This window comes from Hyperoodon ampullatus, assembly GCF_949752795.1.
Source record: "Hyperoodon ampullatus genome assembly, chromosome: 14".
Lineage (NCBI taxonomy): Eukaryota > Metazoa > Chordata > Mammalia > Artiodactyla > Ziphiidae > Hyperoodon > Hyperoodon ampullatus.
The window spans coordinates 60894822-61039000 of record NC_136927.1 but is presented as its reverse complement, the minus strand read 5'-3'; the positions used below and the strand labels follow the sequence as shown (position 1 = coordinate 61039000).

Below are 144179 nucleotides of genomic sequence, written 5' to 3'. Positions count from 1 at the left end.
ATCAGATGTTTTCCTCGGAGCCTGCCTTCACCAGCCTCAGTATCCTGTTTATACTGCTGACAAATTGAATTTTCAGAAGTTGGCCTCCTAGAAGCGTTGGAGGTTTTCTTTGCCTGCATGCTGTTTCTTGGTGAGATGCCTGCTCTCCAGAAGCCCAGAGGGAGCCCATAGAGATTTTGAACACTCAAATCAGCAGCCCAGGATAGAGGAGGAGCAGGAACCATGGGGCAGGTGAGAGGGGACATGGAAAGACCCCAGGGCAGGAAGAGAGAGGGAGTGTCCCAAGGCAGGGGGTGATAGGCCTTCACAGGCTCCATGCTGCTCAGGCCACACCTGGGAAAGTAGCTCCTAACTAGAGGCCCTTGATCTTTCAATGACATCAACCAAATGGGGCTTGTCCAGTGGAGGGATGGGGATAGGTGAGTGGGAAGCCCATGGACTGGGAGGTCTTTAGCCTGGAGCAGTGCCCTGAATTCTAAAGCTTAGCCTCCCAGGTGCTGCCTCCTTGAAGGCAGAGGAGAGACAGGTGGAGTTCTCCGGGGCAGACCTAACACCAAAGGGTAGAAACCATCTGGGTATTTTGGTTCCATCAAAAGCAATGGTTCCCAAAGTACAGTCTGGAATCTCTGGGGTCCTGAGACCATTCCAGGGGGTCCATAACGTCAAAATTATTTTTACAACACTGAGACATCATTTGCCCTTATCACTCTTAGTGGAATTTTCCAAAGTTGATGTGACACATGATAGCACTATCGCTTCAAAAACAACAAAAAAAATTAATGCAAAAAAGATTCATGAACAAAATATCAATTTTCAATAAAGATCAGTATTACTGATTTTTTCTTTTCCTTTTGCCTCAGGCTCCAATATGGATTTTTCAAAATATTGCATTAAAATATTTATCGTGTGGGCTTCCCTGGTGGCGCAGTGGTTGAGAGTCCGCCTGCCGATGCAGGGGACACGGGTTCGTGCCCCAGTCGGGGAAGATCCCACATGCCGCGGAGCAGCTGGGCCCGTGAGCCATGGCTGCTGAGCCTGCACGTCCGGAGCCTGTGCTCCGCAACGGGAGAGGCCACAACAGGGAGAGGCCCGCGTACCGCAAAAAAAAAAAAAAAAATTTATTGTGATTATTGAGATTTTTGGCACCCTTTAAATTTTATGCTTATTTAACTCCCCATGGTCCTGGCTCTAGATATAATCCAGATGAACAGAAGCTCTTTGGGGTCTTCAACTTCTAAGGGTATAAAGGGAGCTCAAGACGAAAATGTTTGAGAATCACTGATCAAAGGGACCATGTTCCTTCAGCTCAAACTACCCGACAATGAAAGGGATTATGTTCCAAGTTACTGAGTTTCCAGTACAAGGTGTGTGCAAACAAAGTGATTAAAGCATCAGGTGTGGGGAAAGGAGACAAGTGTCCAGCATCTCTTGTCCAGATGTCTAGGGCAGCTGCCCCTCTGGCTACCCCATTGCCCCTGGCAGCCAAAGGATCTTCTCATTTTCCCACTTGACACTTCCCAATAGTTTCCCATCACACTCAAAGTGAAAACCGAACTCTTGACTATGGCCTGCAAGGCCCTGTGTGCCCTGACCCCATCTCCCACTCTTCTAAGCACCAGTGTCCTCATGGTAGAATGGGCTCCCCAAAATGACTGCCACCAGTGTCTATGTCCCCAGGGGGAGTCTAAGATGCCTCCTGCCTCTCCAGGAGGCTCTCCAAGATCAGCTAGTGGGTCTGACCTAGGCTCCTTTCAAATTACTGCCTCCGCGCTGGGTCTCAGAGAAAGTGAGATTTTGCATGCACCCTCTAAGGATGGAGTCTCTGTTTCCTACAACCCTCTGGCTTTCCTGTACACAATCCCTGCTGGCCTTCAAATCAAGACATTATGGGGGGTTCACCTTCCCAGTATAGGACCCCCAGGCTGGGGAGCCCAATGAGGGGCTTGGACCCCTTGCTCCTCGGGAAAACCCCTACAATTTTGATTATTCTCCCAGTTTTGAGTTGCTTAACCAGAATTGTGGGTATTTACTATATATACCACATCTCTGCCTCTCTTACCTGTCTTGTTGTGGTTCCTTCTTTATGTCTTTAGTTGTGGAAAATCTTTTCTGCTAGTCTTCCAGTCATTCTCATCAATAGTTGCTTTGTAAACAGTTGTAATATTGGTGCACTTGTTGGAGGAGGTGAGCTCAGCATCTTCCTACTCCACCATCTTGGCCACCTGTTATTCTTTATCATCACACTTTATATCCTTCTCGGCCCCTAAGAGTCTGCAATTATTTGCTTTGTAAATTTACTGGTTCATTGTCTTTCCAACTAGACTATGAGCTCCTTGAGGGCAGGAACCATGTCTGTCTTGTTCAAGGCTAGAGCCTCAGTACCCAGAAGAGGGAATGAGACTTAGTGGATGCTCAAAAAATATTTGGGGAGGGAGGAAGGGAGGGGAAAAATGGAGGGCAGAGAGAGAGAGAGAGAGAGAGAAATGGGGGGGAAGGAAAAAGGAAGGTCTGGCAATTCTCAGAGCCCATGAACTACCCACTACAACTCCCTTGCTTCCACCCAAGAGATGGTTCAGATCAGAGATTAGATCTCAAGTCTCCACCTTGGTAGCTCAGAACTGCTTTTACTAGAGAAACAGAATATACAGGTAGCAGAAGCAAAATGTGTAAATGCCTGTAAGTTCTTTGAAAGCAGTGACCACAGTTTGTTTACTCTTCACTGGTGTGCTGGTGTGTGCACAGACCCTGACCTTGAGTGGGTGTTCAATACATGTTCCATGAATGATTTGAATGGCTTTTACCTGAAGGAACTCTAAGATAGTCTTGTCTTGGTTTCCCCATTAAATGAGGCAAGCAGTTCTGATATCCACTTCCACAGGACTGCTGCCAACCTTAGAAATTCATCCTGGAAGAAAGGACTGGCAGTCACTTCCAGTTGATGGGGATTCTCAGCTGCCCTGGCTACACCTGCAGCCTTGCCCTTCCTAGGTGACCCCAGTGGACTGGCCTCTCCCAGCAGCTGGAGCATATCGTTAGTTATGAGCACTCTGCAGGAAGATGTCTAACTGCCCTTGCTAGCACATAGTTAATCCCCCAGGGGGCTTCCTCTAATTAAAACCAAAACCACAATTATAGCCGTGCTAAAGCATATACACATGGTGCTGCTTAAAAGGGACAGATTTACAAGGTGTTAACAACTCCAGAGGCAGCCCTGTCCCAGCACTGAGTGCTACAAATCATCAAAATTGGAACCAAATGAGTCACTGGGCCTCAAGATACAATATGCTAAATATGCTCCTGCCACAGGGCCTTTGCACTTATGATTTATACTTAAATCATGGATTTAAGTATGGTTTATGATTTTCAATCCATTGCATTTTTATCTTAATTGACCCTCAAATTGTCTCATCTTTGCCCAGTAGGAACCTCTTGGCTCCTGAGTCTTTTTGACATATCTCCATTGGTTTTATATGTAGTAAAACATCTATGTAGTATGACAAAATATTCCAGGCTTTTGTTGTCCTCACTTCTTACCTCAGACCCAGAACAGCCATTTCTCCAAGGAGTCCTGGTTTCTTTCAATGGGAAATGGTAGTTCAAGACCACATCTGAATGCTGGGAATGCTCATTGCTACTGGGCTGGTCATTATTTCTAGACCTTGTCAGTGGACAGAACTATAATAGCTCATGAGTTCATACTGGTACTTTCAATTCTAACTTAGAACTCAGGTTGTTTATTCAACTTCTTTATATTTGTACCTTTTTTCTTATGGACTGAGAATTCTAGTTCTTAATGTCACAGAGGATGATAGCAATAGTCCGTAATTAGTCATTTTCTTTTTTTTTCTTTTTTTTTTTTTGCGGTACACGGGCTTCTCACTGTTGTGGCCTCTCCCGTTGCGGAGCACAGGCTCTGGATGCGCAGGCTGCAGACGCGCAGGCTCAGAGGCCATGGCTCACGGGCCCAGCCGCTCCGCGGCATGTGGGATCTTCCTGGACCAGGGCACGAACCCGTGTCCCCTGCATCAGCAGGTGGACTCTCAACCACTGCACCACCAGGGAAGCCCTAGTCATTTTCTTGATCCCATGCTATACACACAACATCTTAGATTAATAATACTAACGCTATTACCATTAACTATAATTACTGAGAAGAGATTTAAAATTTTTGCATAGGTGATCCCATTCCCTTCCCCATTTTTAACTTTATTAGATAATAAATGTTTTAATGCTACATTCTCTGCTTTTCAACCATCACCTATCTTGGTTCTACAAGTAAGTATATATTAATGTTCACCACCAGTCTTTATTTTGACATCTCTCCACAATGTTCATTTTTTTTCCATATTAAAGTTTCCTTTATTTAAAAAAAGAAAACCAGGATTGCAAAGACAAGGCCTTAGGGAAATTGGCTACCAATAAAAGTTGAAAAGAAATCTTAAATAATCATTTCAGAAATGGTTAACCATCTAAGTCTGGCAATGGTGTAGAAAGTGGGCAGTTTCATAACTTGTTAACGGGAATGAAAATTGTTACAGCATCTCTGAAGAAAAATGTGGCAATGCATTACTAGTGTATTTGAACTTGCATACCTCTTGACTCAGCAATTCTCCCTCTGGAATCAGTCAAAGGGGAAGGGGCCTTTAGGCATACAAAGATATACCATGTTCATTTTTGTTGTCTGAAGCTCATTTTCTAATAGATTCTTCAGGAAAGACTCATGGAAACAATATTCTCCAGGTTCCTGTGTGTGGATAATAGTTTGTGTCCTTTGCATTTGAAAGTCGGTTTTGATGGATACAGAATCCTTGGTTATCATTTTCTTTCCTCCAGTATCTTAAATATGTTGCTCTATTTCATTTGACCATAAAGTAGTGCTAAAGTATGATGACAACCTTATGTTTTTTCTTTATGTAAGGACTCTTTTTGCCTGATACCCAATTTTTCTTTATTTTTCTTAAAAGTCTAGGAATTTTACTGCAACATGTCTTGGTCAGTTGAGGTCAATATTGTCAAGTATATAATGTTCTCTTTCAATATATAATTTCAAAAAAAATTTTTTTTGCTTCAAGAAAGTTTTCTTGAGTTGTAGTTTTTAGTATTTATTCTCTTTATGTTTTTGGGTTTTTTTTCACTTGATTTTCTCTTTTAGATACTCCTATTATCCATATGATGTATCTTCTTTGCCTACCAATACATGTCATTTTCTCTTGAAATGTTTTATGCTTTTCTTCATATCATTTTGATTGTTTAGGAACTTTCTCCCTTCTCTCAAGGTATTATTTATTGTGTTGATTCACTCTATTCCTTCTGGTTAAGACTTTATTTTTTAATGGTGTTTCTTTTATTTCTAAATATAATTTCTGAGTTTTTCCTAATTCTTTTATGTCATTTGGAAATAGTACATTGCATTTCTAGTCTACTTTATAAATATGTTTCTCTGGAATGCTTTCATTATCTGTAGGGATGTTACTGTCCATATTCCTTTTTATTTTAAAAAGTTTATTATTTTTTTTCTAAACAATAATTTTCTATGGGATTTGACCTTGACCTTGATAGTTTTCTGAGGCTCATTTTTATGTTAAATTAGTTTACCTGAACATTTGGAAGGAGGCCATTTAGAATATACTCGCAGTTCAGGGGCACTTTTCTAAATCCTTAGAGCTCCCTTTTTGGTGTTTTTAATGTCCAGAAACATGGTTGCTTTCTGAGATATTCTGGCTCTATTGCCCTCTCCTGCTTTAGTCAGGGCCTTCTTTTTCCTTCATCTCAATCATCTCTGTCCTGCTCAATTTTGAATACCTGTTGGCTCCGGGGTTTATCCCCTTTTCAGGTCTGTCAGACACAGATTGCCTAACTTGGCTTCCTCTGGCACAGACTTGATATCCATAAATTTTGTGACTGTTGATGGTTTCCCCACAGTGTACTTAGAGTTAAGGGAAACATTTTGTTACTTAGTTTTGCTATAACTGTTGTCCATGGGTTTTGGCTTGCTATCTATCTGCTCTATTTTCATGTGGGAGTTTAGGAAGATCCAAAGATGAACTGTGCTTCTATCATTATTGCCATCTTCCCAGAATTTTCCAAGAAACTTTCAATTTAGATTGGATCGAATTCATTAGGCTGCAAGGTAAGCACAAAAAACAGGAGGCGGATGAGGTGGTGGTGGTGGTGTTTGCTATTGCTGCTGTTGTTGCTATTGTTTTTTTTTGTTGTTGTTGTTGTTGTTTTTGAGGTACACGGGCCTCTCACCGCTGAGGCCTCTCCTGCCGCGGAGCACAGGCTCCGGATGCACAGGCCCAGAGGCCATGGCCCACGGGCCCAGCCGCTCTGTGGCATGTGGGATCCCCCCGTACTGGGGCACGAACCTGCGTCCCCTGCATCGGCAGGTGGGCTCTCAACCACTGCGCCACCCAGGAAGCCCGCTATTGTTTTTAAATATAGAATTTTAAATGTTTTCAAGTTGTCAACATTTAACAATGGCAAGATTTCAACTACATGTTCAGATTTCTGACTTCTCTAGAAAAACCGAAGTTCTGGATACAGTGGGCCTACATTTCAACATGGCAACACTGGACTGGACGGCACAATGCTGACCCCATTCAGAGGGTATGTGTGCTCTCCAGCTTGCTGCAGCCCCATTCCAGCTTGCTTCACTTACTTATGTTATGTGTTTGGTCCCATAGGCTTTTGGGTTTACAACCTCTGTACTATGGGGACTCTGGGTGAATTCATTTCTTACAGCTGCTTGTAACAAAGTACTACAAACTGGGTGGCTTAGAACAACAGAAGTTTATTGTCTCACATTCTTGAGACCAGAGGTCTGAAAGCAAGGTGTCAGCAGAGTCATGCTCCCTTTGAAGGTGCTAGGGAAAAACCTGTTCTAGTCTTCTCTCCTAGATTCTGGCAGTTCCTTGGCTTGTGGCAGCAAACTCCAGTCTTCACATGGTGTTCTACCTGTGTGCATGTTCTACCTTTGTCCAAATTGCCATTTTTGTAAGAACACTTACATATTGGATAGGGGCCCACCTATTCTAGTATAATCTCACCCAAATAAGGTCATATTCTGAAGTACTTAGGGTTAAGACTTCAAAATATGAGTTTGGAGTGGTGGGGAGGGGGGGAACACAATTCAACCCACAATACTGGGTTTCTACAGTTTCTCTTTGGGAGAAAAATCCATGGGCCCCAAGGTCCCTAGAGGCCCCAGAAAAATTCAAACCCAAGCCCACATCTCTCCAAGTATTTGCAGGGGAACAGGTTCCCATTGAGGGTGGTTAGATACTATCTGTGTTTCTCCAAGGCTGTTTTGAGGGCCCCTAATCAGCCTGCTTCAAAACCAAATGGGGAGAAATCTCCATATGAAACTGGTAAGGGAGAGAGAGCAGGCTGATATGAGAAGCTTTCTTTTCCAGTGAAGTCTGAGCCCACACTGAAAGTAGTCTCTCATCACTTACTTTTCTTACAGGGAATAGCCCATTGAATCAAACCCAGAAAGGGCAAGGGATCCAGCCAGGGTCACAGAGATCAATGAGGGGAGATGGACCCCCCTGGATCCACACAGTCCAGAGTCATCACATAATACGAATCAGCCTCAAAGTATGAATTCTAGAAGAGATCTTTGGCAGGGCCATCCTAGACAGATCTGTGACCTTGATGATGCTTGTTTCAAAGAATCCCTACTTCCCCAAGGTCATCATCCAGCTGAACTGCCCAGATGTGCCCTCTGCCACAGTTGGACACAATTCTGAGGTACTGTATCACCATGGTATGGTTTTGGCCAGATCCACCAAAAACTGCATTTTCATTGACTCCATATTTTTTAGATTCCTTTTTTCTGTATGTAAATAAATATTTTAAAATACATTTAAGAAGAGATACTTAAATTTTGAAAAATCACATCACAACTATAAATGCAAAAGCAACATCTATCTTTTGTTTGTTGTTTTTTTTTTTTGCGGTACGCGGGCCTCTCACCGTCGTGGCCTCTCCCGTCGCGGAGCACAGGCTCCGGACGCGCAGGCTCAGCGGCCATGGCTCACGGGCCCAGCCGCTCCGCGGCATGTGGGATCCTCCCAGACCGGGGCACGAACCCGAGTCCCCTGCATCGGCAGGCGGACTCCCAACCACTGCGCCACCAGGGAAGCCCGCAACATCTATCTTTTGTTATGACTAGAAGGTATCTAACAAGTAAATAATGTTATTAAATTCTCGCTAGATACTCTTGCCTACCTGAAAACTTTGAACTTGAGGAATGTTCTCTATTTAGAAAATGATTAATGTCAGAGAGGTGCTGAAGACATACTACCTCCTGAGACTTTCTTTTTAAAGATATCAGAAGGACTAATGAAGACTTAGAAATGGAATAACACTCCCCCAGTGTAATTCAGTGCTTTTCAGAGTCCTGCCTAGGTCCCCTTGGGTACACCCATGGTGCTCCATCCACACTTGAATGGGAGCTGACACAGTGGGGAAAGAACTGGAGGAAGAATTCATTGATGCCATTAACTCTCTTCCCTATATCAATCAGCAGTTGGTGTATGACAACCACCCCAAAGCTCAGTTGCTTGAATCATTTATTACTGTAGCTCATGCATTTGTGGGTCAGCTGGAACTCTGTTCATTATGACTGGGCTTGATCATGTGACTGTGGATTGGTTGGGAGTTTGCTCAAGGCTGGACTTGGTCAGCTGCTTGGCTGGGGCAGCTCTGCTCAGTGTTTCTCACTTTTGTCCTGTGGGATCCCAGAAACATTCTTCTCATAGTGATGGCAAAAACACAAGGCAGCAGGTGAAAACATGAGAGGCTGTGTAAGACCTAGGCACACTCTCATTTCTGCTTCATCTTATTGGCCAAAACAATTTACATGGCTTAGTGTAGAGTCACCTCTTTTGTAGGAGGAACTGCAAATGGCATAGATACAGAGAGAGGTAAAGAACTGGGGCCAATGATAAAACTTCCCACAATGATGCAATTGTTTGCATTATTTTTTACCAATTTTGCCACTTGTAAGATAATGACATCATGCTATAGTTATCAGCTTTTCAGCCTTTTCACCCTGAGGGCGTTTTAAAATTGTTTCTCCACAGGTCCAAATTCTGAAAGATTTTTATGTCTTAAGTAAACTGCATTTATTAAGGTGCAATATCTTTTAGGTTTTTGAAATAGTACTGTCTTCTGGGACCTCAATTTTGAAACCACTAGATTAGATTCCCTTTATGTATCTAACATTCCATTTTTTTCCAAGATTCTACAAATCTATTAAGCAATTATTCTATGATTCTTTGCTTTTAACATATTCAAGAATCTAGTATTTTTTTGTTATATACTTCTAGGACTCAAAAACTAGACAATGAAACTACACTTCCGGAGAGTCTGTGTGTGTATTTCTAAGATTCTCTGATTTTCTTCTAAGATTCAAAGACTTTATGTGCTAGCACTTCTTAAAATATTAACTGAAGTGTTTTCCCTTGCATTTTAAAATGTCTTTTGTCCTGTTTCCTCATACAGGATAAAGTCTGTTTTAGTGAAAGTTCCATGTGCACTTGAAAAGAATTCTGCTGTTTTTAGGTAGTCTATAAATGCTAGTTAAATATAGTTGTTTAATGGTGTTGTTCATCCTATATTCTTGCTGATTTTATGTTTAGTAATTCTATTGATTACTGAGAGGACTGTACTGAAGTCTTCAACAATAATTGTGGATTTGTCCATTTCACCTTTTAGTTCTATTTGCTTCCTGTATTTTAAAGCTTTTCTGGTGATGCATGCATACACACTTTAGGATTGTTTTGTCTTCTTAGTGAATAGATCCACTTATCATATTTAATGTTTCTTTTTACCCCTAGTAATCTCTTGGCTCTGAAATTCACTTTGATATTAATGTAGTCACTCTGGCTTTCTTGTAACTAGTGCTAGCACAGTATATAATTTTCATCCTTTCAATTTTAACCTGCCTATATAATCATATTTAAACTGAATTTCTTATAGACAACATATAGTTGGGTCATTTTAAAAAATTCATTTAGGCTGTCTATAACTTTTGATTAGTATGTTTAGACCATTTACATTTAATGTACTTATTATTGATATGTTTGGATTTAAGTCTACCATTTTATTATTTGTTTTCTGTTTGTTCCCTCTATTTTTAATTCCACTGTTCTTCCTTTCCTGACTATTTTTTGGGGTTATTTGAACATGTTTTAGTATTCCACTTTAATTTATCTATTGTGTTTTTTTAATATATCTCTTTATATAGTTATGCTTAGAGGCTGCTCCATTGATTGCAATAGATGTACATACTTGTCACAGTCATTTAGAGTTAATATTTTATGACCTCAAGTGGAATGTAGACACCTTACCATCAGATATGTCTGTTCACCCTCCTCTCTTTATGTTACAGTTGTCTTATGTATTACATCTACATATATTAAAATTTCCATCAGATAATGTTCAGACAAATTTTCACTTATAGCTTTCAAATATATTTTAACGAGTGCAAGAGAAAAAGAATAGTCCATTATTTTTTACTCAGATATTTATCATTTTATGACCCATTATTACGATTTATGTTGCTCTTTCTTCATTTCTGATCTTCCAAGTTCCCTTCTGTTTCCTTCTATTTGGAGAACTTCCTTTAGCAATTCTCTTAGAACAGATTTGCTGGCTATGAGTCCTCTTAGTTTTCTTTCACTTGAGACTGACTTTATTTCACCTTCATTCCTGAAGTGTATTTTTGCTACATACAGAATTCTGAGTTGACAGTTCTTTTCTTTCAGCATTTTAAATATGTTACCCCACTTCCTTCTCATCTTCATGGCTTCTGCTGTCAAATCTTCAGCCAAAATGTAGGGGAAAAGTATTATAGGGGGTGTCAGTTAATAAAAATAGTGTTTTATTTTTCTGGATCTTGTATTGCTTATGGTATTTGTCAGCTTTTAAAAATTTGTGGTTTATTTTCATTTTCTTCTCTCATTCTAAATAAATGTTCACATTTATGCGTAAATGTATACTCATAATTTTCTTTTCTTTTTCTTAAAGAGGGTCATCCAAGATGGTATAAACTTTAGACTTCACAAAAACTAGATCCTGTCCTGCTTCCACCCTCCACCTTTGCCCTCAATCCCTTCAAGGAGATGTCAAGGTGAAAAAAAGGCACTGGCTGAGTCCCAGCTAGATACTTCCTTCTTGGCCCAGTTCGGGAACTGAAAAATTCTGCAGGAGGTGCCTAGGCAGACAGCTCTGAGTAGCCTACTGCAGATTTCTGCAGGTCAGAGAATCAAGGTGAGACAGACATCTGACGCTGGCACAGGTGAGGCATCAAAAGCCAACAGTCTCAGCTGAAAATCAAAATGAGGAGGGCATAGCAGGAGCAGCCAGTGTGGCTGCAGGACTAGATATGTGAGATGTACGACTAGATGCTCCCTCCATCTTGGGATTGTGTGATGCCCTCTAGATTTAAACATAACCAAGCAGGGAAGAAGAATATTAAACTGAGATTTCAACCTCAGTCTCTGCTCCTCCTCCCTTCTCCCATCTCTGCCCAGCCATCCAGGTCTCCCTATTGTTTCTCCCAGGACAGGCCAAGCACACTCCAGCCCAGCCTCAGGGCCTTTGGACTTCCAATTCCCTCACTCAGATGGACCCTTCTATCTGAGTCTTCATGGGCCTCACTCCTTCACATCTTCTAGGTCTCTGCATGAAGCTTACCTCATCAGGACACTTTCTCTGATCACTTTCTATAAAATAACACTCCTTCTCCATCACTACCTATCCCTTCCCTCTGCTGGATTTTTCATCAGAGCACTTATCACCACTTATGACATTCTATCATATATTTGGGTTTTTTTGTTTTTAATCCATCTCTTCCATTGGAGTGCAAACTAAACTTAATGGTGGCAGAAGTCTTTATCCGACATATCATGGTAATATTCCTACCCCCTAATAAAAAGGAAAATACCTAGTACATAGTGGCCTTTGATGAACACTTGTTGGATAAATTAGTTAATTATCTCCTACCTGTGTGAATGGAAGCTAATAAATTCAGTCTGTGCAAGGAAAAATAAAGTTATAGTTCCTGGAATTTGTACCTGGCTCGTCTATGCTTGGTGCTAAGATAGATTGACTTTTAAGAGTCTTGTTGGCTATAAGATTCTATAATCTGCCCTGTTTTTGTTTCTGAGTTTCTATAATACTGTGATTCTCTGTGTCTCTGTCAAGGATCTTGGAAGTCCTGGCCTCAGTGGCTCCCGACAGCTCACCCTGAAATATAGAGCCGTATCTTAATGACTCCAAGATGTACAGGATAAGCCAAGGGCACCCAGCTTGATTTCACATACCATTTCCAGCTTGGAGGGATAATTGGAAAGATTATCACCAGGAAATTGTTTACAGGACAAGCAAGCTCCAGACACAGCCATCACCACCTCCAGCCCCTGCCTGGTTTTAATTTCACATAAATGGTTTTCTGAGCAGACAAAAGGGTAGAACCCTGCATGATTTGGTGGGTTTATGGGACAAAAAGAGGGTGCCCACAGACATCAGGGATGTCCCAACCATCATGGGAAAGGAAAAGGTCCTGAGACAATGGGCACGCCCCAAGGCAATAGGACGGTTCAGTCCCAGGGCCAGCACACCCACACGCCCACTGAGACAAGGCAGGTGATCTAAACAAGCAAAGACAGCCAGATGGAGGCCAAGGTAGATAGGACATCTGTATCACTTCTCAAGAAGGCAACTCTGACTAATTTTTACCAATCAGGCATGCCAGTGTGGCCAGATTTTCTGATTTCTCTTTAAAAGCCAAAAACCCAATTTTGTACATGGAATCTCCCAATTTTAAATGCTGGTAACAGAATCAAAATTTTTGAGAGCACGATTTTCTAGTTAATATTTCCACCTAACAAGTAACTCCAAATTCAGTGACATAAAGCAACCATTTCATTACGTCCATGTATCCTTTGTGTCAAAAGTCTGGACAGGGTACTGTGGGGACAACTTGACTTTGCTCCACGGTGTCTAGGGTTTCAGCTAGGAAGATTCAAATGGTTGGGGCTAGAATCATCTGGAGGCTTCTCTGCTGGTGCCTGGGCTGGGATGACTCAAAGGCTGGGACTGTCTACTGGAGCAAGTGCCTACATGTGGCTTCTCCATGTGGCCTGGGTTTCTCACAGCATGTGGCTGGGTTCCAAGACAGAGTATCCAGAGAGTGAGCACTGCAAGAGAGCCAGGTGGAAGCTGCATGACCTTGTATGATTTAGCCTCTAGTCCCATAGTGTTATTTCCAAGATACTCTACTGGTCAAAGCAGCCACATACCCACCTGGATTCAAGAGAAGGGGTATACAGACCCTACCTCTTGAGGGAAGGAGTATCAAAGAATTTGCAGCCATTTATAAAAACACCATATACCTGTGGTCTTGCCAAATGGGTCTGCAGGCTGGGTTTGGGCAGCCAAAGGGGAGAAGTGAATAAAAGATCCAGCTCATACAGTGAGGTGAAGACCAGCAGTGACATCCCAGAGCACAGATATGAGCGTGGAGTCAAGAGCAGAGGGGTGCCTGCTTGGGTGGGCTTCCCCTGCAAAGCACAGCCACCTGAGACCTCTGGTCCAGACCCCAATCCATGCACCATCATAGTGTCTGCTTACGGCCACCCTTTCCCCTGTCCACAGACTTGGGCTGATCTCAAGCCACTGCCTGACCCCAGAATGCACCCTCGGCATGGCCAAGACATCCACTTCCTCATGGACCCAGAACCCCAAACCTTTCCCCTTCATCTGCCTCTCTAGGAGGATCTTTCTTTAAGCCCTTGGACATTAAAGACTGATCCTACCCTTTTCCTGAGCAATCTGACTTAAGTGCTTGCTGTGAGCCCAAGTTCTCCCAAGGGGAAATACCTTCATTACCATCCTCTCAAAGGCGATCCCCAGAGGAATGCATGGAAGTGGGTGTGCAAGGGAGGAGTGAGCATGGACTTTCTGCCAAGCACTGTGCTGGCCTCTTTACACCTGTTCTTTCCTGTAATACTCACAATGACCTTGTGAAGCAATTGTTCCCATTTAAGAGATGAGCAAACCAAGTTTCACAGAAAGTACATAACTTGTCCAGGGTCACCTAGGCAAGTGGGTGGGTTCATACCAGTTGGAACCATTGGATTGACTCTGAAGCACAGGAATGCAGGACAAGAGAAGACCAGCCTATTTAGAATGGATGAGGTGGGTTAGGGAGGAATGAGGTAGGCCAGGTGGGACCAGAATATGAAGAGCCTTGTAAGCCCCACAAAGAATCCTCAACTTGATGAATCAGGCAGCAGGGAACCATTCAAAGTTCTTGAGCTGAGGGGTGACTCTACTAATTAAGGCCAGTGATGATGCAAGCAATTCCTTACAAAGTGTTTTATTTTGCAGATCTTTTTTCTGTGCATTTCTTCATTTGATTCCCACCCATGTGGTTGGGCTCCCCATTTGCATATAAGCAAAGTAAGAGTCCTAGAAATTATAATATGCCAAAAGTGCTAGTGGCAAAGCCAAAACCAGAATGTAGGTCTCCTGTCTCCATACCCTAGTCAGTAAGGGGCAGTGGGGACTGCGTTGTACTGTGGAACATCTGCCATTCTGGCCACCTAGCATCACTTCCCCTTAGCCCCTCCTTCCCTTTTGGAATCTCTCCCTTCCACCTCTCACTCCAAGTGATTCTAGTGGGGCTGTCAATCGTGTGGTCCTATAGTGGGTGGGCACAAGGTCAGGCTGACCAATCAGAATCCTTCCCAAGGATTAGCATAGATGCTAAGGGAGGGATAGTCTCAGTGTTTTCTCTAGGGCTGGCAACAGTAAGGATCACAAAAGTCAGGAGTCTCTGGCAACTGTCTTTACTGTCATGTGGGGAATGCCTGCTTGAGAAGGAAGACAGCAGAGAGGACAGCTAGGCTGAGAGGTAGAGGGCTGGAGACGGCCCCAGTGACACCAGTGAGAGCCCCCAGGTTCAGCCATGCCTGGCCTCTCAATTGTCAGAGCCACTCTGACTGCTTTTCTTTCACTTGTACCTGAAGCAGCCCTGACACACAGATTTAGGAGTAAGACAGACTTGGGTTCTCTCTGAGCCTCATTTTCTCCATCTGTAAAATGGGAATAATCAAACTAACAGACTTCCTGGAGAAGTAAATATACTTCATAAACTATAAGGTTACAAAAAGAAAAGAAAAGAAAAGAAAACAGAAGGAGAGAAAGGCATAAGGGAAAAGTATAGTAGGAATGAATAAAAGTTACTGCCATTTGCAAGTAATATAATTATCCTCAAAGAAATTTTAACCTGCAGACATTATAATAGAACTCAATAATCCATATTCAGAAGCCAATAGTGTTTCTATATTCCAGCAATGACAAATTTTAAAACATAATTTTTTAAAACAACTCGTTCACTCTAGCCACAGAATCTATAAGATTCCCAGGAATAAATCTAACAGGAGATGTGCAAAACCTCTATGGAGAAACCTGTAAGTCTATATTGAAGGACATGAAAGAGGGCCTAAATAAATGGTGGAATATGCCAAATTCACAGATGGGAAGGCCCAATATTATAAATATGGCAGGTGTTTCCCCAATTTAATTTATAGATATAATACAAGTTTTGTCAAAGTCCCAATAGGGTTTTTCATTGAACTTGAAAATTTGAATCCTAAAATTTATGTTGGAGAATAAATGATCAGAAATACAAACCCTAAAAAAGGAGGACTTATCCTATAAGACATCAAAATCCACTCACTCTAAGGTTGTAGTGATGAAACCATGAAATACCAATTACAGATTTGTTATGTCCCACTGTTAAGGGATGCCTTTTTGGATTAGTTAACAATCCAAATTAGGAAGTATTTTAAAACAGTGCGGCTACTTTCAAAATGACAGAGTGGACAGTATTTTTTATTCACAGAGCTCTCTCTCCTGTAAGAGGATTATACTTTCTGTGCCATTGACATCAGGCCTGGCCACGTGACTTACTTTGGCCAAAGATCTGAGGTTGAATGATGTAATGCCACTTCTGAGCAGTTGCTTTAAGAACCATCACATTCTACCATGGTTTTTCCCCCCTTCCACCAGAGCAGCATATCCCAAATAGGGTCACTGGGTCCCAGAAGGAACCAGCTGGGTCCTAGAAGGAAGATTCTTTGGAGAGAGCTGCAGCCAATCCTGTTGTAGGGTGAGCAAGAAATAAACTTTTGTTGTTTTAAACCAGTGAGATCTGACATTTGTTACCTCTGCATAACTTAGAGAAGCTGACTGATACAGAAATATAACCAATGAATTGATAAAATTTTTGTTCTTTGTTAGAGTATAAATGGCAACCTTTTTTTTGTGTGTGGTACGCGGGCCTCTCACTGTTGTGGCCTCTCGCGTTGCAGAGCACAGGCTCCGGACGCGCAGGCTCAGCGGCCATGGCTCATGGGCCCAGCCGCTCCGCGGCACGTGGGATCTTCCCGGACCGGGGAACGAACCCGTGTTCCGTGCATTGGCAGGCGGACTCTCAACCACTGCGCCACCAGGGAAGCCCCATGGCAACCTTTTATAAGTAGTACATTGATGCTTTACATTGGTTTCTGGTCGTTCTAATAAACAGAAGCATTCCCCCCAAATATTTACAAGGATTTATATTTTTAAACAAGTTTGAGGAAATGCCACTGTCTTCCACAATGAAATCCATCCTTCATTTTAGGATATTAAAGACTGCAAAGTCCTGCAATGAGGAAAACTTCATTGACTCAGTGCTTCCCAAAATCACTTGGTGACAGAATCAGCCATTTAATGTATCATGAGAGTTTGGGACACAGGTTTTTCTCAAAATGATTTTTTTTCTTTGCTATTAGGTGGTAAGCACTAGGTGCTTTACATGTATTATACATTTAAATATTATAACAACCTCTTTTATTTTAGTTTTATTTATTTTTGGCTGTGTCGGGTCTTTTCGTTGTGGCACGCAGCCTTCTCTCTAGTTGTGGCATGCGGGTTTTCTCTTCTCTAGTTGTGGTGCGCAGGCTCCAGGGCATGTGGGCTCTGTAGTTTGTGGCATGCGAGCTCTCTCGTTGAGGCGCACAAGCTCAGTAGTTGCGGCATGCGGACTTAGTAGCTCCGAGGCATGTGGGATCTTAGTTTCCTGACCAGGGATCGAACCCGCGTCCCCTGCATTGTAAGGTGGATTCCTTACCACTGAACCACCAGGGAAGTCCCTATAACAACCTCTTTGAGAGAGGCAACATTATTCCTATTTTACAGTTGAGGAAATGAAGGCTTAGAGAGACAAATGGCTTGCTCAGAGAAACCACAGCAAAAAAAAAAAAAAAAAAAAAAAATGGCGGAGGCAGGGCTTCTTGAATCCAGGTCTGGAAACAAAGACTGAGCTCTTAACCCACCTAACTTCCTCTTGCCTCCAAAATCACCTCCTGGCTCTGGAGCTAATGGTTGATGCTGCAGTATCCACTGAATCCAGTCCTCTCCAATTTACTCCTGACCACACCTCCTCAGGCTCCTCATACCACCTTCGTGACCATCCCCTTCTCACTCAGGGCTTCCTTCTTGCTACCATCCTTACACTTCTTCTCCATCCTTAAGCCTTCTTTGAGGCTTAGTTCATGACTCCTCCTCCAAGAAGCCTTCTGTGACTACTTCTCTCCACAGTGAACTCTCTCTGACTTTATACAAATAGATAGTGGAGCAGAACATTTCCCTGAGATGTAAATTCTCAGACACCCCCTTAGACCTACTGAATCAAAAACTCCAGGGAGGGCTTCCCTGGTGGCTCAGTGGTTGAGAGTCCACCTGCCTATGCAGGGGACACAGGTTCGTGCCCTGGTCTGGGAAGATCCCAAATGCCGTGGAGCGGCTAGGCCCGTGAGCCATGGCCGCTGAGCCTGCGCGTCCAGAGCCTGTGCTCCGCAATGGGAGAGGCCACAACAGTGAGAGGCCCGTGTACCACAAAAAACAAACAAACAAACAAACAAAAAAACTCCAGGGATAGGGCCCAGCTGTCTGGGTTTTAACAAGTCCTCCTGGTAAGATACCAATGCACTTCAAGTTTGAGAACCGCCAGTCTAAGCCGACAACTTTGGTTCCTTTCCCCTGACCAGCAGTTAGTGTAGGAGACACTGGACAAAATTCTGGACATGTGAGATGAGTCTGTAGGGAGGGGGCTTATGGGAAATTTCCTCATTCTTAATAAGAGAAATAGAATGAAAGACTCTACTCATTAAGATCCTTTTGTTTCAAACCGTAGAAAATCCAGCTAACAGGAGCTTAAATGAATAGGGGTTTTATTCTTCTCACTTTCAAAAAATCTAGAGCTAAGCAGTGGCTAGTGTTGGCTTGATGGTTCAGCAATATCTGTGATTCTCTTGGCTTTTCCCTCTGAACACAGAATGGCTGCCACAGATCAAGTGCAACATCATATTCTAGGCAGAGGGAATAAGTGAGGAAGGCTGCTGCAAGCCACGTCTGTCCCTCTGATAGGGGAAAGTAGAGGCTTCCCAGAAGCCCCCAGGAGACTTCCATGTATGTCTCACTGGCCAGAATTGGCCATGGGGGCACCTCTGGCAGCAAGGGAGACTGGTTAAGTGGGTATTTGGGTTTTCCAACTTCTATAATGAAGGCAGGCAAAGAAGGGTTGGGAATGATGTGGGGTGAGCAAATCCACAGTGTCTTCCTCGCTGAGTTAAGGTCTAGCTACTCACAGCTGAAAAAGTTCCTGACAGGAAGTGGTACCAGTAGGTGGAGGGATAAGTAAAATGGTGCAGAAGTCAGGCCCAGGGTCGGTGTGCAAACTAATGGTGCTCCACCACAGTAGGTACAGATTTCTCCAACATGCCTTTCTGCTTCTCCTCTCTTACTGTCTGTTTACCACATAATAATTCCTCCTGGAATATCAGAGGAATGGGCCCTCAGAATTTACCAAAAGATGCGGATAGGGTAGAGCAGTTCGGGATCTGAGGTGGGAGAGACCCAGGGCTAACTTCTGGTTTGTCACTTCCATGCTGTGTGACTTTGGCCAAGTGGCTCCACCTCTCTGAGTGTCAGTTTCTTCATCTGTGAAATGGAGCTAATGAGACCCCCTGTCTCCCCTCAGGGAGATATGAGGATAAAATGAGATCAGCTACATAAAGCAACGAGCTCTGTGCCTAGTACTAAGGTAAATGCTCAGTGAACTGGTATCTAGTGTCAATATTATCAATTATTTTAGCACAATCCTGCTGTGGTGGAGTTGAAGATGTTGCTGTTTAGACATCAGGCCATGGAAAATTAATGGGCAGCATTCTTATTATACCTCCTTTGAGGACTGCCTTAATGAAATACAGAATGAAATTCTTATTAGCACATCAGTCATTTCTGTGTAAATGAGTGTCATCCTAAGCATGAAAGTGGTGCCCCTGAGTATAGGGGGAAGAAGATGCCAACCCCCTTAGCCCCTTTATCAGCAGCTCAAGCCTAGTGGGGGGAGGGGAGGTCAGTGACTGTCCCCCTCCCAGGATGGAGGTGGCCAGCATTCTGAGCTACCCTCCGCATTTCCTGACATTTGTGGTTTAATCAAGCCCCATTAATCCCTCCAAGTTTCAAAGCCCAACACAGGAACCATGAACTCCTATGGCCTCTGACGGGAATCGGTGGCTAAAGCCAACGGGAACTCTTTGAAAGGTAATTAGTGTCCTTTGAATCCAGGGCCCCTTGATTTTGCTTCCTGTCTTTAAATGGTTACAGGAGATTTTGCAGCAAGGGGGAAAACAAAAAGGCAGCAGCAAGAGCTCCTTCCACTGGGCCTTCTGCTGCCTGTCAAGTTGCGCTGTGGCCTGAGAGAGGACGCTTGCGAACGTGGTCAAGGGTGGATGAGTTGTTGAGGAGCTGTTTATTCATTCATTCATTCATTCATTCAGGCTCATGCTCTGTGCCAGGCACCATGCTAAGCAGTTTTCATTGATGTGCAGGTTTCATGGATCACTCATTCATTTTTTTTTTTTTTTTTTTTTTTTTTTTTTTTTTGTGGTATGCGGGCCTCTCACTGTTGTGGCCTCTCCCGTTGCGGAGCACAGGCTCCGGATGCGCAGGCTCAGCAGCCATGGCTCACGGGCCCAGCCGCTCCGCGGCATATGGGATCCTCCCAGACCGGGGCACGAACCCGTATCCCCTGCATCGGCAGGCGGACTCTCAACCACTGCGCCACCAGGGAGGCCCTCATTCATTTTTAATATCTCTGTGTTAGACACCAAGCTAGGCCCCACAGCCCCTAAGCTTATTGTTTAGTGGAGCAGGCACACAATAAACAGGTAAATAAATAAAAATAATTGCTTTGAGAATAAAGTACCAAGAACTAAATAATGTTCCTTCAGCAAAGAATGAAGGAGAGTCTTTACAATGGGGAGTGAGGGAAGGCCACTCTGAGGAGAGAACGGTACCAGGAGGCACCATGATACATATAAGCCAGTAGTTTAATACAGGGCTGTAGGGGATAAGGGATTGATAGAGGGTTGTGCCGGTTGCCATGGAAACCCATGGGTCATGATCAGCTCTGTTTGAGGAAAGCTTAAGGATGCTTTCTTAGGAAAGGAGTCAACACAGGCTAGGTAATGCTGTTGTAAAAAACCCTGGAATCTTAAACCACAAAGGTGGGTTTTTTGCTCAACACATCTAGCGTGGCATGGCTGTGGCCCTGCTCACACCATCATCCTCAGTCCAGGACCCAGTTGCTGTGGCAGAAGGAAGAGAGAATTCCAGAGAGTCTTGAACCTGCTCTTCAGTGCTCCAGCCTGGAAGAGATATGTGTTATTTGTAACCATGACTCATTGTCCAGATCTTGTCACAAGGTCCCAACCCAACCACGAGGGGACCAAGAAGCACTACCCCACAACACACCCAGGAGAACAAGATGTGCTTGGTGAACAGCGTTAAGGACAACCTTAGCGGGTGAATGTGAACTGAGCCTTGCAACAGAGAAGCAGGACATGTAAATTGCAGACAGAGGGAGAAGGATGTGCAAAGGCACGGAGGCCTAAAACAGTCTGGAACGTTCGGGTAGTTAGAGTGCTGGTAGGACAGGACATAGAGCTGGAAATGTCGTCACAAAACCCTGTGTGATGGGTACCATTATTATCTCCATTTTTGAGATGAGAAAATTGAGGGCACAACTGATGAGGGGTGGGGCTGATATATGAACCCATGTGGTCTGATCCCAATGTCTGAACTCTAAATCTCTATGCCACATTGTCTTTAAGATAGGGAAGGGCCAGGGCTTCCCTGGTGGCACAGGGGTTGAGAGTCCACCTGCCTATGCAGAAGACACAAGTTCGTGCCCCGGTCCTGGAGGATCCCACATGCCACGGAGCGGCTGGGCCCGTGAGCCATGGCCGCTGAGCCTGCGCGTCCGGAGCCTGTGCTCCGCAACGGGAGAGGCCACAGCAGTGAGAGGCCCGCGTACCGCAAATAAATAAATAAATAAATAAACAAACAAACAAATAAATAAATAAATAAGATAGGGAAGGGCCAGATTACAAAAGATCCTCACTGCCAAACTAAGGATATTGGCCTCCACAGGCCAGGCAGTAACATTTACAAGCTGTAGGGGTTGAAGTTGTTTAAAATACATATACTTTATGTGCATATTACATATACAGGGATATTCTCCTCTCCTAAAAGAAATGTGGTCCCTCTAATTCTTCTTCAACTGGGAGGCCTTCTTTATGTACCTTTCCTTTGCCATCTTTTAATATAGATGAGGTTGAAGAGAAGTATTTCTTTCAAGTAAGGACACAGCCCAAGAGTAATTATTAATGATCACTAAAATTCAGTTTCCCCGTCAGGGATCAATAAAGAATGGTGGCAAATGTGGCAAACTAGAAAGAATCACGTCCCATGCAAAAAGGGCAGCTGTTGGTCACTGCCATCCTATTGTTACATGTGGAAATGTGGGACTTTTTTAGATATTTTAGATATTTTGTGAAATTTCCAAATTTAAAAATAATGACTTAAAGCATGGTGAACGTCTAAGAAAATACATCTATAGATCAAAATACTCATGGGAGCATGAGTTTGCATCCTCCATATGATAGATAGCCTCTAAGATGGCCCCAATGATTCCACCTCCTGGTATTTATTCTCTTGTGGCATCCTTTCCTACACTGAGTCAGGGCCGGCCTGTGTGATCAATAGAATATGGCAGAAGTGACAGTGTGTGGCTTCTGAATCTAGCTCACAAAGGCATTGAGATTCTACTTTGTTCTCTTGAATCACTCACTCTGGGGACAGCAGCCATGCCATGAGGACAGTCAAGCCATCCTGTGTTGAGACCCATGTGAAGAGGAACTGAGGCCTCCACCAACTGAACAGCCATGTCAGTAAATCTTGGATAAGAATCCTTCAGCCCCAGTCAAGCCTTCAGGTAAGTGCAGTCCCTGCCAATACCTAACTGGAATCTCATGAATGACCCTAAGCCAGAACTGCCTGGCTGAACTGCTCCCAAATTCCTGACCCATAGAAACTATGAGGGATAATAGACAATTACTGTTGTGCCAATCCAAGGGTGACAAATGTTTTCTATAAAGGGCCCAGTAGTAAATAGTTCAGTCTCTGTGGACCATATAGTCTATGTTAAAAGTATTCAACTCTGAAATCAAAGTAGCCATAGATCATACACAAATGAATGGGTATGGCTGTGTACCAATAAAACTTCATTTACTGACAACAAGTGGTGGGCCAGATTTGGCCTGAGGACCAGTTTGCAAATCTCTACTTTAAGCCACTTTGTTTTGTGATTTGTTATGTAGCACTGTATAACTAACCCACTCCCTGAATTTGTGGAGTGACCTGAATACCTCACATTTCCGACAAAGCACACTGTTGGTGATTTGGAGGCCGTATCAGATGCTGCTGGCACTACAAGCATCGAGGGGCGATGATCCCAGGAAGAGACAATGAGCCCAGGCTTGGGCAAAGAGATGTATGGACCCAGGTGATGACATAGATGCCTTTTGTTCATCTTACCAATCAATATCACAGAATGATTTTACTGCCATAATGGAGACCATTTCCTCTAATTCTCCCTGTACAGTCTGGTGCTGACCGTGAACTGTCTCTAGAATGAGCAAAGGGGACAGATAAGGAGGAAGCCTTCTCCTGCCCCCAGTGCTGTGAAGAGTACTCAGAGCCAGCAAGGGGCAAGCTCCTAAGCTGGTAACAAGGCTGAGCCTTAAGCCTTGAGCCCAGAACAAAGAAACTCCCTGTAGAGGGTTCTAGGAACACTGCCTCTTGCCCAGTCTCTCGGCTCCTTCCATGTGCCCTCTGCAGCCTGTTCCTCACAGCCCCTCTGAGGACCCAGTTCCCACTCCTGCTGGGGTCAAGGTTACGGCTGGGCCAGAGCACAACCTGGGACAGACCTGAGCCTGAAACACAAATGTCCGCATATGTGGTGGGTGAGGCCGCAGCAGGAGCAAGGTGCTCAGGAGCTGGGGAGGTGGAGGAAGAGAGACAGGGGGCAGAGAAATCAAAAGGGGAGGAGAAAAAGGAGGAAAGGGCCAGGAAGAGAGAATCAAATCATCCAGAAGAGGCTGGATACAGGGTTCAAACAATGTCGCCAGAATCTTGCCTCTCTCTTGATCCATCTGTGTGAATCCCGTTCCCCAGCAACCTAGGTAGCTCCAGCTTTTGGATTCTAAAGCTGCACAAAGAAGTGACAGTAGCAATCCCAGCAGCAGTTTGGGGATACACTCTAATTGACTCTCAGGTCACATGCCCACATGCTATAACCAATCACTGTGTCCAGGGAATGCCTAAGTCAGATTGGCTTGGGTCCAGTGCTCCACCCCCATCCCTCCTGGACTGGAAGAAGAGAAAACCAGGGCGTTTACTAGAAGAAAGGGGAATGTTTAGGGTTAGGGCAGGATAGAGTCACAAACCATAAATGCCTCCTTTAGAGTTTACTGGTTGATTGAAAATTCCCTTTCCAATCCCTTCCTTGTACAAAAGGGGAGATCAAACTCCAAGAGGAGAAGGATGTGCCTGTGGTCACACAGCTTGTCAGTGGTACTCTGCATTGAAGGTTTGTGTCCCTCCAAAATTCATATGTTGAAGCCCTAATTCCCATGGTGATGGTATTTGGAGGCGGGGCCTTTGGGTGGTAGTTAGGTTTAGATGAGGTCATGATGGTGGAACCCCTATAATGGGAATAGTGCTCTTGTAAGAAGAGGAAGAGACCAGAGGCACCAACCTCCCTGCCATGTGAGGGTACAGCAAGTAGGTAGCCATCTGCAAACCAAGAAGAGGGCCCTCAGCAGACACTAAATCTGTCACTACCTTGATTTTGGATTTCCCAGCTTCCAGAACTGTGAGAAATAAAATGTTTGTTTGTAAGCCACCCAGTCTATGGTGTTTTGTTACAGGAGCCCAAGTGGACTGAGACAGTGACAAAACCCAGGCATGATTCCGGGTCTTGCTCTCTGGCAACTCTCTGCTCAGGGGCAAGGCCAAATGAGCCAGGAACCAAGGGAGCCAATGGGGTCTGAGGCCAGCGGGAAGATTTATTGTTGCAGGGGGTGCCAAGGTCTTTGAGCAAGGGCTTGAAGGGTGGGCAGAGTTTCTAGGCACGGAGGGCAGAGAGGAGGACCGGGCTTCCCCCAAAGGGAGTTCTCTCTCTCTGGCTCTCTCTTCCTCTGAGGACCTAACCATCTGGTGGGAGAATAAGACAGGGGGACCAGCTGTTGCTACAGAGTGTGACCAGGACCTTATAGGAGAAAGCATTATAGAGGGGGGTGGGGGCCCAGGCACAGGCCTTTGTCCAGCTGGAGGAGGTCAAGGAGGCTTCCTGGGAGCAGTGATGTTTGAGCTGAATTTTTAAAGATGAGCACAAGTTAGCTAGAAGGAGAGAAAAGGCCTTTCCAATGATGGGACATCATACACAAAAGCACAGAAGTACAATAGCTCACGATGTGGTTGTAGAACAGTAAATACTTCCGTATGCTGGATGTGCCAGAGAAAGGGAAGCACTGAGGCTGGGGGTGTCAGCAGGCCCTGATGGCACAGCCTTGTGTCTGAAGTTGACCAGAGCCCTGACTTTATTTCTCAAGCTTGGGGGGACTGAGTGAGGGCATGGGAGGATGTAAGATGGGCAGTGACCACTTGTAAATATGCAAGTGACTTTGATCTCGGGAGGGATAGAGGTGGCACAGGTTGTAGGGGGCAGAAGGCTGCCAACTCCAACCCCTTGACCAAAAGAGCAGTTCAGGAGGGATCCTGGGGTGACTTGTGTTATCAGTTCAAGTTTTGTGAAACATCTGTGGGGAGATAACCATGAAACTTGGTGTTTTCTTTCTGGAAGACAGCTGGGCAAAATGAGCTAAAGCCTAAAATGTGCATATTCTTCAACCTAGAAGTTCTACTTCTAGGAATTTATCCTAAGAAAATCAGTAAAGGTGAGAGCAAAGATTGAGCTTCAAGGATGTCCATTGCCACACTCTTTATATAGGAAATAACTGGAGATGAACTGACTATCCAAAAACAGGAGGCTGGTCTAATGACTAGAAATCTGATGATGGACTCTTCTTTAGTCCTTCGACCTGCTGCTGTGGTAAAGATCAACGATTACCAGACGTTTGTCCGTGGGCCAAGGCTGCTCTGTGAAAAAGTTGTTACTAGTCTATGGCAAAATCAGAAAAATAGAGTCAACAACAAGATGTTCATAAAACTTTTTTTGTGTGTGTAACATTATCTCCATTCTACTTCTTTGGCTTAATGATGAGAAGAGTCGTTAACTTTTTTCTTCTTTCTAGGCTGCACATCACAAAAAATCCAATTAACAGAGGCATAAACATGTAGGGGCATATTTTTTTCACATTAAGAGAAGTCTGGAAGTAGCAACCACTGGGGAAGTTTCAGTGCTTACCAATGCTGGGCAAGTAGGGGTCTCTGTGATTCTCTTACCCTTTCCCTCATGGTCCCAAGAAGGCTGCCACTGCTCTTGGCAAGGTATATTCAAGGTAGGAAGAGTGGGGATGAGATGGTGTCATGACGTTTTCCCTTTTACAGGAAAGCAAAAGCTTTCCTAGAAGTCTCCAGCAGACTTCCTCTTATGTTTCATTGGCTAAATTAGGTCACAGGGTTACCCTCAGCTGCAAGGGAGTCTAGGAAATCAAGAATCTGGCAAAAGAAAATGGAATTTCCATGTTGGGTTTACTACTGATGATTAATTGCCAGGACAGCGTACACAGCCCCCTTAAACAAAACCAAGAAAGAAAGGGGTAGGGTGGTAGGAAATGGCTGTCGAGAGGGCAGTTGGCCATGCCTGCCACACTTGACGGAAAGAAAGTTGGCAACGTGAGATCAGTCTCCCCTAATTTTTTGAAGGTGAAATTTACTAGTTCATGAAATGCTGAAGGCTAGGAACCACTGGAATAGATGACTGGCTTTCAAACCAGATTCCTATGTTGCCCAGAGTTATTTAGGGGCTTCTGTCAGGGTGAGAAGGTGGGGAGAAGGGTGGAAGTACTAGCCCCCAATCATCCTTCAACCCAATCATTTCCACTTTTGTCTGAATATTATCCTGAGCATCCACATGAAATTCCACTGGATGTAAGTGGAGGTATGTGTGTTTTTCTGTATATATGTGTGTATATATTGTATATCTTCATAGATCTACATGTTTATTCATGAGGTGAGTTCCACGTCCGAAGACTCTGCCATCTTGATTCTCCCCTCCTATCTACATATTTATACATATATATGTATTTGAGAGAGAGCGAGAGAGATCTAGAAAGATACACAGCAGGAGTTTCAAACTGGTGACCTCTGGTGCCTCAGTCAGTATTTAAAATTTCTTTGACTTTTGAATGTCCTCATACTAGCCACAGACTCTCAATTACTCCAAAATTCAGACATCCTGACATTTTTAATATCACAATTCACATATTTATATTAATTTTCGTATAAATCAATTCACCCTCACACATTTATACTAATTTTAATACCACTTGATTCACACATATTTATTAATTTTAATACCATCCAATTCACATTTACATTAACTGCCTGGTCCCCCTGTGCATTTATTTTGTGACCCCTGAATACACCAGGGCATTAACAATGGCTCTCTCTGGGTCATGGGTCGTTTTTAATTTTTTCTTTTTCCTGGTCTGGCCTGTCTAATTTTGCTAAAATAAACAGACATGGCTTTTGTAATAAGGGGGAAAGACGCCATTTTAATTAAAAAGTAAGAACAATGTGGCCTGTGATCCCGTGAGCTGTTGGGCCATGCTCCATTGGCCCCCGCAGAGCCTGGTTCTCCTGCGCTGCCCCTGAGTCCCCAGCCTGCCTCAAATGTGCTGCCAAGTGAGCGGCTGGGGTCCCAGCCTTGCCCTATGAGTGAGGCTCTCCCCAGAGGTGTGAGTGGGAGACAGGGGCTGGACAACCAAGGAAGAGTGGGCCCTTCCTGGAAGAGTTTAGACACCCAGTTGGGGTCTGAGCCTCTTCCACACACTGAACTCCAGTGTGGGGACATGGTCCCTGCAAATGCCAACTGCTTTACTCTGACTGGGGCTGTTGATAGACATACTGCTTCAAGCTATTGTGGTGTCATCACAGCACAGCTTCACTCTCGGCTACAGCAAGTCACCAGGACAGCATCTAGTTTGAATCTTTTCTCCTTATGACCTAAAAAAATACAAGCTGAGGGCTTCCCTGGTGGTGCAGTGGTTGAGAGTCTGCCTGCCGATGCAGGGGACATGGGTTCGTGCCCCGGTCCGGGAAGATCTCACATGCCGTGGAGCGGCTGGGCCTGTGAGCCATGGCCGCTGAGCCTGCGCGTCCGGAGCCTGTGCTCCGCAACGGGAGAGACCACAACAGTGAGAGGCCCGCGTACTGCAAAAAAATTAAAAAAAAAAAAATACAAGCTGAAATCTAAGCCACGCCTTTAACACTCTGTATCTCGTCTTCCTTTATTCCTCTCCCTTCCTTTTCCCCTTTCTCTTTCTCTTTTTCTCTTGCTCTCCAGAAACTTCAAGCCAGGTGTAAGAATTTCAAAATTGTCCAATCTAAGTGACTTTCTGTTGTTTCTTTACAGATGGGGACATTGAGGCTCAGGGAGGAGTGGTGACTATATCACAAACCTTCTTACTGACCGGCTAAGTAGCCTGTGGCAAGCAACTTGAGTGCCTCAGTTTCCTTTTCTACAAGGCAGGATGGTGTTGACACCTCCCAACCCGTCATATCCGAAGGTCCCCTGCAAGCAGCAGACAGGAGACTGGGCAGGAAGTGCTGGATGATCAGCAAAACAGTTGTCCCTTCACTCAAGGGCTTATAATTAACTGGTGGCTAAATTAGGTTCTTCTAGAACTCAAATCCTCTGACTTTTAATTGTAGCATCCTCTACAATTTATTTGGGAAGAAGGACTGGGAAGATAGTAACAGTAATACCTTTTGACATACTAGGTGCTACATTCCGTGCTTCAGGAATAGTGTAGCATCAGAGAAAAGAACAAAATTCTGCAGTCAAGCTATGGCCTCAAGCAAGCACATCACTCTATCTCAGTTTCCACATGTGATCAATGGGGCGATAATAGTGTATACCTAGTCAGCTAGATATGAGGATGAAACAAGAGCATGTTTGTGTGTGGTTAGACATTACCATGGCGAGCAGATGTGCACAAATGATGGAGTCTTTGCTTTTTCTAACTGATCTCTTTGCCTCTCTGGATGTTTGATAGCAGCCCACCTTGCGTTGCACTGTGTGTGTGTGTGTGTATGTGTGTGTGTGTGAATAAAAGGAGCTCCCAGGGGCTTCCCTGGTGGCACAGTGGTTGAGAGTCCACCTGCCGATGCAGGGGACACGGGTTCGTGCCCCGGTCCGGGAAGATCCCACATGCCACGGAGCGGCTGGGCCAGTGAGCCGTGGCAGCTGAGCCTGCGCGTCTGGAGCCTGTGCTCTGCAACGGGAGAGGCCACAACAGTGAGAGGCCTGCGTACCACAAAAAAAAAAAAAAAAAAAAGGAGCTCCCAGGAATCTTGCTTCCTCTCTCTACTTCTTTTTCCCTGACTTCTCTCTCTAGTCCCTGATCTTCCTTCCTAGGCAGGAGGGACATCCCTAAACAACTTAGATATTTTTCTACCTGTGGTTTATGGTCAAGGTCCATCTTTCTGCCCATCAGGTCAAGGTCAGGCTTTTCATGTATTGATGAAACCCTAGGAATTGAGAAAACTTGTTTCTCTCTGAATAATTCAGGCTCTCAAGACTATTTCCTTGAGAGGGACTCAGAAATCCTATTTTGAGAGTCCAAAGCTGAATATCAACTTTTTCCCTTGAGCTTCTGCTGTAACAATCCTGACCCCCTGAAGGCAAATGGATGCCTCTGGCTGCCTCTGGGAAGGTAAGATGCAAGGAAAGGGAAAGGAGAAAAGTACATGGAAATATTTCAATATTTTAAGCCTCATTATACTTCTGTGAGGCATTTACTTAGCACCTGACTTAAATAGAGCTCAATAGTCTTGGCCAATTTATTATTATTACCATTTATTCCCCATAATATCAGATACTATCATTATAATCACTTCTGAACATAAGCAATTTTACTCAAGTATAACTTATATACTTACATATTTACATACTTTGTACGACACATACAAAGTGAACATACCGTTTAACTGTCATCCTCATGCTCCCTCTCAGTCATTCCCCCTTCTCTGCTCCAAAGAGTATCCGCCTTCATAACTTCTAACAACATGGACTCGTTTTGCCTGGTTTTGAACTTGTACATGGAATAATGAAGTATGTGTTTATTGTGTCTATCTTCTTTCACTCAAAATTATGATTGTGAGATTCATCCATCTTGTCACATGAAGTAAAAACCATTCACTTTTATAGCTCTTTAGTTTTCTGCTGTATAAATATACCATAATTTATTTATTCATTCCCCTGGCAATGGACATTTGAATTGTTCCCAGTTTGGGCTATTACAGATAATTCTACAAACCCTTTTTGTATACCTTCCGGTGCTCATTTAGACTAATTTCTATTGGGTATAAACCTGAGAGTGAAACTGCTGGCCATAGGGTGTGCATATATTTGGCTTACTAGACACCATCAGTTTTCGAAAGTGGCTGTACCAATTTTAAACCAAGATATGAAAAAGTTTGAGTTGCTCCACATCCTTGTCTACATTTGGTAGTGTCAAACTTCTTTTTAGCCATTCTGATGAGTGTGTAGAGGTGTCTCATTTAGGCTGAAAATTTCATTTCCCTGATAACCAGTGAGCTTGAGCATGTGCCTTATTCACCACTTGAATATTCTCTTGTGAAATGCTTGTCTGTGTAGGTTTTCCTTTTTTTAAGTTGATTTGTATTTTTCTTAATGAGTGGAGGTGCTCTTCATATGTTCTGGTTAACAAGTCCTTTATTGGTTTTTCATACAGCAAATATTTTCTCTTCCTCTGTGGCTTACGTGTTAACTATCTGAGTAGTGTCTTTGGATGAACAGACATTACTAATTTTAGTAAATTCAATTTATCAATCTTTTCCTTTATGGTTAATGTTTTGCTGAACTGTTTAAGGAATCTTTGCTTAACCCAAGGCCATGAAGATATTTACCTATTGTTTTAGTATTTAGTTTTAATTTTCACATTTAATTCTCACATTTAACTTTCAAATTTAATTTCACAAACCACTTGGATTTTCTTCTTTGTGTGTGTGAGGTAGGGAATCAAGATTCATTTTTTTCCCCCAAATGGATATCCAATTGTCCTACCACCACTTATGGGAAATTGTAGCCTGTCCTCACTGTACTACATTGTCAATTCTGTCCTAAATCAAGTATCACAAACATTTGGGTCTGATTCCAGCCTCTCTGTCCATTCCATTTGTGTCTTTTTGCTAATACTACATCATCTTAATTACTGGTTTAATAATACATCCTGATATTTGCTAGGGTAAATTTTCCTAACTTTCTTCAAGAGTTTAGTGGTAACTCTCAGCTGTTTTGGATTTTCATGTAAATTTTAGAATCAGCTTGACTTTTTTCACAAACAAAAGGGGAGGGGAGAGAGAGAGAGAGAGAGAGTGGAAGGAAGAAAGAAAGAAAAATTTCCTGGAATTTTGATTGAGATTACATCGAATTTGTAGATCAAATCAGGGAGAATTGATATCATTGCAATGAACAAACATGAACATGTATTATACCTATTTTAGAGGTGAGAAAATGGAATTTCAGGTCTGGAATGGAGAGGTGTGACCCAGTCGTCTCTGAAACAGGAGGATCACAAACACCTGAGGGGACACACTGTCAGGAATAACTCCTTGGGGATCACTGGAGGGGCTGAGAACTAGGCAAAAGGAGTCTTACACTCTGTCAGTTTGGGAAGAGAAATGTCCTTGGCCAGAGGAAGTACCACTGAGGGCGGAGGGAGAGGAACTTTTCATGTCCCTATACCTCGGCAGAGCAGAAGTGCTTTAGACTCATCACCTGCCCTCACGGAGCCTCAGTTTCCTAACTCTGTGGAGCTAATAAACCTAGACTAACTTTACAGTGTTGGTTTCCATTTCAAGTGAGATCCTGGGGGTATTCATTCATTCATTCATTCATCCATTCACATAACAAACAGGTACTGAGTGTGACAGTAAGTACCAGGTGAACTAGACAAAGTATCTGCTCACCTAGAGAGGGAAAGAGACAAAAATAGATGATGAATAAATAATCACAGTAATGGCCAAGGGTCATAAGTGCCTTGTGGTGGGTGGGACAGCCTCTTTGGAAAAAGATTTGGGAATACTTTGTAAACTAAAAGGGCTGCACACACTTGAGAGTCATTTTTATTCTGCTTCTCTCCCCCTGCTTTTTCTTCTCTAATAAGTAGAAGTCAATATAGGACAAATTATAGTTAATTTATTCCCCCATCCAACTAAGCCTAGTAAAATTTTTTTTAATAATTACAGCTAATATTTAATGAGCTTACCTTGTGTCTGGCACTGTTCTAAAACTTTTTAATTAACAGATAATTCACATATCATAAAATTCACCCTTTTTAAAGTGTACAGTTCTGTGGTTTATACAACCATTGCCACTATCTAATTACAGAAAATCACCCTGAAAAGAAACTCTCCACCAAGGGTGAATCCTGATGTAAGCTATGGCCTTTGGGTGATGATGATGTGTCAGTGTAGGTTCTTTAATTGTAATATGTGTATCACTCTAGTGTGGGATTTTGATGGTGAGCGAGGCTGTCTGTATGTGGGGGCATGTGGTACATGGAAAATCTCTGTACCTTCTGTTCAATTTTGCTGTGAACCTAAAACTGCTCTAAAAATACAGTCTATTTCAAAAAAGGAAAAAGAAAGACACTCCGTACTCATTAGCAGTCATTCCCCAGTCCCTCTCTTCTCAGCCCCTGGCAATCACTGATCTGCTTTCTGTTTCTAAGGATTTGACTATTCTGGGTATTTCTTATAAGTAGAATCACACAGTATGTGGCTTTTTCAAACTGGCTTCTTTCACTTAGTTCAATGTTTTCAAGGTTCATCCATGTTGTAGCATGTATCAGCACTTCATTCTTCGATGACTGAATAATATTCTATTGTATAGACATCACACATTTATTTATCCATTTATCAGTTGCTATGGACATTCATGTACAAGTTTTCAATCGAATATGTTTTTGGTTCTTTTGAGAACATACCCAGGATAGGAATTCATGTATTATATGGTAACTCTAAATTTAACTTTTTGAAGAACTGCCAAATCATTTTCCAAAGGAGCTGCATCACTTTACATTTCCACCAGCAACATAGGAGAGTTCCGGTTTCTCCACATTCTTGCCAATAGTTGTTATCGTACATCTTTTTTTATTTTACCCATTCTAGTGGATGTTAAGTTAGCACTTAATTGTGGTGTTGATTTGCAATGCCTTGATGATTAATGATATTAGGAGTATTTTCATGTTTTTATTGGCCATTTGTATATCTTCTTTTGAAAAATGTTTAAATCCTTTCCCCATTTTAAAACTGGCCTATTTTTTTTATTGTTTATTGTTGAATTGTAAGAGTCTTGTATATGTTCTGGATACTGTACCCTTACTAGATAAATGATTTGCAAATATTTCACCTATTTTGTGAGTTTTCTTCACTTTCTTGACTGTTCTTCGAATAAAGAAGTTTTAATTTTTTTTCTTTGTTTGCTTGTGCTTTAGGTGTCATATCTAAGAAATCATTGCCTAATCCAACTGTTTCTAAGTTTTATTCTAAGCTAGCTCTTAGATATGTCTTTCATTTTTCGTTAATTTATGTATATATATTGAGATAGAGGTCTACCCTCATTCTTTTGCATGTGGATATTCAATTGTCCCAGAACCATTTGTTGAAAAGACTATTCCTTCCCTCATTGAGTTATCTTGGCACCTTTGTCAAAAATCAGTTGTCCATGGTAATTCCCCGGCAGTTCAGTGGTGAGGACTCCATGCTTAGGCCGCACAGTGTGGCCAAAAAAATCAATTGTCCATAAATGTATGGATTTACTTCTGGACTTTCTATTCCAATGATCTATATATCTATCCTATGCTAGTACCACAGTCTTGATTGTTGTAGCATTGTAGCAGATTTTGAAATAGGAAAGTGTGGGTCAGCCAATATTGTCCTTCTTTTTAAGATTATTTTGAGTATTCTGGGTCCCTGGCATTTCCATATGAAATTTAGGATCAGCTTATCAATATCTTCAAAATCATTAGCTGGAATTTTGATAGGGATTACAATTAATCTGTAGATCAATTTGATCAGTATTGCCAATATTATGTCATATATGAACACAGGATGTCCTTGTATTTACTTAGATCTTTTTAAATTTCTTTCAATGAAGTCTTATAGTTTTCAGTGTACAAATATTTCTTGAAGGGCAGGTTTGCTAACAACAAATTATGTCAGTTTTTATTTATCTGAGAATGTCTTAGTTTCTTTTCTTTTTTTTTTTTTTTGCCGTATGCGGGCCTCTCACTGCTGTGGCCCCTCCTGTTGTGGAGCACAGGCTCCAGACGTGCAGGCCCAGCGGCCATGGCTCACGGGCCCAGCCGCTCTGCAGCATGTGGGATCCTCCCCGACCGGGGCACGAACCCGCATCCCCCTCATCGGCAGGCGGACTCTCAAGCACTGCGCCACCAGGGAAGCCCTCTCTTTCATTTTTAAAGATAGTTTTGTGGAATGTAGAATCTTTCAATGACAGTCTTTTTCTTTATGAGCTTTGACTATGTCATCTCACTGGCTTCTGGCCTCATGGTTTCTAGTGAGAAATCAGATATTAATCTCACCGAGGATCACTTGCATTCAAGGAGTTACTTCTCTCTTGCTGTTTTCAGGATTCTTTCTTTGTCTTTGACTTTGAACAGTTTGATTATGGTGTGTCTAGGTATGGATCCAAGCAGACAAATGAACTCGTTGTCTAGAGTTCATTTGGCTCCTTGGATGTGTAGATTAAAGTTTTTCATCAAATCATTTCTTCAAATGTTCTGATTTTCTCTTTTCTTTCTTGGACTCTCATTATGTAAACAATGTTATGCTTGATGATGTCCCACAAGTCTTTGACCTAACTTCAGGTTCACTGATTCTTTATCAGCTTGCTGCAATTTGCTGAGTCTCTCTAGTGAATTTTTCATTTTAGTTGTACTTTTCAACTTTGAAATTTCCATTTGGTTCTTTTTATGTAATTTCTGTCTCTACTGTGATTCTCTATTTGGTGAGACATCATTCTCACTTTCCTTTACTTCTTTAGACATGGTTTCCTTTAGTTCTTTGAATGTATTTAAAATAAAATATTTAAAGTCTTTTTCTACTGGGTGAATGTCTGGACTTCCTCAGGAACAGTTTCTATTGATTGCTTTTCTCTTGTGCAGGGACTATAGTTTCTTACTTCTTTTCATGTCTCATAATTTTTGTTGTTGAAAAGTGGACATTTTACATAATATAATGTAGTGACTCTGTAAATCAGATTCTCCCTTATCTCCAGGGTTTGTTGTTATTGCTGTTTTTTGTTGTTATTTGTTTTAGTAATGATTCTGAACTAATTCTGTAAAGTTTGTACTCTTTTTTGTGTGTGTGGCACTGAAATCTCTGTTCAGTTCCCTTACTGGTCAGCAAATGGTTGGGCAGAGACTTCCTTAAATTCCTAGAACTAGTAGGTCTCCCAGTCTTTGCTGAGGTGCTCTCTGTGCAAGACGGGTCGCACTCTCAACACTCAGCCAGGCAGTTGATAACTCTGTCTTAGCCTTCACTTCCTACTTGTGCAGAGCCTTAAGGTTAGCCAGAGGTAAAAGCTTAGGATCTTCTCAGATCTTTCCTGTGCATCTGCACAGCTCTGGGCATACACACAGTCCTACACATGCACATGGCCTTCTAGATTCCCGGGAATATGTCAGAGTTTTCCACAGCCCCTATGGACATCTCATTCTCCAGCTTTTCCTTTAAAGCCTTTTGGTTAGCTGATTGTTTTCCCCAAATATTATCCACTGCCTAGGCATCCCCAAAGTTAAACAATTGCCTCTAAGTATTTTTGAAGAATGCCCTCAGGGAGAAGGCTTTTTGTTCTGGGTAAGCTCCTAGTCAGTTCAAATAAAAACAGTCTTACAAGTGGGGTCTTCCAGGGAACCACCAGACAGGCCAACTAATGACAATAGTCTGGGAATGAGGCTTTGAAAGAGGTTCATCCCTTTTCTGTCACCTTTGGTGGCTGCTAGGCTGCTGGATTTCAAGTCTACCACAGAGTTGGGGGTGGGAAGATGGGAATAGGGCAAGTTAAAATGCCACAAATGTCAGTGTTCTTACCAAGATTTAACCCTTTGTAAAATAAATTCTTCTTTGATTACTGCAAGCCTTTAGTTTCAAGAATTCTGAAAACCATTGATTCTGACAATTTTTGCCCATTTTGTCATTGCTTTTATAGAAGAAAGAATTTTTGGAAGCCCCACTCCACCATTTTCACTTTTCTAAACGTTTTACAGATATCACCTTATTTTTTGTCACAACCCTATGAGGTAGGTATTGTTATTGTCATTACCTCTATTTTACAAATGAGGAATCTGAGACACAGAGAGGTAAAGTGAACAGCTCCAGGCCACACAGACAACAAGTGCTGGAGCCAGGATTCAAATGCAGAGGTTAACTCTAGGGCTGGCAACCTCACTAGGCTCTTTTTATTTTTTTTAAACATCTTTATTGGAGTATAATTGCTTTACAATGGTGTGTTAGTTTCTGCTGTATAACAAAGTGAATCAGCTATACATATACATATATCCCCATATCCCCTCCCGCTTGCGTCTCCCTCCCACCCCTCTAGGTGGTCACAAAGCACAGAGCTGATCTCCCTGTGCTATGCAGCTGCTTCCCACTAGCTATCTATTTTACATTTGGTAGTGTATATATGTCAAGGCCACTCTCTCACTTCGTCTCAGCTTACCCTTCTCCCTCCCCGTGTCCTCAAGTCCATTTTCTACTTCTGCGTCTTTATTCCAGTCCTGCCCCTAGGTCCTTCAAAACCTTTTTTTTTTTAGATTCCATATATATGTGTTAACATATGGTATTTGTTTCTCTCTTTCTGACTTACTTCACTCTGTATGACAGGCTCCAGGTCCATCCACCTCACTACAAATAACTCAATTTCGTTTCTTTGTATGGCTGAGTAATATTCCATTGTATATATGTGCCACATCTTCTCTATCCATTCATCTGTCGATGGACACTTAGGTTGCTTCCATGTCCTGCCTATTGGAAATAGTGCTGCAATGAACATTGTGGTACATGTCTCTTTTTGAACTGATGAGGATGATTATAATTTTTGTGACTTTCTGTTTGAATAAAAAAAAAGTCCCACAAGGACTCAGAGGTAAAAAATATACAAATCAATTTTCACTGCAAAGGAGCTGTTAAGTGGAGGATTCCTGGACTGAATGTCAATATTGTGACATAGTACGAGTGTGTTTCGTGTTTGGTAATTGCAATCATTTTTGCTTTTGTTGTGGTCATCCATTTACAATGCTTGGTGTCAGTTTATTTATGTCTTGTAAAAATAAATACAGTGTGTGTGAAAAAAAAGAAAGAAAGGAAGGAAGGAAGGAAGGAAGGAAGAGAAAGAGAGAGAGAGAGGGAGGGAGGGAGGGAAAAAGAAATTATGGTTTTCTCAGAGTATATGCCCTCACTAGGTTCTTTTGTCTCCCCAGGATTGAGAAAGGAGCACTGGCTCTGGAGTCAGGAAGTCTGAATTCAAGTCCTAAGTTTGCTTCTATTCTATTGTGTGACCCTGGATGCACCAGTTTCTCTCTGTGTGTCTTAGTTTCTCCACGTATAAAATGAAGTGGTTGGCTGATTATCTCCTATTCTCTCCCAAGATTTTGGGTTTTCCCCAAGCCTGGAGTGCCCACCAGACACTCAGATGAAGTTATGACCCATAGATGGGGGGCAGGCCTGGATGCTCCTGCTATAGAGAGTCGGTGGCAGCTGTCACAGACTTCTCTGACCCAGCCTAGTTGTCCAGGGGCTTTAGGTGACTCTAGGGGAAGTTTTTGCCTGATGGGGCTGTCACTAATGACAGGGTCCCTTATCAGCTGTGCCATGGGGCCCAGGCCACTGATTCCCCTTCTGGTACCTGGTCTGGTCCTCCGAAGACCAAGGAGGGCCAAGCTTGGAAGGTCCTTGCTTCATCTTATTCTCCCCCCACTTCTCCCTATGTCAACTGCCCTCTCCACCAAAGCCTACAGGAACCTGACTCTTCTGTTAGGCCATGGAATAAAGAACGTCCTTTTCAAAAAAAATTTTCCAAGTCTTTTTCTAATATTTGGCTTTAGGTAATGCCTCTGACCTCATCTCCCACCTCTCCCCTCCCTCCCTGGGCTCTGGACACACATGCCTCAGACACAAAGACCTCAGGGTCTTTGCACTTGCTGTTCTATCTGTCTGGGATTTCCACCTCCTTCAGGCCTGTGCTCAAATGTCCCTTGTCAGTGAGACCCTTCCCTGTCCTCCCTAGTTAAAATATGCCTGTCTTACTCTTATCCACCCTTTCCCCTCCCCATTTCATTTTTCCTTGGGACAGACAGTTTTCTTACATAAGCCAAAACATTGTGGGTTTTGTCCCAACTAATTTGAATTTTCCTTCCTGTGCAAACTAGGCATTCCTAAACGTTACAGTCCTTGATGAAGACTTGACAGCTGACCCCTCCAAAGACAAGGGCCCCTCCCGTAGCCTCACCAAAGCACTTGGCATAGAGTCAGGTACATCAGAGGCCATGACCCAAAGCAGGACAACCTGCCTTGTGGCTGCAGTTGGCACAAAGATGCTCTAAGGTAACAGATGTGTGTAGGATGACAGCTGGGCCATGGAAAAGGCAGAGGAAATACACTCATTCAGATGGAGCTGGCCTGTGCCCCATCTTTCCCATCCTTGCCAACCTAGGATTTAACCCAGTGATTGGGAAATATCTTTTCTTTTTTCCTTGTTAAGGGCCAGCCCTTTCCACTGGGCCTTGTGAGCAAGGTTGAAACTATGGTGCTTCTGGGCAGGCTGAGGTTTGCGGCTAGAGGCTGGACCTCATCCCTGCCATGTCCCTGACAACCAGTCTCCCTGAGCCTGCACACCCACGCCACCTACCCACCAGGCCATTCCCAGAGTTGCTCTGGCCTAGCCAGCTCAGCAGCTGTGGAGCGCCCCAGAGAGTGGAGGGAATGTGAGATGTCATTCAGAGGCCAGCTGATGCAACCCTCCTGGAGATGGGCAGACTGAGGCCAGCGAGGGGAGGAGACCCGTCCAGGGTCACACAGACGTTCAACAAAAGCCCAGGGTTTGTGAGACCAGACCAACCTGGGTTTTAACCCAGTCTTTGCTTAATTTCAGAGAGGCTTTGGGCAAGTTCCACCACCTTTGTGAGCCTCGGTTCCCTAATCAAAGGTCAGAACAGTCTCTCTTGTATTGGGTTGTGAGCAGGATGAAATGAGGCATCCACCCAAACAGCAGGGGCCTGACTCCCACAGTCCATCAGCAGGTGGTGACTCCCCCTAAGAATAGCTCTGGAGCCCTAAAAAGAGGAGGCTCCATCCTAAATGCACTACTCCACCAGCTCATTTCACCTTCACAACAATCCTGGGATGTAATACAATTAGTAACCCCATTTTACAGATGAGGAAACTGAAACCCCAAAAAGTTGAGATGTGCTACACTTCCCCAGGATGAGAAGCCTGGATTGTTCCTGCCAAGATGTACCCCATCTTGGAAACCACAGCACACCCTTGCTGTCTGATTCTAGCCGTGTTCATTGTCTTTGAGCTATTTTGCACCTTTGTAAATCGTAGGTAACTGATGAATGTGCAAACTCTGTCTTGTCTGGTAGAATTGACTTCCCTCCCCTTTGTGGAAAAACTAGCTTTGCCTCTATTTATAACTCAATTCCTTTACTCCATATAAGTTTGTGCTTTTTTGACTTTTCCTTTGAGCCAGTTATAACATTTATCTGGTTCTCTTACTGTTTAACAAGTAAAATAAAACCTTCAACACATCATTTTTAGATTTGTATGAGAGTCATGATTTTACCTTTTTCTGAAGGTTATCTTTTAACAAGGCCTAAGAAAGCAGTGCCTGATCCTTATGGCAATAGTCCTGGAAATCAATTCTCCTGTTCTCCCTTGCTCACCTCCAGTGCTCCAGACTCAGCCCTTTCATGTGTATTTTCTAGATAATCCTCATATAGGATGCTACTTATCACCCTTCAGTTTACAAATGAGGAAATTAGGGCTCAGAGAGGCAAAGCAACTTAGCCAAGGTTACACAGCTAAAGCCAGCAATTTCTCCTTCTGGAGGTGTGTGTGTGTGTGTGTGTGTGTGTGCGCGCGCGCATATGCGTGTGTGCGTGTGTGTCCTGCCTCCTTGACTAGATTGTGAATCCAGCCCCAGGTGGAGTCCAAAGAATACATTTGGAAATGGTGTGGTGTGTGATGGGGACCAGAGGCCTTGGCAGGTCGCTCAATCTGAAGGGAGTGAGGCTGCAGTGTTACAGTTGGCCGTACCTTTGACCCCTCCAAATCCTGAAGAACAGTCCAGGCCTCTGTGGTGGCCCCCTCTGTCCCTTCCAATATCTCCCCACTGAGAAGGTTGCCCAAGGTCGAACAGTTTGTAAATGTTGGAGCCTAGACTTGAACCCAGGAAGTCCAACCTTGCATGCTGCAGTCTTTAAGACCTGGACTTAAGCCCAAGTTTCTTCTTCTCTGCAGTGTGTGACCCTGGGCAAGTTATTTAACCTCTCTGAGCTACTTAACCTCTCATGAAGTAGTTAAGCTAATTGAATTAGATAATGTAAGCCAAGTGCCAGAAACATGGTAAATCCTCAATAAATAGTGCTATTTCCCAAGGCCTCATTATCTCAAATAATGAGCCACCACTTAGGACCCCTGCCATGTGTCAGGCACTGTGGGAGGTGCTTTGGTGACATCATCTCCAGGAATCGTCCCAACAGCCCTTGGGGAGAGATGGTGATCCCTATTTGACAATTTGATGCCATTTGCCCAAAGTTACACAGAGAGTAAGCAATAAGGTTGAGATATAAACCAGGTTGCCTGACTCCAAGACCTAGACACTTTTCCACTCTATGCATTCATTAATTCATTTGATTCAACAAGTATTTATTGGGCATCTACTATGTATGCAAGGCACTGTTCTAGGAGGTAGAGATACAGCAGTGAACCAAACAGACACAAATCCCTGTGCTCATGAAACCGACGTTCTAGTTACAGGAGCATCAAGAAAAGCTTCTGGCCTTTCAAGGTGAGGCTGGTCACCCATCCCACCTGCTTGACCAAGGCAGGGCAAGTACCTGATGGGACATTGGAGTTGGAGCTGGACATGGCTAGGGTAGTGGGCAGGGGAAAGGATCAGGACCAAAACTATGAAAAGATGAATACAAAGCTGTCTGCTGAGAGAAGTGGGGAATGGTCTCAGAAACAACAGAGCAGAACCTCAGTGCCCCTGGGACTTCGATTCCCTGAGGACTGTTTTTTCTCTGAGGTCAACAATGCCCAGAGCTACAAGCAGGTATTTCCATGCATGAAGACTCTGACTACACTGTGCACAGAGCCTGCTTTGGGGCCCTCAATCTAGGGCTCCCCGAACCTCCAGGTAGAAAGAATCAGAATGAAGGTGATACATACACCTCACTCTGCACGGCTGCCTTCGGTGGATATTTGGGTGGGCCCAGGCGCCCTCTTGTGGCTTCCCTTGTCTATGCATGGACCCTTCATGTGTCCCTGTGGTTGGAGGAGCTGCCCGTGCCTAGACCATTTCTCTGTTTCCAGCCTGGACCCTTTCCCCTATTCCCAGCTTTTCCTGCCTCCAGCTGAGGCCTGAAAAACTTACTCATTTTTCTCATCTTTTACTGCGTAGACCTTGGAACACAAAATTGGGTGCCTGCAAGCCCTTTGATGCTATCAGCGGGCACAGCCATGTGGTGGTGTAGCACATAGGCACACCATTTGGTTCAAATCCTGACTGTATCCATCACTTAGGAGCAATTGTACAGCCTTGCTGGGCCTTACTTTTCTCATTTTAAAAATGAAGGTCATAATAGTTTCTACCTTAAAGAGCCATGAGAATTAAATGTGATAATACTCATTGGCCAATTTATCTGTTAAAGCCACAGTACCATTCCTGTTCTACACACACACACACACACACACACACACACACACACACACACACACACAAACAAATGCTATGCCTCTCCCATATATTGCAGGGGCCTGAAGCCTGACTTACCATCAGAGTTCCAGGTTAGATTCAGCCAATGGGAGGCAGCAAAGGCACATTATTCCTTCTCCAACAGCAGTAGGAGAATCTCTAGTTTCAGGATTCAGTTTTACAGACACCTCCACAGGCTTTTCCCTGAACACAGCCTCAGGATAGGAGGCAGCTGTGATCATTGCCAGTGGTTTCCTGCAGTTCCTGCAACTTCCAGACTCTTTGAAAGCTGTCTCCAGCCTAACCTTTATATTTTAAGTCACTCAAAATGGATCAAAGTCCTAAATGTAAGACCTAAAACTATAAAACTCTTAGAAGAAAACAGGGTAAAAGCTTCATGATATTGGATTTGGCAATGATTTCCTGGATCTGATGCCAAAAGCACAGGCAACAACAACAAAAATAAACAAATTGGACTTCATGAAAATTTTAAACTTTTGTATATTCAAAGACACTATCAACAGAGTAAAAAGCAACCCACAGAATGAGAGAAAGATATTTGCAAATTATAGGGCTGATAAGGGATTAATATCCAGAAAATATAAAGAGTTTTTAAAGTTCTACTGCACACACACACACACACACACACACAAAATCCCATTTCAAGATCTATATCAGGGAAACTACAAACAACTCTGATGAAACAAATCAAAGAAGAACTAAATAGAGAGATATTCCATGTTCACAGATAGGAAGACTCCATATTATTAAGACGTCAGGTCTTTCAAACTTTATCTATAGATTCAATGCAGTCCCAATCAAAACCCCAACAAGCCACTTTGTGGATATCAACTTATTCTAAAGTTCATGTAGAGAGGCAAAAACCCCAGCATAGTGAACACTGTATTGAAGGAGAACAATTACCCGACTTCAAGACTTACTATAAAGCTACAGTAATCAAGACAGTGTGGCATTGGTGAAAGAACAAATAGATCAGTGGAACATAAAAGAGAGCTTAGAAATAGACCCAAATAGATATAGTCAACCGATCTTTCACAAAGGAGTAAAGGCAATATAATGGAAAAATGATAGTCTTTTCAACAAATGGTCCTGGAACAGCTGGACATCTACATGCAAACAAACAAAAGAATCTGGACACTGACCTTACATCCTTCACAAAAATTAACTCAAAATGAATCACAGACCTAAATCTAAAATGCAAAACTATAAAACTCCTAGAAGATAACATAGGAGATGCTATCTAGATCAGCAGTCCCCAACCTTTTTTTGGCACCAGGGACCGGTTTTGTGGAAGACAATTTTTCCACGGACTGGGGGTGGGGGGGATGGTTTGGGGATGATTCAAATGCATTAAATTTACTGTGCACTTTATTTCTATTATTGTTGTAATATATAATGAAATAATTATACAACTCACCATAATGCAGAATCAGTGGGAGCCCTGAGCTTGTTTTCCTGCAACTAGACAGTCCCATCTCGGGGTGATGGGAGACAGTGACACCCGAAATGTGTTGCTTATGTCCAGTCTACTCTGTAATCTCATTTTGGTTGCTGTCACTGCAGAAAACCCTGCTTCACAAAGAAAGGATGCTGGAAATGGAAGCAGGCTTTTCAGTGCTTTTGTGGCAATCTCAGGATATTCGGCCTTGACTTTAATGCAGAACATACGGAGATTTGAAGTTGTCTCAAACATACTCTTAAGGCCACCGTCATTTGCGATCTTAAGCAGTTGATCCTCTTCTAGCACAGACAAAACTTTCAACTGATTCACCTGGCTTATTCACAAATGGGTCGCGGATCCATTCCTTCCCACTTCGGGGGTCTTTGTGGTTGGGAAGTAATGCTCAGACTCTTTTGAAAGCTGAGATAGGTGATCATGCACCAGCTGGGAGAAAGAAGGCCCTGGCTCAGTCTCTTTCAAAATCTCTGCTAATGTTTGAAACATGTCCAAAATCCCAATGCTCACTCATCACTCCCATAATTCCAGTTTGGCTTTGAATGCATCCACTTTATATGCCAACTTGAACACAGCTGTTGTTACCCCCTGAAGTGACAGACTGAGTTCATTGAGCAGGTTGAGTATGTCACACAAAAGTAAGCAAGTTTTGCGACCCATTCTGTGTCACTGAAATGTGCTGCCAGTGGTGACTGTTTTTCTAAAAGAAATTTCTGGAGCAGCTCTCATTAACTCAGAAAGTCTGGCCAGTGATCTCCCTTTAGAAAGCCATCTCACTTCTGTGTATCAGAGAAGACGTGTGTGCTCTGCGTCTAGCTCCTCACAGAGCTGCGTGAACAGACGTGAGTTAAGGGCATGTACTTTAATGTGGGTGATAACTTTAATCACATCCTGCAAAACGTTGTTAAGTTCAGGTGACAGTTTTCAGCTAGCCAGCATTTCTCTTTGGATGACACAGTGCGTAGACTCACATTCAGAAGCGACCTCTTTGACCCGAGTAGTGAAACCAGAAAGCCGTGCAGTCATGGCAGCTGCTCCGTCACACATATACCAGCCCAAAATGACCAATTCAGTTTTCCTGATATGTAATCATTCAAATACTTGAATAGTTATGCAGCTGTGGTGTTCCCTGGCAACAAAAGTGCACATAACATAGCCTCATGCATATCATCCTGAAAAATGTATCTCACAAAAACAAGCATCGTTGCCTTGTTGTCAACATCGGTAGACTCATCAACCTGGATTGCATACCACGGTGACTCATTAATCCTCTCTAACAATTGTGCCTCAATATCCTCTGCTATTACATCAATTCGTCTAGTTACGGTGCTAGCCGAAAGAGGAACACGTGCCACTATTGAACTGCAGCCTATCCTAATAGTTCACGACAAATGTCCTTAGCAGCAGGCAGGATCAACTCTTCACCAATAGAAAAGGGCTTCTTAGCTTTAGCAACGCAGTTAGCCACTAAGAATGGTGCTCTCAGAGCAGACACATTTGATGAAGTAGTGGCCTTCAATAATTGCTTCTGTTCCTCGTGTTCACATATTTTCTTTTGAAAAACTCCAAAGCCTTGTCTTTTAATGCAGGGTGCCTGGTCTCCATGTAGTGAAGCAGTTTTGAAGGCTTCATGGCTTCGTTGGATCGCTGGTCTCCACATATTATACAAAGCGGGCCTGGAGAATGTGAATCGCCTGTTGCAATGAACCCATAATTTAAGTAGGACTCTTGGTATTTTCTTTTAAATGCAGCTTTCTTTTTGTTGGCAGTCTTAGAGTCTTCTGCTTTCTCATCATTGGGTCTTTCCCCCTTTTCAAAGAAGCTCTCCAGCGATGCTTGCTTTTTACTCATTTTGGCTAGAGTTAGCTTGTGGGCTCACCAAAACCATGACTGAGACAAGCACGCAGTGCGGGGAAGAGGCACGGACAGAAGTGGTAAATAAAATAATGGGCGGGGGGTCCCATGCAGACTAAAATAAGCGTCGGATTCTGTCTTAAAACCCACCACCAGATGCAGCTGTACAATTGAAGTACATCAACTCACTTGCCACTTTAAAGCCTGCCACCAGATGCAGCTTGTCACTTGCCACTCACTGATAAGGTTTTGATATGAGTCTGCAAGCAATTGATTTATTATGGTCTCTGTGCAGTCACACCTCTCTGCTAATGATAATCTATGTTTGCAGCCGCTCCCCAGCACTCGCTTCATTGCCTCAGCTCCACCTCAGATCATCAGGCATTAGATTCTCATAAGGAGCATGCAACCTAGATACCTCTTATGCACAGTTCACAGTAGAGTTCGCGCTCCTAGGAGAATCTAATGCTGCCGCCGATCTGACAGGAGGCAGAGCTCGGGCAGTGATGCGAGCGATGGGGAGCGGCTGTAAATACAGATGAAGCTTTGCTGGCTCACCCGCCGCTCACCTCCTTCTGTGTGGGTCCGTTCCTAGCAGGCCATGGACTGGTACCAGTTTGCGGCCTGGGGGTTGGGAACCCCTGATCTAGATGACCTACAGTCTGGCAATAACTTTTTAGATACAATACCAAAGGCACAATTCATGAAAGAATCAATAAGCTGGATTTCATTAAAATTTAAAAAGTCTCCTCTGCTAAAGACACTGTCAAGAGAATAAAATGACAAGCCATAGACTGGGAGAAAATATTTGCAAAAGTCATATCTGATAAAGGACTTTAATCCAAAATATACAAAGAATTCTTAACAACAATAAGAGCTGTTCAACAATAAGAAAATAACCTGATTAAAAATTGGGCCAAAGACCTGAACAGACACCTCATCAAAGAAGATACATAGATGGCAAATAAGCATACAAAAAGATGCCCCACATAATATATCATCAGGGAAATGCAAATGAAAGCAATGAGATACCACTATACACCTATTAGAATGGCCAAAATTCTGAACACAGACAACATGAAATGCTGGTGAGAATATGAAGCAACAGGAACTCATTGCTTGTGGGAATGCAAAATGGTACAGCAACTTTGGAAGACAACTTGGCAGTTTCTTACAAAACTAAACATACTCTTACCATACTATTCAGGAATTATGTTCCTTGGTATTTACCCAAAGGAACTGAAAACTTATATTCGCACAAACGCCTGCACATGTATGTTTATAACAGCTTTACTTATAATTGCTAAAACTTGGAAACAACCAAGATGTCCTTCAGTAGGTGAATGGGTAAACTGTGGTACATCCAGATAGTGGAATGTTATGCAATGCTTAAAAACAGACCAAAAAAAAGAAGCTATCAAGCCATGAAACATACGGAAGAATCGTAAATGCGTATTACTAAGTGAAAGAAGCCAGTCTGAAAAGACCACATACTGTATGATTCCAGCTCTATGATATTTTGGAAAAGGCAAAACTATGAAGACTAAAAAGAACGGTGCTTACCAAGGATTAGGAGGAAGGAAGGGATGAATAGGTGGAGAGCAGAGGACGTTTAGGGCAGTGAAATTAAATTTCTCTGTATGAAACTATAATGGTGGAAACATGTCATTATACATTTGTCCAAACCCATAGAATGTTCAACACCTAGAGTGAACCCTAATGTAAACTATGAACTGTGGTAATAATGATGTGTCAAGGTAAGTTCACCAATTATAAAAAATGTACTACTCTGTGGGGGATATTGATAAAGGGAGAGGCTGCGCATGTGTTGGGGGAGAGGGTATGTGGGAAATCTCTGTCCTTCCTCCCAGTTTTTGCTGTGAATATGAAACTGCTCTAAAAATAATGCCTATTTGAAAACAACCTAATTCAAAAATGGGCAAAGGACTTGCACAGACAGTTCTTCAAAGAAGATATACAAATGGCCCATAAGCACGTGGATAGATGCTCAACGTCACTAATCATTAGGGAAATGCAAATCAAAACCACAATGAGATACCACCTCATACCCATTAGGATGGCCACTATCAAAAACAACAAGCATTGTCAACGATGTAGAGAAATGTGAACTGCTGTGCACTGTTGGGAATGTAAAATGTTATAGCCTCAGTGGAAAACAGTGTGGCAATTCCCAATAAAATTAAAAATAGAATTACCATTGGTTCAGCAATTCTACTCCTGGGTATATATTCAAAACAATTGAAATCAAGGTCTTAAAGAAATATTTGTACACACACGTTCATAGAAGCATTATTCATAATAGCCAAAAGATGGAAGCAACCTAAGTGTCCACCAACAGATGAGTGGATAAGCAAAATGTGATAGGTATAGATATTCCATTAGATACATAGATAGATAAATATATAGATATATATCTATGATACAGATATATACATGGAATATTATTCAGCCTTAAAAAGGAAAGAAATTCTGAGACACGCTATAACATGGATGAACCTTGAAGACATTAAGCTGTGAAATAAGCCAGTTACAAGAAGACAATACTGTATGATTCCATTTAAATGAGGGATCTACAGTAGTCAGATCCTCAGAGACATCATTCTACAGAAAGTAGAATGATGATCGTCAGGGACTGGGAAGAGAGGGGAATGGGGAGTTAAGGTTTAATAGATACAAAGTTTCAGTTTTGCAAGATAAAATGAGTTCTGAAGATAAATGTTGGAGATTGCACAACAATATTTATGTACTTAATATCACTGAACTGTACACTTCTAAATCATTAAGATAGTTAAATTTTGTCATGTGTATTTTACCACAATAAAAGACTTTCAAAAAACTGTTATATTAAAATTATATATATATATATATATATATATATATATATAATTTTTTAAAGAGTTATCTCCTCCAGGTGTCAAATATGCTGGGCACCCCATCGACAAGGGGAATGGGAAGTTCAGATACTATTGAACAGTATTAATCACGGAGAGCTTCTCGGAGGAGGTGTAGTGGTTGGGCTGATGCTAGGCCAAAGGGGCAGGATTCCAGTGGTGAGTGATTCCACCTCAGTGTTCATTTGGATCCTGCTTCTCAGCTCACTGCTTCACAGTTTCCAGGGAGATAGTTTCCAGAGAACTTGGAATACCCATGTTGCTGTCACGTGGCAACCAAGTACTGGTAGCTGCAGCAAACTGCCACATTCTTTCCATCATCCTGGGCCCTCATCTCCGGCATAGGCTCTGCACAGCCCAGGCACTGGGGGCCCAGCTAGGGAGGCACCTTCCACCTGCTTTCCTCTCAGCCACTCACAGGCCTCACAGGGACAACTGAGACTCTTGTTGATGGAGGAGAGTCCACAGAAAGTGCTAGATGGACTGCAGGCAGGACACAGACAACCTCCAGCCCCAGAGGATTCTCCCATTTGCTTCCATCCATGGAGGACCCTGGAGGACCCTGGGGTCCAGTGTGGATGGAACACAGTCCTGATCTCAAGGGACTCACAGCCTAGTGCAAGAGACAGAGCTCACTTCATTCTTTCAATACCCAGATGCTAGTGCCTACTCCATGCTGGCTGCTGACCCATAGACCAGGGTGCAGGGGATGAGGCACACAGCAGACTCCATGGTGCCCCACTCACTCCTCAGCAGGCACCTCTAAGAACCACAGGCTTCTTTCTTTAAACTTTGTGATTCTCTGCCTGAGGGCTTTTCATGCCCCCAGAAGCAGCCCTTGACCTGTGGCAGATGGGAGTCAGTGAACAAAACACACCAGTTCCCTTGCCTTCAATTGAAACAACTCTGAGACATGTCCTACACTGTTTGCCAGAGTTGCCTGGCAGGACTGAGCTCCAGGTGCCCAGAGCTCCTGGCTTGAGCACATAACATACATTGGCTGCCTTTCATCCCATCTCGCTTCTCTACTCCCTTATTGCTACTCCTGGAATCAGCTCCCCAATAAACCACTCAAATCCTCATCTCATATTAGCTTCTGAGGGAACCCAAGCTAACAGGGATGATGTATAACAAGGAACCAAAGTTCTGTGAGATGCGAGCTCTAACCGATTGCATGCAAAGCAGTGGCTGAACCAAGGGGAGCTGTCTGCCCAGGGCAGGCAATAGTGGTAGGGGGGACATTGTCTTTAAAAACTTAAAAGCAGTAATAACATGGACCAACAGCCAGTCTACTTTTTATTATCACCATGAACCAGTCATTCTAACCAACTTCAGTGATAAAATTCCCCTCCCCACTGAAGCTGATAGATCTCACTGTCCCATGCCCGCTCCTTGGCACTCCACTGAGGCCAGCTGCACTGAGGAGAGAGTCATTGTGGGCAGAGGAGATAGGGGAGGGCCTCAGTTTGTAGCAGTGACCTTCTAATCACCCAGTACCAGCTGCCTGGTACAGTCCTCCAAGTGCCCCTCTGCTATGGCAGTTTTCACTAGGTTACCTCTATCTGTAATTTTTTTTAACCACTAGACAGTGAGCTCCATAGAGGCAGGAACTATGGCTTGGTCACCTGGGCCTTGCTCATAGTAGACACTTAGGAACAGGGCTGCTACTGGGTGGGTACTTTTGTGCAGTGCACAGCCTGCATCACTATCCATGGCAACCCAGCCTATGGAGGTTTAGTGAATTAGTGAATGAATGAATGAATGAATAGGTGAGAACTTTCAATAAGTGGGGAAAGACATTGCAAGCAGAAGGGACAGAGCAAGCAAAAGTAGGAAGCTTGTAAGTGCAAAGCTTCTCAGTGGAAGGGGCAAATAGCTTTATGTCACAGGCAGTACATCTCAGGAGTTCCATAGCCACCAGCTTTAGCATCACCCAGAGTGTGGTCAACATACCTGCACTCCACCTCAGAAATGCTCAGCCAGAATCTCTGCAGATGGGGTTCAAGAATCTGGGCATCCCAGGGGAACCCCAAGAACACAAAATTTGGAAAAGTACAGGGCCAGCTAACAAAGTGAGTGGTGGACTGCAAAGCGGTGAGACTGGCCCAGTTGGCCTGAGCCCAGGCCATTAATTCATTCATTCAGCATTCATTCATTCAATAAGTATATATTGAGCCAGGAAGGCATTCAGGTATATACCTGTGCACAAGACAGACATGGTCCCTTCTCCCTTGTCACAGTTTAGTGGGAAGACAGTCATTAAATAATTAAGCAAATAAATATCTAATATAGTGTCAGCTTATGAGTAATGCTTTGCAGGAAAGAAAGCAAGGTAAGGGGTTAAGAATAGAAGGTTATTTTGGATGGGATGTCAGGGAAGCCCTCTGCTGAGACTGATAGGAGGTGAGGGAAGGAGTCATTTAAAATGAAAGAGCAAACCATGCAGATGTTTGGGGAAAGAGCAATCCAGGCAGAGGGAGTATATGCAAAGGCCTAGAGAATAGAACATGTGAAAGAGGGAGACTGGTTAGGAAGCTTCTGCAATAGTCCAAGTATGAGATGCCAGAGGCTCAGACCAGGGTGGAGGCAGTGGAGGTGGGTGGAAGTGGTCCAATTAAGAATATATTTTGAGGGTTAAGTTGACTAGCTTTGCTGTTGGATCCGATGTGGGTGTGAAAGAAGAGGGGAGTCAAGGTTATTGCAGTCAAGAGTGCAGGGAAATTGGAGGAGGTAATGTTAGAGAGAGACATTGGGGTGGGGAGCACAGACCACAGGAAGGTTCCTGCAGACCATGAGAAAGACTTACTTTTCTTTTGAGTGTGATGGAAGACCTGGGAGGGTTTTGAGTAGAGAAGGGATGTGATCTGGCATGTTCTAACAGCATTTCTAGTTGCAGAGTGTAGAACAGACTTTAGGGAGACAGAGATGGAGTATGGCAGTTTAGAGCCTGGTGCAGACATCCAAGGGAGAGATGATGATGGCTTGCAGGGTGCTGACTGGGATGGAAAAACTAAATTTATTTGAGTAAAAACAGTAAGTGGTAAAAATCATGAAGGAGACAGACAAATAAATGACTGACATTTGGTAGTGGATCAGGAGCGCCAGCTCTCCAGTCAGCAGCTGCGTCTTCTTGGGGGAAGCGGCTTCCATTCTCCAAGCTGGTGACAAATCTGCAAAATGGGAATGATAATGGAACATACCTCATAGAGTTTTTGATAGAGTGATGTGAATGTTTTGACACAGGACCTAGCACACAGTAAACATTTAATAAATGTTATCCAAGGAGCCAGACTGCTAGGTTGCTGTACCATCTCTGCCACTCACTCATCTTTGTGAGATTTACCCCTCTGTGTGTCTGTTTACCCATCAGTAAAATGGAGCTATCAAATACCAACTTTATGGGGTTGGGTGGTGAGGATTAAATAAATGAATACAAGTAAAGCATTTAGAATAATGTTCCATGGAGCAAGCACCGCATGTGTCAATTATTATTCTGAATATATTATAGCCCTATTTCATTACCTCTTCTCCCACCAGCATACGTCCACCCTATTCTGCAGATGGGAGGTTTGTGGCTCAGAACAAGGTAACCTCTCTTCAAACGATGCCACAACCTACGTGTAGCGTACCTGCCCGCTGCGGGGAAGACGGAGATTCCAGCTTTGAAGGACCTTGTCCCCAGGGGTCCTGTCCCGACAACGCTCTGCCTGTCGGAACCCTTTAGCGTCTCCCTTCTGTTTCCAGCCGGGCGCGCTGGCGCAGCAGCGCCGGAGCGGGAAGTTACTTCCGGCGGTCACACCCCAACGCCTAGCGTCTCCATTTTGGCCGCGCAGGCGGAGACTCGGCGAGAACTAGCGGAGTAGCGGAGCGGAATCAGCAGAAGTGTGAGGGCCGAATCGGCTCACCGCACTTTCTCCCTTCCTTCCTCCGCCCGCAGAAGCCGGGAGCTCTCTCATGGCGGGCTTGGAGGTACTATTCGCGTCGGCGGCGCCGTCCATCACCTGCGCGCAGGACGCGCTCGTCTGCTTCCTGCACTGGGAGGTGGTCACGCATGGCTACTACGGCTTGGGTGCCGGCGACCAGGTACGCCACGGAGCCGGCCCGGGGCCAGTGTGGAGGGGGTAAGGTGTCTTCTGCCCAAACCCAGAGGACCGGAGGCTCGGTCCAAAGTGCCTGACCTTCCCTCCTCCCAGGTCTGGGTCCTAGGAGTCATGACACCATTGGTACCTTTAGTCTGCGGGTCGGGGAGGTGCTCTATTGTCCTAGCCTAGCTGGCACAACACGATTTGAAAACCCAAGGACAGAAACTCGCTGCAGCACAGGCTGGCAGTCTCCGAGGCCGGGATTGTGCGGATCTGGCAGCGAGACAGGGGTTACTCTCCTGAGTACTCCTCACCTACCCGTGCTCCGCCAAGCTCCTTCCCACGCTGCTGGGTGGGGTGGGGCTGTACCCAGTACTACCCTCCTCATACTGTAGTTGAGTGCACACCAGATATCTGGATCCAGGCACAGGTATGTGGGGAGGTTGGGCCGACTCAGCTCCAGTCAAGGGCCCCTAGAGCTCAGACACCCTTCACGCTTTACTGAAGGACCTGGTGCAGCCCACTCACCTTTACGGTCTTCACTCCGGCTCCGGGGGAACAGCCACCTCCCACACACGTACAGACACGCACCCTGGGTGTAGGGCCAAGTAAGTTTCCTCCCCAACAGCTGTCCTATCCTCAGGCTCTGCCTCTTACAGCAGGGGGCCCTGTGGTCATCCCCAGAGAGCCCCAGGACTGGCGGGCCCAGCCGGCCTCACTAATTCTTTGCCGTAGCATTCTCCCGTCTTCCCTGCCCCTTCCCTGTGACTCTCCCCCTGTACATCACTGTACACAGCAGCTTCCTGTGAGAACTGGGCCTGGGCCCCTTTCTGCCCCTTCATTTCCCTTCTGCTCCATCCGAGAAAATATCCTCCCATACACACGCTCAGGACTCGCTGCCTGCGCCTCACTGTCACTCTCTTCTCACTCTCAGAACCTAGACCGGCTCTGGGGAGCAGGGCGCTTCACTCCTTTCATCTTACGGTGAGATTTTAACCTCACTCTCATTTCTAACTGCTTTAGTTCTCAAATTCCCTAATCCTTTTTTAGTTTCTCAGATACACATCCAGCGTCTTAATTTTTCCTCTTCTGACACAGAACTTTAGGGATCCCTCCTCAGACACAGTTTACACATCCTGGGCTCCTAGAGCCAGGTTCGCCCCCCCCACCCCCACTGCTCCATTTCTCTGTCCCTTAGAACTCGTGACCAAGGCTATCACACCCCCTCATGCTTTACCCTCACCAACAGGAATAAGAAACACAAGAACTGTCATGGATTTCTGGCTCTTTCCCGCCCCCCCCCCAGACCTCGTGTCTCATTGGGACCCCAGATACACACAGTAAACTTCTCCACCACCACCTCCAGGCTCACGGGAAAAGAAGGACCAGCTTTACACACAGACACACACAGACACACCCACACACACCCACACACACCCACACACCCTGGAAGCAGGAACCATTCTCCCTCCCAGATGTCTTTGTTCCTGGCCTTTCTGTTCACCTTTTGCTTCCTTCCACTTACCTTGCCTTTCAACATTTCAGACCTTGGGATCAGGTAGAGGCAGGGCCCAGAATCATGAGTGTCAGGTTTCCACTTTCAGTATGTAATCACCCCAAAAGAAACCTTACGTCTCCTGGCTTGCCTCATTCCAGCTTTCTAATCTTTAACAGCTCTTTCACTTGCCCCAGGCATTTCATTTCACCTTTTCCTGGGACATTCTCCCAGAAAGCTGATGTGTAGGATGGTGCAGGGGACAGTGGAATTGGAGAGGGGGTAAGACTTGTTCCTGACCTTGGGGCTCCCCTATCGACTCTCAGCGCTGCCCCCGCACCCCTCCCTGCCCCTTGGCCTGTCCTTCACATCTAACAGGTTTGCCCTGCTTTCTCCCCTCCTCATATACCTCACTCTCTGTATTTTACTCTCAGCTAGCTACTGCTGCCCTGACACACTGTTAGAACCTCTCCCCCCAGGAACAGGAACTTGTTACAGAGAGCCTGTGTGACTCCCTTCTCTTCTTCCCCTTCCACACACACGTATCAACGCTGCAGATCTGCTCCCACCACTCATCCCCTCACAAATCCTGTCAGCAACTCTGTCTGAGTCACTTTGACAGCTTAGGGACATCAGTTCATGTAGGTCATTGCCTCCTCCTAACTGGCACCATCCCCTTGCCATGTACTCCAAGCTTCCAAATTTTCAGAAAGAACACAATCTCATTTCAATACTGGTCTAAAAAATTAAATAAGAGATACTTAGCTGAATCCCAAAGGTCCATCTAATTCCACTCTGTTTACGATGCCACATGTCGAGTTCATGCAAGCCAGAAAAAGATGCTGGCTCCAGACATCTTAGGGGAGGCCCGGGGGAGTGCAGATGGGGGTTCAGAAGGCATTGCCCACTGTCCATCTGTCCACCCCAGTGCTAAATCAAGCATGTTCCCCCATGGGGGGGGGGTGGGCATTTGTTCTGCACACTAGAACATGGTGTGGTTTTGCTTCTCTCTGCCCCTTAAGTGCCACTGGAATTCAGGTTGCACTTGACCTCCTCTCACTTCTGCTGAGTTTACTTTCATTCAGAGTAGAAACCTTTTGGAGGCGCATCTTTCCTATTAGTTTATTTAAGAGAGGTTTTAGTTTTCCAGCATGGGGCCAACAGTCTCAGCTGAGACCAGTAGTATTTGCCAAGTTCAGAGGATGTTTATGTTGCCTCTCCAGCCACCTTCTGCTTCCCACCCTTCTGGGGGTGATAAGAGAGAGAGGAAGGTCCTGAAATTGTGTACTTGATCATTTAATATGTTGACAGTTAAATAGAAAGCTAAATTGTCTGCTTTTCTCTTTGGTTTTGTGTCCTCTAGTACAGGGGAATTGTGTACATAAAACTTGATTAGAAGAGCAATACAACTTCAATAAAAAATTCAATATTTGAATTTGTATTTCTTTCTTGAAGTCGGCACCGCTCCTCATAAGAGCTTTACAACTGTGTCAGGTGGTTTAAGTAGCAAGGGAATAGAGACGGCCATAGACTTAATTTTGAGAATATTGTTTTCTGTTGTAGGAATCTAAAGATTATGACAAAAGAGAGAAAATGCCCCACATGATCTTCTTTGGGTGCATTTTAGCCCAGAGACACTGGAATGAACTTATGGCCATTAAAGAATATTTCCAGCCTCAGGATTTTGCCTAAGGGGACAACTATCTTTACTTTTGGGTGGCCCATCTAGGGGACCTGGCTGGGAAGATCTCCAGCCATAGTGTGGGCAGTCAGGAGCTCTGAATGCCAAACCCAGCTCTGCACTTGACTTACCATGACCTTGGGCAGTTTTCAGCCCCCCTTAGATTTTTTTTCATCCGAACGAGTTAAACTACACAGCCATGTACTTTGGCTGCTTTCCAATCGTAGCTCTTTGGGAGGTCTGATATTTGATGTCCCGCTCTAGAGGGCAGTTGATTGCCATGTTTGGCTTGATATCACCAAGGCCAGTCTCTTTCAGTCCCACCTGTTTTCCCATATCAGGGCAGCCCTTGAGCTGGGGAACATTGGTTCCACTGCAGTGAGAGGTATCAGCCTCACTAGGCCCTAGGATTCTCTCTTGCTCTGGAAGCCTGAGGTTATGGGAGAGTGAGCAGGCTGAATTATTTAGAATAAATAATAAGAAATTCTGGTGGGTTGAATGCTGTACATGGAGGGTATAAATATAAATTCAAAGGCCCTTGATAGAACAAAGACAAGACATGTCATCATATTCTTGGCTTCCAAAGTAAACCTTAAATCCAGGACACTAAACATGTTATAGGAAGTTTACCCAGTTGAGGGTGAGGGGATAGTGTCTCTTAGCAGAGTGGGCTGATGAGTTTCACTTTTGTTTTCTGTCACTCTCATTTCTCTGCTTCAGGCCTGTGAGTTTCCTTGTCATTTAGCCAGGTTTGAAACCATGCCAGTTGCAATGTCTTGAATTTTATTTGGGACCACTTTGCAGCTTGATTCCTGAGCCCCAGAGGTGACCAAAGCGGAGAGGCCCACGATCTCCATTCTTGGCCTTCCGTTGTCCTTGGTGAGGTCTGAGGTCTGTGTTGCTGGATCTTTGTCTTGTTGTTTTTCATCTTTGGTCGCACTCCCTCCCACCGTAGTCTCATGAATACAGATCTTACCAGTCCGCTTGCTGCGTGTTTAGCTGTAGAACTATCCTTCTATGAAAACAATATATAGATTCTTTGTGTGTTTTCAAATTTTTTACATAAGTGGTACCTGGCTGTAAATCTCATTTTTAAAAAACTTTTCTTTGTCACATTGTTTACTTTTATCTACAATACTGCAATTAGATCTAGTTTGTTCCTTCTAACTGCTATACAGTATTCCACTGTGAACATATTTTGCACTTTAACTCCCATTCGGTTCCTCCAACAGCGTTGTGATGAAGATCCCTTGTCATATTCCCTGTGCCTCTGTGCACAGAATTTCTTCCAGGAGTGAAGGTTTTGGGTCACGGGGTGTCGGCTTACGTCATTGCACTGAATATTACCAGATTGCTCTCCAAAAGGGTTGTTGGAGTGTGAACAGCCACCAGCAGCACCTGGAGGTTGCCATTCTCCCCACACCCACACAAACACTGGCAAAAAATAGAAAAACAGATAACAGCAGTCTGATGGGTGGATCCTGGTATCTCATATTTTAACCTACGTGTGTCTGAGTGCTAGTAAAGTTGAATGATCCTTTATGCACTGTTAGCTGCTCTTATCTTTTGCTTGTTCATACCTTTTTCAAGTGGGTTCCCAATTTTTATTGTTCGTTTTCCAGGCATTCCCTTTTTGTACTAGTTATTAATTCTTTTCTTTTACAGCCACAGCACATAGCTCATCCTAGCCCGTGACTGCCTGTTAACTTTGTCTGTAGTATCTGTTGTTGATCTGGAGCTTTAAATTATGAGCTGTGTCAAAGACAGCACTTTTTTTCTTTTGTGGACTCATTTAAGAAATCTTTCCCCACCTGGAAATCACTGTATTAGTTTTTACTATAGAGGTAGTTTGAGAACTATTTCTCAAACGTTAGTATGTAAAAAGAAAGTCCTAGGATTTTTTTTTTTTAAAGAAATGAGGCCATCACAACTCACAGTGATGCATTTTTATACCCATTAGGTTGGCAAAAAATTTTAAATTGGACAATAGCAATGTTGCTGACCACGTGGAACAAGAGCTCTCATACATACATGGCTCATGGGAGTGTAAATCCATACTTCTTTTGAAAACAATTTGACTTTATCTTATAAATTAAAAGTTCTTCCCCTAGAGATACTCTATAGGAGTTCATCCATATGTGTACTAGGAGATGTGTACAAGAATGTTCATAGCGTTGTTTATAATAGCAAAACAAATAAACTGGAAGCACTCCAAATATCCATCAACAAGTGAGTTTGTAACTTGCAGCATATTCATGCAATGATGGGCTATATGGTTGTGAACTATATAGCAAAAATGGAGCGCTGTACAGTGAGTCAGCTATAGTTAAGTGCATTGACATGGATGAATCTCAAAACAATATTGATTGAAAATGGCAGATGAAAAAAGTGATGCTGTTTATATAAAATTCAAAAACATTTGAAACAATATATTTTTAGGATTTGTGTATAGTAACACAACTATAAGGAAAAGTAAAGAAATTTTAAAAACAGCTTAGTGATTACCCATGAGGAAGGAGGAGGGAGATTCATTGGGGATACGCTACTCAAGGCTTGAGCAGGATTGGCCACGTTCTGTTTCTTAAGCTGGCTGTAGATACATAGGTGTCCATTTTATAATTCTTTTTTTGTCTTGTACGTCTGCTATATTTTGTTTGTATGAAAGTTGTTCATAATATTTGTTAAGACACTGCAGTAGTCTGGAGAGGTGTACATTAGAATCTGCAGTTTTAGTCAACACTTCTGTGATCCCTTTGCAGATGGCCTGAATTCCAAACTTCGAGAAACACTGTCTTAGAATTTCACAGTATCCCTTTAGGTGACTGGCCTTATTCTTGACAGGGGGATAGAGAAGAGATTGTTAAACCAAGGCTACAGATTCTTGACAGGTTCCAGTGCTGTGTCACAAAGGCAGTCAGATATGAGGGAGGATCACTAGAGCAGGAGTCCAGAGACCCCAGACCTCTAACTTGCTGTAGGACCTTGGACATTTTACTTCTCCTGACCTCCGTGTCTTCATCAGTGAAGTGAGGGAGTGGGATTAGATTATCTGTAAGGTCCTTTTTAGATCTGAGGTCATGATCTTTCACCTCTCATCTCTGGTGTCTTCTCAGCCGGGTCCCAATGATAAGAAATCAGAACTGCTGCCAGCGGAATGGAACAACAATAAAGACCTGTATGTCCTCCGGTATGAGTCAAAGGATGGGTCCAGAAAGCTCCTTGTGAAGGCTGTCACTGTGGAGAACAGCATGATCATCAATGTGCTGGTGAGTCCCTAGGACACAGAGGGGTCTGCTGATGGGAGTAGACCTTGGGATCGCCTTTTTGAAACCCATTTAAGAACCCTCAGTGTTCGTGAAGACTTTACTCAGTGGTCCTACTTCCAGAACTTTATTCTGAGGCCAGGATCCTAAATGTAGAAATGCTTTGGGTTCAGAGATGTTCCCTGCCTATTACTGTAAGAGGAGAGACTTTCCATCACAGAGGAATAGTTAAGTAAATAAGGGAAACCCATTCAGGGACAGCTTGGGAGAAAAAAGCTTATTGTAGCCCCGGGGGCTACTTTTAGTTCTTTAGATAAGCTTAGCTTTCTGCTGCCTTGGAGCCTGTATACTTCTTGTTTCCTATGCTGGAAAGCTCTTCCTCTGTACCATTGCCGCCTCACACAGATACACACCATCCACCCTTCCTTTAGCCTGACTGACTCCCTCTTGTTTTTCACTTACTCAAAAAGTTCAGTCCTGACTACTTACTCTCGTCTGCCAGAAAAATCTAAATTATGCCTCTGCTTCATCATTTTATTTTCCTGCCTGGTGCTTAACACAGTTTGTAATTAGTGTACTTATTTATGCTTTGGTGTAATATTTGTATTCTACCACTATAGCAGAATATTCTGTAGTCTATGTAATATAGACTATAAGCACCCTGAGGCCAGTGACTCTTTTTTTAATTTTGGCCTGGTTGTCTGTATTTTTACAAAAGTATCATGCAGTCTGTATTGTGCTGGACTTTGCTTTTTTTCCCTCAATATGTTTTGGAGGTCTTTACATGGGAATGCATATAGCTATACCTTATTCATTTTAGCCACTATGTAGTATTCCGTAATACCATAATTTGTTTATCCCTCTCCCTTTTGATGAACATTTAGATTTTATATCACACAGGGTTCTTAGTTAACAACAGAATCCCCTCAGGTTTGTTTAAACAGTCAGGTTTATTAAAAGAACTGGGATAACTCACTGAATTGTTGGGAAGGCTGGAGAAACAGTTTCAAGGCTGGGCTTTCAGGGCATTGCTCCAGACCATGCCATGGAAACCACTGCTGCTGCCACCACCCCAGGGCATTAGGTACTGGTTGACTGCCAACCCAGGTGCCCCTTCTCAGGAGCCACTGATGTTGTGACCCCTGCTGCCTCTGCTGCTACCCTCGATAGCAAGACGTCTGCCCCTTACTCAGCCTGTTTATCCATGGTGCTCACCTCCAAGTTGAAGTTGTGCGTCCATTTAGCACCTCAGTTACATGCCTGTGTCCAAGCTGCAAAAGAGCCTGTGAAGTAGGTTTTTCTGGGCTCTGCCTCAGAAAGGCATTATTCCTAGATCAGAGAAGTCCCCAAGCATGAGAGATGTATTTCGTCTATTACAAACAGTCCTTATATATGTCTCTTTGTGCCCATATGTATTTCTTTAGGTTGAGTATTAAATTGTTCCTCTCCCCCCGCTGCCCCGCCACTTACTCATTAGACCAGAAATACCCCAGTCTCTCATTTTCTATTTTCATTTTTCTAGGAACATGGCTCACAGCAAGTGTCAGACTTGACCCTGAACTTGAATGATTATATCGATTCAGAACACCTGGTTGACTTCCACAGGTATTTCTAAGGGTTGGCCTTTCCCTGGGAAAAAGAAGAGAGAACCAGTGGCCAGATATAAGGAATGGACTTGAGGTGTCAGAGAATGGAGGAGGGTTAACAGAAGGATCTTTCTCTCTTGGGCACAGTCACTTCTCATTTCTCTTCTCTGTTTATTTGAAGAGAAGATTCACGTAGGAAATGCCACTTGAAATAAAATGATGCAATCAAGAGTCCACAAGTCTACAGGGTGGAGATGGGGCCTAGCCAGTGGAGTCAGTCGGAGTGAGTTCCTAGGAGGAAAAAGTGTACCTAATCTGGTACACTCCATCCCCCAATTTTTAAAATAGACTTCATTTTTTACAGCAGTTTTAGGTTCACAGCAAAATTGAGTGGTAAGTGCAGAGAGTTTGCTTGAACCTCCCCCCTGCCCCGCACTCTCACAGTCCTGCACCAGAGTAGTGCATTTGTTATAGTTGATGAACCTACGCTGGCACACATTATCACCCAGATTCCATTCTTGGTGGTGTTGGCATGTGTTTACTTTTGTAAGAAACTGCCAAACTGTCTTCCAAAGTGGCTGTACCATTTTGCATTCCCACCAGCAATGAATGAGAGCTCCCCGTTGCTCCACATCCTTGTCAGTGTTTCAGATTTTGGCCATTCTAATAGGTGTGTAGTGGTATCTCATTTTTGTTTTAATTTGCAGTTCCCTGATGACATATGATGTTGAGCATCTTTTCATATGCTTATTTGCCATCTATGTATCTTCTTTGGTGAGGTGTCCAGGTCTTTGGCCCATTTTTTAATCGAGTTGTTTTCTTATGGTTGAGTTTTAGGAGTTCTTTGTATATTTGGGGTAACAGTCATTAATCATATATGTGTTTTGCAAGTATTTTCTTCCAGTCTGACTTGTCTTGACTTTTTATTTTGAAATTTGCAACCCCACAGAAAAGAGGGTTTGCAGAAATATTACAATGAACACCCATATATCTGTCACCTAGGTTCACCAATTTTTAACATTTTGCCACTTTTGCTTAGTTTTTCTGTATGCTTTTTTGTTCTTGAACCATCTGAGAATTATTTCCAGACTTTATAAACCTTAACCCCTAAATATTACATCATGTATCTCCTTGTTCTTACACAGACATCCTCCTGTTACCACAATCAGGAAATGTAGGATTGATGCATTAATGTCATTTAATACACAGTCCATGTTCAGATTTCTGTAGTCATCCCAGCAGTGTCCTTTTTAGCTAGTCTTTTGGTTTTAGATTTGAGGTATTTTATTTCTTATCCAACCAAATGTCACACATTGCATTTATTTTCATGTCTTTTCAGTTACCTTTCATCTAGAACAGTTTCCTAGACTTTTGTTGTTCTTAGCATTGGTATTTTTGAGGACTTGAGGTCAGTTGAAGACTTGAGGTCAGTTGTTGTGTAGAACATTCAGATTGTTTCCTCATCCTTTGATTCAGGTTGAACATTTTCAACAAGAACACTATGTAAGGGAAGCTGTGTTCTCCTAAGTGTTTTACATCAGGCACGTGACATCTATCTTATTGTTGATTTTGTTCAGTTTGATCATTTGGTTATGACAGTATCTGCCACCTTTCTCTCCAGCAAAGGCATCTGTTTTCTTATGTGTTTAATAAGTGATCTGTGGTATTATATTAGCAGCCTGTGAATATTCTGCCTCCCAACAGTCTTTTACCTAGTGATTTTAGCATCTGTTGATGATTCTTGCATGAATCAACTATTACTGTGATGATTATAAAACAGTAATTTTCTATGTTTATAATTCTTTCTACATTTATTAGTTAGATTTTTTAATTAAAAGCTTTCTGTTCTCCGTCCCCCTTATTTTTAATTAAAATTTTTTGAAAATTTATTTTTGGCTGCATTGGGTCTTCATTGCTGCACGTGAGCTTTCTCTACTTGAGGCAAGCAGGGGCTACTCTTTGTTGTGGTGCACGGGCTTCTCATTGCGGTGGCTTCTCTTGTTGCAGAGCACGGGCTCTAGGCACGCAGGCTTCTGTAGTTGTGGCTCACAGGCTTAGTTGCTCCGCGGCATGTGGGATCTTCCCAGACCAAGCTCGAACCCACGTCACTTGAGTTGGCAGGTGGATTCTTAACCACTGCACCACCGGGGAAGTCCCTATTTTTATTTTTAAAATATCAAAATAGACTCCTGGGTTATTTTTTATTCAAAGTTATATTCCATTTCTGTCATTCTTTGAATGTTCAACTTGTTCCAGAGTTGACCAGTAGGAATTCCCTCAAGCTACCTCACCTGTCTTTTTGGCATGTCACCGTGTCAGAGCGTTTTCACACTTCCTGGCACAATAAGGTGTTCTGCCCTCACCTTGTACTTTACTTGCCCCTGCCTTGAAACCAGGGATTTTTCTAAGGAAACATGATTTCTGTTGGTGGGTAATAAGTTTCCAAAATCTGGGCCCTGAGTGTGCTCATTAATATGAAGGATGTCATTGCTTTCAGGCTTTTTCAGAGAACAGCGCTAGGAAACTTTCCTGGAGTTTTTTTTTTTTTTTTCCTTAACATTTCAAACTGATACTTTTATTTTTTAATCTAACACTGAAGGATTTGTATTCTCTTATTCTGTACTTGTAACTCCCTTCTGTGTTGAGAACCCTGATGCCCAACAGCCTCAGAATACTCATTTGTTTGATTCTAAAATACACACAGATAGTTTTTGAACTGCTACATCAGTGCCGACCAAGAACAGATCTACTAAGTAAAGTCACAAATACAATTTCTTTCCAGTTCTTTTTGTCCTTTGACTGTGTCCCACTGAGCATATATATCGTCAGAGTATTGTGTTCAAAATGTACTTAGATTTAATGCTTGTTGGTCCATCAGTGTAATGAAATTATCTGTTTGATATATAGTTGGGCGCATTTGTTTCCACTTTATTCCAATTTGGGGACTTTGTCCCCATCCTCATTGACCTCTTCAGGGTTTTGGAGGAAGCCTGGCATCACTATAAATTCAGTCGTGAGAACTGCCTAGAAACCCTGTTGGATTTAATTGCATCTAATCAGCGATAACCATCTTTAACCCGCTCCACTTCTCTCAGACTTCAGACAACCTGCCCACATCGTTCTGGGCACCCCTCTTTGTCTCCATCCTTCTTTCATGTATCCTCTATGTGAGGAAATCCCAACTTCCACTCCTGGTCATCACCCTCCAGTCAGTTTCCCACACAGCAGTTGGATCAGCATTTTTGAAACACAGATCAGGTTATGATTAAAAGTCTTGCTTGCAATCCCTCAGTGATACCACCTCACACATGTTAGGATGGCTACTATCAAAAAAACAAAATAACAATTAGTAAGGATGTGGAGAAATTGGAACCCTTGTACACTGTTGGTAAAAATGTAAAATGGTACAGCAACTATGAAAAATGGTGTGGTGGTTCCTCAGAAAATTAATTACCATTTGATCCAGCAATTCCACTTCTAGACATATACCCAGTAGAACTGAAAGCAGGGTCTCAAAGAGATAATTGTGCACCCACGTTCATAGAAGCATTTTTCGTAGTAGCCAAAAGGTGGAAGCAGTGTAAGTGCCCATGAATACCTAGGACAGATGAACAGATAAACAAAATGTGGTATATACAGACAATGGAATATTACTCAGCTTTAAAAAGGAAGGAAATGCTAACAAATGCTTCAGCATGGATAAACCTTGAGGACATTGTGCTAAGCAAAATAAGCCAATCACAAGACAAATTCTATATGATTCTACGTATATGAGGTACCTAGAATAGTCAAACTCATAGAGACAGAAAGTAAAATAGTGGTTGCCAGGGATTGGAAGAGGGGAGAATAGGGAATTATTGTTTAATGGGTACAGAGTTTCAGTTTTGTAAGAGGAAGCGTTTTGAAGATAGGTGGTGGTGGTGATAGCACAACAACGTGAATATACTTAATACTACTGAACCGTACACTTAAACCGGTTACAGAGTTGGTAAATTTCTTACAAATTAAATCTAAAAAAGAAACCCCAAACCCTTCAGTGAGTGTTCATTTCTCCAAGGATGAAGAACGAAATCCTTGATGAGGCCTAAAGCCTAGGGCCCAGCCCCTCTAACCTCATCCTTTGCCACTTCCCACTTAGCTCCTGTGTCTCAGCTGTGGTGCCATGTGCCTCCTCCCTCTTCAGAGCTCTCCCCTTGGCCGAGAGTGCTCTCCCCAGCCTCTTCCCACAGCCAGCTACTCTTCTTCCTTCAGTTTGCATTTAAACATCAGCGCCTGGGAGAAGCCTCCCCTGCTCCCCCCATGTTTGAACCTTTTAAGCATTTAATAAATGGGTATTTTATGATTAACTGCCTACTAGCCTGTGATCTCCTTGCGGGCAGGATCTGGGTCTTTTTCACACAGTAGACAAAGGAATGAAGGAGTGAAGTGAGGCCAGGCCTTGCCTTGGCAGAGCTGCTCTTCTGGGCGCTGCCCACACCATGACCCTACCTCACCCCTTAAGAGGGTAAAGGGAAGGACACTGAGAGTGTGGTCTCTCTCTTGACTTTTTCATTCTGGAATTCCATTGGGGGAGAAATTGACAAAACCTCTGGAAAAACTCGGGTCTGTACACCAGGCTGTTCATGCTCCTGAGAGCATTTAGTCCCCTCAGCAATACTGAGAGAGAAACAGTGATAATATCTCCATTTTTAAAAATAACATTTGTTTTTGGAGTTTTATGTGTGTTGGGGGGGGGCGTGTTTTGATTGCTGTAAAATGACATAGTAGGACTACCTCAGAGTGTTCTGAGAATGAGATGAGATGTCAGCGCAGAGTGCTTAGTACTAGTCCCAGCCCTTCATGAATATGCAAATGGAAGAAATCTGATCACAAGGAATCATCTCCATGGAAACTGAGGCTCAGAGAGCTGGGGTATGGATCTCTCTCCTGATCATAAGGCCCTCCGTCTCTCCTCTGCCTTTCTGGCAGCAGCACTGAGCTGCCTGCTTCTGGCCCCCTTCCACCATCTGGCCCTCCTTGTTAGGTCGTCATGGCATGTCATGTCTGTTCTAGGTAGAAATCTGTGCCCCTAGTTGAGCAAACTGATTTGCTAAGGAGTATAAACCTGTTCCTTTCTGTCGTGCCTCTACTATGTTAGGATGACAGGCTGTCTTTTGCTACTACCAAAATGGCAGTTCTCCCAAGGCTTAGAAATCATGTGAGAACTTCTCCTTCAGGACTTAGTAGCTTTTTAATCAGACCTGAGTTCTACAGGTAAACCTTTTGCATAGGGAGATCAGAGGGCTTCCACCTGTATCACACACAGCTCATCTGACTGAAAGGAAAGAGGAGTTAGATTTATCCCCGCTACCCAACTTGGTCAGGGAAGCAGCATGGTGTACAAAGTTCTGTGTTCTAAGTAGGAACCTGATCTTTGTAGGGATGTATGGACCACAGGCCCTTAGAACTTCTAAACCATTGCAGGTGTTACACTTTTTAGTCATGGAACTCTTTATTCAAGCACGCGTAATATTCCGTCGTCTGTATTGACCATATTTTGTTTATCCGTTCATCTGTCCTAGGTATTCATGGCCACTTACGTTGCTTCCACTTTTTGGCTACTTTGAATAATGCTTCTTTGAACATGGGTGCACAGTTATCTCTTCATGTTCTTTAGGATTCTGGAGGAAAGAGTAGGGACAGCAAATGGAGGTCCTTGTGGCCTATCCACTTGGCTTTCTCCATTGCCCTGCCTGGGCCCCCTTCCATGCCAGAGAAGCCCTGAGACCACTGATCTAGTCTAATCTCAGTGATTTTATGGTTATGTAATAAGTGATTTTTTTTTTTTTTTTTTTTTTTTTTTTTTTGGCGGTACGCGGGCCTCTCACTGTTGTGGCCTCTCCCGTTGCGGAGCACAGGCTCCAGGCGCGAAGGCTCAGCGGCCATGGCTCACGGGCCCAGCCGCTCTGCGGCATGTGGGATATTCCCAGTCCGGGGCACGCACCCATGTCCCCTGCGTCGACAGGCGGACTCTCAACCACTGCGCCACCAGGGAAGCCCAATAAGTGATTTTTTAATTAAACTTTTTATTTTGAGATAACTGTAGACTTACATGCAGTTGTAAGTTGTAAGGTATAATACAGAGAGACTTGTATCCTTTGTACATTTTACCTTTATACATTTCACCTCAATTATAACATTGTATAAAACTACCTTAAATATTACAGTGAGGATATTGACATTGATACACTGACAGTAAGTATTTCCATCACCACAAGTATCCTTCCTGATGCTTTTTTATAGCCATACCCACTCCCCCTCCCCACCCCTCACCCCCTGGCAACCATCATTTATTCTCCATTTCTAAAATTTTGTCTTTTTTAAAAAAATTTTTATTGGAGTATAGTTGATTTACAATGTTGTGTTAGTTTTAAGTGTACAGCAAAGTGAATCAGTTATACATATATATATATATATATATATATACCACTCTTAGATTCTTTTCCATATAGGTCATTACAGAGTATTGAGTAGAGTTCCCTGTGCTATATAGTAGGTCCTTATTAGTTATCTATTTTATATGTAGTTGTGTGTATATGTCACTCCCAATCTCCCAATTTATCCCTCCCCCCTCCCCCGATAACCATAAGTTTGTTTTCTACATCTGTGACTCTACTTCTGTTTTGTAGATAAGTTCATTTGTACCATTTTTTTAGATTCCACATATAAGTGATATCATATGATTATTTGTCTTTGTCTGACTTACTTCGCTCAGTATAACAATCTCTAGGTCCATCCATGTTGCTGCAAATGGCATTATTTCGTTCTTTTTTATGGCTGAGTAATATTCTATTGTATATATGTGCCACATCTTCTTTATCCATTTCTCTGTCGATTGACATTTAGGTTGCTTCCATGTCCTGGCTATTGTAAATAGTGCTGCAGTGAACATAGGGGTGCATGTATCTTTTTGAGTTATCGTTTTCTCTGGATAGATACCCACAGAGGGATGGCTGGATCATATGGTAGCTCTATTTTTAGTTTTTTAAGGAAGTTCCATACTGTTCTCCGTAGTGGCTATAACAATTTACATTCCCACCAACAGCGTAGGAGGGTTCCCTTTTCTCCACACCCTTTCCAGCATCTATTGTTTGTAGATTTTTTGATGATGGCCATTCTGACCCGTGTGAGGTGATAACCTCATTGTACTTTTGATTTGTGTTTCTGTAATGATTAGTGATGTTGAGCATCTCTTCATGTGCTTTTTAGCCATCTGTATGTCTTCTTTGGAGAAATGTCTGTTTAGATCTTCCACCCCTTTTTTGATTGAGGTTTTTTTTTTGATATTGAGCTGCATGAGCTGTTTGTATACTTTGGAGATTAAATCCTTGGTCGTCTATTCATTTGCAAATATTTTCTCCCATTCTGAGGGTTGTCTTTTTGTTTTGTTTATGATTCCTTTACTGTGGAAAAGCTTTTAAGTTTAATTAGGTCCTACTTGTTTATTTTTGTTTTTATTTTTATTACTCTAGGAGGTGGATCAAAAAAGATCTTGCTGCAATTTATGTCAGAGTGTGTTCTGCCTATGTTTTCCTCTAAGCGTTTTATAGTATCTGGCCTTACATTTAGGTCTTTATTCCATTTTGAGTTTGTTTTCATGTATGGTGTTAGGGAGTGTTCAAAAATGTTATGTAAATGGAATCATACAGTATGTAACTTTCGGGATTGGCCTTTCTCACTCAGCATAATACCCTTGTGATCCATCTGAGTTGTTGCATGCATCAATGGTTTGTCCCTTTGTCTTGCTGAGTAGTATTTCATGGTATGGTAGGCATGGCATTTCACAGTTTGTTTAACCATTCACTAGTTGAAGGACATCTGAGTTGTTTCATTTTTTACTATTACGAATAACAGTGCTATGAACATACATGTACAGGCTTTTGTGTGGACATTATTTATTTCTCTACAATAAATGCCAAGAGTTCAATGGTAATTGCATGTTTAGTTTTTTAAGAAACTGCCAAACAGTTTTCCATAGTGTCTGTACCATTTTACATATCCACCACCAGTGTATGAGTGCTAGTTTCTCTGTATCTTCACCAGTTTCTGGTGTTATCGCTATTTTTCATTTTAGTTATTCTGATGTATAGTAGTATTGCATTGTGGTTTCAATTTACATTTCCCTGATGGCTAATGACAGTTCCTTGTATATTTCAGATGCAATTCCTTTGTTGGATGTTGGTTTATAAATGTTTTCTCCCAGCCTGTAGTTTGTTTTTTCATTCACTTAACAAGGTCTTTTGCAAAGCATAAGTTTTTAATTGATAATAGCTATTTGATAAATTTTTGCTTTTATGGATCAAGCTTTTGGCGTCAAGTGTAAGAACTCTTTGCCTAGTTCTAGATCTCAAAGCTTTTCTCCTATTTTTTTTTCTAAACATTTTATAGTTTTATGTTTTACATTTAAGCCTGTGGTCTATTTTAAAGTAATTTTTGTATAAGTTGTGTGGTTTAGGGAGAGGTTCATTTTCTTGCCTGTGGATGTCCAGTTGCTCCAACACCACTTGTCATTGAATTGCTTTTGCAACTGTGTCAAAAATCAGTTGTCTGTACTTGTGTTGGTTTATTTCTGGGTTCTCTTTTTTTTTTTTCCATTGATCTTTGTGTCTGTTCTTCTGCCAGTGTCACATAGTGTCTATTATTGTAACTATGTATCAGTAGTATGCCTGAATATTGAGTAGAGTGATTCAAGATCGCCCAATTCTTCTTTGTCAAGATAGTTTTCACTATTCTTGAGTCTATGCCTTTCTGTATAAACTTTAGAGTAAACTTCTCTTTGTCCATGAAAAACCTTGCTGGGATTTTGATAGGATTTGCATGAAGCTTACAGATCATTAAACCTAAAATGGGAAAAGTTGACATTTTTACTATGAATGTGGTATGTTTCTCCATTTATTTAGCTCTTGCTCTATTTCTTTCATCATCATTTTATAATTTTCAGCATATAGGTCCTGGACATGTTTTTTGCTCTTTTGGGGTGTGAGAGGTGATTATAAACGGTGTTCCGTTCTTGGTTTTGATTTTCAAATGTCCATTGTTAGTATATAGAAATGCAGTTTATTTTTGTGTGTTGATCTTATATCCTGTCACCTTGCTGAATTCGTAGTGTTCTTGGAGGGGTTTTTTTTGGTAAATTCCTTGGGAATTTCAAGGTAGACTGGCATGTCATCTGCAGATAGAAGCAGTTTCATTCCTTGTTTTCTAATCTGTGTGCATTTTCTTTGTTTTGCCTTACTGAAGTGGCTGGAACTTCCAGTATTATGTTAAATAAGAGTGGTTAGAGAGAACATCCTTACCTTGTTCCCAGTCTTAAAGACAGAGTACTCAGTCTTTCATTACTAAGTATATTGTTAGCTGTAGTTTTTTTTGTAGATGCTCTGTATCATGTTGAGGAAGTTCTTTTCTGTTCCTGGTTTGTTGAGAGTTTTTATCATGAATGGATTTATCGTGTTGGATTTTGTCAAATACCTTTTCTGTATCAATTGATATAACCATATCATTTTTCTTAGCTTATTGATATGGTAGGGATTTGTAACTATTGAACCAGCCTTGTGTACATACAATAAATCCTATGGTATGTAATTCTTTTATATATTTTTGAATTTAATTTGTTAATATTTTGTTGAGCATTTTTGCATCCAAGTTCATGGGAAATAGTGATCTGTAGTTTTTTGTTTGTTTGTTTTGGTTTTTTTTTGGCTGTGTTGGTTCTTCGTTTCTGTGCGTGGGCTTTCTCTAGTTGCGGCGAGTGGGGGCCACTCTTCATCGCGGTGTGCGGGCCTCTCACTGTCGCGGCCTCTCTTGTTGCGGAGCACAAGCTCCATACGTGCAGGCTCAGTAGTTGTGGCTCACAGGCCTAGTTGCTCCACGGCATGTGGGATCTTCCCAGACCAGGGCTCGAACCCGTGTCCCCTGCATTGGCAGGCAGATTCTCAACCACTGCGCTACCGGGGAAGCCCTGTAGTTTTCTTTTTTTTGTACTGTCTGTCTGGATTTGATATCAGCATAATACTGGGCTCATAAAAATGAATTGGGAAATGTTCCCTTCTCTAGAATTTTCTGGAAGTGACTGTAAATTGGTGTTAATTCTTTAAATGTTTGGTAGGCTTCTCCACTGAAATCATCTGGACCTGGATATTTCTTTTGGGGGGTGCTTAAGTAGGAATTGTGTTACTTTAATAGAACTATTCAGATTATCTATTTCATTTTGCCTAAGTTGTTACAGTTCGTGATTTTTGAAGAATTAGTCTATTCTAAGTTGTTCAATTATGCTGTTATTAGTGTTCTCTTATCCTATCAATGGCAACAAATTTGTTATAATATCCCATTGCATTCTTGATATTGGTGATTTGTGTCTTCTCTCTTTTTATGTTTGCTGCTCTTGCTGGAAGTTTATCAGTTTTGTTCATTTTTTGGAAGAACCAGTTTTTTGTTTTTTTAATTTTCTCTTGTTTTTCTGTTTTCTCATTTATTTATTTTTATTCTTTCCTTATTTCTGCTTGCTTTTGGTTTAATTTGCTCTTCTTTTTCTAGGTTTTTGAGGTTAGAATTTAAATTGTTGATTTCTTTCCTTTTTTCCAATGTAAACATTTAGTGCTATAAAGTTTCCTCTCAACACTGTTTAGCTATAATCTCACATAATTTAATATGTTGCACTTTTATTATTATTCAGTACTTTGTATTTTTTTTCAAGACTTCCTCTTTGATCCATGGATTATCTAGAATTGTATTGCTTAACACCATGTACTTAGAGACTTCCTTCCAGTTTTGATGCTTAGTATGATTCCATATGGTCGAAGAACATACTCTGTATGATTTCAGTTTTTTTTACATTTATGAGGTTTGCTTTTTTTTTAACTTATTTTTTATTGAAATATAGTTGAATTACAGTGTTGTGTTAATTACCGCTGTACAGTAGAGTGATTCGGTTATACATGTATATACATTCTTTGTCATATTCTTTTCCATTATAGTTTATCACAGGATATTGAATGTAGTTCCCTGTGCTATATAGTAGGACCTTGTTTATTCATTTTATATATACTAGTTTGCATCTGTTAATCCAAACTCCCAATCCAACCCTCTCCCACCCCCCTCCCCCTTGGCAACCACCACTCTGTGTCCCTGATTTATAAGGTTTGCTTTTTGACCCCGGATATGGCTCATTTTAAAACACCAGATTTTTAGGAACTCTGGGGAGTCCTGCCCACTACCTGTTACCTCAGTCTGCCTCAACACTTCAGCTATAGCTCACATTGCTTGTCTCTCACCAGCAGAGAAAAGAGGCCTAGAGCAGCCTTCCAAGGACCCCTGAGTTAGTGACAGAATTGGACATTAAGCCCTGAGAGCCCTGCCTACTTGGACTAGGAACCTGGTTCATCCTCCCCATGGAGGCTTTGCCTTCCATGACCCTTCCCATGACATGTGATGAGCACACAATGAGGCTGAGGGTGGGGTGGGGTGGGGTGGGGTGGGCAGGGCACAGAGGAGTAGCCAGTCTAGGCCCTGTGCCCCTTACACCCTCACTGCTTTCTAATGGGGTGGTAAACGAGGAGGGGCAACTCAGATGCCTAAGAAGCTTAGGCCCAAATCTCGGAGACAACGCCAGGCTGTTGTCCACCGGGCAGCCCGTTCCCACCCTCGCAAACAGTCCAAGCATGACACCAAGAACTATCAGGGCCACCGCCGCCATTGCCGCCGCCGCCGCCGCCCCCGCCGCCGAAATACTGTACGCAGGGTTGCCAACCAGCTGCAAGCAGTTGACACCTCGTCTCCTTCCTGCAGGGTCTACAAGAAGAGTGAGGAACTTCGGTCTCGTCTTGTGTCTGGGATCATCACACCTATCCATGAGCATTTGGTCAAGGCTAGCGTAAGTCCCCAACAGGAGTTTCCCCCTGCCACTGCCAGAGAGGTGGACCCACTCCGGATTCACCCACACCATCCACATACCAGCCGGCAGCCTCCCTGGTGAGTACAGAGCCCACAGTGGCAGCCCATGCCTCTGCAGAAGGAGTCCAACCATGATCATCTTGCCACTTGACCCCTCTCTGGCCCCCGTGTGTCTTCAACAGAATTATCAGAGTCTTGGTATATGGAGATAGAAAGTGGAGATATAAGTGGAGCAGTGAGTTCTTGTACTGCTACTAGTCACCCCAACAACCTAGCATCCTAAGGCTGCCTACCTCCTTTCTAGAGGCCACACACAGCCTCTGAGTCTGCCCAAGGGTCAGTGCCTCTGAGGCGTGTGTGCAGTCCTCCAGAGTTGCTGCCCAGGTAGTTCAGTTTTTTATTCCAGAGCTATTTGTCTGTGCAGGACCCTGGACCAGGCTTTTGGGGAAAATGTAGAAATACTGGAAGTTCCTGGAGGGAATATGTTCCCAATGTTCCCTTTCTTTGCCTTTCACTTCATTGTAGTCCCCTGATCTCTTTTATAGCTTGAAAACTTTGCCAAAACAGCATGAGGTATGAGCAAGTCACATACAAGGTCTTTGCAGATTAGGATGGCAGCACTTAGGACTGGAGACTTCTGCTCTGAGGGAGAAGACAAGGACCAGGGACACCTTAGTCTCTAGTTGAGATGGCATGTCCCAGTTTGGAGTCCACAGTGTGATAGTAATGGTGGGGTTGGCGGGGTTGTGGGGGAGGGCTCACTGTGCGGCCATAATAAGCACTCAATAAGTGTTAGCTGCCGTTGTTAAAAATGACTCTGGGGCTTCCCTGGTGGCGCAGTGGTTGAGAATCCGCCTGCGGATGCAGGAGACACGGGTTCGTGCCCCGGTCCGGGAAGATCCCACATGCCGCGGAGCGGCTGGGCCCGTGGGCCATGGCCGCTGAGCCTGCGCGTCCGGAGCCTGTGCTCCGCAACGGGAGAGGCCACAACAGTGAGAGGCCCGCGTACCGCAAAAAAAAAAAAAAAAAAGACTCTGTTTTGCAATTATATACCTTTGGTTAATTAAATAAATAGGAAATTTGTTTAATTACTATAATAAGTAATAATTGGCAAGTCTCTGGCAACCTTTGGAAATATTGGGTTCTGTGGGGAGAGTGGAGGATAATAAAAAGTGGTTGAAAGGTTGGGAACAGCTTGTCTGATCTAACCTCTTTATTTAAGATGGCCTGCCTAAGGTCACCAGCCACTAATAAAGAGACAGAGCCAGCGCTGGGGGTCTAGGTGTCCTCACTCCAGCACAGTGCTCTGTTGTGATGCAACCAGAATATGGTGGGAAGATTTAAGGATAAGCCCTGGACAGCAATCAAATTGGGGGAGACTTTTAGACCTTAAGTAATAGTAATTCTTAGGTCTCTCAGATTCACTTCCTATTTCAAAACAAATATTCTCTGAAGTCTCCTTCACTGTCTCAAAATGGAATTCATAGATCATCTAACTTACCAAATGGACAGTTTCAAAAAGGATCAGTATAAAGTCCTGACTATAATATAAATAAGAAATAAAAAGTGAGTAATTAATAAGATAATATGTATTTCATTGTGTAGATGCCTGAGCATGATTACACTGGAAAAGATAGGCATTTGCACTTGTATATGGAATTATTTTGAATTTGACAGTAACAAAAGCAGGCACGTGCTATGTTATAATTACATTTCTGGAAAAATTTTTATTGAAACAGTATAAAAATACTTTGTGTTCACATATAAAATGGCCTTAGACTAACTTATGGTAGGTAATTTTATGTAGGCTTTACATTTCTATGAATGTCTAACAAGACTTTGGCAAGTTGTGTAAGATGTAGATTATTCATTATGTGGAGCTCTACTGTGGATCATAGAGCATGAAGCATCTCTGTTCTTTGCCTATAAATGCTATAAGCACTCTCCAATCACTGTGACAAACAAAAACACCCCTGGGGCTTACACAGAAACACCTCCAGGGCACCTGGAGACTCTGCTATCCTAATTGGGAATCATAGACCTGAATCTGGAATTATGAAGGTAAGAAATCCTAGCCTTGGAAGAACAGAAAGAATGAGAAAATCACCATATTGCAGCTTCTACTGAAATAATGTAGTGACTAGGCACAAATTGTCAATGGTTGCTAAAACCATTAGGTAAAAGGTTGATGGGCAACTTTATAATGGATGAATCAGACTGATAGCACCTGAACCCATAGGTCAATCTTAACACTAAAAGTGGGATAGCCAGACTTTGTGTATTCTAATATAATGCAATAGTAGGTTCACAACAACATGAATCTAGATTGAACTCCCAGTTTAAAAGAAGGATGAGAGGTAGAAGAATGAGTTAAAGAGACTCATGAGGATACATGGGTTCCAGCCAATGTATGGAACATGAAAAATTTTTACAGGATTAATTGATCTTGTTTTTTTTTCATTAAATAATGGCATGGGGAGAAAAGGGAGAGGGGGCTTGTTAATTAGAGTCTTAGCAGCTAAATCCAGTGTTGGACTTTGTTTTGATCTTGATTCAAATAAACTAATTCTAAAATTATTTTTGAGATATTTGGGGAAATTTGAACAGGGACCAGGTATTTGATAATGTTACTGCTAATTTTTTAGGTGACATAATTAAATTCTGATTATGTTAAAAAAAAGTCTTTGTCTATTATATATATATAACTTTATTAACTGAAATATTTAAGGGTGAAATGATATGTCTGGGATTTGCTTTAAAATAATTTCACCCCCTAAAACAGTGAGACATTGGGAAATGAGTGTAGGTGAAATAAGAATGGTAGAATATTTTGTTTTTTAATTTATTTATTTTATTTATTTATTTTTGGCTGCTTTGGTTCTTCTTTGCTGTGCACAGCTTTCTCTAGTTGCAGCAAGCGGGGGCTACTCTTCGGTGCGGTGCATGGGCTTCTCATCATGGTGGCTTCTATTGTTGCAGAGCACAGTCTCTAGGCACGTGGGCTTCAGTAGTTGTGGCACACAGGCTCAGTAATTGTGGCTCGTGGGCTCAGTAGTTGTGGTGCATGGGCTTAGTTGCTCCGCAGCATGTGGAATCTTCCTGGGCCAGGGCTCGAACCTGTGTCCCCTGCATTGGCAGGTGGATTCTTAACGACTGTGCCACCAGGGAAGCCCAGAATGGTAGAATATTGATAATTATTGAAACTGAATGGAAAGGTACATGGGTGTTCATAAATTAGACTTTGTACTATTTTTTGGTCCCTTTGAAAATTTCCTTAATAATGAGTCTTTTATTGATACCAATCCTTCAAAAATTCTTCCAAAAAATAGAAGAGGAGGCTTCTCTGGTGGCGCAGTGGTTGAGAGTCCGCCTTTCGATGCAGGGGACACGGGTTCGCGCCTCGGTCCGGGAAGATCCCACATGCCGCGGAGCGGCTGGGCCCGTGAGCCACGGCCTCTGAGCCTGCGCGTCCGGAGCCTGTGCTTCGCAGTGGGACAGGCCACAACAGTGAGAGGCCCGCGATAGAAGAGGGAGGAACACTTCCCAACTCATTCTGTGAGGCCAGTATTACCCTGATACCAAAACCAAAGACATCACAAGAAAAGTACAAACCAGTATCCCTTATGAATATAAATGTAAAAATCCTCAACAAAATACTAGCAAAAGAAATCCAGCAACATATAAAAAGGGTTATACACCATGACCAAATGAAATTTATTCCAGGAATGTTTGGTTTAACGTCTTAAAATAAATCAGTGTAATATACCATATTAATAGAACAATAGATGAAAAACACATGTTCATCTCAATAGAGAAAAAGCATTTGACAAAATCCAACACCCTTTCATAATAAAAGCATTCAACAATAGAAGGAGACTTTCTCAACTCCCAAAGCACACAGCTAACATCCTACTTAATGGAGAAAGATGGAATGCTTTCCCCGTAAGGTCAGGAACAAGATAAGGATATCTGCTATTGCTACTTTTCTACAACACGGTACTTGAAATTCTAGCCAGCGTAATCACTCAAGAAAAAGAAATTAAAGGTATCCTGATGAGGAAGTTAGAAGGAAAGCAATCGTTATTTGCCAATGACATGGGATCCTATATATAGAAAATCCTAAGGAATCCTTTTTAAAAACCTTATAGAGCTAATGAATGAGTTCAGCAGCGTGACATGATATAAGATCAGTAAACAAAAATCAATTGCATTTTCTATACACCAGTAGTGAACAATCTGAAAATGAAATTAAGGAAATAATCTTCTTTGTAATAACCCCTAAAGGTATAAAACACTTAAGAATAAACTTAACAAAAGAAGTACAAGACTTGTATACCGAAAACTACAAAATGTTGCTGAAAGAAGTAGGAAGATTTAAAGAAAAAGATATCCAGTGTTTCATAGATAGGGAGACGGTATTTGGCAATACTCCCCAAATTGATCTGCATACTCAGTGCAATCCCAATCAAAATCTCAGAGTTTTTTTGTTTGGTATGGGGTAGGGGGGTTGGGGGAGGCTTGTGCGTGTGGGTTTTTTGTGGGGTTTTCTGGTAGAAATTGGCAGGCTGATCCTAAAATTCATATGGAAATGCAAGGGAACCAGAATAACTAAAACAATCTTAAAAAAACAAAGTTGGAGGACTCACAGTTCCCAACTTCAAAACTTATTACAAAGCTACTGTAATTAAGACAGTGTGCTATTGGCATAAGGATATGTAAAGCAAGGGAGTAGAATTGAGAGTCCAGATATAACCCATACATTCGTGGGCAATTGATTTCAACAAGGGTGCCAAGACAGTTCATTGGGGAAACAGTAGTCTTTTCAAATGGTGCTGGGACACTGGATATCCACATGAAAAAGAATGAAGTTGGACCTATTCTTCAAACTATACACAAAAATTGACTCAAAATAGATCATAGACCTAAGTGTAAGAGCTAGATAGAACTATAAAACTCCTAGAAGAAAACTTAAGAATAAATCTTCATGACCTTGTATTTTCTTAGATACAACACCTTGTGGTTTCTTAGATACAACACCAAAAGCACAAGCTACAAAAGAAAACATAGATGAATTGGACTTCATCAAAAATAAAACCTTTTGTTGCATCAAAGAACAGTATCAAGAAAGTGAAAAGAGGGCCCACAGAATAGGAGAAAGCATTTACAAATCATATATCTGACAAGAGACTTGTATCCAGAATACATAGAGAACTCTTGCATCTCAGTAATGAAAAGACACTCCAATTTTAAAAAGGTTAAAGGATTTGAATAGACATTTCTCCAAGTAATATGTACAGGTGGCCCATAAACATGTGAAAAGATGTTCATCATTAATCATTAAGGAAGTGGAAATCCGAACTACGATGATATACTACTTGTTTGTGCACGTGTTCATGTACAACTTTTGTACATGAATGTTCATAGCAGCATTATTCATAATAGCCAAAAAATGGAAACAACCTAAATGTCCATCAACTGATGAATGGATAAAGACATGTGATATACGCATATGATGGAATATTTCAGCAATATAAAAGGATGAAGTACTGATACTGTTACACGTCACAACATGTGTGAACCTTGAAAACATTATGCTAAGTGAAAAAAGCCATTTATGTGAAATGTCCAGAATAGGCAGGTCCATAGAAACAAAGTAGATTAGTGGTTGCCAGGAGCTGAGGTCGAAGGATTAGAGAGCATGAATGGGGAATGACTAATGGATACAAGGTGTCTTTTTAGGGTGCAGAAAATGTTCTAAAATTAGAATAATTGCACACTGTGAACATCTAAAAACCATAGTTAAGTGGCTGAATTTTATGATACATGAAATATCCCAATAAAGATGTAAAAAAAAAATTAAAAGGTCCTAACCTTGGCTTAATTGGAAATGTGAATATATAACAATAGAAATGAGGCTCCCAGGATCAAACTATAAGAGAACTGATAATAATCGCCCATGATTGAGACTTTTGTATTTTTCCTTCAACTAGAGAGTGGTTTGGTAATACCTAAACAATATTTTATGGGACCAACATTATACTAGCAAAAGAATTCTTGCCCCCTAAGAAACAAGGCAAGGATATCCACTCTCACCAGTCTTATTCAGCATAGTACTGAAAGTTTTGCATTTGTCTTTGTCTTTTTTAAGGCAAGAAAAAGAAAAGGCATATAGGTAAGAAAGGAAAAAATAAAAGTTTATATTCACAGATGACATAATGGTCTATATGGAAAATCTCAAGGAATCTACCCAAAAAAATAATAGCAAGGTTGCAGGATGCCAGTTCAACATTCAGAAGTCAGTTATATTTCACTGTATTAGCAGTAAACACGTGGAAACAGACATTTAAGATACAATACCATTTACAATCACTGAAAAAAATACTTAGGTATAAATCTAACAAAACCTGTTTAAGACTTTTATGCTGAAAACTATAATCAAAGAAGACCTAAATAAGTGGAGAGACATAACATGTTCAAGGATGGAAGACTCAACATAGTAAAGATGTCAGATATTCCACAAACTGACTTACTAGTTTAATTGAATTCCTATCAAAATCCCAACAAAAATTTCTGTAGATAGAGTAAGATTATTCCAGAAGTTATCTGGAAAGGCAAAGGAATTTGGAGTAGCTAAAACAATTTTGAAAATGCATAAAGAGGGAGAAATCACTCTATCCAATGTTCAGGCTTATTATATAGCTACATTAGATGGATGGACTCATAGATCAACAGAACAGAATAGAGAACCCAGAAATAGGCCCACAGACGTATAGCCAGTTGACTTTTGACTAGGGTGCACAAGCAAATCAATGGAGCAATTGGATAGTCACAAGCAAAAATAAGAGCCTAAACCTCACACCTTAAATACAGTTTAACTCAAATTGGATCATAGATTTAAATGTAAAACTTAATATTACAACACTTTTAGAAGAAGTCAAAGGAGAAAATCTTAAGGGTCCTAGGCTTGGTGAAGAGTTCTTAGATATGACTATAAAAGCACAATCTATAACAAAAAAAATCGATAAATTGGACTTCATCAAAATTAAAAACTTGTTCTGTGAAAGACCCTGTTAGAATAAAAACATAACCTACAGATTGGGAAAGAATGTTTGCAAACCACATATCTGGCAAAGGAATTGTATCTAGAAAGATAATCTTAAAACTCAACAGGTTAAAAAAACGAACAATCCAATTAGAAAATGAGCAAAGGATATGAAGAGATGTTACACTGTAAAGGATATACAGATGGCAAATAAGCACAGGAAAATGTGTTCAGCATTACTGGCCATTGGGGAAATGTAAATTAAACCACTGTGAGATACTTCACACCTTTTAGAAAAGCTGAAATGAAAGTAATGATACCAAATGCTGGAGAGGGTGCAGAGAACTGGCATCTCTCATACATTGCTGGTGGAACATAAAATGGTACAGCTACTCTGGAAAATTGTTTGGCAGTTTTTTAAACTAAACATACACTTAATGGTAAGACCCAGGAATCACACTCCTGGGCATTTATCAGATATAAAAATTATGCCACACAAAAACCTATCCACAAGTGTTCATAAGCAGCTTTATCTGTAATAGCCAAAAACTGGAAACAACCTGGATGTCCTTCAATTGGTGAATGATTAAACAAACATCCATTCCGTGGAATACAACTCAGCAATATAAAGGGATGAATTGTTGATACACACAACAGTTAGATGGATCTCAAGGTCATCAGGCTGAGTGAAAAAAGCCAATTCCACAAGGTCACGTACTGTATGATTCCATTTATATAATATTTTTTGCAATAACAAAATTATAGAGGTACTAAACAGACTAGTGTTACCAGAGGTTATGGATGGGACAGGGCTGTGGGTGTGTTAATACGGGGATAGCATGAGGGAGATCTTTGTGGTGGTGTAACTATTGGGGAAAACTGGGTGAGGGTACACAGGATTTCTCTACTACTTTTCCAACTTCCTGTGAATCTTTAATTATTTCAAGGTAAAAAGTGTTTTAAAGTTTAGATGCTGAGGAGTCACGTAGGTTCTTAAGTCCACTGTATTTACTGAGCTCACTATATGCCGGGCACTAGATCTCCCTCTGGGTGCTTCACAAAGGCCAGTGATGCCATTCATGCTCCTGCTCTTACCTCATCTCATGGGGATGAACAGGATACTTGGGAGCACGTAGGAAGAGGAACCTGCACCACACTTGGTGTTCAGGGAAGGCTTCCCTAAGAAGGGACTCACCTCCAAGCAGGAGGAGATGTTAGCCAGGCAAAGAGTAGGGTAGAATGGGTGCTCCAGCCTGAAAGCCTGTCCTGTGCAGAGCCCTGGAAGGACAGGTGGTGTGGTTAGAGCCGGGCAGGGGTACAGTGGTGGTGCTGAGTCGGTTGCTGAGCCCAGGGCAGGCTTCCCCACTTAGTGGGGAGGGGAAGGGTACAGTACTTTCTACCCAGTGAGTGGTTTTGGGCCTTAGTTCTGGGAACCTTTACTGTGTCAAGGCTCTAAGTCTTTGGGTTGAGAAAGGCCTTGGGACATATGTGGGCACTATTCTAGGCCTCGGAGATGGGAAAATAGAGGCTGGGAATAGTGCCAGCCAAGCACAGGCCTGCTGCAGGCACAGCCAGTCTTGCCCCATCCTCCTTCGTTTTCCTTTGGTTGGCTAAAACTCCTGGCCTCCTAGCCCTGGCATTCACCCCATCTTTGACAATACTACCACTCAGTTATTTTTTGTCTAATTGCAAGATTATTGGCTTTTTTCAAGTGCATATCCCCTTTGCTCTACTTTTTCACCTCTTTGTATCTCTATCACCCGGACCTGTGCCTTGCACAGTTTTGGTGAATTCTATGTTCAGCAACTGTTCCCCTCTGGGTTCAGCGATCCCTGGGCCTGGGCTCCTACTCTTGAGGCATGTGCTCTCCCTCTGACGTGGGAGACAGGTGAGTAAATAAGAGTGCCATTGCAGAGGTTAGCACAGAGATCCTTCATAGGTAACCTAGGAAAGGCTTCTTGGGGGAGGTGCTGCCTGAGCTGTGTCTTCATGGGGAAGAGGAGAACTATTCCTTAAGCTCCTTTTCTTTTTTCCTTTTCATGTGTCTGAATTATTTCCTAAGATTCCTTTCGTGGGGAGGTTGTTCCAGGTTGTGAGACCAGCAGGCCAGAGGCACCAAGGTCTGAAAGCATGGGACTGTCCCTGAATTTTGTCTAGAGAAAGAATTCATGTCAGAATCCTAGGATATAACAGCTGTGAAGGAAAGGACCCTGATGCCAATTACTTGAATCTTCCCCCATGGGCAGTTGGAAACCATTGAAGGATGCTGATGAGAGAGGGTGTTAGTGTCTGGCTCAGGATCCTGGTGGATTGGAGTGAGGCAGAGGGCCAAGCCTCATCACTCCTGTATACCAGTCTTAGCAGATGGGACTTGTTCCCTTTCTTTCTGCTACCTCACCCACCTCCCATGTCAAGAAGAGAGTATTATATGGCAGTTAGCAGCACAGGCTTTGGAGGTTGATCAGCTGGGTTCAAACCCTGGCCTTGTAGCTTTGCCTGTCTCTCAGTGAGCACAGTTAGCCTTGGTTTTCTCATCTGCACCTTGGGAATTATTATACATGTCTCAGGTTTCTTCGCATGGAATATGATGATGTCACATATTGAGCTCATTGCTCAAAATATAGTAGATGCTCAAGAAATACTCCATGGATCCTATTCAGGTAGCAAGCAGAGATGAGAACAAGACTGAAGGTATAATGACTAGAGGGCTCCCCGAAAGAGAGAACCTTCTTTTATTTTTTTTTAAATACATAGTCTGTTCCTCCTAGAAAAGGATTTGATGCTGTGGAACCACTTAGCTGGGAGAGTATCGACCCAGAGGGTGTGCTGGGCAACTACATTTAGGCCCAGGACCTTTATGGACATTGTTTCCTCTGTCATCACGTTGGCCACCACTTATCCAGGATAGGAGAAACTGCCATTTCTTGGCTGTCCACCATGTGTTGACCACCATACCAAGTGTTTCTGTTTATCGTTGCTCATCTTCCAGGTGGTCCTACACGGAAATCAGCAGCATCCCTACTTTTTACAGAGGGGTATACAGTGGATAAGGGAGGTAGCATAACTTCCCAGAATTATCTAACTGGGAGGGTGAAGACTGGGGTTTGCCCCTACATGGAACTCAGAAGCTTATGCTTTCCCCATTGCACCCCTCAGTGTTAGTTCATGTAATCAATTTATGTACAAGTTCAGTGTAGTGAGTGCACACTGATTATGGAGAAAAATCCATCCCCTAACCCCCCTCAGTTAGATCTTTCTTAGGCAAGCTTATCTCCCGGGACTGGGACACTGCACTAGAAGAGGAGGCGGAATGTTTAGATGGCTTTTTATCAGCCACTAGCAAATTGACAGGTCTTGCCTCTGTAGTCCCCTTCCCTCTCCACCCCCACCCATTGCCAGCCCCCTTCCTCTGTCAGCACAGATGCCTATAATGATGACTTCTTTGTGAGAGCCCCATCACTACCATGTTGCTGGGCAACCAGCCACTCATACTTTCACCTTTTTGTTTTTCCCACAAATGCCAGATTTAAGGGTGGGGCCTTAGGGCAGGAAGAAGGGAAAGGAGAGCAGAGGGCCCATCTGGCTGCTGCAGGTGGTTAATTGCCCTATCACCGAACAGCCTTGGCTTATATTCTGAGTGGGAAACAACAGCCTCTGCCCCTTCCCATAGGATACAGTTCTGTGTCTCACCCCTCACTTTCCACACCGTATTGCCTATCCCGCACCTGGAAACCTCCAGATGCTAACTGAAGTTGGGATGTCTTGCTTCACTAAGTGTGTGGTGATGTGTGTCCAGACCTTGTCAGAGGCCACTGGTGTGATGCTGGTATAGAGGGAGAGGACATTCCATTGTGATAGAGAATTGAGGGTGAAAAGTAGGTCTGTTCTACTCCTGAGATCTCTAGGGAAGAAATACTGAAAACAAGCCATCTCTAAGGGAAGTTTTTTTCATCTAAGCCTAACTTTTTGTTGTTGTTGTCATTACAATTCTAACCCATTTCCCTTTGCTCCATCTGTCCTCAGTCAGGAGACTGTATGCCCCAAATCTTGTTCTTTGTTTTGAAAAATCAAAATTTCCTATGCTTAACCAGCTTTGCTAAAACTAATCCTTAGATATAAAGCTCTTATTTATGTCATTCAGAATTCATTTTTAATCCCATTCAGTCTTTATCTTTACATATTTTCTAAATGTTGCCAATATTTGTGTTCCACATATTCTTTTTAAAATTTTGTATTTTGTTTACTAAGGTGGTAAACATATATTTTTTAGTGTCTGATATTTTACTCTACTAATATATGCTGTAGTTTGCCTAACCTCCGCAGGGAATTTCAAGAATGTCCAATTTTTCATTTTAAATAGTACACTGTGAACATCTGTATATAAATTTTTTCTTTTGTTTCCTGGAGTTATGTTTTCTATGCTGGCAGATCTCAAGCTTTTTTGTCTCAGGAACTCTCTTGCATTCCCCCAAATTATTTAGGACCCCAAAAGAGCTCTTGTTTGTTTGAGTTGCATCTATCAATATTTACCATATTATAAATTATAGCTGAAATTTTTAATTAAAAAATTAAAATTTAAATATACATTTATTCATTCATTAAAAAAATAATAAACCTGTTGTGTGTTAACCTAAATAACAAATTTTATGAAAATAACTATTTTCCAAATCAAAAACTTCATGAGAAGAGTGACATTGTTTTCATTGTTGCAGATCTCTTTAATACCGGCATAGAAGACAGCTAGATTCTCATTTCTGCTTCTGCATTTAGTCTGTAGGTGATAATGTTTTTGTTTAAGCCTTAACATAGGTTGTTGGAAAAGAGAGTAGTAGTAATTGTGGATATTCTTTGCATTACACCAAAACTTGATAAGTGATAGTTTCTTTAAGGTGTTAAGGTAAAACAATAAAATAGCCAGTTATTACCAACAAAACAGGTTTATCCAGGAGCAGCAAAGAATTGCAGTTTGGGACATGCAGCTGTGGTTCACCACATGCAAGTCTGGTAAAGCAAAGGAGAAGTTCTTTTATAGAAAATAAGGGGAAGTTGGGAGGGGCTTTATAAACCTAAAATCCATTGGAGAAAACTGGGAGTTTGCAGTATAATGGCTTTTCATTGGCTGAGTTGTGAGATTCTTTCATTGGCTGAGCTGTTGCCAGACAAGGAGAAAATCTTTCTTCCTCTTCCTGGCAGTAGTAAAGTAGTATCACTTCCTGCGGGAGATGTAAGGTACTCTCTTCCTGCTGGGGTCTGTGTTGATGTCAAGTGATTCGTGCATGAAGGCTCTGCTCTCCCTTCTGGTCTCTTGATTCCATTTTAGTTAGTTTCCCTTTATTAATTTTCACAAAGGGTTAGTTGCAATGTAGAATCTGAATCTATATCAGTGAACTTTTTGTACATTATTACATTAAAATCCACTGCTCTATCATGCCCTTTTAATGGATCTTTTACCAGTGCATACTATTGGGAGATCATGAATTGGTTATTTGGAAACTGTTGGTCCACTGAGATGTGCAGATTCGCTAAATGTTGACACATTTTATTACACAATATTTTAAAAATCACATTCATCAATATTACCGATCTCATCAGCATCAGTATGGGAGAGCCATCAAGCTAGTGGTGAATACAAATTTCCAAATTGCTAATTTTCACTTGAAAGCTTGAATTTTATCATTGGCAACATATACTGTCAGTTATTTTCCTTGAAGTAACAGGTTCACATGGTTTTCAAGAAAGTATCAACTGTGTAGCCCAGTCTGAATAACCATGGTTTGTTTGTCTGTCAGTCATTGTTTTGTATAAAAATGGTTTTCCATGAAAAAAACGGCTACTTCAGCTAGCAACTTAAACAACTGCACGGGTACTTCTCTTTGAGACAACCGTTGTATTTCTACATGCAACAGAAGTACTTTATGCATACTTCCCATTTCATCACACAGAATATTAAAAAGAGGTGTATTCAAAGATAGAGAGTTTAGAACACTTGGTAATTTTTAACGATTCTTTAAGGACATTCTGAAGCAAAACTGGACGGGGGTGGGAGTGGTCGGAGTGGCTGGTGAGGGAGGTTACAGTGACTGCTAGTTGAATGCTTCTGCTTTGATTCATGCTAAGGCATCAACTGTTTTACCCACCATTGCTTTTGCACCATCAGTGCAAATACCAACACGGTAAAAAAAGCAGATAGCTTCTAAGATGAAATAGTTTTGACCTCATGGACCCCTGCTGAAATGAGAGTCTCAGGAACCCCCCCAGGGGTCCATGGACCACATTTTGAATCTTTTTTTTTTTAATGTTTACAGGCCCATTTGAATTTACTCTTTTGCGAAGAATCTATTCAAGTCTCTTGCTTATTTTTCTGTTGGGTTGTCTTGTCTATTTATGACTTGAGGCATTGTTTATATAGTCTGTATTTAAGTCCTTTGTCAGATACATGTATTATAAATATCTTCCCTCTTGTAGTTTGTCTTTTCACTCTGTTAATGGTGTTTTTTTAATTAAAACATTCTTAATATTTTATGTAGTTTGGCTTATCAGTACTTTCTCTTTATATGTGATGCCTTTTTGATCTGTTTGAGAAATTTTTGCCCTACCCCAAGGTCATGTAGAATTTCTCATATTTTCTAGAAGCTTTGTTGTTTCACCTTTTATATTAAGATAATCCATTTGAAATTAATTCTTATGTGTGTTGTGAGATAGATTCATATTTTAGCTTTGATCTAGCACCATATTTTGAAAAGAATTATCCTCTACCTATGCCACCTTAATAATTTTCATTTTTCATTACTTGTGAAACAATAATAGTTGCCCTCATTCTTTTCCTTGGAATGGAAGAAATCTTTATCCCTTTGATCTTTTTCCCATGGATGGCAAAGCTAGTTCAGTAATATTTATATGGCTACTTTTTATTGAATGCCAGCTATTGCAGACAGCATACTAGTCATTTCATCCACATGCTTTTATTTAATCCTCTCAACCCCATGAGATCAGTAAGGGCTATCCCCCTTTTACAGTTTACATGAAACTGAGGTTCATGTGTAAGTAACTTGACCACAACCATTCAGGAGAAGAAGTTGTGTTATAATAGAATATTGGATACTACTTATTAAACTCTTTATTGTGTACCAGGTGCTAAGCTTTTGTAAACATTCTCATTTAATCCTTATAACAACCCTGAGAAATAGATACTATTGTCTGTATTTTACAGGGGAGAAAACTAAGGCTTAGAGATTTCATGATTTGCCCTAGGTCAGACAGCTGTTAAATGGTGAAGCCAGAATTTGAACTTGGGTCTAACTCTGAAACCTTTGCTTTTATCCTCTACACAATTTCTTAGCCCCAAGTGGGTCTAAGTGTCAATTATGTGTCAGATACTGTGCTAGGCACTGGGAATATATGAAGAGGTATGGACCTAACTTTCAAGGAGTTCACAGTCGATTAGGGCTGATTGCCCCTTTTATTCCAGACCGTAACTGTTTTTAAAATCATGAAAGAAGTATGTCTGAGGTTTTCTGCTCAGAAAAGTTTGATTATTATGAAGGACTGAGTTCAGATAGGATATAGAAGGAAGAGCTTCACTGAGATAATGCATGATGAACTAAATTTTAAAGGACTAATAAAAAATCTGTAGTATTGGGAGTAATTGGCATTTGTGGCCAAGGGAACAGTGGGTACAAATGGGGCTATGAAATCATCTTATCATTGTGTGTGTGTGTGTGTGTGTGTGTGTGTGTGTAGGCAGGGGAGGGATCGGGGTTATATATTACTTGTGCTGGCATGTGAAGGGAGAATGGGTGAACCTGGGGGCCACATCACAAGGGGCCTTATGTGTTAAGGAGCTAGGTTTGATCCTGGGGTAATAGAAGCCATCAAAATGTTTTGGTTAGAAAGTGATCCATTTGGGACCCCTTTAACCATTGACTTTTTTTTTAAGGAATCCCACTTAGATTCTGGCAACTAACATAGGTAATATTTATTGAGCCTTTACTGTGTGCTGAGCTATTACGTTAAGTATAAAGTATAACCTCTTTTAACCTTTATTAACAAGAGAATGAGAGATAGGTGCTAGTGTTATCCCCATTTTATAGAAAAGAAAACTGAGACACAGAGAGGTTATCCAACTTGCCCAAAGAAACACAGCTCATAAACATTGGTGTGGGATTCAAAGGGGTATTTTCTCCTTTTGGCACCTATATCGGCAGTTGCTTCAAAAGAAACTGTCTTGCCTTGGATTATTCCAAGAACAAAGAGAAAGCTAGTATGGTTGGAGCATGGTGCGGAAGAGTGATGGGAGGTGACACTGTAGGGGTAAGCAAAGGACAGTTTGTGTAGAGCCTTGGGGTCATTGTCAGGAGCAGTGGGAAGCCACTAGGTGTATTTAGCAGAGAGGGACTTGGTATTATTTACCTTTTTTTTTTTTTTTTTAATTCTTCTGGCTCCTTTGTAGAGAATGGATTAGAGAGGGACAAGAGTAGAAACAGAAAGACTAGGTAAGGGGCTGACACAGGCACCCAGGCAAGAAATAATGATGGTAGGTGGTAGATGGTAGGTGGTGGCAGATATGTAGATGATCTGGGATATATTTGGAAGTATACTATATAGGACTTGCTTATGAGTTGGCCTGATGATGGGAAGAAAAAGCAAGAATGATGCAAGGAGTTTTTTTTTTTTTTTAGCCTAAGTCATTTCTAATTTGGGGCTATCATAGGTAATGCTTCAGGGAACATTTTGCGTGCAACTTAGAACACATCTGAATATTTCCTTAGCATGCATTCCTGACAGTAGAATTAATATATTAAGGACTAAGCCTCTTTTTAAAGATTTTTTTTTTTTTTTTTTTTTTTTTTTGCTGTACGTGGGCCTCTCACTGTTGTGGCCTCTCCCATTGCGGAGCACAGGCTCCGGACGCGCAGGCTCAACGGCCATGGCTCACGGGCCCAACCGCTCCGCAGCATGTGGGATCCTCCCAGACCGGGGCACGAACCCGTGTCCCCTGCATCGGCAGGCGGACTCTCAACCACTGCGCCACCAGGGAAGCCCTCTTTTTAAAGATTTTGAGACGTATTACCCAGTTGCCTCCCTAAACAGTGGTATTAATTCGCATTCCCCCTATATTTTGGTGTCATTTCCGCATCCTTTTCACTGCTGGAGTTAGTCTCCTTTTTCTTTTAAAGTACATAGAGAGGCATCATCCCCATAACATTTGTAAGCTAACTGAACCCAAATTCAGTTTTTTGTTACCCCATTCCTTGCTGGCTATTGGCTGGAGGCCTCTCTCTCACCTCCTTAAACCTATTGCGTTTCTTCTCACGTGGCTGCCTCCATATTTAAAGCCAACAGCAGTGTGTCAGGTTCTTCTCACGCTTCAAATCTTCCTTTCCACCTTTACTTCTGCCACCAGCTAGAGAAAGTTCTCTGCTTTTAAAGGTCCATATGATTAGATTAGCCCACCCAGATAATCCCCCCTTTTTGAGGTCAACTGTGCCATAAAACATAAATGCAGGAGTGATTTCTCATCACACTCACAGATTCTGGGGATTAAGGGATGTGGAATCTTGAGAGGGGGACATTTCTACCAAAGGCAAAATACATTTCCCCTCCCCCAGGGTTCTGAGGAGTCTTTTGCCATTACTGTATCAGCTCAGCCTAAAATCTTACCTAAATCTCATCAGCTTAAAGGACCTAAATCTAACCTTCTAAATCAGGTACAGTTGAAGCTCCTGAGTACAACTGCTTTCTGTCTCTTGACCAGAGAAATAGGTTGTCTGTTCCCATCATACAGTGGTCGGATGGGCAAAGAATAACAGTTATCGATTTCTAACCTGGAAAAAAATATGAGCATGGAAGTTATTAATTACAGCATTATTTATAGTTACACACACCAGAAGCAATACACCAATACCTACAGTAGAAGATTAAGTAAATTTTAAAAATTTGCTTCACTTGAGTGACTATTATTTGGCCATTAAAAATGTTAATAGCAAAGACAAACAACATGAGGAATATAGGACACAAGTGGAGGAAAACAGTGAGATCTAAAATTATATTTATTATAATATAATTGTCTAAAAATATGCTTATAAAAAGAATAGGAAAGAATAGCAAAAATAGTCATTGTGTTAGAGTCAGATGATGGGTGACATTTTTCTTGTAATTTTTTAGTATATGCATATGTTTTCTTTCTCTTTTGAAAATCTTTGTTCACTTAGCCTAAATGTAGTATTTTCCAACCATTCTCAGTCCCCAGTTCACCTTTGAACCCATAGGATATCCTATCCTATGAGTTCATTGAGGGGTGGGGAAAAGGAAAGGTGTAGTGCCCTGCTTGCTCAGAGCATATAACTGGTGCTCTCCTTGTTTATGTGCACACACTGCTGTCTGTAGCTATCAGCATTTCCATTTTCCCAGTCCTAAGTTTCCACACTTGGCAGGACAAGGCAAATAAACCCAGACCACAAGAATTCCCCAGCCTGTACCCTCGCTGGGAAGCAGCCTAGCCCTTGGTGGTCCCCAGACCAGCAATGCCAGATCATGTGGGAGCTTTCAGAAAATGAAGGATCTCAGGTCCCATCCCTGATCTTCTGTATTAAAACCTACATTTTAGCAAGATTCTCCCACTGATTCATGTGCACATTACAACTTGAACAGAACTGGCCTAGGTGGTTCAAACAATGCCATGAAAACCGACTCAGGGATCAGGGTCTGGAAATCTTCAGGTAATTGCTGCTGGATACACTGTGAAAGCGCAGCCGGCACTCCTAAAGAACTCTGATGTGCAGATGGAGAGCTTTGCGTTCACGCCTGGTGATCACCGGTGGGTGCAGACCAGCAGCTGTGTTGAAAGCAGCCACATTGATGTTCTGTACCGGTTAAGAGCCTAGGTTTGGAAGACTCTGGTTCTGGAATAAGCACACTCCTTGCTGACTTTCCCATTGACTGCAGCTATATAGAATGCATGGAGCAATTATTTGAGGATGCTGAAAAGTAGTAGCAGATAGACTGGGAAAGAAGACCAGAGGTTGAAATACCACCGTACTGGCCTCCAGTATGAACTCAAGGAAGCCCAAAGCAAGGAATTAGATATTGGCATGGAAAGAGAGCACTCCAGGACAGCCCTCCATTCTGGCTAAAGGAGTGGGAATGGGGTCTAGTGCTCAAGAGAGAATGAGGAAAATCTCCCGTATTTCTTCTTCCTTTTCTCCATTGTTTTATACCCCAGCATGTGACAGTCCACAAACTTAAAACTGAGGGAGAAGACCCTTCCTTTCCAATAAGACTTGTGTCAAGAGTATGGAGTGAACCACTGTTGCTTTTTTTTCTTTCTTTGTTCTCCCTCCATTTGATACAGGCATGTGAACACAGGCACTGTCAGGGGGAGTACATGGCAGAACAAGGTAAGCAATGTCCCAACTTTCTGGCCAGAGGACCAAAAGAGGAGCCCCAGGGAACTGGAAGGTATCAGGGAGATAGATCACAGAGATGGAAGAGTTCAGAAAGCAACTCCATAAAGTTATGGACTCCAGGCCTTACCTGCAAACTGTACATAAGTGGATCTGATTGTAAATAGCACACCAAAGACCTTTGAGAACAGAACTACAGGAGAGCCCACTGCCAGGTCTCAGACTGACCACTGGTTAGCACATACGTGGTACACAACTGGATAGCACTGCAAAGGCTTTCCAAACAGAACTGACACTGAAACCTGAACTTGGATCCCAAACCCAGCTGGGTCGATTGCCTGCTAAGACAAAAATACCAGGATTCTCCCCAAACCTCATAACAAAATGTTCAAAATTATTGGGCATACAAAGAATCAAGAAAATTTCAGCTCACAAAAAGACAATCAACAGATGCCAATATTCCAATGTGATGCAAATGTTGGAATAATTATGTGACAGAGATATAAAGCAGCTATTATAAAAATGCTTAGAGAAGTGAGGGCAGTCTAGAAACAAATGGAATGATAGAAAATCTCAGCAAAGAAACAAGGTACAAAAAAGAACCCAATGGAAATTTTTGAACTGAAAAATAATAATGCAGTAATCAAAATAATTTCACTGGATGAATCAGCAGAATAGAGATAACAGAGGAGAGATTAAATACTTGAAGTAGATCAGTAGAAATCATTTGAACAATAGAAAAAATATTTTAAAGTTTCAAGAACCTGTGGGACAATTATAGAAGAGCTGACACTGCAGTCATGAAAGTCTTAGGAGGAGAGGAGAAAGAGTGTAGTACAGAAAAATTATTTGAAGAAAATAACGGCTGAAAACTTCTCAGATTTGGCAAAAGACATAAACCTACAGATTTAAAAAGCTCAGCAAATCCTAAGTAGGATAAACCCAAAGAAGTCCATGCTTAAACATAATCAAATTGCTAAAACTGGAAGTCATGAAAGCAACTAGAGAAAAACACACATTGCTTATAGAGGAATAAGAATTTGAATGATTATGGATTTCTCATCAGAATACATGGAAACCAGAAATAAGTAGACCTCCATTCTTAAAGTATGGAGAAAAAAGGATTGTCAGACCCAGAATTCTATGTCCAGCAAATACGTCATCTTTATTTCTGAAGGATTTTAAGATATTATTAGTAAAAGGATACAAAGAGAATTCATAGTCAACAGATCTTCTCAGAAGGAATTGCTAATGAATGTTCTTCAGACAGAAGGGAAGGGATACCAGATAGACACTTGGAACATCAGGAATAAAGGAAGAGCAATAAGAATGGTAAATATCTAGATAAATACAATAGACTGTTCTCTTGAATTCTCTAAAACATGTTTTATAATTGAAAGCAAAAATTAGAACAAGTTCATTGTAGTTACATATGTCATATAATATGACAATACTGTATGTTATATAAGACAAGGAAGGTGAATGAAAGGACTTATGCTGATAAGGTTTTTACCTTCTACTTGAAATGGTAATATACTATTTCTCAGTAGACTGTGAAAAGTTCCATCTGTTTATTGTAATCCCTCAAGCAACCACTGAAAAAACTACAAAGAGATCTGGTCAAAAACTCTGGTTGAATTAAAAAGAGAAAATAGAGGAAAGAAAAAGAGAGAACAATTGGAAAAGCAATGATAAAATGGCAGATCTAAATCTAAACATATCACATTAAATGTAAATGGTCTCAACACACCAATTAAAAGGTCATGGCTTTTTTTTTTTTTTTTTTTTTTTTTTTTCGGTACGCGGGCATCTCACTGTTGTGGCCTCTCCCGTTGCGGAGCACAGGCTCCGGATGCGCAGGCTCAGCGGCCTTGGTTCACAGGCCCAGCCACTCTGCGGCACGTGGGATCTTCCCGGACTGGGGCATGAACCCGTGTCCCCTGCATCGGCAGGCAGACTCTCAACCACTGCGCCACCAGGGAAGCCCAGGTCATGGCTTTTGAAGTTGGGTAAACCTAGTGTGAATTCATTCTTGGCCACTTACTACCCATCTGGCCTTGTGTAAGAACACTTGCTTCTCTGAGCCTCAGTTTCCTCACTTGTAAAATAGGAAAAAAATTGTACTTTCTCAGAGGGTTATTGCAAATATAAAATAAGGTAATATTTATAAGGAGCTCAGCACATCCATCTGTTTAAAAAGTAGGGGAAATGCATATTTGCTCATATATGCAAAGTATCTTCAGAAGAACATACAAGAAACTGATGTCATTAGTTGTCTGTGGGTAGCCTGGAGGACAGGGCTAAGAGGGAGATTTTTTTTACTTGTACAGGTCCACAATCTCTTATCTTACAACTCTGAAATCAAAAGAGCTCTGAAAACCAGGTGGTGTTGATTTTTTTGTTTTATTTTGTTTTGTTTTTTTCATAAGATTGGTGCCACACCTTGTTTGGTAGCAAAACCTGAACTGAAGTGGCATGAAGCTCCTTATATGTTCATTTTGTGTGAATTCTCATTCATTTTGCAGAAATATTAGGGTATTGGTTATAGGGTACTACACAATAATATGTTAGGTATATTCATCTGACCTTTCTGAAACATGAAAAATTGTGAATTCCAAAACACATCCAGCCTAAGATTATGGATCTATTTATCCTTTGAATTTTGAACTAAATCTGTGTATTGTTTTGAATTTTGAAACTGGTGAAGGCATTACCTATTCAGAAAATTAAATTTTAAAAACTAAATTTAGCATGGTGCCTGACACAAAGCAAGCTGTCAGTAAATATCGGCAGCTGCTATTATTCCATTCTTCCAGGGCTTTCCTGTCAACAAACCTGTTCATGTCCAATACTATGTTTCACCATGACAGCAGACTCTTTGAGTGTTACTACTTAGATTTTCCATCGTAAAAGACTGAGGTACAAAGGTTTTGTGACAGACCCCTGCCAACCAGCCAGACAGTCCCCCACCCAGAGTCCTGAGGTTTTTCCTGTTCACCAGACCACCTCAGCATAAGAATGGCATCAACAGGATTTGTGTGCCCAAGAGAGGCGTGTTGCTTTTATCTAAGAGGAGAGGAGAGCACATAAGGAGGAATTGTGTGCGGTCAGGATCACCCCCAAATCCCAAAGAGCCTTCAAAGGGCCCCAATCCCAAAGGACCCCTTTTGAAGCTAGGCCTTACTGTCCAGTGGGCCCAGCTAGGCAGTTGAGCCTACAGCATTTAGTGTACAGCACTCTCTTTCAGTTGATTACCAGATGAAGTTTTAGGGGCTTGATTCTAGAGACCATTTACAAAAATTAGCTGCTTTTTTTTTTTTAATCCCGAGAGCCTCATTCAGCATATCCAGTACTGAGACTATTTTATAATAGGATCTGGGCGTGTATATAATGAGCTCACAGAAGCGTGCATGTGTTGCAGTTAGACTGTGTTGAGTGTGAGCCTAAAGGATATGCCGTGACAATTGCAAGAGTGCAGATTGTTGGGGTGGGCCTGGCAGCTGCCTTTCTAGCCTCCATTGTGCTCTATCTCTTCTTTCCTCCCCACGCTCTGTGGCCTAGGAGAGAAAAACAGAGATGGCTCCATGTTTCAGGAGCCATCAAGGCTCTGTTTTCCCAGTCATTTTTATAGCCACTAGAAGCTCCTTCTGTTTGCTGCTCTGTAGGGGGCAGTTTGTGGAGGTAAGTGTAAAATGCTTGCTGCCCTCTGCACCACTTGGTCTGTCCAGTGAGGCAGGTTGTTGGGAGGCCACCAGAAAGTTTTAACTGCCAGCTCCATGAACCATGGCTTGGAAACAATAACTAGGTCAGGAAAAATTGCTTCCCTTGGAAGCCATGTCCACCTAAATCATGGTGTCCTTTCCAACTCATAAGATAGAACTGCCTGGAGAAGCACCTACTTTTGGATTATTTTCCTAGTTGCTTAATTAATGGCTTCTTACCTGTAAGCTTTGATTAGCTGCTATTTACCAGGCTTTTCTGAGGTCTCCCATGCCCCAGAACTGTCAGGTTTGTATTGCTCACCGGGGCTCAAAGCAGATTCCAAAGCACGCTTTTTCAAATACCAAATCTTCTTTGTTTTATTATATCCATAGCCATATCCTATATAGAAAAAATAGGAAAGTATAAAGAAACTTCTCCCAGGTGTAACTGTCACTGTTTATATTTTCAGTTATGCTTCTTTCTAGTTTTATTTATATACACACACACACACATACATTTTTCATAGTTGATTTCCTAGGCTATTGATAATCCCCTTTTCTCCCACAGTTAACACTGGAGCATAAACATTTTTCCACATCATTTTAAAACATTTTAAGAACATTGTTTCCATGGCTGCATTACCATGATCTGCCTAATTGGTCCCCATTTGCAGCCAATCCTGTTCCCTTGGTTAAAGTGTTCATGATGATATTTTCATTTGAATTGTGTATTATTTTTTTAAGATGGATACCTAGGCATAAAATTATCAGATCACAGAATGTAAAGATACAGAAGGCTTTTGAGAGGCAGATATATTTTACATGTATATATATGTTAGTAGAGACTTGGTCTCCACAAAGCACGCACTGATTTATGCTCCTGGCTCCTACAGTCTCAGTGTGGGCAAAAATTGGTTCTTGGTTGGGGGGTGAAAAGAATCTTAGAAATTACAATGGTTTGTGGCTATCCAGTGCAGTATCTGTGATATTAACATTTCACACAGGGGCCATAATGAGAAAAAGGTTGAGAAGCACAGTTCTAGTTGTATATGAGCACCCATCTCACTCCACCCTTCGAAGCTTTTAAATCTGAGCTTTTGGTTTGGGGTTTTAGAATAGTATTTTTCTGATCTAAATGTTCTTGGTTCTTTGTACAAACTTTAGGAGCCTGAGAAAGGTATGAATAAAATAAAATTTATCTGGTTACCACTGTTCATATTTTTATCTTTCTACATTATTGGGATCCTCCATGTTTCTAGTTTTATGTCCAGCTCTTTTCGCGTAATTGCCGTTGTAATAATTTCAGTGTTAGTCTGTGCCAAGGACCACTTTGAAATATCCCTTGTGTTCTGGTCTCATGCAGGGGCTTCCCCTGTCCCCCATGCCTGGGAGTACATTTGTGTCCCCAAAGGCATCAGGTTTGGACCTCTGGGAGCCCAGGCGCCAGGCTGCTCTGGGACTTTCAGTAATTGTCCCTTGTTTGTTTCAGGTGTGATCCCCTGGGCCCGTTTGCTGTCGGGGGAGAGGACCTAGACCCCTTTGGGTGAGTACTGCTGGGGAGGTGACAGCAACACGACTTGCTCTTATGGCCTTTCAGCCCAAGCTCATCTTCTAATTTTAGAGCTTTTCATCAGTCTTCCTTTGGGGTGAAGGAAGCAGTTGTTGCTGAGTGGCTGAGAAAGCATTACCACTGCTCTGCCCTGCCATACCTGGAGCAGTGCAGGAGGGCTCTGAGTGTTGGGGGGTGGCTGAGCAAGCCCAGTGGGCAGCTCCTCTGTTTTCTGGCCCTGCTTGTTTTGGTGGAAGACACAGCTGTCCCTTGGATGGAAGGATGCCATGGGGATCTATCAGGTCCAGACTGAAGAGCACACAGTGGGCTACAGACCTGAGGGCAGTTCAGGGCTATTCAGAGGTCACCTCACTTGGTAAGGGGAGTCTCTGATCCTCATTAGACTCTGGTGTGGTTCTTGTCAAGTCCCCAACAAAGTTATTTCAGCCTCAGCTAGGCACTGTCTTCTCTGAATGCTTTTAGATTTTAACCTCTGCTGCAAAGTGTCCCCAGCTTGAGTCTCACTTTTAGACCATGGGGAAATCATATAAGTCTGCAGTTAAGCTTGAACAGTGACTTCAAAGTTTGGGGAACATCAGCTTATTCATCCTAGTTTGAGCCATGAGGTCGGATCCATGGAATTCCATGAGGGACAGATGCTGTCAAGATCCAGACTTGGGCAACCAAATTATGGATTGCCCTGAGACCCTTTAAGGAAACAGAGCAAAAAAGCTAGCATCGTGAATTGTCTCAATTCATTAGTCCTTAGACCTAAAGTAGTAGCCTGCAGAGCCTTGTGATGGTTCTGCATTGACCTTGACAAGTTCTGGCACATGTTCTTTATCAAATTGTCCCCCTTGGGTGCAGGAGATGTCAAGGATCTCAATTTTGTGCGTTCAGGGAGCCTGTAGAGCTGAAAGTACAGGCCATGATTGCCAGAGAAGGGGTGCTCTTTGTGTTGTTGTTCTTGCCCGCTTCGTGCTGGCACTCAGGCAACCATCCGTGTGTGTCTCCTTGAACCATCCGGAGCTGATGTCCCAGTCAGTTTTAGTCCATTCTCACCATCTTCACTCCTTCTCCAACAGCTGCTTGCCACATTTGCTTACCCGTTGTTCCTTCTTGCCTCAGGTGTCGGAGAGGTGGCATGATCGTGGATCCCCTGAGATCTGGCTTCCCAAGAGCACTTATTGACCCATCATCGGGCCTCCCAAACCGCCTTCCTCCAGGCGCTGTGCCCCCGGGAGCACGCTTTGACCCCTTTGGACCCATTGGGACCAACCCATCTGGGTAGGTATTCACTCAGGTATGCTTAGAAGTAGGACCTGATGGCAGCTCAGCTCAGCATTGCAGGAATGAAGGCGTCTGACGCCAGGCGCAGAGTCACCACTAACGCTGTCCCCTGCTGCCAAGAGAGTGGAGCCTCCTCCAGACACCTGCCTGATGCCTCCCTGGAGCCTTCCAGGAGCTTCCCATTCCTCAGTGCCTCCCTTCCCCAGCTCCCGTCAGGGAGGACTCAGAGGAGGGGTTGCTACTCACACTTAATGGAGTTTTTGTATGTGTCAGGAACTCATTGGATCCTTATGTCAGCACTTGTGGGTAGATATTACTGTCCACATTTCACAGGTGCAGAAAGCAAGGCCCTGAGAGATGAAGTAACTTATCCAAGGTGGGAGAATAAGAATTCAGACCCAACTCTAGAGTGCATGCTCTTGAACTGCACAAGCCACCACATCATTCTGGAGGCAGGCTCCCTCCATTCAGGCCCCTGTGTGCCTGTGTGCCCCTGGCTCTCCATCGCCCCAACTCACCAGCCCCTCTTTCCATTCCAGACCTAACCCAGACCATCTCCGCCCGCCGGGCTACGATGACATGTACCTGTGAAGGCCTCAAGAATGTAACATCCCATCCTTCCCTCTACTCTCCTGGAGCTGCCACTGCTGGCCCCATCAACAACCGTTTTCTTGTGGACTGGGGGCAAGGGACTCTGCCCATGTGTTTACAGGCCAGCTGGGATTGCCTCCCCACCCCCTACCAGCGCCAAGGTACCTGCTGTAGCTGTCCACCTGGCTACATGTGGGTCCTAAAGAGAAATCAGTGTCTCTCACCACCAGCTCCTCCCCACTCCCCAGGGGAGACTCCGGCAACATATACCCTCGACCCAATGCAGTCCCAGTTGCAGCACTGTAAGAACAGAACACATTTTGGGTGTTATTATTAAGAACCAAATGTCAATACAGAAATCGTGTTGCCAGTCTCCCACTCTTCTTTGCTGCTCAGTTCCTTCCATTTATGAGACTTGAGAGTTTGAATGTTTGAGGGGCTAAATGACTCTTTTTTCCTACCCAGGGCCTGTCCTTGCTTCTCAGGCACCTTCCTTTCATAAATTGCTCTTGCTCCTGACACCACTAAGATGGGTCCTAGTCTGGCTTCATGGATGAAAATGAGTGACTGGAAACCCCATAGGCCACAAGGATGACTTTCTCAAGGACAGGCACATTGTGGAAAGACTGCATCATTCTGAAAAGGGCAAAATCTTCCAGTTCTGCTTGTCTGAGCCAGTCCTCTGGGTCCCTCTATGCCTGGGCAATGGCAGCCTATGAACAGAGGAATAAACAGAACAGACCTGAAGGCTAATCTCTTTTTTGCCACTAACTTACTGAGTGACCCTAAGCAGGTCCCTTCCCCTCCCAGGGCCATCGTGTCTACCTATGAAATCTGAGGTGTGCCTTTCTTGCTCTAAAACATTCTGGTGTCTGCTTCTATGTCTGATGACCCCTGGGAACTGGGGCAAAAGGGAAAGAATAAAGGTTCAAGGCTTTGTGTGGTACTTACCTACAGAGTCCGCAACTGTGTGCCTCTCACCCCTCTTGCGGCCCAGACACAAGCATAGCAGCGTGGTGCTGAACTTCGGGACAAGCAGGGAGCCTGGTCTCTGAAAGCAGGTGGCAGGGGGCGGGTTGGGGGGAGTGTGTGATAAGGGTGAATGAAGGAGCTAGTGACGCAAGAAACAACCCAGGAAGGCATTTCACCCCCAGGGAGCCCCAGCCTCTGGAAACCTGTGCCCTCTATCCAGGCCCACCTGACCTTTGGTGTTCTCCAGATCCTCTTCAGCCTGAGGCCTGACAGATGTGGTCAGTGATGAACCCCTGTGCTGGAGTGGAAAGAGCTCTCTAGAGCACCAGACTCAGAGGCAAGAGATCAAGGCACTCGTCACTTTCACTCCCTAACTAGCATTTCAGCCATGGGTAGGTCCTTAAACTTCTCAGCTTCTTGGATTCCTTCCCCTAAATTAGGATGTATTATTTATCTGTGGGCAGAGGGCCACCAGAGCCTTCCTGAGGCATCTGCTAATACACTGTAGCCTGAATTGCCTGTGTGCTGTGCCTGAGAGTGGGTTAGGAGTAAACTAAACAGGCATATGTGCCCAGGGTCAATCCAAGATGGAGGCTGGGACTAGGGGAGGCTAGCATGAGTAGGCTTCCTGGGCATTTCTGGCAGACCCCATTTCAAGCACTGATTTAGTAAAAGACCACCTTGAAGGTTTTAGAACAGCTCTGCTCTGGAGAAAGACCCAGAGGTCAGGCAGAGCTACAAATGCAGTCATTAATAGTCGTCTTCCTCAAGAACCAGCTAATGGGTGGAACGTTTTTGTTTTGAAACTGGATCATACCTTCAACCAGAAGGACTTGGGGCAATTTGCTCATAAAAGCATCTTTTATTATAAAACAAAGCATTTAAAGGAACATCAGACAAGTGGGAGAAGTAGATAACTTTTAGGACCCTGATTCATGGAAAGGAAAAGATAGAAACAATAAATTGGCCACTTAGATTTTCTAATAGCAAAAGTGGAAAGGATAGCCATAAATATAATTCTGTTTTCTGAACATAGAAACTTTAGTGATCCACCTGCAGAATCAGCAGGTTTTTTTAGTGGGTCTCCTTGCATCAGGGACAGTGAGGAACACAGACTATGTCTTAGTTATGTGGGGGAAGGTGAATGGGGCCTTCAGGAACTTCCAAGTCAGGCTGTTGGTATGTGTTGTATTTCTGGGCCACTTCCCTCCTTCCAGCCAAGCAGCCAAAGGGAATCGTTCAGGTATATGTTTTGTGGAACCCAGAAGGTTGGAGCCTTAGCAATAAATATCAGTACTTAATAACCTGTTCCTCTTTTTTAAAAATACAGCTTTATTGAGATATAATTCACATACCCATAAAGTTCACGGTTTTTAAAGTGTGCAATTCAGTGTTTTTAGTATATTCACAGTGTTGTGCATCCATCACCATATCTGATTCCTGGACATTTTCATCACCCCAAAAAGAAAACCCATACCCATTAACAGTCACTCCCCATTCCCTCCTCCCAGCCCCAGGTAACCACTAGTCTATATTCTGTCTCTAAAGATGTGCCTATTTTGGACAGTTCTTAGACATGGAAATCACACATTATGTGGTCTTTCATGTCTGGCTTCTTTCACTTAATGTTTTCAGGGTTCATCCATGTAGCATGTATCAGTAATTCATTCCTTTTAATGGCTAAATAATATTCCACATTTTCTTTATCCATTTATCAGCTGATGGACAGGTGGTTCCCACTTTTTGGCTGTTATGAATAAGGCTTCTATGAACATTTATGTACAAGTTTTTGTGTGGTCATATGTTTTCAGTTCTCTTGGGTATATCACCTAGGAGTGGAGTTGCCGGATCATATGATAACTAACTTTTTTGAGGAACTGCCAGACTGTTTCCCAAAGTGACTGCACCATTTTACATTCCCACCAGCAGAGTGTGAGGGTTCTGGTTTCTCCACAGAAACTACTTTAGCTTTTTTAAACAGAGAATTTTGACCTAGGTCAAGCAAAACAGAGACCAGAGACAGTCACCCCTGGGGAGCAGACTATGGCTTTGGTAATAGCCACCTTGGGATGACCACAGCTGGTGAGCCACAGAGGAGTTTGGGTTTGACTTTTGGGGAAGTTTCAGGGCTGGATGTGATATAGGAAAGGTCCTGTCTGTAGGGAAGTTGCCATGACCTTTCTGGGTCTAGCGTGATTCATGGCATCACTTTTGCTTGGTTTGAAATTTCTTTGTTGATCCAGTGGCTTACAAGTAAAATAAAGGTCTGGTTCTAAATCTTTGTCTTTCAGTGAAGTGCCATAGACCATGTGTACCATCTCTGGCAGCCCCTACATTCCCACCTTCTCTTCCTTGCCTTGTCTCTTTCCTAGTTCTTAGAGCTGGCTGTGGTTTTCACTGCATTGCATTTATCTACTTAGTCATGAGCTTCTGTCAGCCTCCATGGTGAAATCATTGGTCTCAAGACCCTGACTCTAAGAATGCATTATGTTCAAAACAGATTTTATATTCCTGTGCTGGATGGTCAGTACCTGTTGACAGTTAGAAACTGGGTAGCAAGCCCCATAACAACCTCATTCTTTGAAATCCAGCTTCCTTCATGGCCTCCCTTTCTACTCTCATTAATGACATTCTATTACTGATCCATGCCTCTTCACAGAAGAAAAATTAGAATCTGTGGAGCAGTGAATATCTGTCAGCTTCTAATCTTGTCTACTTTGGGCAGTTCCAATGAGACAGGTCCCACCACCAGGAGAGGAAAGATCCCTCACGTGCATATCCTCAGCTTTGTCTTTTATCAAACTTAACATGCTTATGGACCACTATTGACTTTTTGCACCAAAAGAGAGATTCAAAGGCAAGCATCCAAGCCCCCAGCTCTTGTTTGTCCTTGGGATACCACAAGGTACACACTAAGTCACTCCAGCTGTGCTGGACCCTGAACCTGACCCAGAGGGTGTGTCACAAGTAGAAGTGGCAGGCAGTGAGGGTGGTGGCCAGAGAGGAGTGGCAAGACCCAGGTGACTAAAGATAGACCCTAGAGTGCAGAGAGCAGCAATGACATGAGGTTGGAACACCTCACTAGTGGCAGGGCCTGTCTCTGCTTAAGCTGATAGTGCAGTCTAATAGAGGAGATTGGATGACCATGAGGAAAGGCCGTGTTCCATATTAGCCACATAAAGTGAGTGTTGTGAGTATGACGGGTTCTGAGAGAGGAAACAGTGGGAGGGCTGCAGGAAACAGAAACTACTTTAGCTTTTTTAAACAAGAAGATTTGGATGCAGGCACCAGCAAGATCACATCATCATTGCCTTGATCTGGGGATCAGGAAACTCCAGAGCCTCACAGCAACTGCCTAGATCTGTGCCCGAAAGTAAATCCCCTCATCCTGCCACCTTGACCGCCCTCGCTCTCAGCTCAGTTCCAAGTGCAAGGCTCAACTGCATGCATCTGATAGTTGGAACTGACATCACCTCTCAAACCATAGCTGCAAGGGAGCCTGGGAAAATGTTCTTGTTTGCTTTTCCTCCCTGTCCCTTCAGGAAGGCACATTTGGAACAGAGGTCTGATGAGCCAGTCTCTCATGTCTGTCTACAGCATGGGCCTTGATAGAGATGAGTACCACAGCCATGCTTCTCCAGCTTGCCCAGGCCTACCAGTCTCCTAAGATGCTTGCTTGAAGGACACAGTACATCCTGGGCCCCAACCCAGATCTGGACCCAAATCACTAGGCAAGGGCCTTTAAGTCCATTTTTTACAAGTTCGTCAGGTGATTCATGTGATGAGACCAGTTTGGGAATTCCTGAGAAGGGAAGGCTACATTCTTGCTACTCAAACCAGCAGCACCAACAGTATCACCTACAAACTTGCCAGAAATGTGGAATCTCAGGCCCCACCCAGGCTTATTAAATGAGAATCTGCATTTTAACAAGTTGCCCAGATGATTCGTGTGCACTTTGAAGTTTGAAACTCTCTAGTGTACAAACCTTATATCTTTTTCCTTTACCTGGATATCAGGTGAAAAGAATCAAGTCAGTCTTCTCAGTTCACGGCATACTATGACTAATGCATGCAAGAACCTCCTCATTTTAAGTGTTTTCCATTTTACCCCCTGTAACCTCTCCATTCTTTTCTCCCATATCACTCAAATCTGTTTCATATATGTTTTAAAATATGCATGTACCCTTGTAAAATAGCATACATTGTATCTTCAAATCATAACAACCATAATGAAATACTATCCCCATTTTCTAGGCCAGAAAAAGAGGGTTTGGAAAGGTCTAGTAATTTGCTCAAAGCCAAGCAGGGCTCTCAGAATCAAGCAGGAGTGGGTGCGACTTCCAGCCCTCCCTTTGCTGGTATGTGGCTTTATCTGCAAAATGAGCATCACCTCTACTTTCAGGATTGTTGCAGGGTCCAACCAAATAATGTGTCTTATAAACAGCTGGAGCTCAGTGGCTACCAGCTATCATTACTGAAGCTACATGGGTAGATAAGACTGAGGGTCATTGACAAGAGGAAGGGAGCCTTAGGCTGCTATCCAACAAAGAAAACAAGCTTGTATCTGGTGCCCCCAGTGTGCTAGGCTTTTCCTTGTCTTGTATAGTACACCTGGCTACTCCCAAAGTAAACACTGTTAGCAGCATTAGTTGAAGTGGTGCTGGGTTTGCTCTTTTAGGGGTGGCAGAACCATGATGGGGACCTGAGTCAGCTGGTTCTAAAACCAGTGCTCTTTTTAGTAAAACTGCTGTACCTAGACCTCACATCTTGTCCAGATGAGGAGTATGGGCAAAACCCACTCCTGAAGCTGGAAAACAAGTCAGGTCTTGTATGAGAAAGGAACAATGCTGCATAATTCCCAAGATGGTCTAAGAGTCCTAAGTCAGTCCTGTTTGCAAAGTGTATCTCATGTTTCTGAGCACTTCCACCTATAGCCACAGCACCCAAGCACCCAGGTTAGGAGCATCTGAAAACACCCAGCCCAACCCCTATCCCACAGAGGAAGAAACAGGCCCACAAAGCCTCTCTGTAAAGGTGACCTCCTGAGAGGCTTCACTGGGCCCCAGAAATGGCCTTGGACTCTGTGCTCTGACTGCAAGTGATGCTCGCCCCAGCCTTCTGAGTTTGGTAGGATGGGAGCTACTCTCTCCATTGAACAGATGAAAAAGCAGGTCCAGAGCAGTTGAGTGACCTTCCCTATGCCACAAAGACCACAGAAATCCTAGCCCAAGGCTTTCCTACTAAACACTACCCAAAACAGTCATGTTGGTCTCTGAGGGACAAAAATAGGAGAATCCCCTTCCCTCTCTCTTCCTTTTCTCCCCTCAGTGAGGCTGTAAGAGGAAGGGGCCATACAAGTTCAGCACCCTGGTCAGCACCCAACTATGCACAGCTGCAAGAGGTGGCCTTTGGGCCAGGGTAAGCTTGTGTCTGCTGCTCCCCAATCCAGGATGGCCCTCGCCCCTGGGGACAGGCAGGCATCCCTAAGAGAAGGAGACCTGAACCTAGGTATCCTGCCTCCAAGACACAGCCCTGCCTTCCCTCTCTCCTTCAGATTAGAGCCACAGGAGCACAGTTTCATCCTGTAGGCCTCTTGATTCCTAGGGTATAAATTCACATGAGAAGCCTAGGAAGAAGAGAGGCGGCCTGAGCCATGGGGCCCTTGGGCAAGTTCCACCCCCCTTTTTGGTTTTCCCCAGTAGTAAAATGGGGATAAAGGTGGGCTTGACTGCCTCCAAGATCCTGCTCACCTGTGAGATTCCATGATTTAAGTAGGCCATGCACCTGCCCGAGTTCAGTGCTCCCCCAACTGTCCCCTCCTCTCCCCCACAGAGCTTCCCAATGCATGTCTAAACCACAAGCCTCAAAGTGGCAGCCCACAACCCAGATCCACAAACATGCTCTGACTGGCCTGCATGCTATTAAATTTGAGTCTTGACTCTGCTATTTACCAGCTGTGTGAGCTTGGGAAAGTCACTTAGCCTGACTGTGCCTCAGCTTTCTCATCTGTAAAATGGAAGTAATGAAAGCACCCACTCTCCAAGATGGTTGTGAGGTTTAAGTGAGCTAGTAGATGTAAAGACTTAGAAGAGTGCCTGGCAGAGAAAGAGCACTATATTTGGTCTAATGTGTATAATGCATAATGGGTTCACTGAAATGTAGAAACATGAAGTGTTTTCTTTTATCCAACTAACCTCTATCAAATCCCCCTTTCTCGTCTCAGCATCTAGGGCCCAACCAATAACTAACTGGTCACTTTGATTTTCAAATTCAGTCCAGTCCAGTTTAAAACTTTCCAACTTATATCCAGTTCCAAGAGGTCTCCTCTGACCCCATTTGAACCCTTGCTCCGCCACTGTGTTGGGATGGGGAGGAAGAAGGGAGAAAAATGAAGTATCTCTTCACTAGCCATGATGATTGGGCCGGGGGAGGTGCTCTTACTCTAACTCATGCTGGGGTTTTGTTTGCTTTTGATGCTGGAGTCTTCAGTAGACAACATGCCAAACTTGGGGGGGTGTTGAGGGCTTTATCCTGGACTCTCAGAGAGTAGTGAGGGTCTCTGTCAGTCCGTAAGAGGTTCTTAGCCCCTCTGCTTCTTGAAGTAGTATGCTGGGCTGCATAGCCACCTGTGCCACCCCACAGCTCCAGCCTCCCCTCACCTGCCTACATCAACACTTGGAGCCCTTGAACACTGGGGTCCTCCACCTACCTTCAAGGGCCTCAGAACACTGGGAGGGGATGCAGGACTACCCTTATTCCTCCCTGATTCCCAGCACCATCATCCCTTCAAGCCAGCGTGGGCTGTTTGCCTGGGCCTCCCACATCAGAAATTCTCCAGGTCAGAAATGGACCTCATCTCCATGTTCACACTAATTCACGAGCTCCAGAAGATACTTGTCAAGCCCTCTCAAGAATACTTTCCTAGTCATTTCCTGCCTAATCCAGGATGTGTGGCCATTTGGAGTGCATACCCGTTGGCAGGATGGTTATAATCCTTTCTGAACGAATAAGGTTAAGAGAAAAATATAAAAACATTCCCAAGAGGTTTGTCATCTCTGCCAAGGCTCTGCAACATCAGACTAAGGTCAGTCAGGCAGATGAATCAGACTGAGTCAACAGGTACTCTCTGCTTTGGAAGTGGATACTTCAGATGATGGGGGCAGCCCTTTCAGCTGACGTTGAAAGGCTGGCACTCATTTTGACACTGAACAGTTCTAAGTGTCTGGTAATAAGACGGTGATAGATGCTATGGAAAGATGATATATTATAAGCCATATTATAGATATATTATGTGCACATACATGTATATACATATAATACTTGGCTGAAACATATACAGCAGTGCTGTCCAATAGGCATAAAATGACAACCACATATATAATTAAATTTTTTCTAGTAGCCACATTATAACAGTAAAAAAAACTATGAAATTAATTTTAGCACCTGTAAACTGGGTTTGCCTCTTGGTGGGTATCCAGCCAAAAGACACAATCAAGCCAAAAATGGGGAAAAGAAAATAAAACTGATGGCAAACTTAGCTGCTGATCAAAAAAAAAAAAAAGAAGAAGAAGAAGAAACAAGACAAACAAAAAAGAATACTTCCCTAACCTTTTTCATCTGTTTGGTGCTATACCTCAAAACCTAGCACAGGATGGTGCTTAAGTCTTTGTTGAAAGAATGATGGATCTTGGATGGGAAACACTCAAGTGACACTTGTAGCTCAGTGAGCCTCCAGCTGGGAGGCAGTCTAGTCCACTTCTTGAGGGTGCCCCCATCTCTATGAGTGACTCAGTAAGCCCTGGGCCAGGGAGGGAGTGGATGTCTGGCCCTAGCAGGTGGCATCTCATTGGACACTCCCTTGTCCTCAGTTCTGGCCTGTCACAACTCTCAGGCAGTGGGATAATCCCTTTCAGCATCCTTTTACCCACGCAAAGGTCCAGATGTCCAGCTGCTCTTGAAAAATCAGGAGCTCTGGCAACCCTGAGCCCATCCACCAGGGCAACAGCCAGCCAGCTGAAGCAGGCACCCCTTTAATCCTGCCACTGCTGTTCACCGCCACCTGCTTCATTCGGGAATGTCACCTGCCAAGCTGTACGGGCATTTGCATTTGGGACCCTTCTTTCACCTTTGGTGGGGGAGGGTGGAGACTCCCAGGAGGAGAACCAGATGGCTGGCAGGTGAGTCAGCAATAGTAGCAACTCACCTGTGGGTGCCTAACCCACAGGAGTGGCTTTAGTGAAAGGAGATGCAGACACAGAGAAATAAAAAAGAGGAGGATAGGGAGAGACTGGTTGAAGAGAATTGGGAGAGGGAGAGAGATGGCCTTTTCTGAATGCCCTTTACCCTAAGTCATTATTGGCTCCGATGCCCTGCCACCCGGGAAAAGGTTGGCATGGCAGCCGCCTTGTTCCCCTGTCCTCCCTGCTCCCCTGGGGCCAGCTTTCCTGCCAGAAGATCCTTTCACTCACTAACCTTTCCCCAGGCCCAGGAGAACAGCAGCCTCCACCTCGACCTTGGCAGCTCAGAGGCTGAGAAGGGACAGGCTGCAGAGATGGAGGCCTGGAGTTCAAGGTTATGTCCTCTGGCTGCAGTTGGACAGTCCCATGGACTGACCTCCCCAATGCCAGCATCACCCCTACAATGCACCTGCCCTCAGAAGAGTCTTCCTGGGGCTTCCTTGGTGGTGCAGTAGTTAAGAATCCGCCTGCCAATGCAGGGGACACAGATTTGAGCCCTGGTCCAGGAAGATCCCACATGCTGTGGAGTAACTAAGCCCATGCGCTGCAACTACTGAGCCTGCGCTCTAGAGCCCGTGAGCCACAACTACTGAGCCCATGTGCCACAACTACTGAAGCCCAGGCGTCTAGAGCCCGTGCTCCGCAACAAGAGAAGCCACCGCAATGAGAAGCCCTCGCAGCACAACAAAGAGTAGCCGCTGCTCACCGCAACTAGAGAAAGCCCGCACGCAGCAACGAAGACCCAACGCAGCCAAAAATAAATAAATTAATTTAAAAAAAAGAGTCTTCCTGCCACACACATCTATAAGCAATCATATGGCTGACAGTGAGTTCTCCCCACGTACCAGGCCCCTAGGTATGTGCTATACCAGTATGAACTCCGAGTCCTCATAACAACCCTGTGAGTTAAGGACTGTGGTTGCCCCCAGTCTGTAGATGATGAAATGCAAGCCCCCACTATGATGCCCCTGCTCTTTAGCATGCCTCATCTCAACACTCCAGCCCAGAACCCGCAGACCTCCTGCCCACCCCTGCCCCTCCCCAGTACACACCAGGCTGCTTTATGCCTCTGAGCCTCTGCTCATGCTCTTCCTCTCTGCCCGGAATACCTTTCCTGCTCCCCATTCTCACCCCACACTGGACGCTGCCTCATTGTTTAAGAATCCTATTAGACATCACCCCTTCCAGGAAAGCCTTTTCTGACCCCAACTTAATCAGATACCCCCTCTGTGCCAACCCCCACCCCCCACCTGGCTACACATACACAGTCCCCTGGGCAGTGTCCTGTTTCCCCAGGGGCAGGGCCCATGTGTCCCTGTAGTGCCCCACCCAGGGAAGAATACAGATAGGAGTGAATGAATGAACAAATGAATAGTTAACATTATTGAGTGAATTATGAAGTGCCAGGCACTATGCTAAGTGCTTTACAGGTATTTCATTTACTGCTCACTATGCCTTATGGGGAAGGTGCTATCATTTAACAGATGAAGAAATAGCAGCTCAGAGGAATTAGACATCCGCTAAGCATCCAGGCAATCCGACCCCAGAGCCAGTACCCTTATACTATTACATGATGGGCGCTCCTCACTGGACTCTCTCCATAAGGGGCTCTGCCCCCAATCCCTCTGAGATTGGAGTAGGGAGAAAGCTCAGAAGCGCTTGGTCCCCTTGGAGGAGGAAGGCAGTAATCCTGCCGCCCTCTGCACCATTCAGATCCCCTGGGCCTGCCCATTTGTTCAAGGACAACCCGACCCAAGAAGAGGGTTGATCTTGGGAAGAGGGTGTTGGGGCCAAAGAAAAGAAGACACAGAGGGCCAGGGTTGCTACTGTCTTTAGCCAGGCTCTGGCCATTGGGGGACAGGCTCTCCTCCAAGGAGGGGTTTGGGACCGTGGGGAGCCTCGTGACTAAATCCTACCCAACTCCACTATGCCTTCTCCCTGAAGACACCCAACATCTGACCAGTAAATGCTAACGTACCTCCACTGACAAGGACCTCCCTATCACTCCAACCCAGGCAAGATCTCAGCAAGCTTCTCCTTCCCTTAGCTGAAACTCACCTCCTTGGGGACATCAAGAGGAGCCCACTCTCTCGGGAGAAACCAACAGACCCAACTGGAGGGCATCTCCACTGACCCTCCCCTGTCCTCCCAGACAGAACCCTTAGAGCCCTGCCTCCCGTGGCTTCTTCCTAATGCCTCATTCCCTCGCCCTCCTCTTGCCCTTCCAAAGCTCTCCAGACATGGTACCATGGTCTTAACTTTGGAAAGCCCTCTTCTTGTGTTTCCTGATCCCCTCAGTCCCCAGAAAAGGCAGAGTGGGAAGGTTTCTAGTCTCACTCTGGAAGACCAGAGAGGTAGAATAGTTTGCCCAAAGGCCCACAGGGAAGGGGTGCCTTCCAGGAGTAGCAAGTGCAAAGGCCCTGAGGTGGGAGTGTGCCTGGCATGTTGAGTGTGCCTGCAAGGAGGCAAGCATGGCTGCCGTGGAGTGAGCAGAGGCTAGGGTGGAAGATAAGTTCAGAGAGGCACAGGGCCCAGATTGTGTAGGCCTTTTATAGGCCACTGTGAGGGATGGACCTGAAGCTTATGCAATTTAGGGAGCTGTCCTTTTTTAAAAAATCAAAATTACAAATAAAAGTTTGACTCAGGGCCTTGGAAGGAGACTGGGCAAGTGAGGGGCCGGGATGGTAAATCTACACTTGACTGGCGAGAAAGGTGGCTTTTGCCTGGAATGAGAGGGAGCCATAGGACAGTTTCAAACAGAGGAGCTGCCTGACCGAATTAACCTTTGAATAGGATCTGCCTGGCTGCAGAGTGGAACATGAACTGGGGCAGAGTAGAGGAATTAGGACACTAATGAGCAACCTGAACCCGGCAGTTATGGCCGAGGGGCGGGCAGGGGTCAGATTCCAAAGGTGGAACCAACAAGATCTGCTGATGGGTAGAATGGGAGGCTCGAGAGAAGTCAGAAGGGTTGACCCTGAGGTTTTAGGCCTAATCCAGTTATCTCCAACTGGAGTGGGGAAGGAGCGTGATCATGGTAACTGGACCTCATACACTCAGGCCTCTAACTTCTCTATGATTTTCACCAACGCCCCTCTCCCCGCAAGGAGGCTGAGGCCGAAGTTTCATTCCTCCCACTTCACAAAGAAAACAATACTCAGGATACTCAGAGAGACAGAGTACCTTGCCCAAGGCCACACAGCCAATAAATGGCAGACCCTGGATTCAAACCCAGGTTTTACCAACTCCAAAATCAGTTATCTGTTCTCATACACCAGGAAAAGCAAGGTTTGGGGACCCTAGTAGACTGTCGGGTGGGAGAGGGAGTTCCTGAAGATAAGGCACTATTTGGCTACCACAGGGTCCCTTGGGACCACTTCACACCTACCCCCGAAAAACCTGCAAAGAAAGTTCTCGGCACCCTACGCCATGCTCCCTCCTGACCCTGTTTCTGATCCACTGGCTGGGAGATCTCCGCTGCAATCTTGGGGAAATGTTTTCAGCATCGCTCAAGTTTTCTTAACACATTGACAAAGTAATGACTGCCTCCATCCATTTTACACATTTCCTAAAGGAGTTTCTGTATTAGGATGCAAAGCTGGTTTCTCTGACTTGGAGAAAACCTGAGATTCCTGATTTAATCTAGATTTAATCTTCTAACAGATTTAGCCCCTAAAATCAATCCATTGCATTTAAACTGACAATATCTCACAATAATCCATTTGGCTTGGATTGATATTTTTATTATTATCATTATGGATATGAAAGGCCCATCATTTGGGATGTTCAATTCTACTACCTAGAATGGCTTATGCCACTTTCTGCCTCCACTCCTCGCTTGGAGCCTTGACTTGTGAATCTTTCACCATCTTGAGGTTTTGTCCTTTTCCAACCACCTCTTAAACACCAGGAACAGAACCTGGCAGGCCGAGCTGAATAGGCTTTGTCCCCTCCAGCCCTCCCCCAGCCCCCTAGTCCTGGCAAAACCTGCCAGCAGGAGCAGATATTTGATCCGTCATAGAAGCTATGATGTTACACTGCCCAGATGTTCAACTCACCGGACTGAAGGCTCAGGTTACAGATAATCAGGGCTGCTCTAGCCTACAGACCCCATGCCCACCCTATCCTCCCACCCTGAAGAGTCAGTTAGGATCAATGTCCCACATGGCCAACTGAGATGGAGTACGTAGGACCTGCATGGGTCGGAGGCTCACAGAAATGACCCCTTTAGAGTCTTCACACCAGTGGCCTAGAAGGCACATACTCTCAAAGCCCTCTAGGGCTTTTCAGAATGGGCGATGCCCTCCCCCAGTCCTCAAACGCCTTTATCTCCTTGCCTGCTAGGGCTCCTTTCTTTGTCAGTAGTTTTTTTTGATTTTTTTTTGGCGGTTCGCGGGCCTCTCACTGTTGTGGCCTCTCCTATTGCGGAGCACAGGCTCCGGATGCGCAGGCCCAGCGGCCATGGCTCACGGGCCCAGCCGCTCCGCGGCATGTGGGATCTTCCCAGACCAGGGCACGAACCCGTGTCCCCTGCATCGGCAGGCGGACTCTCAACCACTGCGCCACCAGGGAAGCCCTCTTTGTCAGTAGTTTAAAGAGAATCTGGACAGAGCCTGGAAACACTCAACAAGAGAAACAGAACAAATGTGATCAATATGGCTAGAATTTTCAGGCCACCAGAATGTGCCTGATTTCTCCCCAAATAAATTGGGGCTGCACTTTACAGCTAGGGGAGTTGGGGAAGGAAGTTACAAATCCAGCATTAAAAAAAAATTTTTTTTTCTGTTACCCGAATAAGGTCAGGCCTAAGAGACATACTATTGAGGAAGGGGAGGTAATGAAGGCCCACACTGTGTCCACAGAAATACAACAAAGCCCCTACCCTTTCCTGTTTGAAAGATTCCCCCCACCCTTGTCCAGGGAATTAGTGAAAACTGTGCACATGACTTTGTAAAATGTGTGCTAAGATCTAGTCACAGCAGGTAATTGAATCCCAAGACCAAGACCAGGCTGTAGCAAACTCTGGATTTAGCCCAGTCTAACCTGACGACTTAGGAGGTCCTTTAACAGGACCGAGTGAGATGCTGGCTGTGTGACAGTGGTGGTCACCAACACTGGGTCGGAAAATGGCACAGAGAATGGTCAGCACCTGCCAGACACTCTCGTCCCCTGAAGGAGCAGCCAGATGCAGAAACTGGGCTCCCATTCCATATAGGAATTCCTAGGGCAGAACTGGAGGGGCCATCCCTCTCACCTCACAGTCAGGGGGACTGAGGCCTGGAGTGGGGAGGTCGTCCCAGGGCTGACTTCTCCCCTCATCATGAAGCTACCTCCCACCTTAGACAGTCAGGGCTCAAAGCCAAGTTTGCCCAACACCCATACATGGCTGATGAGGGCAGCAGAGAACCCGGAATTCCCCAAGGCACGGGGAACAGGATGGGCAGCCTTTCAGACAGCTCTCGATCCTCGGGCAGGCCAAGAAACTCATCCTCCAAGGGCAGCAGTTTCCAAACTTTTGTATTTTTAGCAGCAGAAGCCATCCTTCAAACAAAACCTTATGCAAAACCTCAAGCTACAAAACAGATCGGGGGGCAGCTCTCCCAAGTAAAGCCTGGGCCAGGCTCCCCCTCCAGCACCCAGGACTCCTTCCACGGGGCCCTATGTGGAGCTCAGTCCGAAACCCCAGACTCGGGGGCCTTGTAGCCCTGAAGCTGAAGCAGCCAGATAGGGTGGGCTCTTACTTAAGACCCCTGGAGGGTGCGGCTGGTCTCCGAGACCTGGACGACTTCGTTCTCCACCAGGGCCTGGCTCCCATCCCCACTGAGCTGTTTCATGCGCAGGTTAATGGAGCCGTAGGTCTTCCTGGAGCCCCTGCCAGGGACAAAGTTCGGCCGGCGGTACAGCTCTCCCTTGCACAGGGAGACCATCAGCAGCACGGACAAGAGCATGCCGCCCACTGTGAGCAGCCCCAGGCCTGCAATGATGCACTTGTCCAGGTGTGAGCCCAGGCGCGCATAGTACATTTCTAGTCGTTCCATCTCCCGTGCTGACACTGTGTCCGGGTTGACACGGGCCTCTCGGGGGATGGCGTACGCAGTCACCACCAGGAGGATCCCGCTCACCAGGAAAACCAGAGCGGAAACGAAGCCGTAATCCACCGGGCGGCTCACCGGCTCCAGGCCTGGCCCCTCTTCTGAACGTAGGGACAGGTCGTCCCTCTGGGATCGGGGCCATGAGGGGACGCCCTCAGGGGGGCTGGGGGAGCTGCCCAGTCTGGCATCCCTAGGGTTCTGGAAATGAGTCTCGTGCTCCTCCGAAAAGAAGCAGGCATTCTCCACACCCTCCCTGCGGGGGGCCGCTGGACCCAGAGGAGCTGGTCTCCTTTGGGCCTGGGGACCATTGCTCAGTGTCTTCAGTTCCAGACCAGGGAGAGATGCCATTGGGAAGGCGGGCCCCAGCTCATCCCTTGGCCACTTGGCAGCTAGAAGAGAAAACAGAAAGTCAGTGGAATTTAGCAAATCTCTACCGAGAGCCGGCTGGTGCCAGACATCACAGAAGGCCCTGAGAGATGTGAAGGTGAGTCAGGCCCAGTTTCCACCAGGGGGGAGCCCGCCAGCCAGAGGGGGAGGCAGGGGATAAGACAATGATAGAGCACTGAGACCCAATCCGCGCTAGGATCCTGCTTCACCACTGGCGGGCATGTGGCTTTGGGCAATTCCCGTATCCTCTCTGGGCCTGTTTCCCTCTATATTAAATGACAGTCATACTACCACTCCCTACTTAACAGGGCTGATATAGGGATTGAGTTAATCCATGTAAAGTGCTCAGAATAGTAAGTACTCAGTAAGTATCAGCAGTGAGCTATTATTATGATGGAGGGAATTTAAATACAGTAGATAGGATCTCATCCCAGCGTCATCACTTGAGCTTAGGCAAGTGAGGTGACCTTTCCAGACTCAGTTTTCTCATCTGTTAAATGTGAATAAGCCCAATGTCTCCCTCATAGGGATGATGTGAGGATTTCATAACATAAGGCATTTAAGGCCCCTGCTAGTTCAATCAACGGACACTGTTGTGATGAAGTGAGAATGACTGGGGGCAGGGGAAGGGGTAGAGATGAAGGTGGTCATAAGAACAAAAGGAGAAAGTTAGGGAAGCTTCTAAGAGTCGGTGGCATTTGAGCCAAACCTTGGAGGACGAGTGGGAAATCCCCCAGCACTGAGAGGGGACAAGGGCATTCTGGAGAGGGAGAAGGGGTGCCTTGAGGTCAGCTGGGACCAGCTCGCTAAGGACTCTGAAAACCAGGCCAAGGAGCCAGGGAGGCGAGGCGTTGGGGATGGGAGGGCTAACATCGCCTAGGTTTTGGAAAGCTCTCTCTGGCTGCTGCATGAAGGACAGACAGGATGAGGAAGGAAGACAGTGGAGGCCAGGGGTCCATGGAGGAACCCAGTGTGGTCAGGGGAGGGAGGCATGGAAGCTGAGAGGGCAAAGAGAAAGGAGCATATCTGAGAGCCATGACTGAGGTCAAGGCCAAATGCCTTTCTGTAAATAGAAGATGGGAGGACCTGGATGCAGACCACAGAAGGGGAGCTGGGAGAGGAGCGGGTAAGGGGGTACTCTCTGCTCAAAGAGGAGACACCCTACCCAAGTACCTGAATACACACCCACACAGACAGACAGACAGCACATGTGCCAAAGGATACCAGCTTACAGCCCATGGGCCATATTTGGCTCATAGAAGTTTTGCCTCTTTTTGTTTCTGGTCTGTTCATCTGGTTTTTGGTGAAGCAGTTGCCAATATATAAAAAGCAAAAGATTTTACACTTTATTTATTTATTTATTTTTTTAAATAGATCTTTATTGGAGTATAATTGCTTTACTATACTGGGTTAGTTTCTGTTGCACAACAAAGCGAATCAGCCATATGCATACATATATCCCCATATCCCCTCCCTCTTGAGCCTCCCTCCCACCCTCCCTATGCTACCCCTGTAGGTCATCACAAAGCACCAAACTGATCTCCCTGTGCTATGCTCCTGCTTCCCACCAGCCAACTATTTTACATTTAGTGTATATGTGTCAATGCTACTCTCACTTCGTCCCAGCTTCGCCCTCCCACCCCATGTCCTCAAGTCCATTCTCTATGTCTACCTCTTTATTCCTGCCCTACAACTAGGTTCATCAGTACCCGCCCCCCTTTTTTTTAAAAATAAATTTATCTATTTTTGGCTGCGTTGAGTCTTCACTGCTGTGCGTGGGCTTTCCCTAGTTGCGGTGAGCAGGGGCTACTCTTTGTTGTGGTGCGCAGGCTGCTCATTGCGGTGGCTTATCTTGTTGTGGAGCGTGGGCTCTAGGCTCGCGGGCTTCAGCAGTTGTGGCTTGCGGGCTCTAGAGCACAGGCTCAGTAGTTGCGGCACATGGGCTTAGTTGCTCCACGGCATGCAGGATCTTCCCAGACCAGGGCTCGAACCCGTGTCCCCTGCATTGGCAGGCGGATTCTTAACCACTGCGCCACCAGGGAAGCCCACCCCCCCTTTCTTTCTTTTAGATTCCATATATATGCGTTAGCATATGGTATTTGTTTTTCTCTTTCTGACTTACTTCACTCTGTATGACAGACTCTAGGTCCATGCACCTCACTACAAATAACTCAATTTCATTTCTTTTTATGGCTGAGTAATATTCCATTGTATATATGTGCCACATCTTCTTTATCCATTCATCTGTCAGTGGACATTTAGGTTGATCCCATGTCCTGGCTATTGTAAATAGTGCTGCAATGAACATTTTACACTTTAAACCTTGGATGTCTGGTTTCTCTTGCAAAAGGAAAGAATCTGACCACCCTAGCCCCCATTCCCTCACAGCCACACTCAGCTGGAGCTGATGATGGAGTCCTCCCTCAGGCAGATCTGGTGCTCCCCCAACAGGCCCCACCTGGCATGTAGAACTCCTGATCGCACAGCAGAACTACCCCGTTCCCCCTGCACACTGATGTACTGTGGGCACATACACCACAGACCCAAGTCTCCACACTGCACAGAGACCCCCAGGTGCAGAGTGGCTCATATGCCCTAGTGTGTCTACACACGTACACAGGACTCTAGACCTTTCTCTGCATTCGTGTGCCTGAATTTATTCTCCAGTTCTCTGTGCTCCAGTGTGTGTGTGTGTGTGTGTGTGTGAGAGAGAGAGAGAGAGAGAGTGGATATAAGCAAATGAATGAAGTGAAAATGAATGAAATATAAAGAGCCTCAGGGCAGGAAGGCTCAATCTTTCTGATCTTCCTTCCAACATGGGCTCGCATCAGACACCTCCTCTTAGCACACACAGGGCCTTTCATCTGAGTACAAAGCCTGTTTCCACTTACAACCCATCTCTATGACCATGTCCCTTTTTCCTGAGTTCCAATGTAATAAATGTTTACTGAGCACCTACACTCCCTGCTGGGCCCTACTGCGGGCACTTCACTCAGGAGTATTGTGTATAACCCCCACGAGCCCCACGAGCAGTTATTACTATCTCCATTTTACAAAATGTGGCCAAGATCCCACGGCATGCATGTGGGGGCCAGGAGTTGAAAGCAGGTTCCCCAAGAATTGTTATCACTTAAAAGCCTGCAAACCCACATACTCTTGTACCAGTGGCATCATTCGGCCCTCCTTCCCTGGCCTTCCAGGCCTCATTTATAGATTCTCTACTTTATCCCACTGTTTAACATCAACCACGAGCAGCTTGAGGGCAGGGATATGTCTGGGTCCGCAGCCCCCTGCACAGGGCTTGGAACACAGCCAGCCCTCAGGAGTGGTTTGGCAACCTGCCCAGGCAGACAATCCTTCCCACACACAGGGTGGGGAGTGCCTACTCAGGGCCAGGCTCTGCCCAGACTGCTCCCACTTTCCAGTAAACCAAGAGGAGAGGTGTGTTCATTGGCTTTTTTTACTTTTGGCACCAAAAGCATTTTCCTGAGTGCCCAGCCAGTAACAGGGACTGGCAGTGACCACTACTGCCCAGTTGGTGTCCAGATGTGGTCCCCCACCCATGTCTTAAGCATCCTCCACAGAACTCAGCCCCTGGAGTGGCCCAGGAACCCCCTTCCCAGACCAACACATTAATGCTTCCATATCCCAGAAAAAACCCAGGACACCCAAATTCTTGGAGCAGGTCTCTTTCACTTGGCAGGAACCCAAAACTTTTTCCGTAGGATGCCAGCAGAGTTAGGAAGAGGTTGCAGGAAAAGGAGGTTCCCTCTTACCTAGAGTTGCTATGTATCTGACACACAGGTTCAGAGATGCCCACCGCTTACAAGGGCACGCCCAGTCAATTATCCAAAACATAAGCAGAAACAGACAAGCTGACAATGATGCTGGTGTCCACTGCTCACACCCCACAACTGTACCAGTAACAGTCCAGTTTCATCTGCAGTCCAACAGGACCTGAAAAGCACACCCCAGTTCCACACTCATACCCCCAGGGGCCTTTGCCACATGCAACATTCACAGACATGGGAAGCCAGGCAGTGTGAGCCACAGATCCATAGACCACATTGGTACCCACACCCCAGCAAGGGACAGAGCTGGTTACACACACACACACACACACACACACACACACACACACACACACACACGAGTTTACTACCCTCGGGACTGTTAACATCCACCAAGATCCCCCCCAGGCCCAGCACCCCACCCACTGGTGTGCACTAACACGCGGGGAGACAGACGCACAGCGGGAGTGGGTAAGCTTCACAAAACCCAATCGATAGACACACGCACGAGTTGTACACAAAGCCTCGGGCGCTCAGATATGTCCACGCTGTTATACCCAAAGTTCCGCGCAGAAAGCCCCAGCACCCCGACTGCCCACCGCACCCGCGCGCCCGCCAGCCCGCAGCTCACACCCCCTGCTCCTGCCCTTGACCACAAACGCCGCTGGGCCGGGCCGGGCCAGGCCGGACCGGGCCGAGCGGCGCCGGTAGCCAGGCGGCCAGGCGGCCCACGAAGGCCAGGATCTGCGAGGACAGGCGTGCGCCCGGGTCCCCTCGCCTCGTGTCCTTCGGCCGGGCCGCGAGGTCAGGCTAGCTCTCCTTGGCCGCCCCTCCCCGCCTCGGGCCCTCGGTCTCCCGCCGCCCCTCGCAGTCCCCTTTTCGCGTGCGTACCTGTGCCGGGCCTCCCTCACTGCCTCCCCACGCGGGAGGCGAGGGCGCCGGGCAACGGCGAGGGCGCGTCCTCCCAGTGCGCCTCCCCGCAGCCGGTGCCCGCCTGCCGGTGCCTGTGCTGCGGCGCAGCCCGGGAGGGAGCGGGCCCGGCCGCCGCCTCCTCCTCGCCCTCCCCGGCTCCCGCCCCCTTCCCGGCCGGGCCCGGCCCGGAGACGCTGCCGCGGCGCACTTACCTGCTCGCTCCGCGCGGGGCTGTACCGAGGCGGCCACGGCCTCTGAGGGCTCCGGGGAGGGAGGGACGGGGAAGGGGCGGGAGCCGGGGATCGCCGAGCACAGCGGATCGAGCTCCGCCCGCGGCCGGCGCGGGCGCCGGGAGAGTTAGCGCGGGGAGGCACTGGGAGGAGGGTAACGGACTAGGGTGAGAGTGGGGGGACACGGATCCATCCTCCTCCCCTCCCCACCCCTTGGGGCAGATCTGTTTCGCCAGCACCTGGGCTTAGGGAACTGAAGCCTTCAGCCCGTGGTGCCTGGGCGCAGGGGCGAGGCGCGGGGGTGAGTGCTGAAAGAGACCCCTCCCTCGGGCGCCGGCCTCGCCCCTCGGCTGGGGAGCCCCTACCGCGAAAAGCCCCCACTCTTCCTCCGCTCCTCACCCCCTCCCACACACACAGCCCTCACGTAGGACCCAGGGTCCTCTCCGAGGTCCTTAGGTCGGGATAGTCTTCTCTGGCGTTTGCGGCTCCGTGGCTCAAGGGCGCCACCTGAAGGCTGAAAGGAAGCCTCTGAAGACCACCCCTCACCCCCAAACACACACACAAGCGCGCGCGCGCGCTCCTCCTTTTTCCCTGCTCTTCTTTTTTTGTGGGACACTGAGGTACACAGCCCAAGACGGGTGTTATCTTGGAGGATTACCAATAGCCACACACGCCTACTTCCTCCAGGGCCCAGCTGTAGTGCCCCCTCCCCTGGGAAGCCTAGCTCGCTGCCCCACACACTCCCTCGCCCCAGGGGCCCCTACAGCTGCGCTCTTTGCCTGCATTGTTGTCCTTATTTCTGAGGGTTGTGATTTTCAGTAAGTGCCAGCATCCCTCATCAGATCTGGAGGCACCTCCTGGAGAACAGGGCCCCTGTCTGATCCCCCCCAGAGCCCAGCGGTGGGTTTGGGTGAACAGGTGGTGAGTAGGGCAGATTTCACTATCTCTCTCCTTTAAAGGGCTGAGATTAAGGTGAATCAAGTGAGATGCCTAGAGCGCAAAAGTTAAGGAGACTCTCCCTCTTTGGGGGGCCCAGGTCAAGCCCAAAGAGGAGTTTGGTCTGAAGATCATGGTGTTTCCGGAAGTCTCCGTGGCCAGCTCACTTTCGTGGCCTCTGGTAGGTCCTCCCGCCTCTCTGAGCCTCACTGTTTGCCTCTGCCAATGGAATCATGAAAATGCAGACTCCAGGAGCTTTGGGAGGGTCAGCAGAGGTCAACCATCTGGAAGGACAGGCAGATGGGGATGCCCTGTCCTGGCTCCTCAGCCACCTCATGTGAGAACCTGACATGTCCTGCTCCAAAGGCCTGTGCCATCCTTGACAAGCAGGACAGTGGAGGCCACCCTGGAGGCCAGGTGCCCAGGTCTTTGAGGCCAGTGTGAGAGAGACCACCGGGGATGGGAGGGCTTCAGTCTCTTTCTGCCTTCCAGAAGCCTGGCCTATTGTTAGGGACTTCAAAAGGAGCTGGCTGTGGCACCAGACTCCCGAGAGAATCCCAGCTCCACCATTCATGGGTGTGTGGCCTTGTCCCCTCTCAGAGCTCAGTTTCCTCATCTGTTTAGTGGACTTAGTAAGGGTTATAGGGATTAGATGAGATACTCCCTGTAAAGCGCGCAGTTCCCTCCCTCAGCCCTGCCTCAGAGCCTTTGCCTTTGCTGTTCCTTCTGCCTGGGACACTCTTCTTCCTGAGACCCCCAGAGCTCGCCCTCACTTCCTTCACGTCTTTGCTCAAATGTCACCTTCTCAGAGACACCTTCCTACATCATCCTTTTAAAACTAGCAGTGCCCCAGCACCCTTTACTCCTTAACTCTGAATTTTTCTCCATAGCATTTATCAACTCCTGACAGTTGCTTATTTCTTTCTTTATTGTCACCACCACTAAAATATGTGTCCAGAGGCAGAAGCTTTGCCTGTTTCCCTCCCTCCTGTATCCCCAGACACTAGAAAAGGAGCCAACACATAGGAGGCCCTTGATAAATATTTATTGAATAAAGAATGGAGAAAATGAGCAAATATTTATTGAGCTCCTATTATATACTGATTAATTAGGTAGACTTCATCCCTACCCTCTAGAAGTTTGTATTCCAGTGGGAGAAAAGGATAAGTAAATGTAACACTGCCACAGAGCAAAGGTACATAGTGCTGTTCAAGCTTTCAGCAAGGTGCTGACCTAGTCTGGGAGATGGGGATGGCTCCTGGCTCCCCTGCAGAAGTGAAGACTGAGCCGAGATTGAAAGGATGAATAGGAGGCAACTAGGTAAAGACAGCAGGAAGAGAGGCCCAGCAGAGGGACTGGCATGGGCAAGGGCCCTGGGGTAGAAGAGAGTATGGTGAGTGTGAGGCTTGACGGAGACCAGGGTGGTTGCCCTGAAGGGCTCAGTAAGGAATGTTGGAGATGAGGCTGGACTATCAGTGAGCCAGGTCACTGAGAGTCCTTGTAAGCCAAGCTGTTGGTTCTTTATCCCCAGAGCAGTGGGGAGTCACTGATCAGTGTGAGTAAAGAGTTAACAAACTTTTCCTCTTCTGCATGCGAATTTGACCTTTGGTTAACTGTCTAGCTCTGTTTCCTTGGAAACAGATAAACATATATCACTCTGTTACTAGGCAACATTGCTATGATAAAAATGACCCCAAGGAGGAGCCTAGAATGATCCACGTGGTAATGGATTAGAATTGGAGATATCAGCATGAACTCATGTTTAGCATAATATTGATACAGATGAGTACATATTTATGATAGCTAACTATAAATGTATATATACACAAGTCAGTATACACTATATTTCCTTCCTCTGTCAGCTGAGAGGACCTAGCTGCATGACACTGCATAGCAACAAGCTCACCTGGTTCCCATATCTTGGTTTCTAATACCACTCTCCAATAAAAGGAACCAGGGAGAAATGGCTGATTCTAGGACTGGAGCAGGAAATGTACAAGACAAGCCTGGAGCATCTGATAGTGCCAGAAAGTAAGGAAGGAACAAACCACACGCACACACGCACACACACACACAATGATGGGGGTATGTCAAAGGACATAGGGGCTGACTAAAAGAGCTCCTAATAGTCAAAGTTAGAAAAATTTGATCAAAAAAATAAATATTGGATTGTAACCTAAAATATGATAAATGAAAAAAATGGGAGGAAAAGATAAATCTCTGATGCAGAATTCCAAATATTCCATCCTCAAGGAAGAGCAACATAACGCCCCAATTCTTTTTTTTTTTTTAGACTCCTGTGTAGAGATTTTTTTATACAATTTTTAAATGTTACATTCCATTTACAGTTATTACAAAATATTGGCTATATTCCCTCGGGTTGTACAATACATTCTTGTAGCCTATCTTACACACAATAGTTTGTACCTCCCACCCCCCACCTCTGTATTGTCCCTCCCCCCTCCCCACTGGTAACCACTAGTTTATTCTCTATTATTTGTGCATAACTCCTCAATTCTTAAGTGTGGGCTGAGCATAGTGCCTTTCAGAGAGTGCAGTATGGAAGTGGGGGTGGAGATAATTTTATAGTGGAGAAACTGACAAACCTGATTACCTCAGCCAGGGGATCAAAGTCAACATCAACAGTCAAATTATGTTAATAGTATGTATCCTTGATATGATGTGATGGGAATGGCACTCTACCTCTGTGATCTCTCTCACAAAACCCATAACCCCAGTCTAACCATGAGATAAACATCACACAAATCCCAACTGAGGGAAATTTTACAAAATACCTGACCTCAGAACTGTCAAAACAAGGAAAGTCTGAGAAACTGTCACAGCCTAGAGGAGCCTTAACGATGCATGATGGCTAAATGTACTATGGTGTCCTGGATGAGATCCTGGAATAGGAAAAAGGGACATTAGGTAAATACTAAGGAAATCTGAATAAAGTGTGGACTTTAGCTAATAATAATAATGGATCAATATTGGTTCATTAATTATAACAAATTTATCATACTAATATAAGGTGTTAATAATAGAAGAAATTGGATATGGGTATATGGGAACTCTTTGTGCTATCTTCCCAATTTTTCTGTAAATCTAAAGCTGTTCTAAAAACTAAAGGGTTTTTTTTTCTTAAAGATCCCTGATTGGTAAATTGCATCTGGGATGAGAGGAACTATAAATACCTGGTGGGAAATCATATTTTGGGCTTCATGAGCATGGTGACTCATGTAATTGGGCAGGTACAAAGGTATCGGCTCCCAGGGGACATGAAGCTTTTAAGCCAGGATGCACCCACCAGATGGGGGTTCATTTCCTTGAACCTGTGCTGTACTGCTCTGGCACACATGCAGCAAGGACTCCCCCGCTGAGAGGGAGAGTTGAGTGCTGATGCTAGCATTGAGTGCCATTCTAGCAAGCTGAGGTTCCTGTCTTATATCCATCAGAGTATGTCAATGCCAAGTATGGCTTATGGTCATCTGTTGAGTCTGAGTGTGTAGTTGAACCTAAGGAGACTCCTTGTGGACATTGCAGTGGGTGATAAGCACGGGGATGACGTGATCAGATTTGCATTTTGAAAACATTCTCCCTCTGGCTGCTCCCAGGTGTGAGGGGACAAGAGAGAAAGCAGAGACCATCAGGAGGTTATTGTGGTCATGTTGGCATGTGATAAGTCCTCAATCAATTCACTGCAGTTATGTATCTATGAGACGTGTGGGTCTGTGAGAGAATGTTCTTGTAGAATATTAGAATATCACTTAATCCAGAATTTTCCAAAGGGTAGTGGTACATGACATGATTTTTTGGTGTTATATAGATAAATGTGTTTGGTTATCTATGGCTGCACTCCAAAATTTATCAGCTTAGAAGAAAATTATTTATTTGCTCAGTTTTGCAGTTTGGGCTGGATTTGATGGGGACCGCTCAATTCTTCTCTACATGGTGTCAGCTGGGGTGATACAAACAGCTGGGAACTGGCTGTGGGTTTTTCTATTATCTACCACACTCTCCAGGTGGCTAGCGTGGGCTTCCTTATACAACGGTGGTCTCAAGGTAGTCAGAGTTTTTTATGGCGCTCAACTTTCCCAGAGTACAAAAGCAGAAGCTGTTGGAGCTTCCTAAAGCTGAGGGAACAGTCACAATGTCACTTCTGCTGCATTCTATTGCTTTAGTGAAGGTCACAGTCCAGCCCAGAGTCAAGGGGAGGGGTCTACATAAGTGTATGAATACTGAGAGGCATGGATCACTGGAGGCAGTAACAGTCTCCCACCATCTATCCTGTATCTGTATACACACACACCCATATGTATATGTATTCATTTTAATGGCTAGGTATTTATTTTATTCTAAGGTGTTTTAGAAAAATAGATAACTAGCTCATGAAACTAAAGATATCATGGATAATATTGCTTAGAATGAGGACAGAAAAATCTATGAGTCTATATGAAGTTGGAGCAACATATTCTGCTGGTTTCCCCCACTATCCACTCTCCTTTTCTCCCACTGGGATAGACTTGTTGACCGATAGCTAGCACAGTGCACTCAGAATAAGGATTCCATTTCCCAGCCTCCCTTGCAGTTATGTAGGACCAAGTAGGCAATAAGCCATTATTCATCATCAGAGGAGAAGGTGTGGGCAAAATGTATTAAGTGTTCTTAAAGGAAGGGGATATGCCCTCCTTCTCCCCTTCTGTCATTCCTGCTGCCAGGATGCAGACCTGATGGCTGGAGCTGGAGCAGTAGTCTTGGACCATGAGCTGGAAGCATGTTAGGATGGGGGAGCAAAAAAAATTGAAGGAATCTAGATCCCAGATGACCATGGAAACACCAGCCTGGGATAGTTTCCCACACTTCTATTTGTTAGAGAAATAAACTCTTGTATAAGCTACTATTACCTGGAATTTTCTGTCACTCAGAAGAGCTATTCCCATCTAATGTGATCGGCTTAAAGACAAATACAAGTAAGTCAAAGTAGAGGTGGTAGGCAAAACCGAGAAGGAGGTATGTGAGTAGCTGAAGTTTGAAAAATACAGATCCAATCTGACCTCCTGTGCTCCAGGTGAGAAAACTCTGAATACAGCCTTCAGTGTGTCCAAAAGGGTGATATGAAAGAATAACCCAGGCAAACTTAAAGTTTCACTAGGGGAAGAAAGGGGGAGAAAGGATAAGTATTCCTGGAGGAGGGAATAACTCTTAACAGGCTCAGGGATGAAGTAATAGTAATGACTTACTTGTGTGTTTATTTTAATTGACAAACACTTATGTAGCCCTCTCCAAATGCCAGGCAATAGTCTAAGTGCTTTACAAACATTAACTCACTTAATTATCGTAACCACCTTATCATGCAGGTGCTATGATTATCTCCATTTTAAGATGAGGAAGTGGAGGCGAGTGGTTAATAACCGGCCCAAGGTCACACAGCCGGTTTACGACATTTCTGGGATTCAAATCCAGACCCCAACTAAGTGCTGATAGTCACTATGCTGACTTCCATCATAATTTTCAAAGCATGTGCAAAATTCCTGAGCTATTAATGTTATTCTCCCCACCCCCCCTTTTTTTTTTTGGCCGAGCCACAAGGCTTGCAGGATCTTAGTTCCCCAACCAGGGGTTGAACCCAGGCCACCGCAGTGAAAGCGCCGAGTCTTAACCACTGGACCGCCAGGGAATTCCTAATCCCCTTTTTTACATTTAGGAAAATTGAATGCCAAAGAGAGGAGATTGCTCTGTAGCCACACTGAGGGGTAGTAGAAGTACAACCAGAACCAAGGGCCTTGACTTCCAGATGGATTTGGGAACCTCAGATAGACCTAAAGTCCCAGGGCTGATTGGCCGCATGCCTACTCTCCCTACCCCATTCAGTTTTATCTCCCACTCATTCACCTGGGGAGGGAACTGGGACTCAAATCAACTGGGAAACTTGCCTCAGAGTCACACCCAAGGCTAGTTGCGGCCAAGAAACACTTTTCCCACAGTTCCACTCTGCTTCCAGAGTCTCCACCACCTCGTCAGGGTGAGAGGCTGTGCTTCCCTGACATAAGGACATAGGGTTGTGTACTGGGTACCTGGGCATGGGACAGGTGTGTATAGGATACACGTACACAGGGTGCCTGTGTACAGAGCAGAAGGGCTAGATTACCCGTATACAGGACACTCATGCACAGAAGAGGTGCACGGGACTCATGTGTACAAGGGCACACACGGATAGGATGTGTCATAGGTTGAGTTCCCCCAGAAGCAAACCTGAGACAAGAATTTGAGGGCAAGTGGTTTATCTGGGAGGTGGTTCCAGGAAGCACTGCAGAGGAGTGGGGAAGTTAGACACGGAACGGAAGGGAAGGCTTCCGATGTACCGGTGAGCAAGCACATGGCTGCTGCAGGCAACTGGGACTCAGTCCTGCTGGACTGAGTATTGTCCCACCTGAGAGCTGAGGGAAGGGAGGTATTTATCTACCAACTTCTTTTTGCCAGCACTTCCAGCCTGTCCTCTGCACAGGTCAAGCACGTTCCTTAAGCAGAGAGTCAGATGTGCTTTGCAGTAGGAAGCCCGGGGCACATATGGAGAAGGGGAATGTCAGGGGGATGTGGGTGGAGCTCTGGAAGCATTTGCTACAGGACACAGAGGTGCAGGGCATGTTCAGGACCCATGAGTACACAGATAAAGGGCACGGGCAGAAGATAAATGATCAGATTACCAGCCTTGCTGTCTGGGGTGAAGGGAGGGCCTGCTGGGAGGGGGAAAAGAGCACAGAAGAAGAGGCAGCGTTGGGACCCCCAAGTCAACTGGTCCTCCATCCGTGTGCTCCAGCTGGCTGCTGTGATGGCATGTGCTTGCGTGGTAAGAAAGGTGGGCTTAAGGGCTCTCACAATGTGGAAGCTTCTCTCTGCTAAACTTCCACCTTATTTGTATTTTACAAAGTGGGGATGAGGGTGAAGGTGCCCAGGATAAAAGAGGGACCGCCCTCAAGGGTGGGTAGGGCCCTAGATTAGGAGTTAGACACGGAGGCAGAGCTCAGTGACATCACTGAGCCCACTTGCCCCATCCGAGAGACGGAAATAACTCTGCCCATGTGTCTCAGGGCAGGTCACCTACTACTCTTGCATCTTGGGTTCTCTGTCTGTCCAGTGAGCATCACGGAAGTCCTCTCCCTGCTATGGACTTCACAGAGCTGCTGGGAGGAGCAGATCAGGTCACAAACAAGAAGCCACGTGGAAGAGAATAAAATACATAGGTGGGGGGATTATGGAAGGGCCTGAGTGGGGGAAATCAAGGAACCTGGCTTCTCCCTCTAGCTCTGCTGCTATACTTTTAGGATATTGGTTTGACTCCTGTAATAAAGAGGCCCAAAATGATAGTGCATTTAATAAAACAGAATTCATTTCTCTTTCATGTAAAAGCATACACAGCAGTTAAGGCTGATACGGTGGCTTCACAAGTCATAGGAGACCTCAGTTCTTTCTATCTTGTTGCTCTGCCATCCTCCACCTGGTGGTCCAAGATGGCTGCTCCACCTCCAGCCCTTATGAGTATATTCCAGTAAGCAGAAGGAGAAGCAGGGGGAGGGGCAGGAACCCTCCTCCCTCCTTTTAAAGGCACAGCCCAGAAATTGCACACATCACGTCCATTCATATCCCACTGACCAGGATTTAATCATCTGACCACACTTCCCTGCCGGGGAGTCTAGGGATAGTCTTTTTTTTTTTTTTTTTTTTTTTTTAGTGGTACGCGGGCCTCTCACTGTTGTGGCCTCTCCCGTTGCGAAGCACAGGCTCCGGATGCGCAGGCTCAGCGGCCATGGTTCATGGGCCCAGCCGCTCCGCGGCACGTGGGATCCTCCCAGACTGGGGCACGAACCCGTCTCCCCTGCATCGGCAGGCGGACTCTCAACCACTGCGCCACCAGGGAAGCCCTAGGGATAGTCTTTTGCCATGTGTGAATGGGAGAAGGGATACTGAGGAACAACCTGCAATTTTTGCCACAGCTGCTGACTTGTTTGGGCAACTCACATCACCATCTGAGCCATGATTTCTTCATTTGCAAATTTATTCATTCATCCATTCATTCATATATTCATTCATTCATATATATATTCCAGGCTTGTGATATAAAGTACGATTTTTGAACCACTTGATTGCTAATGAATTCTCCTACTAGCTGGACCATAAGCCCTGTGAGGTCAGGTGTGAGGTCTTTTTACTCACCGCCATACCTCTGGCATCCAGGGCAGAGTCTCGTCTGGCACATGGAAGCCATATTACCAGCTGCCCATGGATGATGCATGGATGTCCATTCTGGCTTTGATAATTGGTGAGGACATTTTTCCTCACTGAGGAGTTTAAGTTCTTTCCCTTCCTAGGCCTCCTGGCTCCACCTCCCCTTCTCCCCATGTGCCAAGGCTTTCCAAGCCTATGAAATAAAATGTTCTCTGAGCCAGAATCGTGAGAGTGGGATTAAAAATAAATGAAAGTGTGTCAGAACAAGTTAACCACAAGCAATGTCTTCCCACGATAATTCAGTGTTGGCACTGGAGGCCAAGGACAGAGCTTCAGACTCTAATAGCCAAGCACTCCTATCAACACCACTCCTGTGTCAGGCAGAGAACCTGCAGGGCTGCCCAGGATGGCAGCAGATGGCCTAGCCTGAGCCCCCGCTTAACCCTCCACCCCTGCAAGACAACAGGCAAGACCTTCCCACACAGGTCAGGGAGAACAGGTTCTAATTCCAACCCTGTTGCTTACCTGCTGGGGTGATCCTAGGAAAATCTATGCCTCTTTGAGCCTCAGTTTCCTCACCTGTAAAAAAGGGTTAATAATAGTCTCTTAATCAACTATCAAATGCAGATGGTACCTAGCTCGTAGGCAGAGGTTCCCAAATGTTCTCAGTTCCTGACATCCTTATCATCTCTGTAATTTTTTCACAGTGCACCAGGCCCGAAGAAACGTCTAACAGTGGTTTGTTAGATTAGGTTCAAACAACTTAATAGTAGTTTGTATGGTATCCAGCAGATATTATTGTATTTCCCTCAAATTTTAAAAATATTTTGCAGTGCCCCTGTGAGTTTTCTGAAGTGCCTCTGGGTGCCTTGGCACTCAGTTTGGGAACTGCAGTCACAAGGTTTTGAGGATGAAATGAGGTTGTGTTGTCAAGGACTTATCACAATGCCTGGTCGGGAGTCAGAGAGCAGTAAATGTTAATTGTCCTAAATCATCTTCCAGTCTCTCTAGTCTTTTCTGTGTCTCCTGCCGCTGCCACCCAGCAACTCTTCCTGACTCCAGCTCCTGCCATCTCATGGTTTCTGCTTGCCGCCTTCCCTCTGGACCCCTCGGGGCCTGTGGCCCTGCTTCTGAACTAACTTCCTTCTCGTATAGAATCGCCAGCCCCCCTTCTTCATTCCTCCCTAACTCAACACGTGGCACAATCTCTTCATAGGTGGAGTATACATTCTGGCCTCTTAATTTGGGGCTTGGCTGTGTGACTCACTTTGCTTACATGGCAAAAGCGACAGCTTGATTATTCTGAGCCTAAGTCTCAAGAGGCCTCACATGGTTCCACTTGCTCTCTATCCTCTGCCATTGCCAAGAGAAGAACTTGCCCCAGTAGCCCAGTGATTCTAGGAGGAGGACAAGAGACCCATGGCGAAGGCTCAGATCTGCAGACCTGAAGACCGATGCAGACCACCTTAGCCAAACCACAAATTCAAGAGCAAAAATAAACAGTTGTTGTTTGAAGGTATGGAGTTTTGGAGAGTTTCATTACACAGTAGTCTTGGGACAATCCAACCCCTCTAACTGTGGCAAATTCAAATTCTCTGAGAGAAGGTCTGATTGGATCATTTGCTCACCACCCAGAACATAGCTGCCTTCATACCATCACCCACGAGCCGAGGGTCTCCCTCCTGTCCAGTCTGCAGGTGGCTGCCTTGGGCTGGGACACCATTTCTAAATTTATTTATTTATTTATTTATTTATTTATGGCTGTGTTGGGTCTTCGTTTCTGCGCGAGGGCTTTCTCCAGTTGCGGCGAGCGGGGGCCACTCTTCATCGCGGTGCGCGGGCCTCTCACTGTCGCGGCCTCTCCTGTTGCGGAGCACAGGCTCCAGACGCGCAGGCTCAGTAGTTGTGGCTCACGGGCTCAGTTGCTCCGTGGCATGTGGGATCCTCCCAGACCAGGGCTCAAACCCGTGTCCCCTGCATTGGCAGGCAGATTCTCAACCACTGCACCACCAAGGAGGCCCTGGGACACCCATTTCTGATCCAAGCCGTTGTCCCATAATTACATGGTCAAGTGACACAAAGCCTGGTGACCTGCCTGGAAGCAATCATTTCTGGCCCTTGTGTTCAGAAGGGGTGTGAGTGTGGCAAGCAGGAGATTCTTGGATCCTCTTTGGTTCTAAAGAGTGATAGCTAAACTAAGAGAAGTTACACATAAAATTTTCTCTGCATGTGGCAGTCAGAATGCAACTTAAGCTGTAAACTCCACGGTATAAGAAATGTGATGTTTCTTACAACTCATTTTTGTAACTATTTTGAGCCTCATTATACTTAAGATGGAAAGGATGAGGCTCAAGCTCACATAGAAAATTTGGTACAACCGGGTTAGAACCCAGGTGTTCTGGCTTCCTATTCAGTGTCCTGGCCCCCTTCCCTGCGCAGTCAGTCTCACACTTGGAAGGATGTGCTGCAGATCCCATCTCTGAGCCAGTGGAGCCCCTTCTCTAGCCTCCCTGATCGTCTGGGCTGTGCTTCCCCACTCCACTGGCTGAGTGCCCACTGCTTGGAAGAATTCTAAGCAACACTTTCCTCCTACTGAGTCCAATCTGCCTCCCTGTGTCCTGTATCACCTGCCCTAACTCTGCCTTCTGGCACTATGCTTGAATGTACACTCTTTTTTCTTTAATTTATAAACATGTACTATAATTTTTACTTCTATAAATTCTATTTAGTTATTTTTCATATCTGCCTTTTTACTTTTTTTTTTTTTTTTTTTTTTTTTTTGTGGTACGCGGGCATCCTACTGTTGTGGCCTCTCCTGTTGCGGAGCACAGGCTCCGGACGAGCAGGCTCAGCGGCCATGGCTCACGGGCCCAGCCGCTCCGCGGCATGTGGGATCTTCCCGGACTGGGACACGAACCCGTGTCCCCTGCATTGGCAGGCGGACTCTCAACCACTGCGCCACCAGGGAAGCCCTGACTTTTAAAATAGTGTCTTTTTTCTTATGTTTTTGAATTCTTTTGTATGACTTTAATTCTTTTCAAAATACTTTTTTTTTTTTTTAATCTCACCTGAAGTTCTTAGGGGAAGTGGGGTCTAATCCTGCTGTTGCTGGTGTCTGCTGACTCTCACTTATGGTGGATGGTTTCCTTGTGTGGTTTGTAATTTGGGGCTAAGAGTTCACCTTCAGTGGAGCTTTATCTGTGGACAGCTTGTGTAGCCCAGTTGAGGGCAAGTCCCTCCAACACAGGTTAAGTTTGCTTTGCTGGTCACCTCAGCTCCTTACCTGGGCTCACTATGTTAATTCTGAGTTTGGGGTTCCTAGTTCAAGTGGATAGAATACATTTTTTTAAAGCCTGCGTGAGAATAGATCCCATTTCTTGGCGTCATAATATTAACTTGCTTAGAGTTTGTTTCCACACACTAGGTTGTCAGCTCCAGCCTTTGTCTCTCTGATTTTGGGCTCTACTGCTCTATCTGCCTGCAGCCGAATTTTAAACACAGTAGGCACTCAGAAAGTATTTGTTGAAAGAGAGAATTAAAGGATGCCCACTTCACAGTGTGTTGTGAAGAATAAATGGGGGGGCTTCCCTGGTGGCGCAGTGGTTGGGAGTCCGCCTGCCGATGCAAGGGACACGGGTTCGTGCCCCGGTCCAGGAAGATCCCACATGCCGCGGAGCGGCTGGGCCCATGAACCATGGCCGCTGAGCCTGCGCGTCCGGAGCCTGTGCTTCGCAACTGGAGAGGCCACAACAGTGAGAGGCCCGCGTACCGCCAAAAAAAAAAAAAAAAAAAGAATAAATGGGGCGTCAGTTAGAACTGTGCTTGCCCAATTAAAACTTGGGTTTCTTGTCTCATATAACAGGCAGATGATGTTGGGGATTCTGTGACTGAGTGATTTCAATGACTCTGCAGTGTTCTTGGCCTTTGTCTTAGGGTTGCAAGATGGTTACTGTAGCTCCAGGCATCACATCCACATTCAAGGCAGAAGGAAGTAGAAGAAAGTAAGAGTAAAGGGGGAGCATCACTGACTTTTTTCCTTATCATGTAGGTAACATTTTCCTAGAAGCCTAACAGCAAATTTCTGCTTTGATCTCATTTGCTAGAAATGGGGCGCATGGGCATGCAGAAGAAAGGGGACTTGGAAAGTGAGCATTTCCCTTATCTATAGACTCTATAGATAGGTGAGGGAGGGAGGAAGAGGACTGGGGACACAGGTGTGCCATCTGCCCCAAAGGAGGTTTTATATATCTGTATATATATATATATATATATATATATATATATATATATATATATAACAAAGCATTTAGAGCAAAACAAGCTCTCAGAAAGGGGACACCTATTTTCATAATAATTATTAATTTTATCATTTAAAGCATTTAAAGCTTTATAGTCTCTGTGATCCTGTTGGCATCAGATTTGGATTCTGGAGCCCACAGGCACTGAGGCACCCATACCCCAGTGATCTCCCTCCCCCCTCCCCTTGTTCTATTCAGAGCACTGAAGCCCTTTAAAAAAAAACACACACTACATTTTCCAGTGTCAGCCACTTCCTGCTCTCATTAACTGCATCCTCAGTGACTTAGCCAGACTCTGCTCCTGGCCTGAAGCAGAGAGCAGACTGTCCAAGTCAAAGGTCCCTCAGGCCCATCACCAGGTCAGCATCAAGGTCTCTCCCAAGGACGCTGAGATGAAAACAGCAGAAGAGCCAACCTCAAGTCTTGGGCAGACCCTGGAGTGGCTAAGAAAGGAGCTGGTAAGTCTTTACATCTCTTTTTACCTGGTGCTTTCACAACATATATTCCAAGGTTCCCTCGTTCCCCACTCCCAGGTGCCCCCTAGGCTGGGGCAGAGCTTCAGGTTGGGGTGTAGGCCCTGCAGGCACCCCTCTGGGACCAGCCACACAGTGTACAAGCACCACCTCAGGTGCTGGGATAAGTAGGTCGTGGCCTACATAGGAGGCTCTGGGTGCGGTACTTGCCTGACTGGTTTTAGAATTACACTGAGTCCTGGTATGTGCCCAGCTCTGCAGCTGTGTGGCCTCTAGCAAGTGGCTTTACCTCTTTGAACTTCAGTCTCCTTATTGTAAAGTGGCGATAACAATAGTACCAGCACCACAAGGGTTATTGTAAGAATTTGGTGAGGAGATGGTGTAATTCACTTAGTGCCTGCGTGGCACATCTACGTTGGCTGTTACAATCCTGACCCAGCTGGGTATGGAGTACATCAGCTGTCTTAGCCTGGGTCTTCTAGAAAACAGAGGCTTGCAAGGATTGGGGTATTAACCCTTTATTTGGAGGTACAAGCCCGGAGTGGTGAGAGTGAGGGAAACAGGGAGTGGAGGCAAAGGCCAATGCTATTTGAGGAGATGCCTTGTGTTACCAAGCTGGCTGCCACTTAGAAAGGAGCCCTAAGGAGGCCCAGAGGCCCTCTCAGCAGCCGGTTTACCCGGCTGCGGGATTCTCTGCAGAGGTTGAAGGAGGATCTGCACCCTGGGGGAGAGAAGAAGAGGAAGTTTATCTGCCCAGCTCACTCCTGTCTCCCATTTCCTGTCTGTAAGGCTCCACCCCATGGGGCACTAACTCACCTGAACTTATGAGCTGTGTCACTTGGCCCCTCAGTGGCTGCTCAGGAAGCCAGGCCTTATGCCTCTCCTTGTGATGTTTTCTCTAAGTCCAAAAACAGAGGGGAGCCCCAAAGTGTGTGGGGACACCAGCCCAGAGAGAGAAGGAGGTGGTTTGGGGAACCACAGAAGGCACCCAAAGTTTGTATTCCAATACGCCAGCTTCTTCTTCTGGGGAGGGACAGAGAGGATTGTCCAAAAATGACCTGTCTGGGTTGCCAGGCAACAGACTAGCTGGGAACCAACCCTGTCCTCACCTCCGTGGGAGGGGCTGACCCAGTAGGGCTTCTCATGGGCCCAGGGGACTCCAGCAGCAGGAACTGCAGCCTCTTACAGTCCTCAGGGACCTAGAGGCTGGGTGGCAGTCCCACCCCGTGCTCCCCCTAAACACTAGACACTACGCTGAGACTGCTTAGTGCCTGAACCCAAAGTGCCAGTTTCCACTTGATAAAGTACCTCTCTTCTCTCCTACCCATGAGGAGGGAGAACAGGTAGGGGTGGGGGGAAGCCTACCCGGGGCACAGCCTCCCAGGGCCAAACGTCCTCTGCCTCCACATATGCCAAGAGATGAGCCTTGAGTCTCCACTTGCTGGTCCCTGACTTGCAAATTTCTCAGTCAAGTGTGTTTTTGACCTCCATCACGGGGAATTTACATGACATCACAAGGGCTCCCCTCTGGAGCCCAGCCAAGAAGCCCCGCTTGACCATCAGTGAAGTATGTCAGTCACTTTATGCAGCAGAAGGAACAAGTCAGTAACACCAGCAACTACCACTGATGAGCACTGAGGAAAGTCTGGTGCTTTCCCTCCTTTCCTGGGATTATATAAGCCCCCAAAGTCCTGGTGGAATCTAAAACAGGGGAGAGAGCCTTGAAAGGCAAGTAAGTTGCTTTCTAGTTTGCAAATGAAGAAACTGAGGCTTCGGTGGTCATGGCTTCTATGAGGCTGTGGGCTTGTCTCCAATGAGACAATGATAGGAGCAGGCTTTCTGGGGGAACATCCAGCACTCTGGCCGCCCCCTCACAGACTCCTTCTTTCTCCTAGGCTGAGATGCAGGTCCAAGACCAGAGACTTCTGCTCACGCTGAAGCATCTTCACGGTGTCCTGGAGGAGCTGCGCGCAGAGAGTGCCCACTGGGAGGAGGCCAGATCCAGTGGCGGGACCTCCCCCGTCAGACCTCGAGCAGGCTCTGAAGGCAGGGGCCACCAGCCCTTTTCCTCCAGGGGCCTGGCCCAGCTCCTCCAAGGGGTAGACAGCAGACGAAGCTCCCTCCCTTAACAGGCCAGAGATGACCCTGACTTTAAACCCTCCCCCCACTAGTCTAAACTTTGATTGTGATGAGAGAGAGCACTGGAATGGGAGTCAGGAAGGCCGGTCTCTGGATTCACCCCTGCCCTCATTCACTGTGTGTCCCTGGACCTGTCACTCAGCCTCTCTGTGTCACTCTTTCCTCTCCTGTCACTTCTCAGGGTTTTTGCACAAATAAAGTATCAGATGTGAACACATTTGGAAAACGCAAACATGTTACATGGCTTCTGGCAAGCACCATGGTGGTAATCCTATTCTCAGGAATTTCCCACAAGGTGATTATTAAGACAAAGAAAGAGGGCTTCCCTGGTGGTGCAGTGGTTGAGAGTCCGCCTGCCGATGCAGGGGACACGGGTTTGTGCCCCGGTCCGGGAGGACCCCACATGCCACGGAGCGGCTGGGCCCGTGAGCCATGGCCGCTGACCCTGCGCGTCCGGAGCCTGTGCTCCGCAACGGGAGAGGCCACAGCAGTGAGAGGCCCAAGTACAGCAAAAAAAAAACAAAAACAAAGAAAGAGCTCAATGTGCCAGTATGTTTATCTAGTGTTGCCATGGCAAAAATACAGAACCCCGTGCAGTGACTTGATGGTTGTTTTCTGTCTTCCCGGCAGGACTTCTTATTTCCCTTTATCTGAAAGCAACAGGCCCTACGACCAGCCTGGCCATAGGGATGGGCATGTAACCAGGCCTGGCCAATTACAATTCATGGTCATCCTAACAACATGATTGGCCCAATGAGTGGGCATGTGGCTCAACAGAGCCAATCACAGCCCTTGTCTGGTATCGCCCTCTTGATTCTTGTTCTACTGCGGTCGCAAACCTGGGGCTGCCAGTGGCCGTGATTGCTGTCAGGTGAGGGAGGCCTGCTGGCAGTAGGAAAGAAAGAGGCTAATCTTCAAAGAGAAGCAGAGAGAGGACCACACAAGAGATGGGCAGAGAGGAAGGGTGCTGGCTCTTTTTAGTTCCTGGTTTCAGACCCTAATTCTGTGAGTTACTCCTGCTGTTTTCCAGAGCAGAAGCCAGTAAATTCTACCACCACCACCCACAAAGGCACACACCAGTTTGTTTTTGCTTAAGCTGGTTTGAATAAGGTTTCCCTTATTTGCAACCAAAACAGTCCGGATGGTCAAAGAAGCAAAGAAGAGAAATCATGAAAAAAATGGCATTTCTGACAACCGAGTTTGGCAGGCAGGCAACAAGGTGTATGTTGTGGCAGAACCCTCAATTGTATGGGGTGCAGGAGTCATAACTTTGAAAAATTATATCTGCCTATAAGAAAGATATAAATGGAACAGGTGAAAATAAAGTCCTGGTGTTAACATGGTCCGATTATCGTCAGGCCTTTTTATTTTTGAAAATCTTCTTGCATGTTGCTAGGATATTGCTTTTAATGGCCTTGAAAAAGTAAATCCATTGCATACAGAGGCAAAGGGTGGGGGGGTTGCATTATATGTACGATGGTTATGGTCAGACTAATCTGGGGTTTCTATATAATATTTGATAATATAAAAAATAGTTCTCCATCAATGGCTGAATGGATAAACAAAATGTGATATATACATAAAATGGAATATCATTCAGCCTTAAAAAGGAGGATAATCCTCGCACATGCCACAAGATGGATGGACTTTCAAGATATTGTGCTAAGAGAAATAAGCCAGTCACAAAAGGACAAATATGATATGATTCCACTCATACGAGATAGTTAGAGGAGTCAAATTCATGGAGACAGAAAGTAGTTCTGGTTGTCAGGAGTTTGGGGGCAGGGAGTAGGGGGTTGGGGGGTTATTTAAGGGGTGCAGAGTTTCAGTGTTGCAAGATGGCAAAAGTTCTGTGGATGGATGGTGGTGATGGCAGTGTAACAACGTGAATGTACTTGATGCACTATACACTTAAAAATGGTTAAAATGGTAATATTTATCATATGTTATATTTTACCACAATTAAAAATAAATACTTTAAATTTTAAAATTACCTGCTCTGTGATGCTGGGGTTGGAACCCCACAAGCCCCATTTCTATATTACTAGCTGCTCTGGGTTAGACTTTGCCAATAAGCAGGGTGGGGCTCGAGGGACACCACAGGGCTGGAGGAGAGAGAAAAGACTTGCTTCTTCATCTTTGTTCTTTGTAGCTTCCTGTGGCCTTCCTGCTCTCATGAGCATCACCCAGCAATGCTCCTTCACCTCAAAGCAGCAATTCCTCCCTGTGGCACCAGCCAGAACCCCCTTCTCAAGGCTGTAGGTGCCAGCCCTGGGGGGCCCTTCCCCCTACCTCAGAGACACCAGCTCCAGACGGCCAGCATCTCCTCCCCCGAAGTCTCAGTCTCTGTCCTCCCTGGCTCCTCTCTGCTCTCTGAGACTCGAGCCCAGCTGAGCAGAGCTCCCTTCTCAGATACCTGAAGTGGAGCTCTGCAAGGCTGAAAGCTTTAATAATTTCAGTCTCCTCTCTTTGCTCCCTCAGCCCTGGGAGTGGTAGATGCTTCCTGCAAGTGCTACCTTCATTCTAAGAGTTCTTTTTATAACCTTTCGGTCATCCAGTTTACAACTTTATACCTAGTTAGCAACTCTTTATATTAAATTCTCTCTGTTAAAATAATTCAGTTTTTGGCTATGATTAACAATGCTGCTGTGATCACTTTTGTTCATGTGCCCCGGTGCACAAGCCCAGTGCCCCTAGGATATACAGGTTTTCCCCCGCTATCTGAAAGTAGAGCATTCCTATGGAACCTTTCACAAGCCAAAATTGTGTATAGTGAAGAAGCAATTACCTTAGGACACATCTTGCTAACAGAGGCCCAAAATAAATTGAGATAAAGCACAGATGCTCATAGACACAGGTCAAAGCCAGGTCAAAACTATGTTGGCTTGGTGCAGAAATGCTGAGTGCCGTTCCTGGGGAAGTAGCTTGGCAGTGCCACTCCCCCCCAGGGTGCTTGCTGCCTCTGTAACGGCTCACCCCAGATCAAACACTGAACACCATTTCCACCTGGTTTTGTAAAAGTGAAAATCATCTTTGGCTTTCTTTCAGTTCACGAAAACAGGTACTAATGTAGCTCTTTCATGAAAGCAAAGTGGCATAAAGTGAACTTTCGAAAAACAACGGATACCTGTAGAGCAAAAAGTTGAACTGGAAGTATGTGTGTGAATACTCAAGTTTACAAGAAGCGTGTTTTCTAAAGTGGGGTATTCACTTAAAGTCCCACAAGCCGTGTCCAAGAGTTCCTGTTGCTCAACATTCTCGCCAACACTTGGTATCATCAGTCTTCTTAATTTTTGCCAATATAATGAGTGCAAAATGGTATTACACTGTGATCTTAACTTGCATATTCCTACAAATGTGGTGGTTAACCTGAGTTTTAATTCCACCTCCACCATTTACTTACTTTTTGATCTTAGATGAATTACTCAACCTCTCTGAGCCTCATCTGTAAAAGAAGGGATAATAATATCTACCTCATAGGATTATTATTTATATTGTATAGGAGAATGCATATAACTCACTTTACACGGCACTGAGCATTGTAAAGGCTAATACATGACACCTTGTTATTATTGCTGTGTAATCACAAATATATTGATTTGTGAAACTATGACTATTACAAGTAGACAAGCTTGTTAGCCACCATCATTAGGAGAGATATCTTCCTGGTCATGCAAAGTAACAATGACGTTGGTTTTCCATGCCCAAAGCCAACAACCAGCACCCTCTGCCTCACCCAGCTTCCCACAGCTGGGCCGCCAGACCAAAAACATCTGCTAATCCCCCCTCTATCAATCTGCAAAGATAAACCTGACCCTCTGCTCGGGTATGTGTTGTTCTCCAGACCCCACCTCTGGAAGCAATGTTCAGTTCCTGATCCCAGGTCAGAACAAACTCAGTCTGAGTCCAGATGCTGGGGGACAAGGGGGTTGGAGTGGCAATGACATCCTTAGTATGGGTTCCTAGAGGGCTGGGTTATATAGATCATGTTCATCCATGAGAGCAAGTGAGCACCAGGGGGAGCCTGTGGATCATGGTCACAAAGGAAGATCTGGGGTTTTCTCTGCTGAGGCAGCAAAAACAGGACTGTACACCCAAGCCTCCCATCCAAGGGTGAGGAGAGAAGGGGACACAGGTGGGGAAAGGACTGATGGGGGTCAGAAGCTAAAACATTAGGAGCGGAAGAAGAACAGTTCAAGATGTGATACCTATTGCAGGGCCGGCAGTTCAGGACTCACCCTGTGACTAACCAGAAAAGATCAGAGGCTCACGTTTACCTGGGACCAGCGTCCAGCCCTGGGCCAGGCTTGATGTCTTACAGTGCCCAAGTGTTCTGGCTGGTGTGTAACAAAATGCTCCCAAACTTAAAACAACAACAGTCACTTTATTATTGCAACAACGATTCATCATTGCAGTAAATCACACTTCCCATGGTGCTGGGGATTGACTGGGTTCAGCTGAGTGGTTCTTGCTTTTGGTCTCTCGAGTGGCTACAGTCAGATGGTGTCCAGCTTGATTCATCTCAAAGGCTTATTCACATGTCTGGCAGTGGACACTGGCTGTTACCTGGGACCTTAGCTGATGCTGTCAGCTGAAACACCTACCCATGACTCCTCCCTGTGGCCCAGGCTACCTCATAGCATAGTGGCTGGTGCCAAGAACAAGCATCTGAAGAGAGCCAAGAGGAAGCTGTATAGCCTTTATGACTCAGTCTTGGAGGTCACACAGTGTCACATCCATTGCATCTTATACAGTAGAAGCCAGGCACCAAGGCCAGCTCACATTCAAGGGGAAGAGAATTAGACCACCTCTTGATGGGAGGAGCATCAGAGAACTTGCAGACATGTTTTAAAGCCACCACACCATGTAAGACTGGATGGATTTCCAGTGTGACACATCAGCTGCAAGGAATAGGCACTTTGTAACCTCAGGCAAAGTGATAAGACAGAATCTCATCAAAATCCATGAGCAGGAACTCCAGGAGGTGAAGGATAGGTCTGGATCTACAAGAGTTCACTCCATCACTCCAGCATTACTGTGTTTCAGTGTGTTACTGAGAGGTGGGCTCAGCTCTGCTACTGTGACAAACGAACTTTGAGATCTCAAGGTCTCAACACGACCAAGGTCCATTCCTGGCTCACACTACATGTCCTATGGCCCTATTATGGGGGGGGCGGGGAGGGGGCTCCTGCTCGGGGACCCAGCCACCATCTGCGCTGTCACCAGATGCTACAGCAGGGAAGATACATAAGGAGAGTCACACACTGTCTCTTCCACACTTTAACCAGGCAGTGAAATGTGTCCCTTCTGCCCACAGCCCATTGGCTAGAGTTAGTCACATGGTCTGTCCCAGCGTGGGGGCCGGGAAATGTGAGGAGTGGATGGAGAGTCTGGCAAGCACCCCCATGTCAGACACATCCTCCATTCTCTCTCAACAGACCAGCGTCCTCAGTGTGTCAGAGTGGGTCCTCATCAGTCTCCACCACTGTGTGCACTAGGAGTGCGGACCCCCAGGCCCACCCAGGCCTGCTGAACCAGAGCCTCTGAGTTGGGGTCGGAGGATTGAGTTTCCACAGCTCCCACTCCCCCAAGGGAAGGCTGAGAACTGGGGCCGGGGGCTGTTCTGCGTCTGTCCTAGCTCTTGGCTTCAGTTTCCTTTAACTATGTCTGGGCTTTACTTTGTCTTCTTTCTGCATATTTTCGCTGTCCACTGCCACTGCTAAAGACAGCACTCTCCTGCTATTTCTCTCTGTCAAAGTCTAGAGAGAGGTCTACAAAAAACAAATGCTGGAGAGGGTGTGGAGGAAAGGGAACCCTCATGCACTGTTGGTGGGAATGTAAATTGATACAGCCACTATGGAGAACAGTATGGACGTTCCTTAAAAAAATAAAAATAGAATTACCATATGATCCAGCAATCCCACTACTGGGCATATACCCAGAGAAAATCATAATTCAAAAAGACACATGCACCCCAATGTTCACTGCAGCACTATTTACAATAGCCAGGTCATGGAAGCAACCTAAATGCCCATTGACAGACGAATGGATAAGGAAGATGTGGTACGTAAATACAATGGAATATCACTCAGCCATAAAAAGGAATGAAAGTGGGTCATTTGTAGAGATGTGGATAAATCTACAGACTCATACAGAGTGAAGTAAGTGAGAAAGAGAAAAACAAATATCGTATATTAACGCATATATGTGGAACCTAGAAAAATGGTACAGATGAACCAGTTTGCAGGGCAGAAATAGAGACACAGATGTAGAGAACAAACGTATGGACACCAAGGGGGGTAAGCGGCAGGGTGGTGGTGGTGGTGGTGTGATGAATTGGGCGATTGGGATTGACATGTAAACACTGATGTGTATAAAATTGATGACTAATAAGAATCTGCTGTATAAAAAAATAAGTAAAACAAAATTCAAAAAAATAAAAGGCTAGAGAGAAGGAATCTGATGGATCAGCTCAGCCTTTGACATCTGAACACATCATAGGTGGTTGGTATAAGGTAAGTTTGTTTTCTCCTCCCCCTCCTCTTCTTCTACCTCTTCTCCTTCATCATCATCGTCAATACACAGGTAATACAATGCAGTGATTAAGAGTGAGGGCCTTGACACCAGGCTGCCTGGGTTTGAATCCCAGGTCTGCTACTTATTAGCTCTGTGACGTTAAGCAAATAACATAACTTTTCTTGCCTCTGTTTGCTCCTCCATAAAGCAGGGATACAACAGAAATTACCTCATACAGCTATTGAGCAAATGCAGTGAGTCAACATGGTCCTGGCACATCAATCTTAGCTATTATAATTAATAATAACAGATACCATTTTAAAGCTCAGGATAGTGTAGTGGCTGTAAGTACAGCTTGGAGCCTCACTGCCAGTGTTCAAATTCCAGCTCTACCACTTACTCATTGTGTGGGTTTGGGCAAGTCATTAAACTCTCTGTGCCTCAGTTTCACCATCTATAGAATGGGAATAATAATATACCTACCTCCTGAGGACGATGTGAAGAACAATGAGTTAATACATGCAAAACGTGATTGGAACCAAGATGGCGGAGTAGAAGGACATGCTCTCACTCCCTCTTGCAAGAGCACCAGGATCACAACTAGCTGCTGGACAATCATCAACAGGAAGACACTGGAACTCACCAAAAAAGATACCCCACATCCAAGGACAAAGGAGAAGCCGCAGTGAGATGGTAGGAGGGGCACTATCACAGTAAAATCAAGTCCCATAACTGCTGGGTGGGTGACTCACAAACTGGAGAACACTTATACCACAGATGTTCACCCACTGGAGTGAAGTTTCTGAGCCCAACTTCAGGCTTCCCAACCTGGGGGTCCGGCAACGGGAGGAGGAATTCCTAGAGGATCAGACTTTGAAGGCTAGCGGTATTTGCTTGCAGGACTTCGACAGGACTGGGGGAAACAGAGACTCCGCTCTTGAAGGACACACACAAAGTAGTGTGCACATCGGGACCCACGGGAAGGAACAGTGACCCCAGGGGAGAGAATGAACCACACCTACCTGCTAGTGTTGGAGGGTCTCCTGCAGAGGCGGGGGTTGGCTGTGGTCCACCATGGGGACAAGGAAACTGGCAGCAGAACTTCTGGGAAGTACTCCTTGGCATGAGCCCTCCAGGAGTCCACCATTAGCTCCACCAAAGAGCCCAGGTAGGCTCCAGTGTCGAGTTGCCTCAGGCCAAACAACCAACCAAACAACCAGGGTGGGGAACCCAGCCCCAGCCATCAGCAGTCAAGCGGATTAAAGTTTTACTGAGCTCCGCCCACCAGAGCAACAGTCAGCTCTACCCACCACCAGTCCCTCCCATCAGGAAACTTGCATAAGCCTCTTAGATAGCCTCATCCACCAGAGGGCAGACAGCAGAAACAAGAAGAACTACAATCCTGCAGCCTGTGGAAAAAAAACCACATTCACAGAAAGATAGACAAGATAAAAAGGCAGAGGGAGGAACAGATGAAGGAACAAGATACCAGATGAAAGAACAAGATAAACCCCCAGAAAAACAACTAAATGAAGTGCAGATAGGCAACCTTCCAGAAAAAGAATTCAGAATAATGATAGTGAAGATGATCCAGGACCTCGGAAAACGAATGGAGACAAAGATTGAGAAGACACAAGAAATGTTTAACAAATATCTAGAAGAATTAAAGAACAAACAAACAGAGATGAACAATACAATAACTGAAATGAAAACTACACTGGAAGGAATCAGAATAACTGAGGCAGAAGAATGGATAAGTGACCTGGAAGACAGAATGGTGGAATTCACTGCTGCAGAACAAAATAAAGAAAAAGGAATGTAAAGAAATGAGGACAGCCTAAGAGACCTCTGGGACAACATTAAACGCAACAACATTCTCATTATAGAGGTCCCAGAAGGAGAAGAGAGAGAGAAAGGACCAGAGAAAATGTTTGAGGAGATTATAGTCGAAAACTTCCCTAACATGGGAAAGGAAATAGCCACCCAAGTCCAGGAAGTGCAGCGAGTCCCATACAGGATAAACCCAAGGAGAAACACACTGAGACACATAGTAATCAAATTAGCAAAAATTGAAGACAAAGAAAAATTATTAAAAGCAGCAAGGGAAAAACGACAAATAACATACAAGGGAACTCCCATAAGGTTAACAGCTGATTTCTCAGCAGAAACTCTACAAGCCAGAAGGGAGTGGCATGATATACTTAAAGTGATGAAAGGGAAGAACCTACAACCAAAATTACTCTACCCGACAAGAATCTCATTCAGATTCTATGGAAAAATCAAAAGCTTTACAGACAAGCAAAAGCTAAGAGAATTCAGCACCACCAAACCAGCTCTACAACAAATGCTAAAGGAACTTCTCTAAGTGGGAAACACAAGAGAAGAAAAGGACCTACAAAAACAAACCCAAAACAATTAAGAAGATGGTCATAGGAACACACATATTGATAATTACCCTAAAAGTGAATGGATTAATTGCTCCAACCAAAAGACACAGCCTTGCTGAATGGATACAAAAACAAGACCCATATATATGCTGTCTACAAGAGACCCACTTCAGACCTAGGGACACATTCAGACTGAAAGTGAGGGCATGGAAAAAGATATTCCATGCAAATGGAAATCAAAAGAAAGCTGGAGTAGCAATACTCATATCAGATAAAATAGACTTTAAAATAAAGAATGTTACAAGAGACAAGGAAGGACACTACATAATGAACAGGGGATCAATCCAAGAAGAAGATATAACAATTATAAATATATATGCACCCAACATAAGAGCACCTCAATACATAAGGCAACTGCTAACAACTATAAAAGAGGAAATTGACAGTAACAAAAAAGTAGTGGGGGGCTTTAATACCTCACTTACACCGATGGACAGATCATCCAAACAGAAAATAAATAAGGAAACAGCAGCTTTAAATGACACAATAGACCAGATAGATTTAATTGATATTTATAGGACATTCCATCCAAAAACAGCAGATTACACTCTCAAGTGCACCCAAACATTCTTCAGGGTAGATCACATCTTGGGTCACAAATCAAGCCTCAGTAAATTTTTTTTTTTTTTTTTTTTTTTTTTTTTTGCGGTACGCGGGCCTCTCACTGTTGTGGCCTCTCCCGTTGCGGAGCACAGACTCCGGACGCGCAGGCTCAGCGGCCATGGCTCACGGGCCCAGCCGCTCCGCGGCATGCGGGATCTTCCCGGACCGGGGCACGAACCCGTGTCCCCTGCCTCGGCAGGCGGACTCTCAACCACTGCGCCACCAGGGAAGCCCAAGCCTCAGTAAATTTTTAAAAATTGAAATCATATCAAGTATCTTTTCTGACCACAACGCTATGAGATTAGAAATGAATTACAGGGAAAAAAAACGTAAAAAACACAAACACATGGAGACTAAACACTACATTACTAAATAACCAAGAGA

General features: G+C 44.5%; 3 protein-coding genes across 3 annotated transcripts; 2 read left to right on the top strand and 1 right to left on the bottom strand.

The window, feature by feature from the left end:
- Nucleotides 1–51883: 51883 nt before the first annotated feature.
- Nucleotides 51884–97912, top strand: PSMF1 (proteasome inhibitor subunit 1; the record flags this gene model as incomplete). Its single annotated transcript, XM_079719814.1, has 7 exons — nucleotides 51884–52012; nucleotides 58301–58453; nucleotides 59973–60055; nucleotides 71860–72042; nucleotides 95599–95652; nucleotides 96787–96945; nucleotides 97488–97912. 7 exons carry the CDS (start codon nucleotides 51884–51886, stop codon nucleotides 97537–97539), a joined length of 813 nt encoding a protein of 270 aa, XP_079575940.1. The 3' UTR covers nucleotides 97540–97912.
- A 14335-nt stretch (nucleotides 97913–112247) lies between these two features.
- TMEM74B (transmembrane protein 74B) lies at nucleotides 112248–117983 on the bottom strand. The gene is made up of 2 exons (XM_079719214.1): nucleotides 117910–117983; nucleotides 112248–113229 (listed from the first exon to the last, which is right to left on the bottom strand). Exon 2 carries the CDS (start codon nucleotides 113186–113188, stop codon nucleotides 112490–112492), a length of 699 nt encoding a protein of 232 aa, XP_079575340.1. The 5' UTR covers nucleotides 113189–113229; nucleotides 117910–117983; the 3' UTR covers nucleotides 112248–112489.
- Nucleotides 117984–131960: 13977 nt separating this feature from the next.
- Nucleotides 131961–134412, top strand: LOC307062970 (uncharacterized protein C20orf202). Its single transcript, XM_079718926.1, has 2 exons — nucleotides 131961–132075; nucleotides 133986–134412. The coding sequence occupies exons 1-2, from the start codon at nucleotides 132010–132012 to the stop codon at nucleotides 134217–134219; spliced, it is 300 nt and encodes a 99-aa protein (XP_079575052.1). The 5' UTR covers nucleotides 131961–132009; the 3' UTR covers nucleotides 134220–134412.
- The last annotated feature ends 9767 nt before the right edge of the window (nucleotides 134413–144179 follow it).

What these genes read in the sequence shown, in the direction of transcription:
- LOC307062970 (XM_079718926.1), top strand. Translation starts at nt 132,010, where the DNA reads ATGAAAACAGCAGAAGAGCCAACCTCAAGTCTTGGGCAGACCCTGGAG. An exon ending in AGTGGCTAAGAAAGGAGCTG is followed by an intron (nt 132,076 to 133,985) that starts GTAAGTCTTTAC and finishes TCTTTCTCCTAG; the next exon opens with GCTGAGATGCAGGTCCAAGA.
- TMEM74B (XM_079719214.1), bottom strand. Translation starts at nt 113,188, where the DNA reads ATGGCATCTCTCCCTGGTCTGGAACTGAAGACACTGAGCAATGGTCCC.